Source organism: Lepidochelys olivacea, assembly GCF_965140295.1.
Source record: "Lepidochelys olivacea isolate rLepOli2 genome assembly, chromosome: 9".
NCBI classification, from domain to species: Eukaryota; Metazoa; Chordata; order Testudines; family Cheloniidae; genus Lepidochelys; species Lepidochelys olivacea.
In genome coordinates, this window is record NC_140419.1 from 3626294 (window position 1) to 3748748 (window position 122455).

General features: G+C 47.1%; 1 protein-coding gene across 3 annotated transcripts; it reads right to left on the reverse strand.

Annotated features, from left to right (window-relative positions):
* Positions 1–17676: 17676 nt before the first annotated feature.
* On the reverse strand, positions 17677–82402 carry IL1RAP (interleukin 1 receptor accessory protein). Of its 3 annotated transcripts, none has more exons than XM_084639274.1 (11): positions 82272–82402; positions 64007–64074; positions 52477–52762; positions 51526–51718; positions 48113–48278; positions 44966–45037; positions 42588–42717; positions 39422–39570; positions 35590–35739; positions 34771–34914; positions 17677–20737 (listed from the first exon to the last, which is right to left on the reverse strand). In XM_084639274.1, exons 2-11 carry the CDS (start codon positions 64071–64073, stop codon positions 20061–20063), a joined length of 2034 nt encoding a protein of 677 aa, XP_084495400.1. In that variant the 5' UTR covers position 64074; positions 82272–82402; the 3' UTR covers positions 17677–20060. The 3 variants fall into 3 exon arrangements, with proteins under 3 accessions (XP_084495400.1, XP_084495401.1, XP_084495402.1); XM_084639276.1 differs by lacking the exon at positions 17677–20737 and adding an exon at positions 26236–28060; XM_084639275.1 differs by lacking the exon at positions 35590–35739.
* Between the last annotated feature and the right edge of the window lie 40053 nt (positions 82403–122455).

The window sequence follows — 122455 nt, forward strand, 5'->3', positions numbered from 1 at the left end:
GGCGGAGGGTGAGAAAACCTGGATTTGTGCTGGAAATGGCCCAACTTGATGATCACTTTAGATAAGCTATTACCAGCAGGACAGTGGGGTGGGAGGAGGTATTGTTTTATGATCTCTGTGTATATAATGTCTGCTGCAGTTTCCACGGTATGCATCCGATGAAGTGAGCTGTAGCTCACGAAAGCTCATGCTCAAATAAATTGGTTAGTCTCTAAGGTGCCACAAGTCCTCCTTTTCTTTTTGCGAATACAGACTAACACGGCTGTTACTCTGAAACCAATCCTCCTTTTGACATTTCAGGCTCAGTCACCTTGTGGGTTGCCATAAAGCTGTAATTACTGTACCTGAGGCCGATCTGACAAGTGAAGGAGAGGATTTAATTACAGTAACCTGGCATGGGTGTGGGAGGTGAGGGCCGTAGGCAGCTCTGAACAGACATGGGGGTCTGCGTTCGCGTGGTGTTCCGCTGGTTGCCAGGCCAAAGGTTAAACAGAGACGAAAGCTCCCCTGTCGTGGGAAGTGATGGAATGCCTGGTGCTGAATTACAGCTCTGTGGGTAGGCTGGGTCACCAGCTCCATGGGCTGTCATGGCGAGGGGCTCAGAGGGTATATTGTCCACTGAAAAAGGTGACATTGGAAAGAAGAGAAATACAGCGTGGCTGGAACACAGCAACAATGGCCTGGTTTGGTAACTCTGCAGTTTATTGACAGCAGAGAAGAGAAAACAGGCCTTGTGCTTTTAAAAGTCTTTGTGGCGCTCTGCAACCAAATCCGGGGACAAAAACCTCCGATGACCGAGAGCTGGAACAGATTCTTGTATTTAGCACAAAGACTTCATGTGAGTGTGCTATAGCATGGCCTAGGGGCTAGTACAATGGATTATGACTCAGAAAACCTCAATTTAATTCCCGACTCTACTGCTGGGTGACCTTAGGCAGGTCATGTCACTGCTCTGTGCCTCAATTTTCCCCATCTGTAAAATGGGGCCGATGATACTGACCTCCTTTGTAAAGTATTTTGAGATTAACTCATGAAAAGAGCTAGGCATTATTATAATGTCATCTAGGGCAATTAGAGCTTGATCCTACTGTTAGTGAAATGACTTGTTTGATTGCAATGCAAATGGCATGGTTCTAGGGGGAGGTAGGGTGACTGGATATCAGGAACTGGTGGCAACAGGTGGGGAGGAGGGACAAATCTAAGGGATCTGTTGCTTCCCCTGAATGTCTGGTTTTAGGTGCAATGGCTATTTATTCCTTGAAAGCCTGCAAAGCCATGAATGTCAACAGGCTGCTGCAGCAAAGCTAGCTTTGCTCAAAAGTTGGTCATAGAATCAGGAAAACGAATCCATTTTCAAGCAACCCCCGCATCACACCCCCTGAAAAACATGGCATTTTGTTGCTGTTATAGCACAAATAGGAAAAAAATTTTGCATTTATGTTATAACAAAATAAGGAAAAACAACACCTTATAAGTATTTCCATGCTGATGTGAACAATTCCCACATCACCAACTAGAAAAGTCAAATCAGTGACCTCCAACTTAAGGGGTCTATGCCATCACCATTCTTTTGAGCAGTTAATTCACCCTTCTCACATTATTTTATTATTTGTAATGAATACTGTATGGCAATTCTTCGTATTTACATATTTAAATAGAATTCTGCCCTCAGGAGAACAACAAAAACATGATGCTCAAAGGCAAAGGACATTTTGCAGAACCTGAAATGTTTATCAGTCATCAGTGATCCACCTGGCCTACAACTGAACTGTCCAGAAACTCTGGGCTTTCTCAGACACTTCACGCCACTTGAAATTAACCAGGCATGGTTATCTCAGCCTAGTTTCTAATAGGCTACTATCCACATCTCCATAACCAACACCACAATCCACACATTTTGTGGCATTGCTAGGAGAGAGCCTAAGGACTGAATGGTCCATGAAGACTGACTTCCCAGGGGTTGCTCCAGGCCAAGGTTAATTAAGACATACTAGACCGGCTTTGGGGGCAGGGGCTGTCTTTTTGCTCTGCTTGTAGAGCACCCAGCACAATGGGGGCCATGGCTGGGGCTCCTAGGCATGACAGTAATACAAAATAAGAATATGGATAATAAAGCTTGCACTGGTGTTACTGTAACTAGTCTCTGAGAATCCCAGTATCTGAGGGTATGTCTACACTCCACACTAAGCCCAGGCTCTGACTCAGGTTTGAGACTGAATCCCCCTTCTGTCCACACATAAATCAGTCTCACTCAGATCTGCAAGCTCTCAGGAACCAGGCAACTACCCTGCTAGTGGGGTAGGTCAGAGCCCAAGTCCCACTGAGACTTGGCTCCAAGCCCTGTCATTTTGCAGGGCTTGGACCCCAGTGTGGACGCAGGTTAAGAAGCAGAGCCGAGTCAGAAGGTCTGTGTAGTGGAGTATGGATGCATTAGCACAGCTGTAAGAGCTGGGTTCTGCAATGGTAACCCTAGGCTTACAAAGCAGTGTGGACCAACCCAATGGCTGTTGAGCCAGCAACTTTCATCAGCCCTAACTCCACTTAAGAAGTTTATTTAAGAAACTGCCCCCCTATTTAATCAGGGGAAGGAACTCTGGGTCCTTTTGCTAATCTCACTCAACCTTGGAAAAGACATTTTTTTAAACCAGTAATTAAGGGGATGGTAAAATCAGTTCCTCCATGCATTTCTCCTAAGTGTACAAGACACGGTGAAGAATAGAGATCTGTGTCTTGGCCCCCTCAGCTGAAGTAGGAAATACTTAGCTCATGCCCAAAGAGAACAATCTCCCTCGGCAATAAATCATAGAAGCTGGTTTGTCCACATTTCTTTCTTTTCTTTTGACTGCTTGGCTAAATCTCCCACAGAGAAAGTTACGCCATGCAGGGGATTCAGCAAAATGAATGAAAATGTACACAGGTCACCCACAAACTCCTCACCTCTGGCCACGTTCCAGTTGTGGCTCTAATGCAAGACAATGCCTTTCACTTTCCCTCCCTGAACCTTATAATTGCAGCTGTTTAAACATTTATCATTTAATGTTTCAAAAAGAGGGAGTTCATTGTATGATGCTATCTGATCCTTCAGACCTGCTGAGTGTTTGTTCCTGGGACCAATGGAACATGTGTAGGGTCAGGTGGAGTTATTTCATGCTGTCCACCCTGGGCTTAATTTCCGGACATTAAAAAGCTCTCTAACATTCTCCTGATTCCCTACAAAGGGGTTCAGTGAACTCAGTGTTGGAGAAAGGATTCAGTATGATGGGGAAAGAATGCTGCAGCTATTGCACAGAATAGGTGGAGCATGAACAGGGATGGTACAAGCTGGCTCTCCCATGCCACGCAGCTAACCTGCTTCAACTCTGTTCTGGAAGTTCAACTGTTATGTCCTTTCGGTCCTTAGTGTATCTCGCGAGGCTGGTAGCAAAGGGGACAGTTAGTGTCCTCTTTCCAGAGTGGTAGCCGTGTTAGTCTGCATCAGCAAAAAATAAATAAATAAACTCAAACATTGCCGCCAGAGTTCCTTATCCTGCTCCCAATTAAATCCAAGGCATATGCGGTAACTTCTCCCGCTGCCATTAATGGGGGCAGGATAATTCCCGTTGAAATGCACAAGAAGAGGATCAGCCCCCAAGTTCTCCACAACTTTGCTTATTGACCACTTGTTTTCCTCAGCTCAGGCTGGCCGTGCGTTTCCAAGGCGATTTAACGAGGCGGGGGCTGTGATGGAGCAGGAGGGAGACCGAGACATTCGCGAGTTCCCAGTGCCGAGGAGCAGCCGTTTGTAAAGACCTGCCAGTCACAAACCATTCACCTGGTTCTCCTGAAGACTTGCAAAGCCACACTCCTTTCCACTCTCGGTCACCAGGCAATTTGCTGGCCTGTTTCTGCAGGTCACAGGGATGGGGAAGCTCCAGTAAAGTTTTATCATTTTTCAGTTCATTTCTCCACCCAGAGTTCCTGTGGGACAAGTCACGTAGGCCCCGATCCTTCAAGGCATTTCAGTGCCTGACGGCCATTGATTTCCTGCCAGGATCGGGGCCTTAGCCTATTTGAGGCGATGTGCCTCTGTCACCCCTCGATCTAATGCCCCGCCTCACAGGGGACCGTGGGGGTAAATACGCTAACGGGTGTGAGGGGCTCAGAAACTGTGGGGCTGGGGGCCAGATAAATACCGAAGGTGGAGAAAAACTGGCTGCAGTCTGAACTACGGGGCGCCCCCTGCCTCCCTGTAAGATAGTAACTGTGGGGGGAAGCCTTGGCTGGTGCCAGTCCGCACCGTGTAACCCAGGCCTGCTTGGTGTGGCACTCGGCCCTCCCCTAGAGGCACCTCGCCCCGCGAGAGACTGATGAGGCTGTTACAGCCACGGCTCAGAGCCAGCTGGCTTTTAGCTCACGTAGTAGAGGCTCCTACACTAAACTTCAGAGGTCCCAGGTTCAATCCCACCCACTGATGATGGGGGTCTGTGGGTGTTGTTATAGCTCCCCTGATTTCAGCCTCCTGGCCCTTCTGCTAGACCAATGAACACCTGCTGAGGCTCTGACCCTGCCTGTTGTCTGCACCACATTCGTCACAAGGTCCGGTGTGTCCGTAAGCAGGATAACAAATGTCTGCACTACAGAGCAGTTACACAACCTCAGTAACAATTACAGATCCTTGGGAGCAGGGCCCACGCACGGGCAGTATTGACTTTGGCTCCGGCTCACCTGTGCAAGGGACTGACCTGCGGAGGGTGCCATTTCTGGGCTGACGGTCCGTTTCAGGGAGAAAGCCCTTATGTCTGCAGGGTCCTTGCCGGGCAGAAAGCATACCAGCTGAAAGGCAGATGCTGCGAGCCCCCCTCTCCTCCCTGGCTCGGCTGCTTTGGCACCCCGGTGTCCCAGCCAACTCTCTGTTTGCACTTCTCCTGCCATTGGCTGACACCAGGTGATTTCCACTCCAAGTGTTTGCAAGCTGAAGGGAGGTGAGTGTGGAGTGCTGGGAACTGATGGCAAATACTAAGTGTCAACTCCTGGTACTTAATACCCAGTAGGAGAGCTGGCTGCGAGACAGACCTCCAAGTCCATTGAAGAATATTGAGTTTGGGGAAATTAAGCATAGGTGCTGGTGCTGGGTGTGTTGCCGTACCCCCTGGCTTAATAACAACCCAAATACTTAGTTTCCGCCTTCAGCATCCCCGCTACAAAAATTGTTCCAGCACCACTGAAATTAAATCCCCAAATTCAGCATTTTTCGTGGACCTGAAAATCGGTAATATTTTGTTTTGGAAACCCCCACGGCAAGAATGTTTCGATCTTTCCAAACCAAAATAAGCTTCCTGGGCTGTCAAGTTCCCCTGGGAGCCTGAACGCCCTGGGAGCCCTGGCTGTACGGCAGCCCACCTAGCAAGCTGCCCAGGAACTTGGGATCTGGGGCTCCAGGGGCTGAGGAGTCAGGAGCCAGAAAGCTCTGGGAGCCGGTGCTTGCACACCAGACCATATTATAGTGTTCACTGAAGTGAGGGGCAGCTTAATTCTGATATCCTCTAACAGGGGGAGGGATAGCTCAGTGGTTTGAGCATTGGCCTGCTAAACCCAGAGTTGTGAGTTCAATCCTTGAGGGGGCCATTTAGGGATCTAGGGCAAAAATTGGGGATTGGTCCTGGAGCAGGGGGTTGGACTAGATGACCTCCTGAGGTCCCTTCTAATCCCTATAGTCTATGATTAAAGAAGTATATTGTGGTGCAGATTCACAAGGGGGCAGACTTAAGGTTGCACGGGCGCCGTTTTCTGGCCTCTCAGTGCTTAGCTGTGGTTTCTTGTATGGCACTGATATTTTGTAGGAACAGCATATACAGAAAGGAGTTTTCTTTTCATGCCCAGGGACACCGTGCGTCTGCGATTCACTCCTCCAGGGCACGTAAAGTTTAACGCTGCCTTGGCCTCGTCAGCTTCAGAGGAGCTACTCCTGGCTTACACTGTAAGAGGAGAAACAGGACCCAAGACTGTATGGTGACACTGTGCCCCAGAAACAGGAAACATTGGACAATGGCTGCCTCTGGGTGAAATTCAAACTCCTCCAGAAAAAGTAAACCTAGGTAATCCTCTGGGTGCTATTGTGCATCTGTCAACTGCCGTGCTATTATCCAGCAACCCCCACTCGGCAGCCAGACCTGCTTCATCCTGCAGGATACTGCAGACAAACCTCCAGGTAAGAGCCTTGTGACACAAGGGCTGCAGGCCTCTTGGGTGAGCTACCTCCTGGCTATACAATCCTCATACAGTGGCCTGCTTTGCCCTCTAGCGGTCATTAAACAGAAGACAGGGAAATTCTGAGCAATCTGTTCTGGTCAATAATAAAATAAATCAGCTATTTGCTGTATCAGGCTGAAAATCCTGAAGCAGCCAGTCTGTTCTGATCTTTTTTTGGCCCATCTCTGGATAAGCATCTCCCTATGCACATAGGTCATTAGTTCGGCGCAGGAGGGATGTGGTAGTTAGTGGGGGAGAGAGACGCTATTCTGAAAAGTTTAGAACAGACCCCCTTTCTGGGGAAAGGAATCTGTGGGTGCACTGGAAAGGAAAATTCCTTTTGGGGGGCTCTATTTCTAGCCTGCACGTGTGCTGGAACTGTGAAGGGACTATTTTGAGGGCAAGGAACGGATGAAAAATGGATGCAAAAATAGCGTCACCAAATTCCTTTCCAAAAACATGTTGCCCTGGAGCCTTCTTGCATCAATTGTCAATTCATCAGAATATGAGCTCAATGGCTGGTCTGTAGGAAGCCATTAGAGGAGCCTTTGGCAGGAAAAAAGACCAGCGCTGAGCCCCAGCTGTAACAGAGCCGTGGCAGAGAAGGGGCGGGGGATTAGAGTCCATTAGAACTGGTGAAACATTTTGAAAGAAAAGGATATTTTGTTTTTATTTTTTTTAAATTGTGCACACATTTATTGCAGTTTTTGTTACACATGCATGAAAACTTTCTGGGTTTTGATAGATTTTGGTTTTAATTGGAAAAAACAGAAAATTTCAGTAGAAACACATTTTCTCAGACCCTCCTGACTTGCGGCGTTTCAGAGCCCAGGATGCAGCCTAAGTGGGAGTTTGGAGCCCCGGAGCTTGAGCCCGAGTCAATTGACCCAGGATCTGAGACTCGTGGGCACTGGGGTTTTGTGTTTTGCTTTGGGTTTTGTGGGGGTAGATGTACCTTTAGTCTCCTCTAATTTGCTTCCTACAAATCATAAAAATATTCCTTTTTTGCCAGAAGCTGGGAATGGGCAGTAAGGGATGGATCACTTGATGATTACCTGTTCTGTTCATTCCCTCTGGGACACCTGACACTGGCCACTGTCAGAAGACAGGATACTGGGCTAGATGGACCTTTGGTCTGACCCAGTCTGGCCACTCCTATGTAAAGACAGTATCTTGAATAGGAGCTGGTCAGAAAATGGGGGCTTTCTCCATGGAAAAAATCAACTAAAATGGGGAGAAAAAACTTTTTTTTGTAGAAAAGTTCAATGGAAAATTTCTGGGTCCCTGCCCCCCTCAGGAAACCAGAAACCTTAAAACTAAAAAAATTTGGACAAAAACTATCTAAAACCAGAGGGGGAAATGGTTTTTGTCTGAAAATTTTTGGTTTTCTGACAAAATATTTTTGATACTTTCAGTGCAAATTTTGGTTTAGTTGAAAACCTAATTATATGTTGAAAATAGGTATTAATGGAATTTTTTTGACCAGCCCTACTCTTGAATACGTGTGTGAATACATATGTGCCCATGTACATGCAAACCCACATTTGCATAAGTCGTCGTGTCATGCTGAAACAAATTAACACACCCCATTCATGGAACAATGAACAAATTTGTAACAATCAATGTCTGTTTGCACACAGTTTACAAGCAAAAAGAAAAGGGGTCCCATATGTTGATAAAATTAATTGTGACTAGACTTCACAGGAGATAACTATTCTATTTAAGTTTTTATTCCACTCACCACCATGGTGTTTAGGCATCTAGCCTTGACGAAATGCCATACCATGCTACAAATCAAGTGGTCTACTGCTTTGGAACAGTGGCCGGGGGAGTTATATTTGACATTGGTTGTTAAACATGGAAAGATTTTCTAGTACAAATTTTCTACTCTGAAACCTGTCATAGTGCAAGAGAGTTCATGTCCCATTTGGTGGTGGCTGTCAGAACACTTTAGAACCTCAGTATTTTAATGTCCGTCCATCTCTGCTTTTTAAGGAAGATTTTTTTGACATAAAGAACTCACTTTTACATACCACTGCAGGCCAGGTCTTTGATTCATATCAGTCCTTGCCAAACGACTGTGAACTATATTCTCCGCAGGTGTCATTCCAGTGAAGTCAATGGATTTAGGCCAGTAGAAAATTTGAAGCTGTATCTCCATGACTTAGTTTTGAAATTGCAGGGATAGACATTGTGTTAACTGTGATGCCTGATTTCCCAAGATAGTCACAGTGCACTTGTTCCAGCAGGACAGATTGAACCCTATGTGATCTTGTTACCCTGCGTCTATACTTCAGTGAAAATTAAAGTAGCTGTTTTCTCAAGTGGCCACTAGATGGCAAACTACAAACCTAGCTTGAAATTTGACAAGCCGGCACCCGTCTCCTGTGGCTCCAGCCTAGAAGCCTGGGAAGACAGGGTGAGGAAGGTCTCTAGCTTCCTGCAAGGGAAAGGACAAGTCTGGGGTAGACCTAGGCCCTGTTTCGGGCACCTGCTCACCCCCTTCGGGATCCCGAACCCCAGCTCAGGTCGAACGGTGTAGCCCAGCCCACTCCCCGCCGGCTATCCCGGCTAGCAACGGAGGTCTTCATTAGCTCCTGGTGCCGTCCATGCTGGAGGCCCTGCAAGCAGTGCAAAAAATTATATCCCTCTCTGCGGGGTTCTGGTCACGGGGTAAACCCGCCTTGGGACCACCAGTCTCCACCTCTATGGCAACACTCCCTGTCGTGGGGAAGTCCCACCAACAGTTGCCCTCTCACAGCTGACACCCTTCTGACCGTGCCAGTGTAGACAAAGCCTCATTCTCTTGTTGAAGCCATTCCTTTCATTACCTATGAATTGGGCCAGGGACAGTGAGAATCACTCTCCAGCCCAGTGGTCAGGGCACTCACCTGAGAGACTCAGGACAAAGGGTTGAGTAATAGATCTACACAGAATATTACCTCAGCACCTGGTAGCCTGTTACATTCTGACACACACAATACAGAAAAACGGATCCCAGGCCCTTCTCCCTTTAATAGAGAGCCATAAAAGTCCTCTCACGCCTTGATCTGTCTGCCTTCATCAGTGCTGAAGACTGAACCTTAATACAATCCCTCAGTGCTCAATATTCCTGGAAGCCATCTGGTTTCTTTGGGAGATAAGCCCCTTTAAGGGAAGAGACTAGTGTGGTGTAGTGATGGGTCTAACCCAAAACCCTGGATCTCAACAGCTCTGAACTTTGAGGGAGGTTGGTGCTTGAAATCCAAACCTAGATACAGAGAAGGAATTTGGAAATAGTCATAGTTTTAGTATGAGCTGAACCCCCCCTGGACTGAACTCTTGGATCTACACACCTCCTGGCACCAGGGTGTTTGTGAGCCCATCTCAGTTCTGCGGCTAGCGAGGAGAGTGGGTGTTCACACTAAGCCATGAGGTTACCACCATACTGTAGTACTGCCCTGAGTTTTCAGAGGTTATCACACATGACTTAGAAAATAAATGTGAGGGACATTAGACAAATGAATCCTGAACTGAATTTGTGCTGGGGAGACCTGCTTTACCTACATCCTGGCTCCATGATGGGACAATGTCATGCCATGGAGTTATGGGTCAATATTTTCTATGCCTGTCTGACAACACTCTGAGGGGACAGAACCCAGCCCTTAACTCTTTCACTCCTGCTTGATGGTCTGTAATGGCCAAAAGGTCCAGGCTACAGATTGCTGGTCATTTGGTTCAAAGGTCACCAGGGTCACTGAGGAAGTGTATGGTCATGCATCATTGCTTGCTTCTTCAGACAAGGCCCTCTTTGTGCAGTGTGGAGTGGTGGCTGCCCTACAGTTCATTAGGCACAAGCTATAAATAACTTCTGGGCAAATATATTTAGCAAATAGTTTCCACTCCCTTGAGATACACTGGTCGGTTTGAAGTGTGTTTGCGGGGGACAGGCAGGGGGGCTTGGAAAGCATGCCTGCCCTACGTGTGGAGGGAATATCACGAGACTGCCAGCATGAACGCTAACGTAACGTAAAGGGGCCACGGCCCAGAAAACATGTCCAAAACAAACCGATCCTTTAAGAAGTGTGGCTTTAGCAGGACAACAAGGGGTGTTGTTTTCTTTTAGAAATTGAGCATGAGTCTGGTGCTGCTGAACGGGAGGGGCAAGGAGAAATGGTTGGAGTGAGATATTGCACAGCGGAACCTGTGAAAGTCTCTGCCCTTACGACTGAGCTCTGCCAATGGCCCCAAGGTCTCTCCTGCTGGCCAGGCATGGACACCTCTCCAGGGGAAACTGCCCATGTGTTTGATGTGAAACAAGACTTACACCACTCGTGGCATTTTCACTGAGGGTGACCTCTTCTTGCCGGTTAATATGGGGACACTGTCTAATCCCAGGCCATGTCTATGCTACAGAGCCTATCCCAGCATAACCCCCTCGTTGCATGCGCAGACAGAAGGAGTTCTTCAGCTGACACGGTAACACCACTGCCCTGAACGTTCGCTATGCCAACGAAAGCCCTCTTCTATGGACATAGCTGTGTCTAGGCTGGGAGTTCTGCTGGATTTGTCGCACAGGCGGGGTGTAATTTTTTCATACCTACACCAGACACAACCGTGCTGGCTGAACTTTATAGTGTTGAACAGGCCTCATATTAGTAGATATCTGCAGCATTCAATACTGTGGATCACAGTCAATTATTGTCCCACCTGGAAGACTCAGCGATTCCAAGGCCAGAAGGGATCACTGTGATCATCTGTCTGACCCCCTGCATAACGCAGGCCCGTAGACCTTCTGCAAAATAACTCCTAGACCAGGTCTTTTCAAAAAATATCGAAGATATTTTTAAGATTTGAAAACTGTCCGTGATGGAGAATCCACCACCACCCTGGGTAAGTTGTTCCAATGGTTAATTACCTTCACAGTTAAAAATGTACACCTTGTTTCCAGTCTGAATTTGTCTAGCTTCTAAATGTAGCAAAGGTTAATGGGAAAGCAGAGGTTTGGCTGCAATCCTTCCTTTTGGCTGCACTGAGAGTAAGCAGTGACATACAACTTCTCGGCCACTAGCCTTCTCACCTGTGGAGTCCCAAGGCTCTAGTCTATCACCCATCTGGATAAAGCTAGTGTAGGACACCATGAGACATCACTAACTGGAATGCTAACAATACACAGATAACACCCCGCTTTATACCACACCCAGCACCATCACCCACGTATCTCGGAGCCTGGCCACGGTGGATGAAAGGCAGCTGCTGGAAACCAAACTTGAGCAAGACGAAGGGGGTGGCTGTTGGGAAGAGGACACCGTTCTGGAGAGCTAGCCACCGTCTTAGCATCACCCAGCACTGAGGGGGGCTGACTCCAAACAGCAAGTCTGGGAGTCCTAGAGTCTGGTCTTAAGACACCTGAGTAGCTACAGCTGCCAGAAATGCTGTCTGCCATCTGCATCTGGCAGAAAGGATGTAGCACTTACTGCCAGATCATGAGCTCACAATGATCCTGGCCTTTGTGCTTCTGGGCATGACTTCAGCAGCTCCCTGGACTAGGGGATGGGTATGCCAACTGGTCCCACAAATTCCTGCCGTCTAATCAACACCACCAAGAGCAGCCTGAGAAAGGTCCTGAGTTGTAGATGTCACAGATCTCAGGGGCAAAACTCGAACCTCGGTGTCCAGTGGGCCTGAAATTGAGACTTGTATCCTGGCTCCCTCACCCACCACTGGAGCTCAGATCTGGCTGTGAGCTCCCCAGCTCTGGCCTCTCTCTATAATGGGCTAACCTAGAAAAACCCAACCTGAGCCATTCTGTGCTTTGCAGAAGGGTTGCTGCAGAGCTGATGGTGTATGTGAACTCTGTGAATCAGCCCCATCTCCAGATAAATCTAGGAATGTACATACTAGAAACATCTGGCTCTTTGTACAGATGGGAAGAACTGTTCAAATCAGCTGAAAGGAAAGGAAAGCATGAACATCCGGGCCGGCACATAATGGGGACAGCCGATGGAATAGCAGGAAAAAGGTATTAATGGACAATATTATATGACAAATTTCACTGGTATTCATCAAACAATATAGATTCACTGAATAATTTTGTGCCAGCTCTTAATAAGACACTTGATGCCAGATCTTTGAAAACTTCCTTATGCACAGTGAAGCCATGCTCATGAGCAGGAGAGTCCTGTGCTTAGGGTGCCAGTTTGGGCGGTGGGAGATCATGAGTCAATTCTCTGCTTTGCTACAGACTTCCTGGGTAACCCTGGGCATGTCACTAAGGGCCAAATTTTTACAGTTACTTAGGCACCTAACTCCCAATGAGAATTAAGTGCCTAAATACCTTTACAAATGTGGCCCTTAGTTTCTCCAGGCCTCAGTTTGCCATCTGTAAAATGGAGAGACCAGCACTGCCTTACCTCACAGGGGTATTGGGAGGGTACATACATTTAAGATCATGAGGCCCTCAGATACTACAGTGATGTGGAACTGAGATAAATAGAGTCCACCAGCAGGGTAACTGCTGCATGTCCTTGTAAAAGTACATATTACTCTGCGTGTGCCATGATGTTATCTCCGGATCTGTTCTGTGGTTACCATTTGATCCACTTCCCAGGGGAAAACCATCTTCAATTACCTTTATTTTCTCCTTCCACTCCCCAAGGGAAGAATGCATTTTGTAGTGTAACCAGCTCATTAGGCCTGGGCTGTGGTAGATGGGAACCTAATCCCCTAAATCATTTGTGAGCCTGTTTGGCTTGCGGGTGTTTGCTTATTTTTCAGATGGGCTGCACTGGAGGGTTGCAGCTGGCTTGATTAGTGTAAATTGACTGAGGAGCTAACTAATTGGGTAGAGTATAAGGAAACTCACCTGTGGCTGTGAGGCTAGAAGTAGGAAAGGGTTTAGTACTGCTTCCTCAAGCATTTGCTTTTCACTTTTGTAGTAAGGCCCCTTCGAGGGCTTGTCTCACTTACTCATAGTTCACTGTAAAGTCAGTGGGGCTCTCAGGAGGTGGGTCTGGTTACAAGGCTGGGGCCTAAAGCGGGGTAACTGAGAAAGGACAATATAGGGAGGCGTATGATAGACCAGGGGAAAGGAGAACTGTGTGGGGGAGGCCTGATTTACTAATAGTTTGTAATGGAGCATAATCCTTTCTTCCTGACACTGTTTATCTCTAGAAAGGAAGAAAAATGTTCACTGAACTCCATTTGGAAATACTGATTCCTGCCAATGCTATTTTTAAAGCTTGCTATGAAGAGCTTCAAAATGCTGATCCACTCCTTGAAGTGCCTGATTCCCTCAACATTCGGAGGTCTCTGATCTGGGAGTTGGCTGGACCCTGTATAAGTGGGGCCATTCCCAAATCCAGATCCTGTTTTGGATTCCAACGCTCACACACTGTTTGAGTTTAGGGGCATTCCAATCTATGGGATTGGTTTGGATGTTCTTTATGGGTTTGCCTCCACAAAATTGCTTCTACTTGAAGGTGTGTCCTTGCTGTTCTCTACAGCAGTGGTTCTCAGCCTTTCCAGAGAACTGGACCCCTTTCAGGAGTCTCATTTGTCTTGCATGCCCCCAAGGTTCACCTCACTTAAAAACCACTTGCTTACAAAATCAGATATAAAAATACAAAAGGGTCCCAGCACGCTATTACTGACAAATTGCTGACTTTCTCATTCTTACCACAGAATTATAAATCAATTGGAATATCAATATTGTACTTACATTTCAGTGTACAGTATACAGAACCATACAAACAAATCATTGTCTGGAACTTCAGTTTCTACTGACTTTGCTAAAGTTTTTTTCTGTATCCTGTTTGTAAAACTAGGCAAATATCTAGATGAGTTGATGTACCCCCTGGAAGAGCTCTGTGCACCCCTGGTTGAGAAATGCGAACCACAGCTCTACAGCTCCCAGGTTTCCGTGGTACCAGTCTACAACAGGAATGATCTCAGGGTGACCAGATGTCCTGATTTTATAGGGACAGTACCGCTTTTTGGGGCTTTTTCTTATATATTCTGCCCCCCTCTCTCCCCCCGACACACACCTCCTGTCCTGATTTTTAACATTTGCTATCTGGTCACCCTAAGTGATTTGCACGTAGCTGCTGCAATATGAAATCTACCACCAAGATGGGGCAGTCAATGGGCCTGGTTTCAAGGCAGTGTCCCATGCTTGTGCTGCAGGACTTGGCAATGCATTGCCACAAGGCCTTTAAAAGTTCCATCGTCATGTCTATTGAATTGCTCTCACAGAAATAATGACCGCTCATCAGCCCTGCTGCAGCTAGTTCACACATCGGGGTTTAGTGGTGTAAGGCTGGGGCAGCCCCCACGTTGTTGTCATTTGAGTACACTCCCTGCGCAAAGCTCTCCTTGCCCAGTGTATTCAAGTCAGCATGCCAGGATTTTTCCTCTCCAAACGTCCTTAGGATATCGGTCAAATTCTGGAACGTTTGACGAGCTGAAACCCCAGATGCTGCGTTGTTACCAGTGCGTTGTCAGAGTCTATTTAAAGAGGAAGCCCAAACACCAGCCTGAGAGGAGGAGAATGAAAAGGGATCACTGACTAGTTATTACCAGCAAGGTTAGATGCAGAAGCACTTGGATCCATGGGACACCAAGGCAGGCTGCATTAGCAGCATGTTCGAATAGCTAAGGCAACTACTCTAGGAAACAGAAATTCCAGGTGTTAATCCCAGCTCTGCCCCTGACCTACTGTGTGTCTTTGGATGAGTCACGTCGACTCTTTGTGCCTCAGTTTCCCCATCCATGAAATGAGGATAATGATATTTGCCTTCCTTTGTAAAGCGTGTGGGGATCTGTAGATGACAAAGCATATAGAGGTGCCAAGGATTATTTATTGTCCATGCCAGTCATAAGCTGACAGGAAGGATGGCCTTGTGGTTCAAGCTCAGGAATGGAAATCAGTAGGCGTGGGATCTAGTCCTGGCTCTGCTGTGACCTTGGACAACTCACTGCCATCCTCTGTGCCTCACGTAAGATGGAGATATCTGTGCTTTCCTACACCACAAGGGTGTTGTGGGGCTGAAGGCATTAACCCCTATAAAGTGTTCTGAGACCCTTGCATAAAAAGTGCTACAGAAGAGGCAAATGCTGTTACTAAAACACCGTAAATGTCCAAGCACTATACAAAGGATTGGCCCCAAAGAGTTTACAGCCAATGAGACCTGGATCAATAATTCAGGAAAGGGGCAGTACAGAGAGACTGCTGGGTAACAAACACTCTCACTCCACAGACACAAAAGTGGAGAATGCCTACCACACATGTCCTGGTGGGTTTCATAGATTTTAAGGCTAGATCATCTAGTCTGACTTCCAGTATAGTATAGGCCAGAGGGACTTCCCTGAATTCATTCCTGCTTCAAGTCCAGTAGCTGTGGTTGCTCTAGAGCAGAGCTTTTTGAAAATCCTCCACAATCCTTGGTAAACTGATCCAATAGCTAATGAGCCTCACTGTTTAGAATGTGCACCTGATTTATAGAATCATAGGACTGGAAGGGACCTCGAGAGGTCTTCTAGTCCAGTCCCCCGCACTCAAGGCAGGACTATTATCTAGACCATCCCTGACAGGTGTTTTTCTAACCTGCTCTTAAATTTCTTTAACGATAGACATTCCAAAACCTTCCTGGACAATTTATTCCAGTGCTTAATCACCCTGACTGTTAGGAAGTTTTTCCTAATGTCAAACCTCAACTGTCCTTGCTGCAATTTAAGCCCCTTGCTTCTTGTCCTATCCTCAGAGGTTAAGGAGAACAATTTTTCTCCCTCCTCCTTGTAGCAACCTTTTATGTCCTTGAAAACTGTTATCATGTCCCCCTCAGTCTTCTCTTTTCCAGACTAAACAAACCCAATTTTTTCAATTTTCCCTCATAGGTCATGTTTTCTAGACCGTTTTTGTTGCTCTTTTCTGGACTTTCTCCAATTTGTCCTCCTCTTTCCTGAAATGTGGTGCCCAGAACTGGACACAATACTCCAGTTGAGGCCGTATCAGTGCGGAGCAGAGTGGAAGAATTACTTCTCGGGTCTTGCTTACAATACTTCTAGTCTGTATTTGTCTCACTTCAGCTTCCAGCCATTAGCTCTTATTATAACTTTGTCTGCTAGATTGAAGAACCCTCTATTACCAAATTTCTGTTCCCCGTGCAGCTATTTATAGCCTGTAATCCAGTGTAATCCAGCCTTAATCTCCTCTTTGATAACCTAAATGGAGTGTCCTCCTTGGGGCTTTCACTATAAGACACAATTGTGAGATTTGGGAACTCGAGGATTAAAATGGCTGAAGTGTACTTTAGGTGCTGACAACACCCAGCACGTGTTCCAGACAGGAGCAAGGGCCCCAAAATCATTGCCCTGGCCCGCCAATGGTCTCTGCATCCTGCTTCACATGAGACGTCTCTTCTCCCTCTGCAGTTGGAGGAGCAGAGTGAAACTGAAAGGAGACAGTGGAGCTTCACAGAACTTCAATGGTTCAGCAGATCTCTAGGGAGGGCGCGAATAAAAAAGCAGAGGTGGCCTAGCCTCCACCTTCTCTGACCCGCCTAGAATCATGCTCTGTTTGGAATCCTCATGCGTCAATACATCACCTGACCAGCAGCTGGGGCTGGAGCTCTCTGTATAAATATGGTGCTAAAGGCTCTGTGCATTGACTTTAAGTTTTCCTCTGGAGCATGAGCAGCTGCTAGGTTTCTAGATGAAACTAACAATCTATTCCAGTATAGCAAATACTTATTAGCATTTCAATCCAGCAATCTCAGTGCAGGGGAAAACGCCAGAGTCTGAATGTTTTACTGCACCAGGAGATTCTGTACACAGCTGCCAAGTTGAGGAGGGAGAGCTACTCCCTTTGGCTGATCGTGATAACTGGACAGCTCTCGTGGTGGGTGGGTGTGCGTGCGCACGTGAGAAATCACATACTACACTAGGCCCAAGGTGACAACAACATTGTGCCGAATTTAAAGTGTCAGTTTTAATGTTAATACCAGAAATGTGTCAAAAAAAGGATGGATCTGGAAGTGCCTTTTCTACCCCCATCACCACGCTAAAGGTCTGTGTATATCTCTGCAGCTTTAGCAAGAGGAGAGCAATGACTATATTGTTAGGTCTGCACTTGCCAAGAGCAGATGCAGTGTGACATGGTTTAACTGTTATTCTCATGGGGTAGAATCCGCCCCTGTGCAAAAGGCCCACCTAAGTCCGTATGCAATTCATAGTCCTGGTGCAGACCCTTAAAATTCATGTCATTTAAAAAAATAAAATAAATGTGGGGCTCTTTAGTTGCCTTCTGCTTTTGGAGCTGCTAGGCATTACATTTTTGCATTTTTCTACACAAATATGAGGGCTAGAGACCTAATTTTCTTTAAAATGAAAGCTGAGATTCCCACAGAAATCACAGGACTCCAGGAGCTGGGACCCTTTTGTGCTGGAGTGATTTCCGCCCAAAAGGATTAAGATGAGGGACACACAATTGGGAATGAACTGTATTCTAAGGTTCAGTCACAGGAGCTCTGCAGCTATGCTGAGTAGAGGAAACTATCCCAGTCATATTAGCACAAGCTGCCACAGAGCGTTACCAGTTTTCAGCAAATAACTGTCCACATTCTTGTGACGTATCAAAGCTCGGCTTCTCCTCCCAGTCGTTATAACAGCAAATAATCAAAGATTAGGCCAGCACTTTGGCTGGAATAAACTGGCACAGCTCTACTGAAATCAGTGGAGCTACACACCATCTGAGGTTTTGGCCCTTAGTATTTTACCTCCTCCCTACCTGGAGGGATGGGAGTTTGTTCCAGCAAGGGCTGCATTTGCCATTTTTACAGCCCTTCACAATTTTACCACCCTCTCCAACACATTTGAATGGCAGCTCTGTCCTTAACATAACTCACCACTTTACAACGTGGTCATACAAGGACAGAGCTCTCTGGTAAAACCTGATCGGTGCCTACAATTAATAACCCAACCGGCTCCTGGCAATGATTGACAAAATATTTGCATTTCTTCGCTTGTATTTTCATCCATGGTGAGGTGACACATCCAGCTGTCTGTGACGGGGACTGTCTAATTCAGGAGGCTATTCTGTTTTCTTTCCTTTTCACAAAACTCTCTGCAGTTTATTACCTCTCCTGCCACCCACAACCTCACTCCTCCTCCTCTACTTAATCACTCAAGGTTGATGTGACTTTATATGAACCTGGCTTGAGTCATGTAAACCTTGGTGCCATGTAGTACTGGAGAGAGACTGACAGAAACAGTTCTGCGGTGGGTGGAATGATGGGCGAGACCTTAAGAATATTCTAATTTTCACGCTAGACAGGGCTGCTAATTTCAGACTCAAGTTTCATTTGGAATTCCTCCAAAACCATGTTTTTATTTCTCCATTTCCTCCTACCGTTTGTCTCAGCTGCTCTCTACGTTTTTTAGTTCCTCATGAATCGTAATGGGAAAGCCCCTGGGGTTATGTTCAATCTCCTAATGACAGAGAAAAGGGTATAAAATTTGGCACAGGAGAGAGGTTGTGGAATGAATGCCACCTGTCCATCTTTCAGAGAGTGACGGGAGGGTCACTGTGCTCTGGCAGTATTAATTGGAGGCAGATGTAGGCCAGACCCTCAGCACTGACTCAATGACTTCAGTGCAGCTGCGCTCATTGACCCCAACCGAGCCTCTGGGCTGGTAGCCACACCAGCCACACGCTTCCTACAGTGGATTCCTAACGCATGCCTCCCACAGAGAAGACAAATTAACAACAGCCACACTTAACGTAGAGACAAGCAGTCAGACTGATTAAAGAGCTGGGGGAGGGATTAATTCCCAGGTAAAGGCCTCCAGAACTCAATGTGTGACACCAAAGGACAGCTGAGGGGGTGAAGGTGGGAGTATTTGCAAACCCCATGGCTGGGGGCGAATGGGTGTCGAGATGACACCGAGCATGGGAAAATGGAATTCAGGGTGCACAGGAGGAAATACTTCCTGGCGGCGAGGTCTGCCGGACCCGAGGGAGGTGATCAAGGGCCCTTTTCGTGAATCACTTAATGAGACACAGTCCATTTGAAATCTAGGGCGTTTCAACAGTGGGGTTTTTAAGTGTGTTTCAGGCCTTATCTTGCCTATTTTGGGGCTGGCCACCCCTCTCTCTAAATGTTAGTGGCTGTGTGAAAGGCCCATGCCAACCAGTGGGGGAACTGGCCCGACAGGGCCACCACTGAAATGGCCTGTGCGCAAAGGCATGCTAAAAGGCCTACAGAGAGACGGGGGTTATTTTTTAAAGCTGTGACCATGTCCCTTTAAACAAGGATATGAAAAAGCACCACAGAATCCACTGAAAGAGACCCATCCGGCCTCGGCAGGAGGTGGGGCTGGATCCTGCCCACAATGAAATCAGTAATGAAGCTTTAATTGATTCAAAGGTGAAGGGTCAAGCCTGAGTTCACATCACACTTTTGTACCCCTTCATAAGGAGATTGTTTAGTCAACACCTCCCCTCCGATTCACCTCACAGGAACTCTTCCCTCTCCCATCTCCCATCTCCCTGGGCCAACATAAGGGAAATACTGAATGTCTTTTTATATCTATTTAGCAGCCCAGCTGTGCATGCCCTGTGTGGCCCCAGAGGTCCCTAGATCAGTTTGGGACTACATGGTCTCTCCCATCTCAAGTGCCAATGAGTGGAACATTTGGTAACATCACTCCAGCACTCCTGCATGGCTGTTGTTTGACTGGAAAAGAATGAGGACATGTCGAAGGAAGCGAAGCCAGTCCGGGAAATCCCCAAACCCCTCATCATTGCTCCATTCGCTTGGCATCCCCAGCGGCTCTGCTGTGGTCTGGGAACTCAGCTAGAGAACACAGAAGTCGTTGTTGTTGGACAAATCGGGGTACTGGCAGAGGGCAAGAGCCGAGAGCTGTGCAGCTGGGGGCTCTAGTCTGTTTCCGCCCGAGACTGGCTTGCACAGGTGAGTCTCCCATTTGGACTTGAGTACGGCTCGGCTCTTCTGCCTGAGTTTATTGCCATTGTCACAGTACGTCATACAGCACTGACATGGCATGAACGGCTTGGCTCGGTGCTTGGCCACCCCACTCTGAGGTGCAGCGCCCATTCTGGAGCTCTGCGGTTCCAGCTGGCCTTTCAACCTGCTCCTCCTCCTCTGGACGTGATCCAGGCTGATGTCTGACTGCGAGGAGCAGCTCTCGTTCCAACCCGAGCTGGAGCTCAGGCTCCTCAGGGGCAGGGCGAGGTGTAAGGCTTTCCAGAACTTGGAGCCGGACGGCTTGGATTTATCCCCGTCCCAGGTCACAAAGGAGACAGACTCCTTCAGCTGGAGAATGCCAGGATGGGTGACCTGCAGTGGCCTGTACTCCACCACAATGAGCTTGGTGGAGATGGCGTTCTGGCACACGATGCCCAGCTTGAACTCCAACAAGCTGATGCTCTTCTCAGTCAGGTAATCGGGGCTCAGCACCACGATCATCCTCCGGCTTCGCTGAATGAAGTCGAAAACTGCCTCCGTGGTATCTAGAGAGGCAAGGGTGAGAGAGGAGAACAAAGCCAAATGAGGCTATTTCACTGGACACATGCATGGCCCTTCCCAGCTGGAGAAGAGAGAAATTGGTTCATGCAGTCCAGCCAAATGTTACTTGCCCATGGTCCCGGCCCACAACAAATATCAACAGCTGATATTTTTCAGTCAGCATCCCCATCACGGTGCAGGTTGGCAGGCAGACTCTGTGCCTGGTAAGTTTTCTTTACAAGGCTGCTAGTGAATTTAGGAGCAAACCATACCAGGTCAGACCAGTGTTCGATCTGGTCCATTATTCTATCCCCAACTGTGCCAGGAGCACCTACTTCACAGGAAGGAGCAAGAGTCTCCCCAAGGGATAGGTAGGGAATTACTTGCCTATAGGGCTTACAGCTGTTTTGCATCACTAGAGCAATGCAAATGTTTTTTAGAAGATATACTCTCTGAATTATTGTAGGGCAGGTCTCTGGCCTGTGCTCTGCAGGAGGTCAGACTAGATGATCACAATGGTTCCTTCTGGCCTTGGAATCTAGGAAAGCAAACAGTTCATCTGGCCCTGAGAGCTTTTTTTTCAGAAGGCTACACCTGTAACGGACATCACTGGGGGCTTCTTGCCAACTCCAGAAAGCCACCTCTTCTTGTCTCCCATTGGACATCCAAAAATTGAAGCACCCCAAATTAGAGCCCTTGGAAAATGCTGGCCCTTGACTCCTCCATGTCTCAATTCATCCTTCTCTAAAGTGGGGACAATAAAAGTACTGCCTTGCAGAGGGCTTCATTAAAGTTTGTACAGTAAGGGGAGCTCCTTAGCTGGAAAGGTGCAAGACAAGCCCCATGTATGTACTATTAACAGTATTGAAATGGGACTGAAGCAAGGCACAGCCTTAGCCTTCCTGGCTATAGCTCCGATGACACGGGTTACACAAAGTGTATTAGCCGCTGACAAAAGCAAGAGTTGTGGCTAATGGCTTCCCAGTGAACAGGCTAGAGATTACTAGGGCTGTGCCACTTAGCAAATTCACTCTCCCTAATTGACATTATTACCATGAAAACCCAACGAACACAGAAGGGCTGGCCTCGCACTGTGAGTGATGGCATCTGGCACAGGGTAGCTGGGGCTGGTAGTGTTTAACCAGGGCAGAGCGTGCTGGAGGGAAAACTTTAATAAACACAAGAAGAAAAATCGCCTATAAAGAGCTGCCTTTGCACAGGAGCGCACCCAGCAACTTCCGTTGCCCTTGTTCAGATCCCTGACGTCTAGGAGCTGCCACACGGGAAGGTTACGTTGCTGCATCATTGAGCAGTTTTAACAAGCCTGTCTGGTCTCAGCTGTGCAATACAGTACCAGACTGCGGGGAGGACGGAGACTGGTTTTTCCTGCAGGTTTTTCCTGCAATCCTACTTGCTAGTGATTTTGTTGTGAAGGTCTCTGGTCTGGTGCCTGCACATTTAGGTAGCATCTGTGCGCACTGCAGAGCACCCCAAAGTTATGTGCAAAAGGAATCTAAAAGCGACAGATTTCTATTAGCTCTTTAAAGGCTGTAAAGTTAGAGTACATCTGGTGCCCTGAGCATGCATTTGGCTAGCAGTCTGGAAAGGCTAGTTTGTGCATCAACAACCTGCTAGTATGTAGTCAGGAAAGAGGCAAGCCTGAGCAGAATGAGAAGCCTTCCCGGACAAATGGGTGATGGGAGAATAAGCCTAAGGGAGAGGTTGACTTTGATTAAGGATGAATTCCTAGCTCTAACACAGACTTCCTGCATGCCCTTGGGCAAGTCACTTACTCCATGCCTCAGTTTCCCCATCTGTAAAATGGGGGTAATAGCCATGCCATCCCCCTTTTGTCTTTTTAGACTGAAAGCTCTTCAGGGCAGAGACTTTCTGTGTGTATGTGTGTGTGTAGCCCCTACAACAAGGGGGCCCAGTCCTGATTGGGGCCTTTGGGTGCTATTTATAACATGAATAGGTACCGCTATTTGGATGGTATACATGTGACTAAGGTGGTACCTAGGCCTCATGATGCTGGGTCTCTGCACAGGGGTGAATTCCACCCGCTAGGGTTCTATTTACAATAGATGCTGCCGCTGGGACAGAACATTTTGCCTTGGCTACACGTATTTGCTGATGAAGAAATGGAGTAAAATTAAACTCAGGAGAACTGTGCAAGGACTTAAATGCAAAAGTGAAAATAAACATTTTATTTAAAAGTAAAAATATGTATATAAAACCCAACAACACTGACACATCACAAAAGTGAGAAAACGTAGAATGGAAAAAGGCCTTAAAACAGCAAATGAAATGGAAAGCAAAGTCCATTCCAATGTGTGCAAAGCCGGTCCTCCTCCACAGCGAGATAAAATGAAGGACTTTACATTTAGCTATCTGTTGACTAATGTAAAGTTACAGCACAGAATCAGATGAACGCACCAAATTAAAGGTACAAGCTGTGCTAAAATCCTGCACTGGGAACCAAATGCCATTCATAAATAAGTGGATAGGCTTATTTGGGATGGGCCCCAGCATCTGCCCTATGCAAGGGACATTCAAAAAGCCAAACGCTGGCCTAACAGCTCCCATTGCAGTCAGTGGTAACTTGCATGCTTTGATCCTTCATTGAATTGATGGAGATGGCCTGCTTCTTGGTAATCCTGTCGGGGAATGGGCACAAGCATCTTGAATCATTGATGCTGCTGGAGTTATGCTGACTTATACTAGAGGACGGTCTGGTCCATTATTTTTTTAAAAACATATTAAATCAAACAAGTAAAATTAAACACAGGGATTTTCTGTCCTAAAATAAATCTCTATTAACCTAGTAACTAAGGGTCTCTCGGTACCTGAGCCAGCAGTGAGATGCAAGATGCTAATGGCTGGGAGATGTGGGGACATTCAGATTCCATGCACGCAGGCTGTTTTTTTAAGTCAACTTAGAATGCAACAAAAAGTGGTTGGAGTGTGATGTGGGGCCTTCCATCCTGCATTCAGATGTCACAGCTGCTTGATGGTAACTCTGGCTGCGTTTATCGCAAGGAGATGCTTAACGTGAAGAGATTCCAAAGCCCCAGCAGGAAGAAATGGGACAAAACGATGCACTTTACAGGTTAATCCTGGCTTTACACAGTTTTATAAACTGTGAGGTGCTGATTATATCACAAGTGACAACATGAAGACTGAGTTTACGGCGCCAGGAAACCACACTGCAGAGCCAGCGGTGGATTACGGCTCCAACACAGCAAAATACATGGTTTATCCTAAGCAAATGAGCAGTTCTGTTGACTTCCAGGAAGCCACTTGGGACTTGGAGTCATCAGGACTATTCATTTACTTAAAACTAAGTATGTGTGTAAAGACTTTGCCGGATTGGGACCTAAGCCAGGACGTTTTACAGCTGGGCTCCTTGGCTGTCTCTCCAGGACAGCACAACTATTCCTGTCCAGTTGGATGGACAGTGCACAGATTCCAGCTGTTTGTTTTTAACAATGGCTCCACAATGCGTGTCCCAGTCTCACCAATGGGCATCACAGGGACTGTGACGCTGGCAGACCAGGTGCCAGCTCATGCCAAGGCCCCTAGGTCCCCACTGAAACCTAACGAATGCAGAGCCGGAAACCCGTCTGGCTCAGCTGTGGGGTAGAAGTATTAAAATAGGTATTCAATTTATAAAAATGTGTTTAGACTTTATGAAATACTTGTAGAATGCTGCATGTATTAATCTCGCTTAACATCTGTAGCCCAGGTTATAAGGTACCATTAAGTGTTTGCATTGTAGACCTCTGTAGCTGTGTAACTCATCAAACAGGAAAGGAGCACTAACTCATGTAAAATGCTGGCTTCCTGCAGGAGGGGTTAGGCCCTGCCCTGCTCTGCAAGAAGGCCCATTGAAACCAAATGAGCCACTGTGAAACATCAAAGAATAAATTGGTTATTAATTGCATTCGCCCCCTTCCCCACCCTATCAGAAGAGGAGACCTGCATGTAAATTCATCCCATCAGTTTGAACTCAGGGAGGAAGGGAATAAAAATGTCCAGCAAGAAGAACCTCAAGCTCTGTGCTGCTTGAACTCTTAGAGGCAAAGATTTCTAAGCCTAACAGAGTTCCCCAGGTCTTGGCCTGGGTTAGTCCTAAAGGACTTAGAGCTTGCATATTACGGCACCTTCTATTACCCCTTTGTAACCTAAGACTGTAACCCATTTGTGTGTGTATCTTACCTGGTTTAACCTTGAAAATAGCTTTCATTTTCTTTCTTACTTAATAAATCTTGTTTGTTTATTATAGGATTGGCTACAAGTGTTGGCTTTGGTGAGATACTAGGGTGAAACTGACCTGGGGTCAGTGACTGCACGTTTGGGACTGGGAGTAACCTGAATATTGTTGTGATTTTGCAGGGGTAAAGGACCATCTATCACAAGGACAAGCTTACCTAGGTGGCAAGATAGATCGGATTGCTCAAGGGGACCGTCTGTGACTCCATGTTAAGGCTGTCAGAATGCTTGAGTTCACACTAGATACTTGGTTAGTGAAATCTAGGTATAGGACTCACAACCAGTTTGGTGTTTGTGCCGTTTCTTCACAATTTGCCCTGAGGTTGGTACTCAAGCTTGTGAGCAGCTCTGGATAGCCTGACACTGCTTGAGTGACAGGGCGAGTTACAGGTCAACCAAGAGTTACAATCTTAGCCACAAACAATATACATGCATTTGCCAGGAGTAACACTCAATTCCAGAATAAAGCAAAAATGCCCCCATGTACCAAGACATCTAGGTGCCCCAAGAGAGAAAGAGAATTTTAGGACAATAGTAAATGATTAACAATTCTACAGACATATGGAAAAACCAATCCTCCTCCCCTAGGAAAGCAGGGAAGAGCTGACCTGCCCTGAGGACTAATTTTCCTCTAATATTAATCATTAGTAAACATTTCTATCACAGAAGAATCTCAAAGCTCCAGCCAGAGCCAGGCCCCATTATGCTGGGCTCTGTAATAAGACAGACGCCTGCCCCAGCGAGCTTACACTCCAGCGCGGCGGTTTAGCACACCAAGTCCTTGCCTATTCCGGCCAGTGCCGGTGCTTCCTGTCTAATCCAGGATAAAGCAGCCCAGAGTGGAATTTTCAAAAGCACCCGGCCTAACCCTGCTGCCACTGATGACAGAAGGGGCTTTACCACTGACGTCAACAGGAGGGAGCAGAGTGAGAGCATTGAAAGAACAGCTGGAAAGCAGGCAGGACTGCTGCACTAGGGCCCAGCACCGACGGGCACTCTTAAGACCAGGAAAGACGCTTGTCAGGACTCGTCAGACATGGGCTAGTGGCCCAGAACCGCTCCACTCGTGCATCGCACTGCTTCTTGCACATCCAGCCCAGCTAGTGTCCTTGGTGCTTCTCACTTCAGAGAGTGGGAATTCAGAAACAAAGTATAGGTTGGCAAATACACTTCCATAACTGTTGTTTTAAAAAGTGCAGATCTACAAAACCAAAAATCAGGACAAGTAAGAGAATAAATAAAAACTCTTTATTGCTGGATACTCCTTAATAATCTGTGCAGGGGTGTTCAGCCTTCCCTGAAACTCTGGGAAGTATGTGCAGACTCAGTCCCATGTGTCACCACAGGACCTGCCGAGGTCTGCCTGTTCTACACGGTGACAAACAAGCAAAGTTGCCCACTTAACCTTTTGTTGTTGCTGCACTTCTGAGCTAGGAGAGCATTAAGTGCGGATAGGGTGACCAGAGGGCAAGTGTGAAAATTCAGGACAGGGGGTGGGGGGGTAAGAGGTGCCTATATAAGAAAAATCCCGCAAAATCAGGACTGTCCCTATAAAATCGGGACACCTGGTCACCCTAAGTGCGGACGTTACCTCTCTGAAGCGCCACCCCAAGCATGGCTGGCAGCATCAGATGTGCTGGTTGACTCACATACCAAGCGCATGAAGATGTGGGCAGAACTTGGAGAGAGGTGGTTTGGGTTTTGGTTTTGAAACAAAATGCCTCCTTTAACTCCTTCCACAGTGTTTTCCAATAGCCAGCAGCATAGGTTGAACAGGGACACTGCTCTTCAGCAGGAAAGCAGAGCCGTTTGCAACCCTTGTGAAGTCCCTGAGCTTGTTCTACAAATAAGGGTCATACACGCATGTGAAGGAAGGATCTGCGGCACTGTATTAATAATGAAACTCCCCTCGATTCCGAGGATTGGGCACCACAAGGGTTTGGAAACTCAGAAGACTGCCAAGAGTTTCTGAGCTGGGCCAGCTTTTGCCAGAAGGGCTGTAAAACAAATACCACCAAGGAGTACCTTCAAAACAAAACATAAGTACATTTCTGTGACAATCGCTTCACATTTGTAAAGTCCCTGAAGGGAGTCGTTCCCATGGGAACACATCCAAGAATGGTAGGAGCCAGCTGAGTGCGAGGTGTGAGCATGTGTTGTAGTATACATCCCATCCTGAAGCAGAAATCAGGAGTGTCTGAATGAGCAATGTGGCCACGCCCGTCTCCAAGGATCCTTACTGAAAGCGTAACAGCTCGTCTGGGGACTTTGTTCAAACTGGCCCGGTGCTTCCATGCTGGGGTCGTTACCGCCACGAGCCACTAACCAGAAGGGATGAAAGGTCTTAAGGAGAGACAAAGGGGGATCGAGGTCCCAGAATACCGGGGCAGGGCTCAGGTCAGATCCCAAGAGTGAGAACGCTGACCCGTGCAAACGCCTCCCTTCCCCCAAAGGATGCTTGCACCCTTCCTGGATGGCAAATATTTAGACCCTGAGAGTGGATGTAATGCTGACTGGGTCTTGTCCAGCTAAATAAAAGGGGGCACATTTGAAACATTGGCCAGTGAGCTCTTCTCTGACCAGGGCAGTTTAAAAGGCCATAGGAAGGTGCCGTTCTGAAACGCTCAAGATGGAATCCTTCAGCGGGTATGTTCTTGCCCCCTCCCCAGCCTCGCTATCCCTCCTCTATCACACATCTCACAGGGAGGAATTGGAAAGCTCCTGCTCATTGATGCTAGCGCGCCTGGTCTTCTTCTTCACTGGCATCTCCACCTGCAGCTGCTTCCAGAACCTGCCACGTGGGTACTTGGACTTCTCGCCTTTCCACTTAATGACAGTGAGCGCAGTCTTGGCCCGCTTCAGCTCCTTCACCTTGCTCTTCTTGATGGCTTTGTACTGGACCAGGATGACTCTGATGCTGCCCTGGGAGGCCATGTTCTCCAGACCAGCTTTGAGCTCCAGAAGGGCTTGTGTGCCCTGGAGGACGTAGTTGGGGCTCAGCACAACGAGCAGACGGCGGCTTTTCTGGATGAAGCTCAGAGTTTCGTCTGTGACAACTGGGAGAGAAAGACACCGAGCTGGTTAGCGACAGCAGAGAACGCACCGCTGAGGGACTGCGGTGAAGCAGACCCTCCTGGGAGACCGAGCCCCTGTGTGTGTCTGCATGGGGATTTCCCAACCACTTCAGGCAGCTCTACCCAATGAAGGCCTCTGCTCCAGCAGCCAGCACCCCCTTCCTTCCCAGCAGCTGGGCCTTTACTGATCCACAGAGGAACTGCTCCCCATTCCCAACCCCGGTCCATGCTGCCCTTCTCTCCAGCACAAATGGCCAGGCTCCCTAAGAGCAGAGAGTGGCTGGGGTCGCTCAGAGCCAGTGCTATGTAAACGCCATCATGCCACGTTACCACGAGAGACTCGATCACTGCGGGAAGGCTGCTTTGGGCAGGCCTGGATTTATCCCAGTTATAAGTGGGACAGAAAAGGAGACCCCGCAATCTACTGGAGCCAAGCACGACTGTCACGGGGTGTCATCCCCCTGGGCAATGTTGTCACCTCAGCTAGGGGGAGATGTGATCTAAGAGAAGCCAGGAACATCTGCGTTTTAATCCTGCTGTCACAAAGACAGGCCTTTGGATAAATCATTTCACTCCTCTGCCTCAGTTTCCCCCGCTGTGAGATGGGGATAGTAATTATCCACCCACTGGGATGTTCTGAGGGTTAATTTAATTTTGAATTGCTGGAGTTCTAACTACTCTCCTGGATCCATTATTAAGCTCTTGCTCCTGGATCCCTCATCACCGCACCCCCACACTGTTCCCAGAGGCAGTGACCTCCGCTGCCCCAGGTTTTTAATGTGGGGTCTCTAAAGCGACACCATGAGAGTCAGTGACATGGTAGTGGATGCCTTTGCTTTCCAGCAGCAGCGAGCAGATTTGCCTGAGCCACCTTCACAAAATTAATGCAAAGTCCTTCTGAAAGCGCATCTCCCAGCGGCTGCTTCCATCGTTCACAGGCAGAAAATATCATGGAAAAGAAAGTAACGCTGGAACTTAACAGCATTCAGCCACCAAGGGTGCCTGACTCACTCCTGCCAGCAGCACTGGAGGGATAATCCATCTCCCCCCTGCTTCTTCATCAAGGACAGCATAATCCTCTACCTATCACACAGGCGCACGCTCTGGGGGCAGGGTACTTCCCTAAGAAGCAGAGGAGTTGAAGCCCGGTGGTGTGTGATGGGGGAGCAGCAATGACCTCCCCACTGTCCAGGTGGGCAGGGACTGGCGCTTGGGGGACCTAACCAGAAGGTGGCAACTGCTGACCATTGCTGTGAGCCTGCGTCACACAGATGGGTATGGAAGCACCCCTGGTTGGGCTTGTGGCGAAGGGTCCCTAGGTCAGGGTGGAAGGGAGAAGCAGCAAAGCGACATGGGCGGGCAGGCAGGAGAGAAGCAGAGACATGAGAGTGCAGAGCAAGAGAAAGAGAGGTAAACTTGAAGGCACAGCTTGGCAGGTGGATTTCCGTGACCTACTTTCTTTAGGAATTCGCTGGGGCCTGTCAGGAGTTAGCGGATTCTCATTCTAGGAAGCCGTGTTTAGCAAATCTGGCTCCCCTGGTCACCCCAAGAGACGGGCTGTGCTGAGACCAGCCACTCCACTGTCCACGCCAGAGGCGGATGTGTGGTGGGGACTAGTGCTCACACATGGAGCGTCACTAACTTCTGGGGCACATTCTCTTGTTTTGGCATAGGAGGTGGCCGATGCATTTTAAAAACACTTTTGCAAGGGAGCATGAGGATGAGGGAAGCCCTTTTCTGCACTCCTTGTTCCACACGTCCCCGTGGCACGCTCAGGGTCTTTGCTTCCGGAGCACGGCACAGGTGGTTGGAGCCACATCGCAGAGGCTGGTGCTGGAAGCAGCCACAGGCAGCTTGGGGCCACGCTTGTTTGACCCATGCCCTGGATTCACTTCTTCAGACAAGGCAGAGGAGTGGCCAGTCGCCTGGTGATGGGTGTCGCCAGATGCGCAGTGGCAGACGTCACCATGCCACACGGGGGATTTAAACAAGGAGCTTTTCTTTTTGTGCAAGGACACACAGTGAAGAGCCCAGCAGATCAGACACAAAGAGACGACTACTCTGCAATTACCCACATTACGGCTCAGCTCGACTGACAGCTCTGCCCCACCAGGAGTTCCTAGCACAGTGCACGGCTGAGCTATCGTGCTGGACTTAGCTGATTTATTTCTTTTAGCTCTTGATTTTTTTAAACAGGTCCCTGCTGCTTCTCTCTCTCTCTCTCTACAGAATTTAGGAAGAGGATCAGGCTTGCCCTGAGGGCAGGATACGCTGTCTGCCTGCAGACCTGCCACCTTCAGATATGATCCTGCCAGACCTTACAAGGCGAGGAGAGAAAGGCTGTATCAACTCTTCGCTGGAAGAGTGCCATGGATTGGCTAGGGGCTGCAGGGAGTGGTGCTGGCCAGTCAGCAGATGCTGGTTAGAGCTGGCTGAATAACAGTAAAAAACATTCACCAAGTAATTTGAATCATGTACTGAAATTTGTGAATAACTTTTGGCCAGCTCTAGAGATGACTGTCCCACTGAGTCACGCTGTACTGGCATGAGGGCACCATGCTGCTGGAAATGCCACCTTCACACACTCGCCACCAGCAGTCATTGAAATTCCCATGGCACTTTTCATTGCAGGCGATTCATATGGATAAGATATTCCTCATGTCCTGCGCTGAACTGCCGCACAGTGGTGCTGCTAAACAACCCCTGGGTTCTGCACCCGAGGCGGATGAAGCAATCCCTGGGCCTGCTGTTTGGAAAGCACTTTGGGACCCTTTGAGATGAAAGATGCTCTGTTCTTTTGAACTGGACCAGTCCCCGAGGAGGCAGAGTGGGTGATATCGCACATGGAGAGAAAGGGGGTGAGAACACCAGAGTGAAAGGCAGAGGACAATTTATAGTTAGTTCCCAAGGAGAATGTGCATTTGCTGGGTTATGAGAGAATACAGCAGCCCGCACCGTTTGAGAGCAAGGCACGAACAGAACAGTGGAGCTGTAGGTCAGATGCAGAGCTGTCCTTCCTGCTGATATAAAATAGCTGTGGAACATAATGAGCTGAGACGTGAACCATAACGAGGCAGGGAAGAGAGTAGTCTGTTAATGGGCATCTGGGACTGACACCAGAAGGAAAGGAAACAGTTAAGCATTTCCTAAAGCAACCGGCCAATCTGCTCTGGAAACATTCTGCCCCATGTGTGCTTGGCTTCATTACAGTAATGTAGGCCTGGAAAGGACCTCAATAGGTCATCTAGTCCAGTGGTTCTCAAAGCCGGTCCGCTGCTTGTTCAGGGAAAGCCCCTGGCGGGCTGGGCCGGTTTGTTTACCTGCCACGTCCGCAGGTTCGGCCCATCGCGGCTCCCACTGGCTGCGGTTCCCCGCTCCAGGCCAATGGGGGCTGTGGGAAGTGGCAGGGGCCGAGGGACGTGCTGGCCGCCCTTCCCGCATCCTCCATTGGCCTGGAGCAGTGAACCGCGGGCAGTGGGAAGCGCGATCGGCCGCACCTGCAAACGCGGCAGGTAAACAAACCGGCCTGGTGCGCCAGGGGCTTTTCCTGAACAAGCAGCGGACCAGCTTTGAGAACCACTGATCTAGTCCCGCTCTCTGCACTGAGGCAGGACTAAGTATTATCTAGACCATCATGACAGGTGTTTGTCTAATCTTAAGGACCCCCCAATGATAGAGATTCCACAACCTCCCCAGGTAATTTGTTCCAGTGCTTAACTATCCTGACAGTTAGGATATTTTTTCCTAATTTCTAACCTAAACCTTCCTTGCTGCAATTTAAGCCCATTGCTTCTTGTCCCATCCTTGGAGGGTAAGGAGAACAATTTATCACCCTCCTCTTTTTAACAATCTTTTATGTATTTGAAGTCTGTTATCATGTCCCCCCTCAGTTGTCTCTTCTCCAGGCTAAACAATCCCAATTTTTCAGTCTTCCCTCACAGGTCATGTTTTCTAGAGCTTTAGTCATCTTTGTTGCTGTCCTCTGGACTTTCTCCAATTTGTCCACATCTTTCCTGAAGTATGGTGCCCAGAACTGGATGCAGTACTCCAGCTGAGGTCTTATCAGCACCGAATAGAGCAGAAGAATTACTTCTCGTGTTTTGTTTGCAACACTCCTGCTAATACATCCCAGAATGATGTTCACCTTTTTGGCAACAGTGTTACATTGTTAACTCATATTTAGTCAGTGATCCTCTATAACTCCCTGATCCTTTTCTGCAATACTCCTTCCTAGGCAGTTGTTTCCCATTTTGTATTTATGCAGTTGATTATTCCTTCCTAAGTGGAGTACTTTCATTTTCTGTTACTGTCTTTCCCTCCTCATCGAGTGAGGAGTCTCCCATTCATGTTCCTACAATGTGGGCCTACCCTGTTCCTGCCATCATTGTTCCTACACTGGGGCCACGGGACCTTGGTTCTGGCTTTGTGCCACATAGCCACATCTCACCCTTAATGAACTGCTCTACCTGGAGCTTACTGCAAAAATGACCTTGTGGGTTCCATGTTTATCGCCTCTCAAGGACTTCAACTTACCTGTCCGCAAATAATTTTTTTGTGTAACTGCCAGCCCTGCAAACCCTACCTGGGATCTGAGAGCCAAGCTGGATTCTTTCCTTCTTGTACATCACCACCAGCAATAAAGACACAGGAGGCTGAATTATGCCTTCCAGTGACACCTGTGCCAACACGCGACTGGAACTTAATGAATCAATCTTGCTGATGCACAAGAAGGGACAGAACCTCTTTCTCCCAGAGCAACATCAGCTCTGCAAGGTGAACTGGAGCAGAAAACAATAAAAATATCAATTTGCTGAGCCGACTGCTAAGAGACACCAGGAGCAGATCTGCTGCGGAAGGAGATGCCAAGTTTACAGAGTTTCTTCTCAGCACAGAACTGCACTTTTTAGCCCACGGCCGCCTCAACATTGTGTTAAGAAGTAGAATAAACCCTGAAGATTTAGCCTAGAAAAAACCAAAAAACTTAAATTGTCAGTGTTCACCAAACCCTCCCTCAGCTGTCTGGCACTTTGCAGGGGCTGAACTAACCTGCTATTTTCACTTTGAGTCAGTGCCCAAAGCCCCCAGTCAGGATTGGAGCCCGCTATAAAACTGTAAGTTTTTGTAAAGGGCCAGATGATCTGTCAAGCGACACCCGTGCAAACACATGGTGAGAACTGCTCTGTGGCCCCTACTAAACTTGGCTCCATGGTTTGGTGACATAAAACTGGTTTTCCTGAGCCTCCTCCCACCGGGGATTGTCAGTGGGTGGAAGAAAGGAGGAGCCACGGTCCTTCCCCTTTCTCTCAGCATTCACGCCCTATGGGATGCAAGGTCTCAGTCTGCTGACCACTGGCCTTAGCTAGGTGGACAGGACCAATGTAGAGTGAACAGCTGCTGAACAGAACTATCCAGGGCTGGCTGCAGGAGCCTGCTCCTTCCCAGCATCTGCCTGAGCCTGACCATTGGCAAAAACAAACAAGCCGGCGTACGGCTCGCCTCTTCATGCAGGCTTTGCATTGACCAACCACCCAGTGGCTTTACCTCGTCACCCACTTGGGGATTCATCTTTGCTTTCTTATATGTCAAAGGAGTGGCACCCAAACACCTTGTCAATGGATTCTGCATGAGACTAGGAGAGCAAAAGGACCCAGGGTCTGATTCTGATCTCCCTTACAGCTGGCTCAGACTGGGGAATCACTCCTGGTTTGGGTTACCTGAGTGCGCAAGCCTCTACTTTGGAACAACCTAGCTAGTGATTTTTACCAGCACACGTTCTGACATAACCGGGTCCTCACCCAAAGCCCTCTGAAGTCAAGAGCTGTCTTTCCGTTGACTTCAATGGCTGTGGCCCTTATCTAGCCTCCGACTGAGGTTCTGGCACCCTCTGTGCCCTGTCACCAAGTGGGATTCCCCAAGAGATGGGGAATTTGGAGCACAGGCTGTTCTTGCATCTTTGCTTCGGCAACCCCAGGTTTGTACAACTGATCCGAGGAGTGTCCTGGCCACTCCCGGGTGTGGAGCCCTTTGGCCCTGTCCATCATTAAAGGGTGGGCCCCCAATAAATACAAATGTAGTATTTGCTATTCAGGGTTATTAATATGCTGATATTTACTAAGGATAGACGTGCTTCAGGGTATGAGCTGATCTCTAACTAATGGGGATTAGTAGGAAACTTTCCCTGGGGACTGATAATCCCATCACTGCTACAACAGGATTTATTGCACCTTCCTCTGACACAGAGGGTGCTAGCCACTGTCAGTGACATGGTAATGCACTGGATGGATTACTGATCAGGGCTAGTGTAATAATTCCCCTATTCCTCAGTCCACACCCACAACTTTATCCTCCCTTCCTTAGGCCAGTTCATAAGTTTTAATTAAGGATGGGGGCTGGTTGCCTTGTGGTGCTTTTAGAGCACTGTACAGCACACCTCCTGGAAAGAGCATTGAAAAATACCCATTGTCATTTGACCCTGGCAGCACCCCCCCCCCGACACTAGCTTGAAGTGTTTGCAGCTGAGTGCAACATCACGTGAAGCAAGACACCAGAATCTGCTCTGAGGGATGTTTAATGGAGTGGGGGACGTTGCTTTGAAAGGCCAGTTCGTTATCACCCTCCTCTCCATCACCACGGCCTCCAACATAATTAAGGGGAAGGGCATAAATGGTGGGCATCCCCCGTGACATACTTACTTCCCCCGGGGAGGCTGTCTCTGTCGAAGATACACAGCTTGTATCCAAACTCGTTCTCCAGGACTCCACGCAGGGTCAGCAGCACAAACTCCTCCTCCTCGGCATTCCGGGCATAGGACACATAAATGTCATACTCCTTACCATCTGAGAGTCGGGAGCAGAGACACACTTCTGTTACTGGCTACGGTCCATGCCTTCCCCCATTGTTCAGTCCCCACCTCCCCCGCTGGCTCTCGAGTCTTACAGGTGCCACGGACCTGTACCTATGAGCCATCTCGCCAGACAAGGCTTTGTGCTTCTCTAGCCTCAGCGGGACTCAAAGCGCCTGGCACACCTTCATGGGATCAGCAGCAAACCTGCCATTCCAGCCAGGGACCTACTATCATCCCAGTTTTCCATAGGAAGAAACAGTGATGTGGCGTGCCTGGGGGATGAGCTCAGAGTGACATAAGAAGCCTGATTCTGTGCTCGAGACAGAAGACTGTTCTTTCCACACCCTTAGCAGAGAGGCCAAAGACAGGACAACATAGCCCTGTCCCTCGAGATGGTCCCATGGGGGATCTTAATGGAGCAATGTGCGGAGAGCTTACATTATCATGGCCACACCGCACCTACTCCAAGGATACCCTCCTAGACCCTGCCTCTGGCTCCTCTCGCAAGCATTCAGTTCACCCAGAAAAGTGAAAACAGTTAAGGACATTTAGGGTCAGTGTTACCCTGCTTCTGGAGGGCGTAGAAATGGCCTGCCACAAAAGTTATCTCCAGAACCAAAGTGACTAGCAGCAAGAAGCAGGTGTTGTAACCCCATGGAACCCTTACCAAGAATGGCTTCATCCGTTCCAAAGTGAGCCCGGTAGAAGAGAACCATTTCGAGCCAATAAACGTGGTAGACGACGATCAGGATCACCACCAGCAAGATGGTGGCTCCCAGTCCACAGGCCAATTCCACAGTGTATCTTGGAGCTAGAACTGGGGTTAAAAACAGATCGATCTTTTTTCACGGAATACACTGGGCTTCCATTTTAATGGGCACATGGCTGGATCACAGGCAGCCGAAGGGCATAACACAATGTGAGCCCATCTGTAAATGGAGGTTCCTGTAGGACATCAAAGGCTAATGCCTAAATAAGTACACACACGCGCGCGCGAGCCGTGGGCAGTTTTAGGGGGTTGGGCGGTTGCAACATGAAGGAGGCAATTGAAGGGGAACTGAAATGACTGAAGGGCTAATTCTGCTGCCCATAAAGACACTGAAGATGGGTGAAGTAAATCACTCCCCACATCTTCCCGGAGCAAGACAGAAGGCCAGGGAGGAATCTCCGAGTCCCAATTCCTTTCTGCCGCAGGACGGCCGTCACTCTGGGCTGGGCCCAAAGGCTCACGCTGGCCTCAGAGGGTACGATTGTGAAAGCTGCCTGACCCCCGACTGTTTCTAGTCACAAGACAGAAGGAAGGCTCTGAGAAAACACTGGAAAGACTGAACTGTTTGCAAAGAGGTAAGATGACCTGTCCTAAACAAGACAGACTCTCTCAAGAAGCCAGTGTTTGCTAACAGTAGTATTTGAGATGCCCCTGTTTTTCCTCATCCTTAGAATACGAATTAACGCGGTCACTGTGTGGAATCCTTAGGCAAATACTGACCTTTTAATGGGCACAGCTGGACTAAGTGACATGCACAGTGGCAGTTTGAATAGAGAGCCATCAGCAGTAAGTGGAAGCATCACAAAACTCGTGGATGTAACTGAGCTTTATTAGCCAACAAACCAAACCACCAGAAAGAGAAAACAGAAACTGAAAGAATCCAGCAAGTCTCCATGGGTAGCGAACAGTACAAGAGATACAGGAAACAGTGAAAGAGACAATCCCAAGAAGAATAAAACCAGGAGCCAGAAATTAATATAAACCAGTGGCAGGGAGAGGAGGGAATTTTTTCATAGCCAACATAAAAGAAATACAAGCCCACTTGCTAACATTTATAAGGCAAATGGTACTGAGAGGTTAGGTCCTGGTCATCTTGAGCCGCGAGTGGCATGATGTGATGGTCTGCAGCTAGTTGACTTTAGCCTGCAGTGATCCAGGCTGGCTCTTGCATTCTGCTGTGGAATGGAGCAGAAAGAAAAAAGAAGACATAAGTAACTTGTCTACAGAAAGAGAAGCTTCCAGTCAACTATCCTGGGATCTGGCAAAGTGGACAAGAGGGAAAGAGAGATAGTTGCAGACAGTCAAGCATCAGTCAGCCAAGAAACAGCATTCTGTGAGGTCCTGGAGGGCTGTTTTCTAAACAAAGGGCCAGCATGCCATGCATCTCAATTTCCCTATCCATATACAAGAAGTAAGCGCATAGACACTACAGTGATGACTGCTAGAGAAAAGCTTAAGGTAGGCAGATAAATGGCTCTAACCAAACTCTGCCCTTGATTAATTGCATGCTCTGTCTGGGGCTCCTTTCTGAAGGGACACACAAAGATTGTAGAATTGTCCACCCAAGACAAAGAAAAAGGGGTGAAAACAGATGTAAAGTGGTCATTAGTGAGGAAAGCCTTCCTTTGGGTCCATCATGTCTACTCTCCCAGCAACCCTGGCGGCAGCAGAGTATAACATTTGAGGAGCCAAGTGTCTTCCTAATGAAGATCTCTGAAATCCAGAGGACGACTCCTCATGTTGACAGAGAGTAGGGCAGAGCAGGAGCCATAGAGTTGTTCGACTTAAGTCAGGAAAAGGCTATTTTTTGGCATCTTGCATTTGAAATATGTTAAACCAGGGCAGACTCCTCTCTGGTGGAGCGTCTTAGAAACAGCAATCTTTCCTGATGTGCAGCCGGGCAGTCTCTCAGGTCTTCTGTGTACAGTGCTGTCACCCACTGGAAGTTAGTGAGGTAACAGAAATGTCTGCCCAGCTAAGGAAACCTGGTGCGGACATACCTGAAGAAAGGGTTTTGGCTGCTGTGAGATGGGTGTGTGAAACAGGAAAAATACCACTCAGGTTAAGCGAGAAATAGCTCTAAAAAAAGTCAGCTTTTTCTCTGAATTATACTTTTTATCCAGAATTTGCCCACAGTCCTGGCAATGGCTCTCTAGATCACCCTCCAACAGTAGCCAAGGCAGGGACCAAAACCAGAGTGCTGTGAGGAGTGTTTCATGCTCTGAGGTCTGTCTAGTTTCCATCTGGGAATCTCAAAGGAAAGTGACCTTGAAGGGCTTCAAGCACAGCAACTTCCAAAAGGCATTTCCTGTCTGTCCGGTCACACTGGCGGGGAAGCAGTAAGGTGGTGATCTGTCTCAGGGACACTCTGCCAGGAAACCCATAATGAGAGACTGCCAACGTCTTTTGTCTTCAAAGAGGCCCCAGGGTTAGAGAGGATGTTCAGATTAGGGTTTCCTAGTGAGGGGCAGTTATATGACACTGGCTAAAGTTGTTTCTTTAAGTGAAGTCCAGACTCAGGGGCCTGTTCTACTGATGCATAGGGCATGGGTCACCCCACACTAAAAATACTGTGTTTAACAGGGATGAATAGCTTTGGTTAGAAGAACTTGTGTGCTCATCCCATGACGAGTTTCCATTGACCCTCTTGCAAAGCTGTGGCACGTTTAAAGCAGGGGAAAAGACCCTGAGCAGGGCCTGGGACAGTGACCATTGCTAGAGTCCAACGGGAAGGTCAGTGCATAATTCAACCGGGAAGTCTAATCAGCCCATGGTTTTTTTGATTTTCTGGTGCACAGTCCAGAACTGCCATGCCTCAGCAAATGCTCCCCCATCCTGTGCTGACAGCACCCACTGCATGTACCACTTGGCACGGAGTTGGAAGAAAATATCCTTCCATCATTTAGGGCAGAATGATTTATGTAGTTTAGTGTCTGGGATATTGAGCTTTAAAAGAAGGGTCAGAGTACAAAGAAGGCTGCAGCTTCCCACACAGCCCAGCTTGGTCAGCAGAAATGAACATAGAAAAGCCATCAAATTTGGCTGCTGCAGGATGTATCTTCTCCTCCCGTGGTACAGAGATAAATGGGAACTGTGTCCATGCACCAAGGAGATAACAGACGTCTAAAGAACAACTGGATGGCGCCTCCGAAAGGGTCTGACAGCTGACATAGTGTAACAACCTGGTTCCGGCTCCTGAACTCGAAAACACCTGGGGCAGAACACGATGAGCCCCTGGTCCCTGAGGGCTAGGTTGAGCCTTTAGGCTCAGCCCTGTAGAAGGGTGACAAGTCGCGGCGCCAGCCAGAAGTAGCAGGAGCAGGGAACCGTGACAGACGGAATTCTCCCTTGCTTTGAGGGAGAGTTCGTCCTTTCCTTCCTTTCAGGGTGCAACTTACTAGTCTCTTTGGCCCTGCTCCACTTGCTGCCTGGAGGGAATAGAACCATGGTTCCACACCCCATCTTTCTTCATACCCACTTGAGCGCAGTAGGGAATATCAGGCATGCAGCCTCTACTCTCTTCCCTAGAGCCGGAAGTGCAATGTGGGTAGCAATAAGAAGGCTACACAGGAGCAGAGGGAGCAGGAAATATTTACTCCCCCTATTCCCTTGTATGACCGCATTCAGCCAAGGCCCATCTTGCCCCAAGAAATTTCTTCCACATTCGACCATGCGTCTATGATTTTTGCTTTGCTGCATCCGTTAAGCCGCTGCTGTGCAATTCCATTACCTTTCATTCCCACCATGGCCGTCTGGTGAACCTCTCCTCTGGTGTTTCTGGCATGACAGGTGTAGTTGCGCTTCAAGTCCTCGGGTGTGACCTTGAAAATGGTCAGAGTCCTTGTGATGTCCTTGTGTCCAAGTTCGGTAGTAGAGACACTGGAACAGAAAAGTTAAAAGGATTACACATGCTAACACTGGCTGCACTGTTTGTGATTTTTTTTAATACACACACACACACACACACACACACACACACACACAGAATTCAGCCTTTCCTTTTTTGCAAATCACACCCATATTTAGGAATTGCTTCATTTTTCACAAAAACTTTTACAGCAGAACAGTTTGACCTTTTGGTTCCTCTGTGAACTGGTTTTGTTTAAATTTCTTGGCATTACTTTTGCTTATTGCCAGTGTGAGGAATATGATTGATCAACTGGTGTCCTGGGGCATTTTAGAGGGGAAGGGTGGGCTTGCCATAAGGCACTGGACAAAGACTCATGAGATCTGGGTTTAGTATCCACCTTCATCACAAACTTTCTGTGGGACCCTGGGCAAGTCATTTAGTCTCTCTGTGCCTCAATTACCCATCTCTAAAATGGGGATAAAAAGATTTCCTTTCTTCTCCACTTTGTTTTGTCTGTCTAGTTTGTGAACTCTTTAAGACAAGTCTGTCCTTTAATATGTACAACAACCAGCACACTGGACCCCCAATCTTGGTTGAAACCTCTATGTGCTACTGTAACACCTAGTCAGAGAGTCACAAATTCCAAAGCTAGGAGGGAGAGTTGTGGTCACTGAGTCTAACCTCCTGTATAGTGCAGGCCAGAGAACTTGCCCCAAATCATTTATAGAGCAGATTTTCTCGACTAACACCCTATCTTGATTTAAAAATGGTCACTGATGGAGAATCCACCATAATCCTGTTCCAATGGTTAATTACTCTTGCTGTTAAAACATTACGCCTTATTTCCAGTCTGAATTTGTCTAGCTTCAACTTCTAGCCATTGGATCGTGTTCTACCTTTTTCTGCTAGATTGAAGAGCCCATTGTTAAATATTTGTCTGCCATATAGGTACTTATAGACTGTGATCAAATCATCCCTTAACCTTCTCTTTGTTAAACTCAATAGATGGAGCTCTTTGAGTCTATCACTGTAAGGCTGGTTTTCTAATCCTTTAATCATTCTCGTGGCTCTTCTCTGAACCCGCTGCAATTTATCACCATCCTTCTTGAATTGTGGACACCAGAACTGGACAGACTATTCCAGCAGCGGTTGCACACTAGTGCCACAAATAGATGTAAAATAACCTCTCTACTACTTTATATCCCCCTCCCCTGCATCCCAGGATCACATTAGCTCTTTTGGCCACAGCATCGCACGGGGAACTCATGTTCAGCTGATTACCCCCACCCCCAAATCTTTTTCAGAGTCTCTGCTTCCCAGGATAGTCTCCCATCCTGTAAGTATGGCCTGCCTTTTTATGTACATGGCATTCTAATGATAATAATGCTCATCTTCAAACGAATTCTGCTTCATCCCCAAGCTAATTATGGACTGATTCTGCTACCCATCATATTTATTAATATTCTTATGAACAAAATGATGACTGTCCAAATGTTAGAACCGAAAGCCAAGGTGGATTTGAAAGCATGGCAAATTAATAGTTGGTTTTTAATTCCTCTAACAGTTTGGAAAAAAACAAACACAAAAATCCCACGACCAGTCACCCAGTTCTTTATAAACCGCTGGTAGATGCTAACCTGACCCCACACAAGCAATGCTAAACCTAAACATCATGACGAGACATCTCCAAGGAAATCCCAGCTGCTACAGGGTGTTGTTGGGTGATTCTGAAGATGGTATTCTGGCCTCTGAGTCAGCACGGAATGAAGGGCCTAGCCTGGTGCTAGGGCAGTGATTCTCAACTCTGGTCCACCGCTTGAAGGGCGGCCAGCATGTCCCTCGGCCCACGCCGCTTTCTGCAGCCCCCATTGGCCTGGAGCGGTGAACCGCAGCCAGTGGGAGACACGGTCGGCCAAACCTGCGGACGCGGCAGGTAAACAAACCGGCCCGGCCTGCCAGGGGCTTTCCCTGCACAAGCGGTGGACCAGAGTTGAGAACCACTGTGCTAAGGGGTGCTGTGCTGCAGAACAGAGTTTTCCAAACAGTTTGTAGCACTTTTTATGAGCCCTTGCAAGTTCTGTTTGGGTTGTTACTTTCAACCTATCCGCAGCGCCCCGGCAGTTTCCAGTGGGTGTTGCTCCTCTCTTCCGGTCCTAAAATGTTGTGCATACTTGCTATATTCTACACCTCGGCGGCTTCTTTCCAGTGGCGGGAGAAGCTGTAATAACAGAATGTGACCATGTCTCCCTCTAGTGGCTGGTCCCAGGATGCTGCCATCTCACAGCTATGGGAGTTCTTTATTTCAAGGAGTAATGACTTGTGTACTTGGTGCTAATGTCTTGGCGGGGCGGGTGTGGTTCAGTCTGCACTTGCAGTTCATGTGCATATGCACGAGTCACGGTTCCTTACAACATGATCTCTGTAAATATGTCATAAAGCACTTTGGCACCCTCCAGGATGAAAAACATAACAGGGAATGGAAGATACTGTAACAAATCTATTGCTCTCAACAGGTCATTGTGAGGATGGTGGGGAAGGGCCTCACATCCTCCTGTTCCAAAACCAACTGTCTCACGTAAAGAGAGAGCCTCCCTTTGTTGTTAACAGTACAGAGTCTATGACACACAGCAATGCAGTTCCCTTATGCTCCATTAGAGGGCAGTGGCTCACACTAGCCAGTTTGCGATGCTATTACCAATGATGAGCCCTCTTTAGCTTATGGAGCCTCTTAATGATGTCTCTTTTAAAAGAAAACTTGGTGACAAACAATGAGCAGATCATGGTTAAGTATCATAACTACGCACAGGTGCTGCATTGCACCCGGGAGTGATTTGATCTGACTAACACTAAGAAACGAGTGACCCTTGGCTCCTAACGTTTGGGACTTGCCAATAACCTGAACAGTCTTTTCCTATTGGGAGCTCTAGGTGTTGCCAACAGGGGCAGTGCTGCTGAATACCCCAGGCCTCTCTGTGGGATCCCATGTGCAGCTAGCGGAGAGGGCTGCAAGAGATATACAATGAACGTCCTTCTTATGAAACATTACCTTTCGGAGACTTTTATTTTCATGTCTGTGATATCGTCTGTATTTTTTCCATCAACAGTCCACCAGACCTCCATTTGGGAGTCCTTCAGAAAGGTGAAGTAGACTTCGCAGGGCAGAACAAGGTCGGCACCTAGGAGAAGAGGATTAGGGTGGACGCAGCAGCTTCTGCTTTCCAGAGCCTCTTATAGCCCGAGTTTAAATGGAAATGAAAAGGAACAGTCACAAGAGTGAAATGTCTGCAAGCTGCATGGAAGCTTTTTCAAAACACCATAATAGAGGCTCAAACTAAATGTACACTGCAAATAAAAAATACAGTAAGAGGACCAAAAAGATGCCACCATGGCTAAACAACAGAGTGAAAGAGGCAGTTAGAGATCAAAAGACATCCTTTAAAAACTGGAAGGCAAATCCTACTGAGGGAAATAGAAAGGAGCATGAACTCTGGCAAGTCAAGTGTAAAAGTCTAATCAGGCAGGCCAAAAAAAGATTCTGAAGAGAAACTAGCAAAAGACACAAAAGCTAACAGGAATGTGGCCAAAATATATTTTCAAATGTCTGATAACTGTAACAGTGGGAATATTTCACTTTTGTTTTACAAATAAACAGTAAATAAACAAACAAATCTCTCCCTAACCAGGTACTTAAGTGGTTCTTACCACCACGTTGTGCGTGCCTGTGATGGGGTCTTCACCCCACACTGGCCCTGAAGGGGTTAATGTAGGCTAAGAAAGGGGCCAATCAACCAGCCAAGCCACAGCTGAGGGCAATCAGGAGGCTGAAGTAACCCCCTGACTGGATGAGGAAGCCCTGAGGAGGAATGGGCTGGGTTCATAAAGGCAGGAAGCTGATAACAGAGGGGGCTGCAGGGAAGCAGCCTGCAGTCACTGCCAGGGGGAAGGGAGGTGCGTTTGAGGGCTACAGAGGCAAGCAGCCTGCGGTTACCCCCTGGGAACAGGGAGCTGTGGGGCTGGCAAACCCAGAGAAGTGGGGAGAGCCAGAAGGTAAGGAAGGGCTCAGGGAAAAGGCAGCAAGGTCCAGGGTGGAGCAGATTGGGGCTGCCGACTGCAGGGTCACTGAGCCGGGAGCCGGAGTAGAGGGTGGGCCTGGGTTCCCCTACCTGCCACTGGGGAAGTGGCACCAGTTGGCAGTGAAGGGGAAGATGGCCTGAGCCCATTCTTTTGAAGAGACTGACATCCCACAAAGGGGAAGCGCACATAGTGACCTGGCCTGAGGGCCAAGTCACGAAGAAGGAGCACCCGGTCGCAGAGACTGAGAGCGCAGAAGTAGGATGTGCAGCAAGCAGAAGAAGGGGGCCCTGGACAGTGCTGGTCTCCAGAGCGGCCAGGAGGAGGCACCCCAGCTGTGAGTGAACTCCATCACAATGGACACACACACACACAATAATTGGTTTGTTCTCAGCAGCCCTGGGAGGCCAGATGGGGCTATTGTCTCCATTTTACAGATGGGGAACTGAGGCACAGAGAGAGAGTAAATGACTTGCCCAAGGTCCCACAGGATGTCTGTGGCAGAGCAGGGATTGAACTCAGATCTCCAAATCCAGTCCTTCAGGACAACATCTTCCTCATTATTATGAATCATGTTTATTATTTGCAATACTGCAGCTTCCAGAAGCTGTTGGTGCCTAAGGACCAATGAAGAATGGGCTAGATGCTGTGCAAACCCAGAGTACCAGACAGTCCCTGCCCTGCAGAGCTAGCAATCTATAGAGACCAGACACGCACAGCGCCGGGGAAGCGGGAAAACACACCAGCAGAGTGACCTATGTGAGGGTGGGCACGATTTTAGGAGGAGACTGACTAAATGGAAAGAAAGGGGTGGGGGAGAGGGCAGGTGTGGAGTGAAGATGAGCTAAGGAGACTATGTGAGGGGAGGATTAGCACAACCAGACAATCAGCACAGGGCAGAGAAAGTCCAGTCAAACCTGCAGAAAGTTCTCTGAATGTCTGCAGATCCCTGCCTTGGCCGCTTCTGAGGAAGGCACGACCCCAGCTGTGCCCCATTTTACCCCCTTCTCTCCGGTGCTTTCTCTGCTTCTGAAGCTGCTCCTACCAGCTGGAGCCTGATTTCCATGTTTATTATTTCAGTAAGTCTGTATGCTCAAAGAGCCTTCTTAAGCTGTGTTCTCATGTCCCATAATTGGGCTTCGGCAATTTGGAAGCTACAGAAAAGAGAGAGAATCCCATGCTGCTTGCAAAGCAATCACGGCGCCCCATATGCTTCAAGTAAAGACACGAAGGAAAGCCGTGGGAAAGCAGGCAACCGAGATGAACCTCTGTGCTTGTTAATTACATGGCTTAAGATAATCTTCCCCATCAATGCATGTAGGCTTCCCGTGGGCAGCTACCACTGTGATTTACCTGCTTCGAGTTCGTAGATTATTTTCTCATTTGGAGAGCTAAACTGCGGTGGCATTGCCTTGGCTGGAGACCCTGCAGAACAGAAAACAGAATCCCCCCCGCCGGGGTCCCAGTTGAAAACACAGTCAGTCTTCATTAGGATTTGGAATTATTTCAGACTATCTTACAGTAACTAGCCACTTGCATATACTCTACCATCTGTGACTGCACACCAGGGTCATTCACCCCTGCGCCCCCAGATGTGCGTACCCATCTCCCGCTGCAGTTGCTGAGAGTTGCATGCATGTCCCAAAGGGCAGAAGTTGATCTAAGTAGAAAGTGGTCCCAGTCACACAACTTGATGCCCAATCCAGATTTTGAAAACCCCCACCTATAGGGCTATCTGGATAGATGATCTGGGCCCAGCTGCAGTCCCAAGGAATCACACCTCCAGCTAGGCCCTTTGGACTTTACTTACAGTTCAGCCTATCACACAGATTTTTCTATTGCTGCTCTTTAAAAAAAAACCAAACAACAAAAACTGGTTTTTCCTGCCAACAGTATTCTCTCCTCCTACCATGCCCTCAGTGAGCAGCTGTTACCACGTGACACAAGCATGTTCTCATGTTTACCAGGTTTTTACACTCTGCATAGTGTTTGCTGCCACATAGACTGAGGCACACTGTAGGCAGCTCTGAAGAGACAGCCTGTGCCCTGAAGATCCTATAGTCTGAACAGATGAGCCTGCTAGTTTTAAAATAGACAGCCTGAGAGAAGGCAGGAAACACACAGCAGCCACTGGAAAAACGAGACACTATTTCTAATAAGAAAAGGAGTACTTGTGGCACCTTAGAGACTAACCAATTTATTAGAGCATAAGCTTTCGTGAGCTACAGCTCACTTCCTCAGATGCATATCGTGGAAACTGCAGCAGGCTTTATATATACACAGAGAATATGAAACAATACCTCCTCCCACCCCACTGTCCTGCTGGTAATAGCTTATCTAAAGTGATCATCAGGTGGGCCATTTCCAGCACAAATCCAGGTTTTCTCACCCTCCACCCCCCCCCCCCCACAAATTCACTCTCCTGCTGGTGATAGCCCATCCAAAGTGACAACTCTTTACACAATGTGCATGACAATCAAGTTGGGCTATTTCCTGCACAAATCCAGGTTTACTCACATCTCCCCCACCCCCATACACACACAAACTCACTCTCCTGCTGGTAATAGCTCATCCAAACTGACCACTCTTCAAGTTTAAATCCAAGTTAAACCAGAACATCCGGGGGGGGAGGGAAAAACAAGAGGAAACAGGCTACCTTGCATAATGACTTAGCCACTCCCAGTCTCTATTTAAGCCTAAATTAATAGTATCCAATTTGCAAATGAATTCCAATTCAGCAGTTTCTCGCTGGAGTCTGGATTTGAAGTTTTTTTGTTTTAAGATAGCGACCTTCATGTCTGTGATTGCGTGACCAGAGAGATTGAAGTGTTCTCCGACTGGTTTATGAATGTTATAATTCTTGACATCTGATTTGTGTCCATTTATTCTTTTACGTAGAGACTGTCCAGTTTGACCAATGTACATGGCAGAGGGGCATTGCTGGCACATGATGGCATCTATCACATTGGTGGATGTGCAGGTGAACGAGCCTCTGATAGTGTGGCTGATGTTATTAGGCCCTGTGATGGTGTCCCCTGAATAGATATGTGGGCACAACTGGCAACGGGCTTTGTTGCAAGGATAAGTTCCTGGGTTAGTGGTTCTGTTGTGTGGTATGTGGTTGTTGGTGAGTATTTGCTCACCTGAGCAAATACTCACCAACAACCACATACCACACAACAGAACCACTAACCCAGGAACTTATCCTTGCAACAAAGCCCGTTGCCAATTGTGCCCACATATCTATTCAGGGGACACCATCACAGGGCCTAATAACATCAGCCACACTATCAGAGGCTCGTTCACCTGCACATCCACCAATGTGATAGATGCCATCATGTGCCAGCAATGCCCCTCTGCCATGTACATTGGTCAAACTGGACAGTCTCTACGTAAAAGAATAAATGGACACAAATCAGATGTCAAGAATTATAACATTCATAAACCAGTCGGAGAACACTTCAATCTCTCTGGTCACGCAATCACAGACATGAAGGTCGCTATCTTAAAACAAAAAAACTTCAAATCCAGACTCCAGCGAGAAACTGCTGAATTGGAATTCATTTGCAAATTGGATACTATTAATTTAGGCTTAAATAGAGACTGGGAGTGGCTAAGTCATTATGCAAGGTAGCCTGTTTCCTCTTGTTTTTCCCTCCCCCCCCGGATGTTCTGGTTTAACTTGGATTTAAACTTGAAGAGTGGTCAGTTTGGATGAGCTATTACCAGCAGGAGAGTGAGTTTGTGTGTGTATGGGGGTGGGGGAGATGTGAGTAAACCTGGATTTGTGCAGGAAATAGCCCAACTTGATTGTCATGCACATTGTGTAAAGAGTTGTCACTTTGGATGGGCTATCACCAGCAGGAGAGTGAATTTGTGGGGGGGGGGGGGTGGAGGGTGAGAAAACCTGGATTTGTGCTGGAAATGGCCCACCTGATGATCACTTTAGATAAGCTATTACCAGCAGGACAGTGGGGTGGGAGGAGGTATTGTTTCATATTCTCTGTGTATATATAAAGCCTGCTGCAGTTTCCACGATATGCATCTGAGGAAGTGAGCTGTAGCTCACGAAAGCTTATGCTCTAATAAATTGGTTAGTCTCTAAGGTGCCACAAGTACTCCTTTTCTTTTTGCGAATACAGACTAACATGGCTGCTACTCTGAAAACTATTTCTAATAGTGAGTCGAGATCACCACAGACAGACTTTAACCTGTAATACACAACCGTGACAAGGGCAATGCCAGCAGAGGCCAGCCCAGATCATCTCATCCTCACTCACACGACTCACCCTGCCGGAGATGTGTCCTGGGCGTTCACATGCCAGGGGAGGCTGACCCCAGCAAACTGAAATACCTGGCGGTGGCAGATTAATTAATTCATTTATGCCAAGGAGTCAGAGGTGGGACCAATAGTCAGTCACTGATCGAGCCTGCAAGAGCCTTCTCCAGAACTTTTCATCTCTGCTGCTACAATTCTGTATGGTTTTTTATCCTCCTTACCTACTACCTTCATCCTTATGGTTCTGGTGAGGTTGTAGGTCCTTCCATTCTCCTTGTAGCTCACAATGCAGGTGTAGTTCCCTTTGTACACACTGCGGACAATGCCAATGATGAGCATTGGGCCCTCGGGATATCGGTCGTGGAAGCCTTTCACCAACACGCAGTTCTAGAAGCAGACAGCAAAACACTTACGCTTTTGGAACTAAAATTCAGAAACTTGTTTTCAATCCCTCTATAAAAATCTAAAGCTCTGCTCTGGTTGGAATAAGCGTAGGAGGCAGTATTTGGATTTCGATTCAGTTCAGGCTAAGGTCTAGGTTCTACAGCATCAAAATCTCATGAGTCCAATAAGGTGAGGGGCACATTTGTCCACCCCGTGCCTCGGTTTCCCCAGATGGAGCGAGTTACTGTTCAGGAAAGATTAAGGCTGGGATAGTGAAAGGAACTGGAAGGAATCAGGCACCCAGCTCCCATTGAACTGTATGTCTAATTCCTCTTCGCCGCTCTTCCAAGCGGTATGAGTTGTTGGGGCTCTTCAGGTCAGTTTCCCACTGATGGAGAGATCACTGATGGTACCGCCTTTCTTTAACTTCTTTTTTCACACTATAGGCACCTGTGCTGAAACAGAGAATGTCACATGCAGCCCGCAGGCAAATCCCCTCTTTCAGAAATATCAGCCAATGCCCAGTTCCCAGAGAGCAACTCTGCCTCAAGAATTAGAGAGATTAAGACAGACAGCAAACTCCCTTACTGTTTATAACCACTCCCCCAAAGACTCCACATCACAAAACCAACCATACAGCGTGTCTTCGGACTGTATGCTGCTCACACTGTAAGAAAGCTAACAGGTGAGACTGTAACAGCACCTGCTGGTGTCTCCTGCCATAACATCCCTTAAACTCCTTGGGCCATTAGGCTCTTTTAGGCTGTGATTTTCAGATTTTCAAAGGTGCTGAGCACCCACTAAAGCCAGCTGGATCTGCAGGTGCTCAGCACCTCTGGAAATCAGCCCATAAATGCACACAGCTTAGCTAAGCAGTGAACAAAGGGGAGACTTAACTATCTACAGGTTATTTAGAGGGTGTAAACACCAAGGAAGGAGAAGAATTATTTAGCTCAGTACCAAGGGTATAATGGGATGAAATTAAAAAGGAAAACCTCTGGCTGGAGATCAGGGGGAAAGTCCCATAACGAGAGCCATGGGGCTGTGGAAACATTTACAAGGAAACGCTGGCAAGTAAAACCTTAACCATCTTTGCACTTCCAATGCTTTTAATCACTGGAGTATCTGGGCATTAACAAAACTGCAACAAAATTTTGTCTCCACCGCTCCCTCTCGTGTGTTGGGTTTTTCCTCTTCTTTCTCTCTATGAAAGTGAGTGCAGGTACTGCAAGGAATAATCTTGAAAAGGTAAGGCGATAAGAGTAGATGACCCCAGTAGGTTTATTCCATCTCTAACTTATCAGGTTCTATAAAGAGAAAGAGCTCTTAGCAATGGGTGAGGGTCCCAGAAGAAAGAAAGACATGGAAGTAAAAAAAAAAGGACAAGAAGTAAACTTAACTCTATTTACAAACTGACACCAAATTGCAAACTGACATCTTCAGCTGGCATAGCACTTTTGCTCTCAATGGGACTATGCTACTTGATGTCAGCTGAGGATTTGACCCAAAATGAGCAACTGACCAAAAGAAATCCACAGTACAGGAACCTTAATAAGCCTTCCTCTGTCAGAAAAAGCAGGAAACCTGTCCCAAGTGCCAAGTTACAGGCTCCTTTTCAGAAAGGTTTATATCCTCTAAATAGGCTGATGATAACTTGACTGTCATAAAAGCCAAAGATTTGTACATTTTCCAAGTGATTATTTCTGAATGGTGCATTTCCAACTCAGATTTATCTTAATGTGACAGCTGAAGACAGAGGTAATATACCATTGTTAATGGCTTTTACTAGGCAAAGTGGCTTTTATGGCTTGCTGCCAGGAAAATGATTTAAATGGCGCTCTTTGTTTCATTCTGCTAATTGATTGTCGATATTTGAACATCGATGGATGATACCAATTAGTCATTTAAACCACCAATATGAAGCTACTCCTCTTGGCCCGAACGAAGGGTTTTAGTTAGACCAGATACAGCTGCACACCTGCGACACCTTCCATCTACGAATCTCAAACTGCTGTACAAAACATCAGCGGTTTTAGCCTCCCAGCCCTGTGTGGCTGCATCTCCACTGAGCCTACCTAGGGGATTTTCTCACCACTGGCTTAGCATGCAGGAAAGTGTAGCCCAGCCCCTAACATTCTTACCACTGTGTCACCTAGCCCTGCCAGGAACAGAGCTGGACACTACTATGTCTGTCGCTAGCCAGGGCAAGCAGAATCTCGAAAACCTCAAAGGAGACATCAAGATTTTCAAAAGTGAGGAGCACTCAACTGCAGACACCAGAAAGGAGCCTAATTTTCAGGTGGTACCTCCGGTCGGGCCCCCCAAAAATCACTCGTCACTTTCCAACCTCTTCACCTAATAGTAATAATTCAGCCATCGATGTCAAGGCGCTTTACAAAGGAGGTCAGTATGGCTAGCCCTATTTTATAGATGGGGAAACTGAGGCCCAGAGCAGGCATGTGACCTGCCCAAGGTCATTCAACAGCCCAGGAACTGAACCAAGATTTCCTGAGTCTCAGTCTATTGCCCTCTCCAGAAGGTCACCTTGAGACTAAACTCTTCCTTATTAGAACATAAGAACGGCCATACTGGGTCAGACCAAAGGTCCATCTAGCCCAGTGTCCTGTCTTCCAACAGTGGCCAATGCCAGGTGCCCCAGAGGGAATGAACAGAACAGGTAATCAGCAAGTGATCCAACCACTGTTGCCCATTCCCAGCTTCTGGCAAACAGAGGCTAGGGACACCATCCCTACTCACCCTGGCTAATAGCCATTGATGGACCTATCCTCTATGAATTTATCTAGTTCTTTCTTGAACCGTGTTATAGTCTTGGCCTTCACAACATCCTCTGGCAAGGAGTTCCACAGGTTGACTGTGCTTTGTGTGAAGAAATACTTCCTTTTGTTTGTTTTAAACCTGCCGCCTATTAATTTCATTTGGTGACCCCTAGTTCCTGTGTTATGTGAAGGAGTAAATAACACTTCCTTATTTACTTTCTCCACACCAGTCATGATTTTTATAGACCTCAATCATATCCCCCCTTAGTCGTCTCTTTTCCAAGCTGAAAAGTCCCAGTCTGATTAATCTAGGCCCCACTCCTGCGTCAGTGCCAGCAAGGGACGTTTCACTGCTGACTTCAAAGGGAGCAAGATCGAGGCAGCAGCTCCAGTAACTTCAGTGGAGTTGCATCAGGGAGTTTGGGGGTAGAATTTGGCTTCCTGGTTCTTAGCCCCACTACTCCCTTTCTTACCCTGTACCAGTTGACAGTTGGCGTTACGCTGGGAGGATAAAAGCCATCAATATCTGGACAAATGATCTTCTCGTTAGTATGCTCCAAATAGAACAGCTCTTCAGTAGGTTTTATTGATTGGCTGACGCAAGAAGTTTGGTCTTTCTGAACAACCTCCAGGGGAAACGCGACCTTGCTGCAATAGGTTGTGTTTCTAAGCACAGAGGAGGGAAACACGATTAGCTTGGTCTAGTTTATTCATGTGGCATTATGAATGAAATGAAATTAAAAGTCACAGTTTGGGTCACAGAAATGACGGCTCTGATGAGATAGATCCAGCCTCTATTGTCGTATTTGCATGTAGGAAAACTCCAGACAGACACACTGAGACAGACACAGCAGCCGCACAGTGCATTAGAAAAACCTAAAGACACTTTTCCCCATGCAAAGACAACTCACGTACTGCACCATCCTTTACCAACGTAATGAAAACAACGGGGGCTAAGACGTGAAAAAGGAAGACAGACTGAGATCTCCTCTTTGTTGCTTTGGGGATGCTACATTCATTTTCTCCTGCACCTGGAGCTGTTTTTAATTCCCTGGAACTCTTTTGGGGTGTCAGGAAACTTTGGCAAATTAGCATCCAGTTGACATATTACCCTGCCTCTGAAGCCATCTCCACTTCTATATAGAGATTGCTCCTTACTGGAGGGGGCGTGTGGATTTTGCCAGTATTCTCCCCGTGGACACTCACAGTTAGCATGGAGAGGTATGTGCATTAACGTCTGCAAGGTGCTAAGCATTATTATAATATAAATGGGCTTGGCACTGAGAATTCTTGTAACTGTCACATTGTCACCGTTAATTCTTATGTGATATAAGATATTAAGCGAGCAACACAATTTTCTTGTTATGTAAAAGGCATTTGTGTGCCCTACAGTCTGACGCCCTCCGCCCTACTGCGCTGCTTACCTGAGCATGCAGGTATAATTCCCAGTGTCGTTGAGAAGGGCAGGCCGGAACCAAAGGGTGTCTTTTTCCTTACTGATCCGATAGTCTGGGAGACGGAAGTTGATTGGCTCCTCCAGGTCCCGGTCCTGCCCAATCCAGTACCAGATCAGGGTTAAGCCAGCCGAATGGGCTGTACTGTAGTTGTATTTTAAGAAGGCCTCGAAGAGCGGGCATTTGATCCTAGCTGGTTCCCCGTCGTAGACCTGGATTTGTTTCATGGTGTCCACTCCCCAGTCATCACAGCGCTCTAGGGCCAGAAGGAAGAGACACCTTAGCTTTCACGTGGGCAGAAAAGAAGAGCTGCCCACGCTCCTGCTCCCACTGAAATCAACGTGTCTAGCGGCGTCATTGGAGACAGAGCTGGGGATGCTGCCTTCAGAGTACTAGGCACCTGGAAACCTGGCTTCTTCTTGCTGTTCTTCCTACAATTCCCCAAGATATGCGTCCCTGCCAGGGCAACATCACAGGACGCGAGTGGGTAGAGCCAGGCTTCCCGGACAGCATGGAGAGAAATCCTACCTGAAAATGACTCCCTGATGAACTCTATGCCACAGCTGTGTGTGCATTTGTGTGGGGCGGCAGGGGCCGGGAACGTAGGGTATTTCACGGCGGTAGAATCGGTTAACATTGCCACAGGACTTAAGGGCTGTTGCTGCAGAATTCAGTGGCACTGGGCTGCCATCTACACAGCGACCTGTTTCTATTATAGTGTAGGCAAGGAAACAGGGGGGCAAGGCTGCCGGTGGAACACCGGGACGACCTGGCATGGGAGAAGGCACATCATACTTCTCTGGGGAGGGTGCTCCAGACCTAGGAAGCAGCATGGGAAAAGAAACAGAGCCCCGAGCTGCATTCCCATGGCCACACACGTCATAAAGCAGGATCAAGGGGGGCTCACTACAGGGTCTGCCAGAGGCAGAAGCTGGGCTGGGAGGAGGAAAGCTGCAGAGCAAACCCACATTCATCTTCCTCAGTAACAAAGAAATAAAGGCAAAGCACAGGCGAAAGGTTAATTGTTCTTTAACAGCATCTTTTCCCGCGTTTGCCTGGAAGCTACTTAATAAAAGGGACACGGAATGCAAGTGAACCCCAAAGCCGTCGTGCTGGCTAACCACCGTCTTTCCTAATTCTCCTCTGCGAGCCGAGAGAGGCTAGCGGTGTGACAACACATCCTGCCTCAGCGGGCAGGCCCTGCACACATACGGAAAACAGGGCTGTGTCTGGTGGGAGGTGTCAGGTCGTGCAAAGCCTCCTAGTCATGCTAACCCAGAAAACCACAGTGAGTCACACAGAAAACCAAGTCACATGCAGCAGTGCAGTCAGATACCATGACAATACACATGGGAGGGGATTTACCACAGAGCCTCTCACATGTGCAGAGATCAGAGGAGCATTGCTAGACAGAAAACCAGAGTCGTCAGACCTATTTTCTTTGGGCCAATCCTGCTGTCTCCCATTGCCTTCGAGGGATCAGGCTCTTCTGGCACATCCTACTCCTCAAAGGGGCAGTGGAAAGTATTTTGGCCCAAAACTGACATTTAAAAACAAGGAGAAAAGCAGGGCTAACACAACCTAATGGGACAGACTTCGCAACCCTTGCACTGAGCAACAGTAGCTTGCATAACTAAGTGCTACTTAAATGTAAGAATTGAAGAATCTGACCCAATCTGAATAGAAATGTTTTTCCTGGGATTCTAAAAATGTCAATGAAAACTGAATGTGTATTCCCTTGGAATGTGAGAAACCCAAACCAGCAGGAGAAACCTAGCAAAATGGACTGTCAACAGGAAGCCAATCTGAGCGGTGTCATGTCATTCTTCAGAGTGCAGATAGCAAACGGCATAAAGAGTGAAAAGTGAAACTAGATTTTTTAAAATTATTTCCCTTTAAACTCTCTGGCTGGTGTTTTCAGAAGCACACAGCATTGGCCTAACGCTGCTTCTCGTGAAATCTGTGGTAAAACTTCTATGGGACTTCCCTGGAAACAGTCAGGCCAATGCTGAGTGCTACTGAAAACCTCATTCTGTAAGTCCAAAACATTGGCTAACCAGCATCATGGTCAAAGCTGAATGGGACAAATACATCATGGACAAGGCTAACTGTGACCAATACATTGATAAGCTACTTAGAACCATGAGGTCCAGGCTACTTGATTTATACAAGGTCAGGACTTCAGAGTTGTTAACAAAGCAGACTGCTCGGTCAGTGACTGACTGCTATATGCATGATGAAGCTTTATGCTATTTGCTTTAGGGGCATTTATTTTCACAAAGAAAGCCTAAAGCCTCATCCCAGTCTCTGCTTCCCATTAAGGGAAGGGATTGTGACCAGGGAGTGATGTTTTGGGATTAGATCAGGGGACCGTACATGAGGGCTCCCTGGGGTTCATTCTCATCTGCGCTCCATCTGCCACTGACTTCACTGTGTCCCCTTGGGCTGGGTAAGTGTCAGTTGTCTTTATTTCTTCACATGGCAGGGCCAGAGGGGAAAAGAAACCTACGTAAAAATGGCAATACTGAAGTTCTGGGCTCAAGGCCAATGAACTCCGCAATCCTGAACAATCCTTTGTACTTTGGAAGAGCTCCCAAGTCAGCACTGCCCACGGTGTGGTGGGGGGTTGATCTTGGTGGATGGCCACGTAAAAGAGAATTGTGGTTTTCCGTGACTGTCAGTCACTATGGTAACCGGGGGGCACGGAGATGTGTTAGTGGGGCTGAGTAAATTTTCCTGACAGGTTAGGAAGGCTGTCACACATTCAGGAGTCAAGACATGCTGAGGAATCCCAATTTGGAGAAGGTCGGCTCCAAACCTCAGTGAACTAACTCGAAATGCAGCAGACAGCCATGCTGATAAAGGACGGCTACACCCTACACCACAAAGCAGGGGTCTGGCTTTACCTTACTTGTGAACATAGAGAGGCTGACTGCTCCCCAGCCCTCGTGGCTCCATAAATCTCGATAAATGCCCCAAGAGCGCAGGAAGGAAAGCCAAGGACCATCAATCTCAACTTGGATGACAGAAACAAGCATTGTATCGGACATATAAACCTTTCAGGGCATGAGACGGGCTCCCCTCAACCCCCTCCTACCTGGCTCAGGCTGCTGTGAAAGGATGTAGCCAGGCGGCCATCACCCACAGGCTGATCTGCATTTAGATTTACCACAGTGGGTGCCTTGTGCCTGAGAGGTTGGGTTTTGTCTCGGAGGACATGTGAATGATCTCTCACGCACACGAAAGCCATTTCTTCTTCTTCAGCTGTTCAGTGTCTCTTTTCGGTCCTGCTTTGAGCAGGGGGTGGGACTAGATGACCTGCTGAGGTCCCTTCCAACCCTGATATTCTAGGATTCTATGATTCCCAATGCTGATAATGCCCTTTGCTGCAGTGACTAGCCCGGTGCTGTCGCAGAATGATTCAGAACCAGCTGGGTTTGTCAGGCTTGGAGAGAGCTGGTTGTATCATTTGCCCAGGATGTGGGGAGATTTAATCTGTGCTGGAAACTGATCTTGATGTGTTTGCCTTCAGCAGTGTTTTGTGTGCAACTCCCTGCTGCACCTCTCCCACTCCCAATCCACTAGGCTGCATTAGAAGTTCAGAAATGTATTTGCTGCCGCTGCCAGCAAGCGCATAACACTTCAGTTGGCGAAGTCGGTCTCAACCAGTGACAAGGGCATTTTGTTCTTCCCTGGACGTTTCAAGTCCCGTGAATATCCTTCCACAACACAAAGGATTTCATTCTCAATACTGATGGGATAGAATCCTAGAATATCAGGGTTGGAAGGGACCTCAGGAGGTCATCTAGTCCCACCCCCTGCTCAAAGCAGGACCAACCCCAACTAAATCATCCATACTACACAGTGCCACATATCCTGAGCAGAACAATGACACCAAGGAGGGCTTCGGGGATCAGTGCACGAGAACCTGCCAGAACTCAGGGTGCAAACCTCAGCTGGCAGAGCTCCACTGAAATCAGTGGAGCCACATGGGCTTACGCTCCCTTGGGCTCGGGCTTTCACCGTCCTGGCACAGGCAGTTGCCTGTCTCTGAAATGTTCCCTGCACAAATTAGACCCGTCGGGGGTAAGCTAGGTGGAATCCGCATTCGCGCTGTGGTCTGAAGGACCTGTGTAGACTTCTGGGCTTGGGCTTGAGGCCAGGCTGTAGGATCCTGCAGGGTGGGAGGCTCCCAGAGCTCAGGCTCCAGGCCAAGCCTGGGAGTCTACACAGCAATGAAACAGCCCAGCAACCCGAGCCCCATGAGCCAAGTGGGCTGGCACGGGCCAGCCATGGGTTTTAATTTGCTGCGTAGACAGATCCTCAGATATCATAGCAATGGGCTCATTGTCAAGAACAAATCGTGTCAAACCTACCTGACAGTTTTCCTTGACAGGGTAACAAGCCTTGTGGATAGGGGGGAAGCGGTAGATATCGTGGTATATCTCGACTTTAGTAAGGCTTTTGATACTGCCTCGCATGACCTTCTCATAAACAAATTAAGGAAATACAACCTAGATGGAGCTACTATAAGGTGGGTGCATAACTGGTTGGAAAATCGTTCCCAGAAAGTAGGTATCAGTGGTTCACAGTCATGCTGGAAGGGCATAACAAGTGGGGGTCCACGGGAATCAGTTCTGGGTAAGGTTCTGTTCAATATCTTCATCAGTGATTTAGATAATGGCATAGGGAGTACACGTATGAAGTTTGCAGATGATACCAAGCTGGGAGAGGTTGCAAGTGCTTTGGAAGACAGGATTAAAATTCAAAATGATCTGGACAAACTGGAGAAATGGTCTGAAGTAAATAGGATGAACTTCAATAAGGACAAATAAAAAGTACTCCACTTCGGAAGGAACAATCAGTTGCACACGTACAGAATGGGAAATGATGGCCTATGAAGGAGTACTGTGGAAAGGGATCTGGGGGTGATAGTGGATCACAAGCTAAATATGAGTCAACACTGTAACACTGTTACAAAAAAAGCAAACATCATTCTGGGATGTATTAGCAGGAGTGTTGTAAGCAAGACACGAGAAGTAATTCTTCTGCGCTACTTCATGCTGATTAGGCCTCAGCTGGAGTATTGTGTCCAGTTCTGGGGCCACATTTCAGGAAGTATGTGGACAAATTGGAGAAAGTCCAGAGAAGAGCAACAACAATGATTAAAGGTCTAGAAAACATGACCTCTGAGGGAAGATTGAAAGAATTGGCTTTGTTTAGTCTGGAGAAGATACGGCTGAGAGGGGACATGGTAACAGTTTTCAAGTACATAAAAGGTTGTTACAAGGAGGAGGGAGAAAAATTGTTGTTCTTAACCTCTGAGGATAGGACAAGAAGCAATGGGCTTAAATTGCAGCAAGGGCGGTTTAGGTTGGACATTAGGAAAAACTTCCTGTCAGGGTGGTTAAGCACTGGAATAAATTGCGTAGGGAGGTTGCGGAATCTCCATCACTGGGGATTTTTAAGAGCAGGTTAGACAAACACCTGTCAGGGATGGTCTAGATAATACTTAGTCCTGCCCGAGTGCAGTGGTCTGGACTAGATGACCTCTCTAGGTCCCTTCCAGTTCTGTGATTATATGATTAAAGATGCCTAACAGAGAGAGCTGATGAAACTCTATTTCAGTCCATGGATACTCACCCTGGAGATGCCAATACAATTTAATTTTAAAATAATGCATGCAAGTATCACTATTATTAGCATTAATTTGTACTGCTGCAGACTCAAGACTGAAGCCCCGCTGAGCCTGGTGCTCTACAAACACACAGGGAGACAGTCCAGGTCCTGAAGAGCTAATATCTGAATTGACAAAGGATGGATGAGATACTTGTTGTTATACCCATAATAGAGCTGGCGGACCCCAGGTCCCGAGAGACTGCGTGACTTGCCAAAGGTCACGCAGCACATTCATGAGAGAGACTGGAATTAGACCCAGATCTTCTGAGCCCTAGTCCAATGCCCTAAACCACCAACCTATCTCAATGTGTCAGCAAGAGGAACAATGCATGCAGAAGGGGAAAGGAGAAATGGGATGGGAGACAAAGAGAAGGAGACAGGGCATGGAAAGCCAGCATCAGTAAACACCAGTGTGTGGAACTAGCTGTTCAGAGGCTGCAGGTCCCAGGGGAGAGGCTGGTTTACATTCCTGCATGGGAAAGGGATGCGGAGCAAGCGAGGTGCAGGGAGGTGGGCAAACTTCTTCCACCTGGTGTGTCAGAAGCAAAGGCTCCACCTCTGACACAGGAGGCTGGAGAGCAGAGACAAAGGTCACTTGAAGGCCACTGCACAGAATTCAATGTTCCTTGAGATAAGGATGAGACGGGAGGACTCTCTCCTTCCGCAGTACTTCTCTGATGCACGAGGAAAAGCAGCTCGTATCGGGGAGAGGAGTTAACTTTGAATGGCCCGGGTTGTGGGTGTTACAGCACCGACCTCACACGCAGGGAGATTTCTTTATTATCATCTTTGATCTCTTGCTTTAAAAACCTGCCCTCTTGCTCAGCCTGGCTGTATAACGGGTGAGGAGGCTTAGCAAGGAGCCAGGACCCTGCTCAGAAGCTGAGCAAAGCTGGGGGTTTCCGCTGTGCACACAGGAAAGTGCTGGGGAAGGAGGGAAAATAACGGTGTCGCTCAACCCCCGGAAAATAGAAAATAAACATTCTGGAAATCTTTGGCAGCTTTGTTCACAACACTCCCCACACCCTCATTGGGAACGCCCCCTACGGACACAGAGCCCATCTCCTCCCCACACACGTGCACAACACACCGACAGAAGTGCCCATGCACGCACATGCGCCCAAATCTCATCAGATAGCTACACGCACGGTAAGTGTCTAGGGCACTGCACTGAGACTCTGGGGACCTGGGTTCTATTCACCGCTCCGCCACTGGCTGGCTGGGTGACCCTGAGCAAATCGCTTCCCCACTCAGTGCCTCAGTTTCCCCATTTGTAAAACAGGTAAACATGAATACAGTGTTTATTGTAAGGCATGCAAGTGGCCCTAAGAAAACCTTCAGTGTTTTCTGGCAGGCTCCACATTTTTAAACTGAGCCCGACATAATAAAAATGGGGTGTGAGAGGCTTTTAAGCCTGAGGAAAACAAGTAAGTCCCCACTTTCCCACCCACTTCAGTGAGGAAATTGACACATGGACGAGAGCAGAGCAGTACTTGTTGGTTAGCTCCTGGTGTGGCGGAGAGCGCAACAAAACAACCCGTAAAAGAAGGTGGCTTGAAAGACCAGTGCAAAGCGCTCAGCCTCGGTGTACATGGAGATAATCTGATACTGACACATCACTTCAGCGCGCTAAGAAACCGGACTGAGACCTAGGGGATCCGAGGTCAGTTCCCAGCTCTGCCGCAGACTCATTGTGTAACCTTGGGCAAGTTACTTCACCTCTGTGCCCCACTTTCTCCTTCATGAAACATGGAGAGCAGTTCTTCCCTGCCTCAGAAATAACTCGTTTATCATCCTGAGGGACCCCCAAGGGCTTCACGTTCCTTCCTCCAAGGCTGAGATGCAGCCACCTCTGGAGTGGAACGCAGCAGCTATGTACTCCCAGCCACACCAGTTGAAGACAGGAAGTGAAGAATACCGTAGCCAACTGCACTTGCACTAGGTAGTCAAGGTATAATGACTTGGCCAGGAAAGCAGGGGTAACGCACCTCCCTCTTGTAAACATGCCTGGTATTTGGTGATCTCGGGATCCTCATTTTTCCACAGCTTCTCTGTAAGCTCCTGTCTCACACAGCCTAATGCCCGTGACACCAGGCAGGAGCATTGGCCGCTCCTGGCAGCACGCTGGGGTTTCCCTGGACACCTCATGCAAGTGCAGCCCTGCTTAGCTTATACATTTTGACAAGGCTACTGCAACTACACCCCGGGCCGTCAAAATCCAGTTACATCTCAATGGGACCTCAGACTGTGACTAACAGGTTTTCAGTCAACAGCTGAGCAGAACAGAAAAAAAAAACACCCAAAAGAGATGTGAGACATGGAGGTTGCTGGCTGGTCTCAAAGCGTCACCCCGGCCACTCTGTCTCTTATAATTTTGGTTTATTATACAAAACTAAACCAGGGATGGGGGAAGATTAGGTGACTTGGATAATATGCTATGGAGCTTGAATCAAACGGGCCGCCAGTTCAAATCTGATTCATGTGAGGAGAGACCGAAAGCAACCATCTAACCTCGGATCAGTGACCTAAGTGAAACGGGCTCCTCCCTTCTCCTGGCCGACAGACATTCACACCATGCACACAAAAATATAAAACTATCCTCCCCCCCCCCCCCGGCAGTTGGCTCCCCCTGATTGGACATAGAGACTGAACTCCTCTCTTGTCTGCAGAAGGAATCCTGACAGCTCGGGGTTGATGCAAATTGGTAAGTACCACATGGTGGTAGCTTACTGATGTACCTGCTTTGCAGCTAAACCTTCCGGTTCCCCCCAGGGGCATGAATCAGGCATCTTTCCCCAGCATAACTTCACTTTAAAAGTTGGGTGGGGAACAACCTAACCTCAAAGTATCATAAATAAACCTTGGAGATGAAAGCAGCTCCAGAACTGTGCTTAAAAATGGCGTAGCAGGTCATAAAAACATACCTGAGCTGGCCAGCAATTGCAACAGACAGGGGAATGGAGGAGGAGGGGCAAGGCAGGAAATATTAGAAGACGGGAGTGGGGGGCAGAGGGCATTGGGGGGCAGTTGTTCATTTAAAAAAAAAACCACAAGACATTTCCATCTATTTTTCTTGTTACTTTACACCCTAAAATACGCACGCTCTGGGCTTCTGGGGCTGTCACCACCCATAGGAGAAATAAGATCACCGGAACCCCATCATTCGAGTAACAGTTGTGTAGCAGTGTTTCCTGAGAATGGATACAAAGCTTTGCCTCTTCAAAGTGTTTCACAGACAGTAATTTATTAACCCTCAGATTATCCCTGGCCACAAGTAACGACGCACCCATTCTACGGAGTGGGAGACAGACAGGCTAAATCAGTGGTGGGCACCTGCGGCCTGCACCACTTCCCGCAGCTCCCACTGGCTGGGAACGGCGAACCGCGGCCACTGGGAGTTGCAGGCAGCCGTGCAAATGTAAACCAACTGCGTGGCGGCCTGCCAGCGGATTACCCTGACGGGCCAAAGGTTGCCCACCATTAGGCTAAATTGATCCTAACCCTGGTAGGAGGTTACACTGGGGATGAATTGACCCATGGGGCCTACTTCTGGTCTCTGTTCCACTGAAAGCAGATGAGTTACAGTGGATTTACACCGGTACACTGAAGGTCTCAATTCTGCACCATTCAAGTCAACTGGAGTTTTGAAACTGATTTCAGAGGGAGCTGGATCAGGTCCTGAGAGCAGAATCTGGCACAGAGAGAGGCCAAACAATTTACACTGATTCCATACTAACTTATGACTCCCTTTAGGGTGTAAATCTGCACAGAACTTGGCCCCAAGCATCCCTGGCTTGCACGGCTGTGCTCATTCCACTCGAGCGCCCGGCCTGTTTGACAGGTAAGGAAAGGGAAGTGATTTCCTACATATGCATGATGCCGAATGGCAGTGAAGGTTACTTTTTGGACAGCATTTATTCCTCAACTCTAGACAGATACTTTAAACGATCAGAGCTCAGGACAAGGCTTTCCCGTCTCTGCTGGCAGCATTACAGGCTCTTAACGAGTCCTTTCTAGTTCCCCACAACAGTAAAACTGACAATGATTTTCTCCCAATCCTCTACCCTTCACTAAGGTTGAAAGACTGTGAAGAATATGAAGGCAGCCTGGGAAGGTAAGAGATACAAATGGAACTTGCAGTAAAATCAGAGTCAAATCTGTAAAACAATGATCAGGAGCGAATAAGGGAAAGTGGTACTCAAACACAAAACAGCCAGTATTTTACAGTGCAGAATGGGTTATGATGGCCATTATCTGGTCAGATTCTGATCTCACCTAAACTAGTGACAATCTGAGTAACTCCACTGGCCTCAGACAAGTTACTCTGGATTGACACCAATGAACTGACAGCAGAATCTGGCCCACGGTATATCGTGCTTCCATCCATAGACACCAAAGTGTGTCCCTTCCTGACATCGGTTAACTCCCTTTTAAGGCAGAGCCCAGGGGAGCTATGGATTCTCAACCCCTTTTCACAGTAGGCCCGGGATCCCAAGGAGGGCACCCAACAGCTGAAACACTAAAATTAGTGGACACTTCTTTGAAAATTTGGACTTAAGTGTCCTCCCTAAGGGTACAGAACAAGTCAGGGGTAGAGCTGGGCACAGAACCCTGCAGCCCTGGCTCCCAGTCCCATATTCTAAGCAGTAGATCATACTGCCCCACCTCGTAGCACCCGCTTCTGAGGTCCTCATTTTAGCAAAAGCCCGAACAAACCCAGCAACACCTGCAGAGGCAACAGGCCAGGAGCTACAAACCACGGCACCGTGGGGAATTGGATTTTGCTCACTGGCTTGGGCTTCCCAGATTCGTCACCACAGCGAGTGGCGGCGTGAAATGCTGCAGCAATGCTTTCTGGAGCACTGCCAGGGAGCAGCACCCTACCTGAAATGGAAGGGGAGATTGTCCACATGGTAGACAGGGCAGTTTTGATTCCACAGGAGAAAGGCACGGAAGGGTGAATCCGACCCGGTTTCCCACCTACCGGGGGCATGGAGCTCTCAGGACCCACCAGAGCCAGTACAGCTCCACTGGGCAAGGGAGGGGGCCTGATTTAGGGATTCGGGGGGGGTTTATCCAAGCGCAGGCTCAGTAAATGGTGCAACGAGGCCGATGCCGACGAGGGACGTACTGAGCCTCCACTGGCCACCTGGAATGTTCATTCTTCAATGCATTTTCCCTAATAAATCTTGCTCCCCAGTCCCTTTCCATTTTCCTTCTGTAAATCATGACATCTCTCCTTTGCCCCAGATAGGAAGCCTGAGGCCGATACAGATACAATCCCCCTCTTCATGAGCAGCCCAGCTGAATGCGAGCCAGACGCCCATGAGGATTACAACATATTTTCTGCTAGGAACATGACTCAATGAAGCTGGCATGCAAACTTGGCCCATTCAAGAAGTTCCATTCTCAGCAGCCATGACTGAGACATGAGTCATAATTCAAGGGCCAGAATCTCATGTTCCGGATCCAAACAGGAGGGAAAGATTCTCGGGTTCAATTCCCGGCCCTGCCTGGCTCCTTACATGATCTCGGGCAAGTCATTTCCCACCCCCACTGAGTCTCTGTTTTACCAGCTGTAAAATGATAATGTTAATGACCAGAGTGTTATGAAGCTTGTGTTTGCAAAGCTCTCTCAGATGCCCAGATGGCCACTGCATCCAGGAATATTAAAAAACAACAACTATTTTTAAGCAATAAATCCATCCCTGCTGAGTTCAAAGGCCCAGAGATGAGTTTGTGCTTCCTGTCCTGAGTTGGAAGAGTGGAACCTAATACACTGCCTGGCATTTCCTAAAACAAAAGTTGACAGCTCTCTTACCTGAGCTGCTGCTGAGGGTGGCCAAGCACAACCATAAAGTAACCAGCAGGGGACAGCACACCTTCATCCTGCAATACAAACACACACAAAGAAGTTCCAGTTATTTCTGAACTCTTCCATTGAAGGGAAGTTTTGTCCGTGGCAGTTTTGTTCTGGCACCTTCCAGCACCTCTGAATTTGATTTTAAGGCTTTTGTAAAAGTTTACATAGAGACACCATGGGAGCATGAGGCACCTAAGCCCAAAAGTATAGTTAGACAGTGGAAGTCAGATCTCAAGTTCAACCATTTCAGCTCAAAAAGAAAAGGAGGACTTGTGGCACCTTAGAGACTAACCAATTTATTTGAGCATAAGCTTTCGTGAGCTACAGCTCACTTCATCGGATGCAGACACGGCTGTTACTCTGAAACATTTCAGCTCAGTGTAACATTCAGAGGTAGCGTCTACACACAGATACCATGGACATCTGCCAGCTGCATGCATACAGCATGGGAAGTAAGAGAAGTCTTGAGCCTTGGCTCCAAAACCACAGTGCTGGACCTCTGTGGACTGCCAGTAGGTGACCAATCCCTTGGTATGAACGGCTGGTGCAGGTTCAGGGCACAAGAATGTGAGCCAACCTATGCATCTGACATTTGGCATTCTGCTCTCACAAATCCTCTTGGTCATTGCAAAACAAAGTTCCCTGCAGCTCCAGGCCTTCCCAGCATGCTGAACAGAAGCTGCAGGTTATGAAAGCTGACATTTAGTAGATGCTCTAATTAGTGGGACTGAAGGCTTCGTTTGACATTCCCAGGTGCCAGGAGATCATGATGGCAGGCAGACAACTGAAGTGGCTAAGGCAAGGCTGATCAAAGAATCTGGATTTAGCTGTGCGTGTCAGTAGGGGCAATCTCTAGGAGCACGGAGCTCTAGGTAGCAAAAGTTCAGCCACCAGTGGGAGCTGTGTGCGCTTAACAACGCTGCAAACCGGACCATGGGTTTAAGGTTCCAACTTGAGGCACCTGCTCTTAATATGATTTGTCATGATGCTTCCCCTTGCCGGGCCAGCCTCTCCTAGCAGCAGAGGGAAATATGCAAGAATCCCGCGCTTCTCTGCAGTCCCAAGCAAAGGGCAGCAGGCAGCTGCCGGGCTGCAAATGCAAAGCCACCTAGCCATGATGGTACTGAACGGCTGGTCTGGCAAAAAGCCCTGCTCCATTGGCTAATAACGGAGATTAAAGCAATGCAACAGCACAGCCCTTCGCTGCCTGCTATACAGCGCTTAATGAACAACTGCAGGAGCCTACAGGGACTCTCATCTAAACAATGAGCCCTTATGCAGCCACTTTCGTGTGTGTTAAGGTCAGGGCTCTTGGAGGGATGACTCCCTGCCCACCCCTTCTCCCACCAAGCACCCTCATCTGCCCCAGGAACGCTCCCTCCTTTTTCCCCAGCAAGCTTCCCCAAAGCACCCTGCCTTCCCAGCCTGCTGCTTCTCCCCAAACCTCGCCTGATTTTGGATTAAGTGGAGGGAGGTTGGTGGGTGCCAGTCACACCAGGAAGCAGGCTAGCAAGGAACAGGCCGGATGATGGGGCAAGGAGTGTAAGGTTGTTTCCCCCCTGGGAGAGGGACCATCTTCTGGGTCTCAGGAAGTGGAGTTGGGAAGGTCGGATCGGGCTCACTTTGCTTACAGAAGGGATGAGGAGGGAGATGAGGAAGAACGGTTATCCATCTCCGGCCCCTCAGAAAAAACAGCAAAGATCCATAGATTGTAAGGCCAGAAAGGACCATTGTGATCATCTAGCTGACCTCCTGTATAACACAAGCCAAAGAATTTCACCCAGTAATTTCTGCATCTAGCCCATATCTTGTGGTTGAGCTAGGGCATGTTTGACATTCAATCGGCAGTTAAAGACTCCAAGTGATGGAGACTTCACCACATCCCTAGGTACATTGTCACAAGAGTTAATTACCCTCACTGTTAAAAAACATGCACCTCATCTCGAGCCTGAAATTATCTAACTCCAACTTCCAGCCATTGGATTCTGTTCTGCCTTTGTCCGCTAGAGAGCCTTCTACTCTCAGAAGACTCCCCATGTAGCACTAAGATCAATCACCTCTTCAACTTCTCTTATTAAACAGACTGAGCTTCTTAAACCTTTCACTGTAAGGCAGGTTTGCGTTGAATGTGCTTGGCTCTAGAGCTACAGAGCACTAGGGTCCTACTGATGGTCCCTAGCCAGTCCTGGGGGGCATTGCAAGGACTCATGACAAATGAGGTCCTACTCTCATTTCTCGTTGGCTGTCTCTAAACATGCAGGGAGGCAATTCCTGCTGGCAGGTACCAGGATAGTCTCCAGAGTCTGAGCACTAGAGATCAGTAAAAACCTGACAATCCAGGCATTTGTGTTTGTTTTTCATGAGTTGTTTTCTTCCTCTGGGAGCCAATTACCAGGCCTCAATAAAAATGAAGCGACCTGGTCTTCTCGTGACATTTCTGTCATCCAAAATGAAATGCCATCTGATAGCCTAATCCTGCATTGCTGCCCCGTAAATACTTGCCTGAGTCATTCAGAACAGCTCCAGGGCTAAAAAATAAACACCAGCTCTGCTACCTGCCAGCCTCCCTCACGGACAATAAAACACCTCTTTATTTGTCTTCTTTTAGGCCGGTCAGACGGAGGAAAGAGAGAGGTTGCGACTGCTCAGTTGGGAACAGAGAGCTGACAGCACAGAGGACTGGAGCTGGGAATGGCAATACACTTAATCAGAACTGGGGGCAAAGTTCTCATACCGTACGGCTGTTGTCAGATCTGACAATGACGTCACAGCACCTTGTGTGTTGTCTTGTGTCTGCAGAGTCCACTCTGTGAGCAGCAAAGTCTTCCCTGTTTTCTCTTCAAAATAAATCCACAAATGAGCCCTCTTCCCTACTTTTCATTGAAGCCACTCACTCCCCAGTTACGCAAACCAGGACAAAGTCAGCCTGGGTGTATGCAGGCGCAATCAGTGGCTTTAGGGGAGCTTCTCCTGCTTACCCCAGGGCTGAGTTTGGCCATCAGTTGGGCGGCTATACTCTCGCCCATGGTGACATGAATTCAGCCATAATCTCAATGGACTCTTTTTTGCATCCTTTAGCTGTGCAGATGAGGACTTGCTCCCCCCAAATATCCCATTAAAGCCAATGGGACTTTACTCCCAAGAGCAAGGTGGTCTCCTAAGGGCTGAACAAACTGGCCCTGATAATTTTTGTTTGTTTGTTTTTTTAGTATGAAATCCAGTGTTTCTGCAACTTCCTCCCAGTTGCATTATCCAGAGCAGTGCAGTTTGGTTCATTCCAGGCTCTCCACAGATCTTATCCTTGGAGTCTGACAGACACAGAGCGTGTCGGATTACAGCAACTTCTCCATTTCTGAACTGGGACTCATCCGATCACAGCCTGGGCTGCTCTGCCATTTAACAAAGTGCAATGGGACGCACAGGGCGACAGAGAGGAGTTGTTCTTTGCAGGGCACACTCACAATGAAGAGCCGGACCCCTAGGAACAATGGCACAGGCCCGTAATGCCCAGTCTAAGCCGGCACTTACTCCCGGAGCTTGCCCCACTAAAGGTAACGGGAGTTCTGCAAATTCCGGAGGATGCTACTCCGCTCTCTGTACACGCCTTGTTACCTGGAGTTCTCATTCCCCACCCAGAATCGCTCTCTGCTTTCCAACGTATCCAACACCAGGGCAAAAAATACCATCCTATGTAACTGCAGCATTTTCTTTCCAAAGATCCTGCGCCCATTCTAAAGGAGAACAAGCCTGTATTTTCCACTACGCTGCCTCTGCCCTTTCTGTCCTTGAGCCCCTATAAAGACCTGACAGGTTTTTACTTTCCGCGGAGAAGCCACGTGACTGCACGCGGAACGAAAGCTCCCCTCAGACATCCCACTAAGTGCTCCGGCTGAGAGGGCCATTAAAGTTAATGGAACACTTCAGGGGGGAAAACAGACCCCAAATGGCAGAAGCAGGTTCGGCACGTTGCTTTCTCCCTGTAGTTCCCTCCAGGATCAATCCTGCAAGGCGCTGAGTAGCTCTGAGCACTCCCAGCTCCCACTGCCTTTGATGGGACGTTAATACTCTCCACCCCAGAGGAGGGCTGCAGATGTGGGAAAGCTAGCAAGACGGATTGAGCCGGTGTGCCTAGTGTGGCGAGTAACTGCTTCCATCCCTTTATTGGCTTTCATTTCTCCCCTTTACATTTGGTCCTTGGGGAAAGCAGCCCTGGAGGAAGACGATGGGCAGCACGGCACAGGCTACTGGGATGCACATATCTCGCTATGGTACTTATTGGGCTCCCGTCACCGTGGGATCCCATATGTTCATCCTCATGGCACCCCTGGGAGGTGGAACAAATGAGGCACAGAAAGACAAGTCAAACCAGGAGGCGAGGGCAGAGCAGGGAACTAAGCCTGGGTCTCCCACGCCCAAGGTTACCCTGAGCTATCCTTCCCCACCAGTGCATCTCAAGCCAGGCCAGAAAGGAGCTGACCTCTTGGGGTGAGAGGCAAGTTCAGTCTCCGGCCTCCCTGCTGAGACTGACAAGAAGGACAGCTTGTGCTGTCCTGTACTGCCTGGATGTACCTAGAGGGCTCCAGGCGGGCACTGGGCTAGAGGATTCCGCTGAACAGGTGATAGATGCAGGCTAGGCGCTCTCCCGGCTCCACCCCTGCACTCCAGTTAGCAAGGCTCTGCTCCATTTGTTTGCCCGGAGGACAAAACTACCCTTTCTCCCTTGGGTTCTCAGGTGCCCCATAGCAACTGGCTCTCTGCAGAGGGACCAGACATCTGGAGGGGCACACAAAGGGGTGTATGCCATGTACTCGCCGGGGATCCCTGCAATTGGGCAGGCTGGAGGGGCAGCCTGGCCAGAGACCCATCACTTCATAGATGCCTTCCCCAATGGATGACTTCTAGTGGCCGGCACAGCTTCTGCACAGCACTGTCCGGGAGGAGGAAAGGGTCCCATTTTTCACTTTGTCAGAGGAGGTCTCTCTCACCCTTTACAGATAACACACCCACTCAGGGCTCTGCTCCTCTGGAGAACCAGGCCCACACCTTGCACAGGAAAACGGTTGAAGATTGACAAGAAGCAGTGGGTTTAGATTACAGCAAGGGAGGTTCAGGTTGGACATTAGGAAAAACTTCCTAACTGTCAGGGTGGTTAAGCACTGGAATAATTTGCCTACGGAGGCTGTGGAAACTCCACCATTGGGGATTTTTAAGAGCAGGTTAGACAAACACCTGCCAGGAATGGTCAGATAATACTTAGTCCTGCCTGAGTGCAAGGGACTGGACTAGATGACCTCTCGAGGTCCCTTCCAGTCCTATGATTCTATGGCTGGTTGCTAAGTTAGGATTTTTTTATCCTGTCATTCAAAGGATACAGGAAAAAATATAATTAAAGCACAGAAACTAAGAGAACCAAAGAGGGGGGAAAGGGACAGTCAACAAAAGCAGCTACAAAGAAAAAGATAAATGCATTAATGGAAGCTGGGAAAAGGCCCTTCAGCCCTTAAGGACATATTCTTGCTTTTCAATATCTGCAGGAGTAAATCGAACAATGGAGGGAATAACTGTAGCATAAACCATCTGGGCTCCATTTCGCTGGGATTTACTGTAGTTTCTTTCTGACCAGATCACTCTTCTGGAGGCGATTTTGGCATTGAATGACACTGCCATTTGTTAGAGTTTCTCAGTGTTTCCGCACACATCTCCCAGGAAGCAAATCATCAGTGTGGAGAGTTTGCATGTTCCATGGAGAGCTCTTCAGAGCAGCCTAACGTCACACCGGACTGTGCTGAGAGCATGAGCAATAGCAGGTGCTGTGGGTTTTCAGACCCCAACATTCCCTCTCTGGGAAGCTGGATGTTCATTAAAGTCTCCCTTTGCAGGAAGCTTTTAAGAATGCAATAGGGGGAATAGCCACAACAATTTAATACTGAATACACCAGTCACTCCAGTACACACAGAGTACCCTAATCTCAGAGCCAGTCATGCCAGCCAACGAGGTAGGCTGAATTTTGCCCTTAGAAAAACACATGCATCTCGTCTGAAAATCAAATCCACCCCTGCTGTGACTATACTACGGCCAGTGGAGTTACACCCAGCATGAATGAAGCCCAGAATCTGGCCCTGTGCCATCAGTGACATGGAAGAAGCAGCGAGACAGTGATCTAGAGACACGTTAAGACTAAAAGGCCCTGATGAAGGTCCAAATCAATTGCCTATCGCCACTGAAAGGATGGTACAGTACTCAGGAAACTAGTGTAGGATTTGGAAGACTTGGGTTCATTTCCCTGCTTCCTGCATGACCCCAGGTGAGTCACTTAACCTATGTGCCTCAGTTTCCCTCTGTACAATGGGGATAAATACACAGGACCAATGGGAGGATAAATACTAGAGGTGGCCAGGAATTTTTGTCTTGAAAATTCTTTCATTTTACGTTCTATTTTATTTTAAATGTCAAAATCAGAGTGAAACATTTTGGTTGTATTGAACATGGGGGAATTTCATTTCATGGGCAAGTTTGAAATTTTTGCTTTTGTTTCGGAATGCAAAAATATTTTGCTCATCCTATTTCCCATCAAATGGAAAATCCAGCTCCTGCCCAGATGTAAGAAATACATTACAGATTGTGAGGCACTCAAATTCTATGGAAATAGGGCCTTATAAGTACTTAAGATAGGCAGAGAAGTTGACTCCCTTTTCCCCACCCAAGAAATTAAAGTTCTGATCCCACATACGCCAGCGAGAGTGAGGAGTAACTCCACCGATTCAATGGAGCTACACCGGTAGGAAACCGGCACAAGCCAGAGTAGATATAAACCCTCCTCTTAAGCCAATCTCTAACTATTGGGAGTTAGAAGAAAATCTGCCTTGGGGGCAGGTAATGCCATCACGGCCACCTTCTGCTTCTGATGAAAAACAGGGAAAAATAAAAGATCAAAATCCATGGACATGGAGGATAGGTACATCAATAGCTATTAGCCAAGGTGGTCAGGGATGAACCCCACGCTCTCAGTGTCCCTAAGCCTCTGACTGCCAGACACTGGAACTGGACGACAAGGGATGGATCACTCGATAATTGCCCTGTTCGGTTCGCTCCTTCGGAAGCATCTGGCACCAGACACTATTGGACAACAAGACTTGGGGACCAGGGATAGCTCAGTGGTTTGAGCATTGGCCTGCTAAACCCAGGGTTGTGAGCTCAATCCTTGAGGGAGCCATTTAGGGATCTGGGGCAAAAATTGGGGATTGGTCCTACTTTGAGCAGGGGGTTGGACTAGATGACCTTCTGAGGTCCCTTCCAACCCTGATATTCTATGGACCATTGATCCGACCCAGTATGGCTGTTCTTGTAAATTGAAATGAAACATTTTGAAATTATCAGAACAAAGCATTTTGATTGACCTGAACTGAAATTTTTTTCAGTTTGTCAGTTCATGAAAATGTAGCATAAAAATCAATAATTCATTTTTTCTTCCTAATTTGGGCTAGGAATTCTTTTTTAAAATCTCAGACATTCTGGTGGGACAGAAACCTGTCTCCTGCCTACCCCCTACGTTGACACTTCACAAATCTCTCTAATTCTCTGCCCGCCCATTGACCCAGCAAGTCACTCATCCAGACATCAGCGAAGAAAAGTTCCCAAGTGTCACAATGTCCCATTTCAAGAACCATGAAACGTCACTTTCCCCCCACCCTCTGCTGTGCAATCATCACCAAACCCCACGCACGTTGCTACATTTCCAGCTCCGCACCCAGGCCTACACAGACAGTTTTCAACAGCTAAGGCGTCTTCTCCACTGGAATTGGAGCCAATCGTTGGAGCTACACCAGTGTCAACCCCTAGTAAAAAGAACAGGAGGACTTGGGGCACCCTAGAGACTAACACATTTATTGGAGCATAAGCTTTCATGAGCTAGAGCTCACTTCATCGGATGCATCAGCTCACTTCATCGGATGCTGTAGCTCACGAAAGCTCACGCTCAAATAAATGTGTTAGTCTCTAGGGTGCCACAAGTCCTCCTTTTCTTTTTGCGGATACAGACTGACACGGCTGCTCCTCTGGAACCCCTAGCAAAGACACAGTTTACACTCATGTAGCTTGATTTCCACTAGTCCAGGGCACTCTGAGGAAAGCTGCACTGGTATAAACCACCTAGGGATTTGCAGAAGCAGAACTGCCTGACTGGCTAAAATCCCCTTGTAGACAAAACCCAAGTGTTTGAGACCGGAGCTGAGAAGCAAAGCTGACTTTTTTTTTTTTAAACCGTGCATCCATTTCTCCTTGGAGCGTGTCTATAATTTCCATACTTTATAGCAGACACAAGACAGCAATGGCTATTGTTAAAGCTGCGTCTGTTATAATCCTCTCTTTCACTCATTCCTCCTTTTAGGACTGAGCTTTTCCATACTTGGGGTCTGTTCCAACTCCCGCTGAAGATCCCCATTGGCTCAGATGGGTTTTGGATTGGGCCCAATGTCTCTGCGAGAAGGCAGATTTGATGTCATTTAGATATTGATTTTTCTTAAAATTCCTTTAGCCATTTGCAATTCAGTGAGAGTGAAAATAAATAAATAAATAAATACATAATAAAAGACCCATTCACCTCTAGGCAGCCAATTCAAATCCAGCCTAGGTCAGGGGCTGAGGAGCACTGGTGAGGCAATTGGGACAGTGACATGCTCCTAATATTTTAGCAACGCGTCCTTGCAAAGCAGCGTCCCACTTAGCCTCTATTGAAGCCCATGCCAGGGGGCAGGGCCAAGTGAATTGCTGAGGGGACCAAGTATGGGACAGTGTAATCTTTTCATTCCGTCCCCTCCCCCCAACCCCATTTAAACAAAACCACTTGCTCATAATCGTAACAAGGGAAAGAGGAGATGCCAGCGGGGAAACAAACTCATCGGAGGGTGGGATTTTTGCTGACCAGGTTTATACTTTATTCCTGAAAAAACACACTGAGTGCACTGAGCAGTGTTAATGGGAAGCGGTGAGTGAAGGAGAGACCTGATACATGGTGCAATCTAATGCACTAAGGAGGGCCAAATGGTTAGGACGCTGAACTGGGTTTGATTTTCTCCAGCACAGACTTCCTGTGGGACCTTGAGTAAGTCACTTAGCCTTGCGGTGCGCCAGTTCCCCACCTGCAGAATGGGGATAATAGCACTGTGCTACCTTATACAGGTGTTGGGAGGTCCAACACCATACAGACTGTGAGGGTCTCAGATACCATGGTGATGGTGGCCAGGTAAGTCTGCTGGATGGATGGCTTATGATGGCAAAACAAATCTGCTCTTGAGAAGTATTTTTAAGAGCCCTAAAGACAGATGATCGCTGGCGGGAGGGAGTCAGGGGTGAGCTCCCTAAATTGGCAGGGAGGATTTTAACAAGGCGGTTTCCAGATGACCCGAAGATATTCCCAGCACACCACTGAGCGTGGGGAACTTGTCCTGGCTGTGCCTGCGCTTACCTGACCAGAGGACATAACTCGGCACCCTTCACTTGCAGTATTAAACATACCTTGAAACAAAGGGACCCTAAAGTACCATGGAAAGCGTCTAGCTAGCAAGCAGCCTTCTACGAGAACCTGTGTCTTGTGATATGTTGCACTTACAAGAAGGGAGGGCTGGAACGGAACTCAAAGCAGCAGTGGAATGCTGTGATGATCATTCAATATTTATTATTCAGGGAGGACATAATTGATTTCAGAAGGTCAATGAATTTATCCCCCAAGCTGAAGGACAAACAAAAAGTAATGTATGCACTGCTGACATTTCCAGAGGCTGCGAGGCACAGGGACAAGGCAGACAATCCACTTCAGGCTAAAAACCCCCCACTCTGTGAGTTCCAAGTGTCTCAATCCTGGGGTTTTCGAGTCGCAGATGCCAGGAAGGGGGTGCTTTATTACTGTAAAATCTGCACTGCCCACAACCGAACCCCGCAGCCTCCTTCCTGCTCAGTCGCTGCATTCCTTTAGAAAGATCTATGCACACAAAATAAATAAACTCGAAATTTCCCCTTTCGCCCCTTGACACTGCTTATCAGCAAATACCTGTTTAGTGCACCCAGTGGATATGCAAAGGGCTCCTTTGAATTTCACTGCCGTATGTTGTTACGGCCCTGAGCTAAGGGGCGGGGATGAAAAACCATGGCCAGTTGCACAGCGTGAATCACTGGTGCTGAGCTATACCCATCCAAACACGAAGCGAGAGAGGAAGACGATGGCCCTGGAGCGACACGCTCACCCCCTCTGCCAACTTAGGACCCTCTGTAATGTGGAGAGTCCAGGAGGGATGGACGCACTATGTTTGCCAAGTGGCAGGAACGCTGCATTCAGGGAGCTAGGTATTCCCAGCCCCTCGGTGTGGATTCAATCTCCCATCCCGTACTCTTACTGATTACTATTTGCTCTGCAGTGATGCCTCGGCACCCCAGGCAGGGATCAAGGCACCTCTGTCCTGGGTGCTGCACACTCCCTACAAAAAGCCAGTCCCTGCCCCAAACAGCTGACAGTCCCATAGCCTGGCCCACTCAGCACTCCCAGCCCAGGTCTGCCTGGCCCTGTCGGCAGCATGTGGTTACTGAATTGCACAGGGCCTCAGGCTCCAGCTGACCCGGGAGGAGAGCTCCAGGCTGCTCCTCTGACATATTGCTCCAGGAAGGGGGAGAGGTTCTCACTGGGGACAGGGAAAGATAGATAGGGCTCAGCTGAGCTCCCACCCTCCCCAGAACAGGCCTGGGGGTCCCCACTTACCCTGAGCCATGATCTCGAGGGGCTGCCCATTGGCGCAGTTCTCCCCACAGCCACACCTTGGCTACCAGTTGCAGCCACCTGGACTAGCTGCCCCCACCCTGGCCCCTTTCACTAAGGGCCGTGCTCGCCCCCGTCCGGCATGCTCTGCAGCTTCTCAGACACAGCGAAGAGGACTCCAGCAGCGAAGCTGCAGGGTCCCACTGCAGCTGGAGGGGTGGGTGAGGAGGCAGGCTGCACACCTCTCTGAAGACACCCGCCTGGAACAGCATGGGGAGCATAAGTCTGCTTTGCCAGCGCACCCCCAACGATGCAGGTCGGTGGGCAGGAAAGGGCTAGGTGGGCATTTTCTGGGAACCAGCCGGGGAGAACAGGGCCAGCAATGTGCAAGGGACCAGCTCAGACCACCACTGTCCCCTTCAGACACTGGGTAAAGTTCCCGGGCTCAGCACAGCCCATTATTCTGGAGGGAGGATGTTATTTGTCTGAAGGCATCGGCGTGTCAGACAGACCGCCAAGGTATTCCCCAGACCTCTGTTCCGCCCCACCTCCCGTCGCCTGCCTCTAGCTGAACTTTATCAAGCCAGGGTGGCTAAAGTCAAGCGTTTCGACAGCCAGGAGACACTCCTTGGGCAAGAGCGTGTGTTTATTCAGCTCGCATGAGCGTGCGCACACCAACCTCCGCATCTTTGCCAGGCTGACCGAGTTATGCAACAGTGTAGAGATTTTCCTGCCTTATCTCAATCATTGGTAAATAAGGGCGGGACCATTTGGAGGAAAATAAATTGTTTATCTGTATTTAAAATTTGGTTGCAAAGCCCTAGACTTAGGGGTAAAGGATTTCTACGCAGCTCAGGGCTTTTTATCCGCAATCAGTGACACATCAAAGTGGGCTGAGGTGGGATTCTTTTGGTTTGGCTTTGCACTGTGCCTACCTTTTGCACTGTGGTACTAATACAGCAAGGGACTAGGAGTTAGGATTCTGCTCCCGGCTCTGCACATGATTTGCTTCGCCCTTGACTATGTCCCTTTGGAAAACTTTTCCTAAGTGACCCCTAATTTAGGGTACCTCCTGTTTAAACGTGAGACTTTCAGAGGTACAGAGCACTCACGGTAGTCAGCCCTTCTGAAAATCAGGACCTAGGGACTCAAACTGGGCAACAGGAGTCAGGTGCCTACGCACCTTTGAAGATCTGGGTCCCGAAAACTGAGATGCCCTAAATTAGTGGATTCTTACGAGAATTTGGGCCATCAGCTTTCCATGCTACAGTTTCCCCACCTACCTAAGGAGTACAATAATACCTTCCTACCTCACAGGGAAAGTGTGAATCTTAATCAATGTTTTTAAAGTGCTTAGAGATGTGAGGCTATTAAATACCATGCAGGTGCAAAATATTTGATTAATTCCCTTAGTTCTGCAGGCCGTGGTGGTGTCATGGATGAATGCACCGGTTACCCGCCACTGAAAACATGGGTTTAAATCCTGATTAAATAACAAAAATTATGTAGCGACTCTCCTTAGAACAAACTGTCTTCTGGCAGGTTAGCTGGGCACATGGGAAGCCCCAGCAGATGGGAGCAATAGAAATGCAATTTATTGCTGTGAAAAAATAGACGTCTTTCAGTAAAACCTTTGCCGGAATAAGGGCTTGTTCCTGTTCTCATAGAAGTCAGTAGCTAAACAACGACTGACTTCGGCATGAGCAAGACTGAGCGGCTAGGGTTTTATTAAAAAGCATGTTAAGCATATGCCCAAATGCATTTTGTAAATCTAACTACATTCCTCTTGGTTTCTTAAATGATTAAAAAAGCCAGATTAAATATCACCATGAGAATCTTAAATCAAGCAACAGAACATCTGGCCTCGTCCCAAGTCACAATGTAACACCTTAAACCACTAGTGTTAACCTAACAGATGGGAATGATTTCTACCCGTTCAAAAATCTGACTCCCCTACAGTGGAATTAACAGCAGTTAGGTCATTATTTATCTCTAGGACCACAGGTAAAACAATCAAGAAGAAAGAAAGAACTACAAGTGTAAACAAAAAGAAAAAGGCAAAACAAATGTAAAATCCCTCTGAGGAAAAATGTAGTGTGCTTCTTAATAACCCTGGTATAAATATATAGCTAGATAAGGTTCTGTGTATCATGCTGACCAATATTGTCTCACTGTTTCCTGGTACTCTCCCATCAGTCTATATCCATCTGTTGTTTCTTGTCTTAGACAGTAAACTGTTTGGGGCAAGAGTGTCTTTTTGTCCTGTGTTTGTACAGCACCTAACACAATGGGCCCCTAGGCACTACGGTAAAACAAATAAATAATAATAATAATAATTAGGGCTGTTGATTAGTTGCAGTTAATTCACGTGATTAACTCAAAAAATTAATCACGATTAATTGCACTGTTAATAGAATACCAATTGAAATTTATTAAATATGTTTGGATGTTTTTTCTATATTTGTAAATATGTTGATTTCTATTACAACACAGAATACAAAGTGCACAGTGCTCACTTCATATTATTATTTTTTATTACAAATATTTGCACAGTAAAAATGATAAACAAAAGAAATGGTATTTTTCAGTTCACCTCTTACAAATACTGTAGTGCAATCTCTTTGTGGTGAAAGTGCAATTTACAAATGTAGATTTTTTTTTTGTTACATAACTGCACTCAAAAACAAAACAAGGTAAAACTTTAGCGCCTACAAGTTCACTCAGTCCCACTTCTTGTTTAGCCGATCGCTAAGACAAACAAAGTTTGGTTACAATTTGCAGGAGATAATGCTGCCCGTTTCTTGTTTACAATGTCACCTGAAAGTGAGAATAGGCATTTGCATGGCACTTTTGTAGCTGGCGTTGCAAGGTATTTACGTGCCAGATATACTAAACATTCGTATGCCCCTTCATGCTTCGGCCACCATTCCAGAGGACATGCTTCCATGCTAATGATGTTCGTTAAAAAAATAGTGTGTTAATTAAATTTGTGACTGCACTCCTTGGGGGAGAATTGTATGCCCCCTGCTCTGTTTTACCCGCATTCTGCCAGTCTCGGATGATGACCCAGCACAGTTCATTTTAAGAACACTTTCACAGCAGATTTGACAAAACGTAAAGAAGGTACCAATGTGAGATTTCTAAGGATAGATAGAGCACTCGACCCCAGGTTTAAGAATCTGAAGTGCCTTCCAAAATCTGAGAGGGATGAGGTGTGGAGCTTGCTTTCAGAAGTCTTTAAAAAGCAACACTCCAATGCGGAAATTACAGAACCCAAACCACCACCAAAAAAAAAATTTAAAAAAAATCAACCTTCTGCTGGTGGCATCTGACTCAGATAATGAAAATGAAGATGCGTTGGTCCGCTCTGCTTTGGATTGTTATTAAGCAGAAGCCGTCGTCAGCATGGACGCATGTCCTCTGGAATGGTGGCCGAAGCACGAAGGGGCATATGAATGTTTAGTATATCTGGCACGTAAATATCTTGCAACGCTGGCTACAACAGTGCCATGCAAATGCCTGTTCTCACTTTCAGGTGACATTGTAAAAAAGAAGCGGGCAGCATTAGCTCCTGCAAATTGTAACCAAACTTTGTTTGTCTGAGTGATTGGCTGAAGGAGGACTGTGTGGACTTGTAGGCTCTAAAGTTTTACATTGTTATATTTTTAATGCAGTTTTTTTTGTACATAATTCTACATTTGTACTTTCAACTTTCATGATAAAGAGATTGCACTACAGTACCTGTATTGGATAAATTGACAAATACTATTTCTTTCTTTTTTACTGTGAAAATATTTGTAATCAAAAATAAATAGAAAGTGAGCACTGTACACTTTGTATTCTGTGTTGTAATTGAAATCAATACATTTGAAAATGTAGAAAACATCCAAAAAATGTTTAATAAAATGGTATTCTATTATTGTTTGAGAGTGTGATTAACTGCCTGATTAATCGCGATTAATTTTTTTAATCACTTGACAGCCCTAATAATAATAATTAATAATAATGTGACATCCAGCTCTAAGCATGAAGGCCAGTGTCTTGCCATCACTCATGGACATGAGTAAATTATTAACAAGAATGGACCTGTTGAACTATTCACATGCAATAAAGTTATTCACGTACATAAGTGCAGGCAGAATCAAGGCCTATGACAAAAATTGTCTGCCTTGCTTTTTGATTTGTCTAATACAAGGAATCTAGAAAGCTGAAAAAACCACTGTGCATCTAAATTAAAGAGACGGTAACAGATAAAACATTTCCTTTTTAACAAACTGTCCTTGCAGTCCTGACAACACCTTCGATTACTAAAACAGAAGACTCTTTGAAAAGCCAATTTGCTTTTTCATTATTTTTGCTGTACTTCTGCCTTTCTCGGTCACACAACAAAAACTGACTATTCAATTTCGTCTCTCTCCAATTTCAAGTTTTGTCCCTCCTGTGAATGCTGCAATGTTATAGGCTTTTTTCAGAGAAATATTAAATTAGCCTTATGTTTTGGGGAAAAAATCCTAAATTCAGGCCCAAATTAAAAGGTTATTTGGTGTCAATCTAGCAGAAGCCTAATTGCAGGATGATATATTCATCTGATAGCAGCTTGTAGCCAAGTGGGGTGGGGTTACGGGCCACGCAGCTCCACACTTCAAAAAGAATTCACATGAGCTCTGCCTCCAAGTGATTTCCAGATTCCAAGGTGGCCTGGAGAACAGAGAAGTCAGTTTACGCATGGTAAACATGACAACTCTCGATGCTTTCCTTCTGCCACTGCATCTGATCTACCTTGCTGAGACAGCACTGCTGGAAGGAACAGCGGCTGTGAGCCACAGGGTGCTACCAAATCAGCTAAATAAGCAGGACTGTCCAAGGATGCAGTTCTCCGCTCTGCTTTCGGTGTCGGTGAAAACCACCAGCTGTGCTGGGAGAAAGACACCCCAAGGAGGTCTTGAACTCAGATCTTCAATGCTGCAAGTGTCTCAGCTCACTGTTAACATGGAGCCATTTGTCTTTTTAGGTGTATACATTTTTATTTTCTAAAACACTTCAATTCACCTTGACTGTAAGAGTCAATGAAAAAACAGCACAGCATGGCTGGAGCAGTTGGCTGGCATATTTTATACACATTCACACATAGGTTACTTTTCTAACTACCAGCCCTGAAAACTCAGCTCAGGCTCTACAAGACAATCTGGGTTCTTTCCTTCTCACACGTCATCAGCTGTAGTAAGCATTCTGCAATGTAGTAAGCATTCTGCCTGTGCCACCCCAGAATCCTGTTAAAAGGAGAGAGTGTTTGACAGCTGGCAGCGTCCTCTGCTTGTCAAGGACTGAAATAAAATTCATGGGGATGGTAAGAGATGAGTGGGAACAGAAGACTGTGCTGGGGCCTAACTATGGACTTCAGCAGGCATTGACGGCATGGCTCCTAGTAGGAAGCCCTTAGCACCTCGCAAGGTCAACCCTGAGGAGTGCAGCTCAGCAAATCTAAGTTCAGTGAGGTCTGCTCAGGGACCAGCTGGGCACCACAAAGAAGGCAGCAGAGTTAAAAACAGACCGTCAGGAAAACTAACTGCTTTAATTACATCTGGTCAGGTGCATGCTGGGATCTCAGAAATAAAAGAAGCAGTTGGTGCAATGACAAAATAAATGAAAATAAAGCCAATTAGTTAAAATAGTAAAGGACGTTTCAAACATTTTGCCAGTGCATCATCACTGGCTGAACCACGAAAGAGTGGCCAGCAGGAAGACCACAAAAGTGTGTGTGTGTGTTTTGTATTACAATAGCACCTACAGGCCTCAAAATCAGGGACCCATTCTTCTACACACTGTACAAATACATTGTGAGAGACAGTCCCTGGTGGTGTTTATTAATCAACCCATGTGGAAAACAGATAAAAATGAAACCCACATAGGTCACAGAACTGCAGGGCTTACAAGATGTGGCCCCCATGCTCTGCCTTTCTCCCTGCTCCAACAAAACAAGCCAGACTTCATCATTTTCTTGCTAAATACTGCGACAGAATGTTTTGCATTTGCAGGCAGCTGACCTCCACAAGCACACATGGTGAAAAGGGTCCGGCTGCTGCCAGCGACTAATCAGTTTCAGATTGTTCTCTGTATTGCCAAACAGGAGGGACCGCTGCACGCTAGGATATGTCCTTTTCATTCTATTTTCGTGTTGTGTCTTCAATATGACCCATCCTCACCCGCTTGTACAGCAGAAGAGTGCAGTTGTTGAAGGCTCTTCTGCTTGAAGTGGAGATGAAAGTTAGAGTTACACCCCGTGCCACTGGACGCGTGGCCAGGAATCAACATGTCCAATTTCCCTGCGCACACCCTCATCCAAAGGAGAGAATTAAAGCAAATCAGTTTGCATTTCAGATAATGCAGAGAATACTGGTGGAGCTGCTGAAGCAGCTGCGGTGTGCATTTTGTGGCCCTTTTAGCTACCATCATTTTAATACTGGGTGCGTCCTCTATCAAATATATCTTGCTCGGTTTAGTGCATCTTTCCTTTCCACCTAATTTCTACTATTCTAAGTGATCTTGGGGATCTGGAAAACTGATGTATTTACATTTATTGAAACAAAAATAGTAAAGTACATTACTTTACAAAGCTCATTATTTAGGTTCTCCATTTCATAACAACAGTGATTACTTACAATGCCTTTCCTCGAAGGATCTCAAAACACATTACAAACGTAAATGAATTAAGCCTTTTAACCTTTCTGCTCCCTCCTGCTCACTTACTAGAGTTGGTTGAAAATGTTCAGATAAAGGGACTTTTGGTGTGTGCGAATTTGCTCGTGTTTGTGATTTACTGTGCCCCTTTTTTCACCAGGTCGAATTAATTTCCCCGCTCTGTGGACGGGGAAACTGAGGCACGAGGTGTGGGGGGGGGGGGTTTAAGTGATTTGCCTAGGGCTATCTCTGTGGCAGAGCTAGAACACAAAGTAAAGGAGACTGTGCAGGATTATTATTTTTCTAAATAAAACACAGTTAAGATTTAATAACAACAAACACCCCCCCACACACACATTTCGTGTTTGCTGCAGAGGGCTGAAAGTTGGCGAAATCGCGCGTGCCACAGGCCTGCCGTCTCGCAGCGCAGCGCAGCGACCGCAAGCGTCCGGGCAGCCCCACTGCGCAGGGCAGCCGCGCTCAGGGACCGTTTACACGCCGGGAACCGGCAGACCCAGCACCGGGCGAGAAGGAACCCAGCCGGGGTGCCACGGGCGGGAGGGACCCTCCGCGGCAGCGGGGCCGGGGCTTCCCGACACCAGCCCCGGAGAGGATCCGGAGGGGAGACAAGCCCCCCACCCGCCGCGACGCCCCGCTGGGCAAAGGGGAGTCGATCCGGAGTCCCGGACCTGCTGCTGCTGCGCTTGCACATCTGGCGCGGCAGGACCCCCCACCTCTGGCCCGGCAGGACCCCCCACCTCTGGCCCTGCAGGGCCCCCCCCCCGACCCGATTCACTCACCTTCCCCGGGGCGCCAGGGACCGCGCAGCCGGCGGGTCCCGCACCCAGCGAACCCGGAGCGCCGCCGCCCCTTCTTCACTTGTCCTTACGGCGCCTTCCCAGCGCCCCGCGCCCCGCCCACCGCGGGGCTGATTGGCCCGGCCTCCCCCAGTGACGTCTTATTATGCAAATGAAGGAGGATTTCCTTCCCGGCGGCAGGAGGGGCGGAAGCTTGGGGAGGGGAGGGGAGGGGGGAGGAGCTTTCCTGGCAGCTGGGAGTCTGGATTGCCCCACGAGCGCTCCAGATGAGCCAGATGTGCCGGGAAAGGGGGGCAGGGGTGCGGGGAAATGGCTCCCTCCCAGACGGACCAGCCCGAGCAGGGAAATGCTGCCCTGCCAGATGTGCAAAGGGCAGAGTGGTAAGGGGGGGGGGGGGGGAATCATTCCCTTCCAGACGTGCAGCGCCAGAGGGGCAAGTTCTGCCCTTCCAGGTGTGGCAGATGGGCAGCAGAAGAAGGGAGATTCTGTCCTTACGAATGGGCCAGCCTGGGGCGGGAGGGGGGGGGTTCTTTCTTTCCCGGTGTTCAAAAGAAAAAAAAAAAAAAGAGCGAGACTTTTTCTCTTCCAGACGCTCCAGCTGTTCCGCAGCAGGGAGGGGATTCTGCCCTTCCCGGTGGCCTTGCATTCACACAGCTGGAGGGTGGGAAGACTACTGTTGAGGCATCAGGGATGGCGGGGAGGTGGGGAAGCGGCTTCTGTGTTCTCCGCCCCTTCATCCCTAGCCCGCTGCCTGTCTCATACACACCCCTTCAACCATCTGGAGCGACAGAGCCGGAGAAGTCAGGCTGGAACTATGTGTAAGAGGGAGATTTTAAGTATCTTCTTGAAAACACCCTGCAAAAAAATCCATCCCCACAATTCTTTTAAGCTGCCTTAAAATGAATGCAAATAGGGAAGGCTTCACAGATCTGCCAGGCATCTCAAGCTGGTGCCCTTGGGCCGGGTGGGTTGAGGGGCAGACGTGCCTGCTGGACGCACAAGAGCACCTCAAAGGGACAAAGGACAGGCACGCTGCTAGGAGGCTTTAGAGCCATACTAGGGGGACGGAGTCTCTCGCGGCAGCAACAGAGGGGGAAGGGAACCCAGGATCATGGTGACTCTTCTCCCAGAGCTAATGCTTGGAGAACAGGTCAGGATTATAATAAAGACCCTGGCAAGTTAATTACTTGCTTTTGCCATTTCATGGATTCCAAGGCCAGGAGGGACCATTGTGATCCTCTAGTCTGACCTCCTGTAGAACACCAGCCAGAGAACTTCCCTGACATAATTCCTCTAGAGTGCATTTTATCTTCTGCAGCAACAGCCCCAGCAGATGAACATGTGGGCATGAACATGTGGGCAGTGGAGGTCACTGCTTCATCCACCAGTGTGCCACCCATCCCATAAAAACAGAGCTGTCCCGAACCACTCCATCTCATCTTCAGCTTCACTCACAGCAGCCCATGGATTAATAAATGGCAAGTATGCAAATACCTGAGCAGTGTGAGCACACCTGGCCTTCACGGGCACGCTCAGAAGTCATGCACCCTTTTATTATAATTACTAGATTTTTGCAGACTCCCATTGCAAACTGTTGGGCCCATGTAACTAAACAAAAGGGGAACACTAGTAACCACAAGTTAGGGAAATCTTACAGTATCGCCCAAATGGGGGTCGAAGGGTGTCATGCTTTCAGGTGGTGTGTTCACATTCCTTACAGTAAGGTGGATGCATCCCCCTAGGAGAAAAGGAGAAGTGGGAGTCAGCTTCTGGGATGAATTCACCCACCATGCTCTGCGAGAGGCTTCTATGAGCAAATGGGACCCGCTTGCAGCAAAGTATGACATGCACGCTGCAGAGTAGTCCCAATGACCCTGCTGGGGTAGATGGCCTCTTTGTTGAGACTCTGTGATTCAGAGATCTCCATTGCAGGTCTCTCAGCCGTGGGAGGAAGCAGTTCTTCAAAAGGAACATGCCACAGACAGAAGTAAAGGAAAGGCCGCCTTCTTACTCCTGAATTGAAAGGACCCTCTGGTTTGTAGGGCCCTGTGGAGAAGATGATGGGTTGCACATGACATCAGGATCAGGGTGCCCTCTACTGTCTGAATTTACTTCCCTAACTTTAACTGTTGCAGTGAGTCAAGTATTAGAGGGGAGCCGTGTTAGTCTGGATCAACAAAACCAATGAGGAGGCCTGTGGCACCTTAAAGACTAACAGATTTATTTGGGTATAAGCTTTCGTGGGTAAAGTGGGTTTTTTACCCACAAAAGCTTATGCCCAAATAAATCTTTTAGTCTTTAAGGTGCCACCGGGTTCCTCCTTGTTTTTGTTGCAGTGAAGTGACACTACAGTAGAAAGTGTGTCTCAAATCCGAGCCAGGAAAAACTCCAAGGTTCCACTTGACAGGCATTCATGAGAACTGTTTCTTTGGGATCTGATCCATGCACATATAAAGAATGTATATAAATAACGTACATATTTTGCAGTTATCCCTCTCTCTTCTCCACCATCTCTATGTCATCTGTCCTGAGGTCCTGGGGGGAAAATGGAACTAAAAAGCCAAGGTCCAATTATCACCCTGAACACTTTGCTTTTATGTTGTATCCCACTCATCTTCCCATTGTCTGCTTAGATTGCAAGGTTCTCTAGGCAGGGACTGTCTTTTACTTTGGTTTGTACAGAGCCTAGTAATTAATCTTAGGGAAGAGCTTTGGTACTGCAGTAATACTAATGTTTGATATCTCTCTCTCTCTCTCACTCACACACACACAAACACACAGTTTCACTCAGCACCTGAGGTTCAAACAACTCCAAAATCTTAAAGCTATAACTTCATCAAAATTACTTAGGCCTTGGCAGCAAAATGAAGAATTTCCCCCTGATCTTGATGCAATTCAGCATCAGGCTCACTTGAAAGGTTCATGAACATGAGCAAACCTTTCAGGGAGTATGAGCCAATAATAAAGCCAGTACTGAAATCCCAAACCAGGCCAGTCCGTTGTGGTTTCACAGCAAACATTCCATACAGCTGCTGTCTGTAGATTAAAAATGCTTGCAACTAATGATATGGGAATAATATTGCTCACCTAGACTCATGGATGTTGTGAGGATTAATTAATATTGCCAGTCTTCTTCGCTGCCTGCCCTATGCTGTTGGATAGTGTTGCACTGTTAAACACCTGTGGGGGTTACACCCCAAAGGTGACTGCACTTCAGTATGAAGAGCAGTTAATTGAATACATAGTTTGAAATGATTGGGAAGAAAGGAACTGTATAAAAGATGTTAATTACTATTAATTATTATTATTGTTGTTGTATTATTCACTCAGGCTGAAGTGCAGCAGCTGTTTAGCAGCAACCAGCAAGAACACTGTGCAACAGTGAGGAATGATGGTGTGAAGAGTATTGTATCCAAATGAAACCACAGAGGGAATTAGAATAGACAGAAAAAAAGGCACTGGGATTAATCCAAAACACTGGGGTTAGTACTACAACTGCTGGGAGAAGTTCCATGAATCTTTAAGGAGCCAGACCTTGGTTTTGTGGCTCCTGTCCTGTTCCTGTGGCTCTCCTTTAAGATTCCTGCACATGGTTTCCCCATTTTGTTTCCAATGATTCCGACACGGTGAGTCCAAGGCTGTTTTATAATCCTCAGAAGACATGTTCTTGCTTGTTACTGTCCTCGTACTCACCTAAACCACTATTCCTCCCTCCTGATCCAGGAAGCAAATGCTAGAGTACATGAAATTGTAGTCTATGGAATTATAAATTAAGGTGTTGGATACATTTCACAGCAACTCTGTCCCTGGGAAGAGCAGTAACCTGACTTCCAGCTAAAGTACAAGACATTAGAATAGACTTGGCAAGGGTGAGATATCTTTCTACACACATGAGTACTAGGTCCTTCCACCAGCTTAATATGGAGAAGTTAAATAGGCAGACACGGGTTTGCACAGCGGCTGAGCATTTTAGATTTATGCCATATTACAGAGAGGAGCCCTTGTAAGGTTCTTGTAGATACATGTTCTTTCCAGGCAGACCATTTTATTGCACAAGGTGTTGTAACTAGGGGCAGGCGGATGAGGGCATGTTCTGGTTAGGGTCAGTCTGATGCTGGGGCTCAGATTATAGGAAGACTCTGGGCTCAGATTCATGTTACAATGTGCCATAGCATTGTTAGATTTTCCCTTGCCCCAAAGTCAGCTGATTTTGGACAATTTCTGCCATCATGGGCCACATCCAAACCAGATCTGAAATCAGGCCACTTCTGGGTTTAACTCAGGCACCAACCCAAGACATCACATGAGACCCTAGAAAACTGAGAGTGAGAAGGATCAGATTTGTGGTTCCATTTGGGTCCATCTCTAACCCATCTCTTGGGTTAGGGTTAGGGTTAGGGTTAGGGTTAGGTCCTCAAGGAGCAAGAGGAGAGTTGCTGTAAATCTCCATGATCTAAGTAGTCACAGGTTCTCCACTCCCTGTCCAGTTGTGAATGGTAGGTTTGATTATGTGGATACCTTCCAAGAAGGAATTGGACTCCACCCTCCAGACTGCTCTATTATGTCACCTAACTGCCCACATATTATACAAATCCATTCATACAAATCTGGATCACATTTAAATTTGAGATCTAAAGGATCAAATCTTCGCAGCCCACCAATAATTTTGACCACCCATATTCACATTTTGAATGAAATCCATCAATATAAGCCATTTTAATTCCACTTTTCTGCCAAAATAACGCATAGAAAACTGATCCCCACTCTGTTGCCAGTCAGACCAGAAATTAAAATGTACCAGATGTTGTAAATGTTGTCTAATCTGGAGTTTTCAATTAAACCCATCCTAAGAACATAAGAACGACCATATTGGGTCAGACCCAAGGTCCATCTAGCCCAGTGTCCTGTCTTTCGAAAGAGGCCAATGCCAGGTGCTCCAGAGGGAATGAACAGAACAGGTCATCATCAAGTGAACCTTTCTCTGTCGCCTGTTAGGGGGCTTATTCCTTCACCCACTTACTTCCCTGGTCCTTCTCGCATGAACAGAGAGCAACAATACCTGAAGTCCAAAGGTGCAAACAATTCGATGTTTATTGGGGTGAACTTCCAACAAGCATGATTCCAGTTTCCTTCCTTAGTGTCCCCCTTCCCAGCTCTGACACCACAGAGCCTTACACCTGTGTCCCTGTTCCCATTCCTGCCCTTAGCCAAACATGATTCCAATTTCCCCACCCCCATTCCCTGTTCCCATTTCCCCCTTTAGCAAAATATGATTCCCATTTCCCACCCACCCACTTCCTGATTGACTGCAGACTATATAGTAAAACTTTAGTTCTGCTTAGCTATACCTTAATCAATCATTTTCCTGAAATTTAACTAACCAATCCTAACATATTGTAACATGATTATGTAACCAATTATATCCCATCACCTTAATTAGTTTACACCCAGCAAAATTAATTATACAGCAGACAGAAACAGTCACAGAACCAGACAGAGATTATAAAGAGAAACAATGGCAAAGTGGGAACTATAATGGCAAAACAATATAGAAGTCAGGATTTCACATCCCAGCTATTGATAAGTGAGTTCTTGCCAGACAGGATGCTATTAAACTACGTTTCCTTTTACATCTTCTAGGCACTTGCCTTTCTCTGGAGGCGACAGGCATTATCAGGACAGGAGTGTATCCTAACAGCCCAATAGCACCTTATTTCAGTGTGACTAGTTTGGAATGTGAGGAGGTGACCGGTCGCTTCCCAGCTTATGACTGCCTCTGCTGCTTAGCCAGAGGCTTTAGCCTAAGCAAAGGGCCTCAGACTGTCACAGTAAGAGAAGGCCCTTTCAGCAGCAGACAGTGATTTTGATTCTTTCTTTTATACCTCTAGAACTAGCTAAGTGATAAGAATACACCTAAATTCTTAGAGTATAGGCCTTTACAGACAGGCTTGAATATCTATATCCAACATCGCCCATTCCCAGCTTCTGGCAAACAAAGGCTAGGGACACTTCACAACATGGTTTTCCATCCCTGCCCATCCTGGCTAATAGCCATTGATGGACCTATCCTCCAGGAACTTACCCAGTTCTTTCCCAAACCCTGCTACAGTCTTGGCCCTCACAACATCCTCTGGCAAAGAGCTCCACAGGTTGACTGTCCGTTGAGGGAAGAAATACTTCCTTTTGTTCAGTTTTAGTTGGGGGCTGAAGGTGACGGCTAGTGGCGTTCTGTTATTTTCTTTGTTAGGCCTATCCTGTAGTAGGTGATTTCTGGGAACTTTTCTGGTTCTATCAATCTGTTTCTTCACTTCCGCAGGTGCGTATTGTAGTTGTAAGAAAGCTTGATAGAGATCTTGTAGGTGTTTGTCTCTGTCTGAGGGGTTGGAGCAAATGCGGTTGTATCGCAGAGCTTGGCTGTAGACGATGGATCGTGTGGTGACTTCAGGGTGAAAGCTGGAGGCATGTAGGTAGGAATAGCGGTCAGTAGGTCGCCATTAGCCATCATCTTCAGCCCCCAACTAAAACCCCTCCAACGCATTATTAAGGATCTACAACCTATCCTGAAGGGTGACCCAACACTCTCACAAATCTTGGGAGACAGGCCAGTCCTTGCCTACAGACAACCCCGCAACCTGAAGCAAATACTCACCAACAACCACATACCACACAACAGAACCACTAGCCCAGGAACCTATCCTTGCAACAAAGCCCATTGCCAACTGTGCCCACATATCTATTCAGGGGACACCATCACAGGGCCTAATCACATCAGCCACACTATCAGAGGCTCGTTCACCTGCACATCCACCAATGTGATAGATGCCATCATGTGCCAGCAATGCCCCTCTGCCATTTACATTGGTCAAACTGGACAGTCTCTACGTAAAAGAATAAATGGACACAAATCAGATGTCAAGAATTATAACATTCATAAACCAGTTGGAGAACACTTCAATCTCTCTGGTCACGCAATCACCGACATGAAGGCCGCTATCTTAAAACAAAAAAACTTCAAATCCAGACTCCAGCGAGAAACTGCTGAATTGGAATTCATTTGCAAATTGGGTACTATTAATTTAGGCTTAAATAGAGATTGGGAGTGGCTAAGTCATTATGCAAGGTAGCCTATTTCCCCTTGCTTTTTCCTGCCCCCCCCCCCCGCCGAGACGTTCTGGTTAAACTTGGATTTAAACTTGGAGAGTGGTCAGTTTGGATGAGCTATTACCAGCAGGAGAGTGAGTTTGTGTGTGTATGGGGGTGGGGGGGTGAGAAAACCTGGATTTATGCTGGAAATGGCCCACCTTGATTATCATGCACATTGTAGGGAGAGTGGTCACTTTGGATAAGCTATTACCAGCAGGAGATTGAGTTTGTGTGTGTGGTTTTTGGAGGGGGGTGAGGGGGTGAGAGAACCTGGATTTGTGCAGGAAATGGCCCACCTTGATTATCATACACATTGTAAAGAGAGTGGTCACTTTGGATGGGCTATTACCAGCAGGAGAGTGAGTCTGTGGGGGGGGGGGCAGAGAATGAGAAAACCTGGGTTTGTGCTGGAAATGGCCCAACTTGATGATCACTTTAGATAAGCTATTACCAGCAGGACAGTGGGGTGGGAGGGGGTATTGTTTTATGGTCTCTGTGTGTATATAATGTCTACTGCAGTTTCCACGGTATGCATCCGATGAAGTGAGCTGTAGCTCACGAAAGCTCATGCTCAAATAAATTGGTTAGTCTCTAAGGTGCCACAAGTCCTCCTTTTCTTTTTGTCCTCATACAGAAGCTGTTCCATACCCCTAATCATTTTTATGCCATTTTCTGAACCTTTTCCAATTCCAATATATCTTTTTTGAGATGGGGCGACCAGATCTGTACGCAGTATTTAAGATATGGGTGTACCATGGATTTATATAGAGGCAACATGATATTTTCCATCTTATCCATCCTTTTCCTAATGATTCCCAACATTCTCTTAGCTTTTTTTGACTGCCACTGCACACTGAGTGGATGTTTTCAGAGAATATCCACAGTGACTCCAAGATCTCTTTGCTGAATGGTAACAGCTAATTTAGACCCCATCAAATTGGGATTATGTTTTCCAATGTGCATTACTTTGCATTTATCCGCATTTAATTTCATCGGCCATTTTGTTGCCCAGTCACCCAGTTTTGTGAGATCCCTTTGTAACTCTTTGCAGTCTGCTTTGGACTTAACTATCTGGAGTAGTTTTGTATCATCTGCAAATTTTGCCACCTCACTGTTTACCCCTTTTTCCAGATTATTTATAAATATGTTGAACAGCACTGGTCCCAGTACAGATCCCTGGGGGACACCACTATTTACTGCTCTCCATTCTGAAAACTGACCATTTATTTCTACCATTTGTTTCCTCACTTTTAACCAGTTACTGATCCATGAGAGGACCAGTCTTCCTCAGTTTTATCATATGACAGCTTACTTTGCTTAAGAGCCTTTGGTGAGGGACCTTGTCAAAGACTATCTGAAAATCTAAGTACACTATATCCACTGGGTCCACCTTGTCCACATGTTAGTTGACCCCTCTCAAAGAATTCTAGTAGATTGGTGAGGCATGATTTCCCTTTACAAAAACCATTTGAACTCTTCCCCAACAAATCATGTTCATCTATGTGTCTGATAATTCTGTTCTTTACTATAGTTTCAACCAATTTGCCTAGGACTGAAATTAGGCTTGTCAGCCTGTAATTGCCGAGATTGCCTCTGGAGCCTTTTATAAAAATTGGCATCACTCCGGTCAGCTGCGCCGATGTAGCCCCAGAGTGTAGACCTGCCCAAAGTTAGAACATCTAAAAGCCTCCTCAGTGACGTTGGTAGGTCTCCTACTGTGAGATTCTATTCCACAGGGTGGCAACCTGGGATTGTTGCTTGAAGGCCTCCACAAATCATCTTGCTCCGGTGTACTGTGACTAGATGACAGTTTTTAGCTGCCCATTATAGGGAGGAAAAGCACTTAGCAATGCTGACATTCTGCACCGCCTAAATAGGATGACACACTTAAAGGACACCGAAATGGCTAGTAGACACAAGACATAACATACCACTTTTTTTCTCTTATTTGATTATAAAACTCGTGTATTTCTTTGTGTATTTTTTTAATTAGAATAAGTGTTTCCATACTCTTTTTTTCTAAAAAACAAAACTTCTGGGGGCCCAGATCTTAGAAGCAACCGTCCTGCACAATAACAATACAGTAACAATAACAAACAATAAATGAGTGTGGTCATGCAACAGAGGAAATAGCTGCACATTTAATAGAGGAACAAATTTCTCCTTGCAGCTCCCAGGGGGTTATTGTAATCAACAGCAGTTCATTGTTTTCCCTAAAAAAATGAAAGAAAAATCCTTTTGACAATGGACTTTTAAGTCTTTGATTTCCTTTCAGCAGTAATAAGGAATTGTTAACCTTTAGACTCACAGTTTGTGTGTAAGTGAGTTAAGGATTGCTTTCGGAAAACCCTTAAAAGGTTACATGGCTAAAGAAACAAACTCACAGGCTGCAGAAAACCTTACCCACTATTTGTGTAAGGCAACCTTGGTAAGCAGGGCTCTGATATTAATATCCCAGTTTTATTACAACTGAAAATCTAGAACCCCGCGGTTATATGTCAGCACATTTTCAATAAGCAACTAGATCCATCACTGGTGTAAATCAGTAGCTCCCCTGAAGTCAATGGGCCAGATCTTCTGCTAGTGTAAACCGGCGTAACGCCATTGGAGCTACACCAGTAGTTCACACTAGAATGAAATGGTTGGCTGGGCAGAACTCCTCTCTCCACAAAGGCTGACCACGGGCACAGTTGTCCTACATTTCAGAGAGCAGTGTATTTCCAGACAGAGTATTGTTCTTTATTTGGTGTACAGGCCCACAGTAAGAGACAGTCCCAGCCCTGCACAGCTTACAGCCTAGACACAGGAGACACGCAGAAGATGAGGGGAAGTATTGGCATTCTACAGAAGGAGAACTGAAGCAAAAAGAGATTTATTTTATTTTCTCAAGGTCACACAGGGAGCCTGTGGCAGAGTCAGAAACTGAAGCCAGCTCTCTTGAGGCCTAGTCTAGGGCTTTAACCACAAGACCAGCTTTTCTCTCAGGAATGGCCGTCCATCACCACAAAAAAGGGCCCATCAGACAAAGGCGACTGGCCAGTTTCATTCTGCCATAACACCACTGACATCAGCGGATTTACATTAGGGAAGACTTTGGGCTAACAAGTCACCCTTGCAAAGTTAGCTAACCTAAACAGCCAGGCTTCCCAGTGACTTTAATGGTGGTTGGATCAAGCCCCAAATTTGTTGACCCATCATTACCATCCTGATAATGAAGAGGCAAAAAAACCCAAAGACTATTTGCTTTGCCTGTTAAGGAAAAAGGAGGAAACAAACATTTGCAAAGCTGCACGGACATCAGCAGCCTCTCAGGGACAAAAGCCTTTGAAACTTTGGGAGAAAATTGCAAAAACTTGGACTAATTGAACTGGGATGCAACAAACAGCAGTACAAGTCACTGGAAGAGGTACTGAATTTATATGAAGAACAATCAAAGAACTCTCCACACATGGTTAGATTAAACAACCACTTTCTCCAAGTACTGCAAGGGAGGGCCTTTGAGGAACGTTTGCTCGGGATGGTGGCCCAAGGGGGCATAACTTGATGTACTAGGCCAATATTAAGTGAAGGAAAATTGGGTGGAATTGCTGGCAGCCCCACTGCACAGAAAACTCTATAGGAAACTCTCCTGTACTTGGAAATGGATCTCCAGATGCAGGGGACCTGGAACAATTTTTATAGTGGGGGTGCTGAGAGCCATTAAACCAAACTGTAAACCCTGTATCGGATGGACACCATTTCAAGCCTGAGTGTGGGGCAGCACCCCCAGCATCCCTAGTTCCAGTACCTATGTCCGGATGCATCTTTTTCTATGTAATTAAGTACGTGTTAAAGACCTCTGAAGAGGGGGAAATCCAAGAAAAATGTGATGGATAGAAAAGCGCAAAAGAAAGGGATTTGCAGAGAGAAAACGACTGGGGCAGAAAAATAGCACCTTGAAACTTACAAGGGCAAGACTCGCTCTAGCCTGTGCCCTTGCTTGGCTCCTGGCAACGAGCCATCAACTAGAATAAAGAGGCGACAGCATCTGACAATGGGGTTTCCAAGTTGTTACCCAGCGATTTAAAGATGTGCCTGACAGGTTGGAAGTTAGCTGACCTCAGGGTTTCACAATGTAGCAGAGAAGCTTCTGATAAGAGTAATTGGCCAAAATGAGACAAACAATAAACTCACACTTTAGTCTGTTTCAGAAAACAAAGGTCATGGGGACTTTTATAGTTTTTTCAGTTAACTTAATTTTATTTCTCTGCATCTGGTGCTGTTGAAAGATCCTGAATTAACAGCCCTGAAAGTCAAAGTCCTCTGCTTATCCACAGACCAGATGCAACACAGAGGGCATCAGGGTAAGATTCCCCAACACCACCCTGCTAACGTGGCTTTAACCATGACCTTGAGGAACCATCCCCAGAGGCATAAGTAGGTGTTCATTCTCCATGGTCTCTCTCCACGTTGAGGGTGCATGCAAGGCTGCCAGCTAGTGCCAGGGGCGATGGTGGGTTTTGTGATGTGGACACTTGGGCTGACACTGTTTTCATTTCAGCTTTCAGAGTGGGATGCATGGCCCATAAGAACTGTTGGTGGTACAAGCTGAAGACCAATCAGCTCCCTTGAGCTCTATGTAGCTGTAGGCCATATGTCATTTCTTTAGCACTGGCTTTGATGGATACCTTCCCTTACCTTCCTGCGCTAACCTCTAGTTCTGTATTGCTGTGTGCTGTTGAACGGGTTACAGCGTTTCACTCAGAGGTGGTTGCATTTCAGTGGTGAGCAAATTAATGTGCTTATGTGCAGTGAACTTTTTACAGAAGCCCACGCTGCCTAGGCAACCTCCTGTCTTAAGAGACCACCCCAAAAAAACATTGCCTATTCCCCTTTTCTTGGAAGACCGCTTCCCGCAAGTGACCAACTTTTGCTGGTCCAGCAGATGGCCACATAAGATAGATTTCACCACACGTAGTTTGTACCAGCAATTAATACATTATTTTGCGATGGAGAACACCATATACTGTACATTGCAAGATTGTGCTCAAGTAGCCGTATGAACCTGGCATGTTCGCTCTGTGCTGAGCCCAAGTACAGCAAAGTCTCCATTCTCATCGAACAACTCTTGTCCACAGAGCAGCAGATACCTGAATACAGCAGATCAGCTCCCGACCCTGCGGATGAGTGGGTTGTGCTAGTCCCTGTTGTTTTGTGTACCGTGTTCTGGGCAATAGCATGAAAGGACTCCATGTTTCTAAAACTAAACTGACTCTTTATTCTGACATCTGTTTACAGAGATGCTGCAACCGCAGCTAGCATTCTAGCCACGTACATCCAGATTGCCTTTCTGGGCTCTCTTCCAAACTCTTCTGTCCTGCAACCTGTTTTTCTCCCTCCAGGTTCCATGCAGGTTGCTACATCTATGATGGAACTGCAGAAATATTTTGCTTGCATTTAAGTGAGTTTAAAAATATTAAACTTAGCAACAGAAATGTCTATATACAAGTTCTGCTCTGCATTGAGCAAGTGACAGTAAATCAGGGTGAGATAAAATTAATGTCATCTAGTAACCTTTAAGTCTTAGCAAATGGGATGTTAGGAATCATTTCAAAAGGGATAGAGAATAAGACAGAGAATATCTTATTGCCCTTATATAAATCCATGGTACACCCGCATCTTGAATACTGTGTACAGATGTGGTCCCCTCATCTCAAAAAAGATATACTGGCATTAGAAAAGGTTCAGAAAGGGGCAACTAAAATGATTAGGGGCTTGGAACGGGTCCCATATGAGGAGAGATTAAAGAGGCTAGGACTTTTCAGCTTGGAAAAGAGGAGACTAAGGTGGGATATGATAGAGATCTATAAAATCATGAATGGTGTGGAGAAAGCGAATAAGGAAAAGTTATTTACTTGTTCCCATAATGTAAGAATTAGGGGCCACCAAATGAAATTAATGGGTAGCAGGTTTAAAACAAATAAAAGGAAGCTCTCTTCACTCAGCGCACAGTCAACCTGTGGAAATCCTTGCCTGAGGAGGTTGTGAAGGCTAGGACCATAACAGGGTTTAAAAGAGAACTGGATAAATTCATGGAGGTTAAGTCCATTAATGGCTATTAGCCAGGATGGGCAAGGAATGGTGTCCTTAGCCTCTGTTCATCAGAAAGTGAAGACGGATGGCAGGAGAGAGATCACTTGATCATTACCTGTTAGGTTCAATCCCTCTGGGGCACCTGGCATTGGCCACTGTCGGTAGACAGGATGCTGGGCTGGATGGACCTTTGGTCTGACCCAGTCTGGCCATTCTTATGTTCTTATGTTCTTAAACAGTTAGACGTCTGTGTGTGGGAGTGGGGGAAGTCTGTAAATATCCACCTCGTAAACGACAAGAACACTCTGTGCTACTGAAGAAGAGAGTCTCTTTCTGGAGCTTTTTACTCTGTTAAACTACCTAGTCCATTATTTTCAGCCGTGGGATTTTTCCACTAACACATCTTCATTAATGGCACAATGGGGTTATTTCTCATACAAACCAAAATTGTCTCTGATTAAAAATGTTCCCCAACCTGACTCCTAGCCTAGTAAATGGCATAGTGGATTCACATTCACTAGCACGAGAAACAAACTCCAAAATAGAACTAGACAATTACCAAACAAATGTTCTGTAATTATCTTTTCTTTCCTGGCCAGCTGAATGATGAAGACAGCAGACAACGTGTGCAGCTTATGATTAGAGCTGGTCGAATAGGTAAAAAGCCTAATTCAAGAATATTTTCATGAATCAAAAGTACCATGCTGGGTGGGCTGCAATTTGTAGGGCTGAGACTGTGAGGGGCACTTAATTCTGAAAAGCACATAAGTCCAATAGGACTTAAAGTTAAGCACATGCTTAAGTGCTTTCCTTAATAGGGATGGTCTTATACATATTTAAGTACTTACCTGAATTAAAAATGTTCAGTAAAGCCCCACGTATTTATGAAAATATTTTTGCATCTGGAGTGTAGCCCAAATTACAACTCTGGGCAGATCTTGATGTTTTCTGTAACCTATGTGCTGTGCTTATGGTCTACAGTGCTTGTCACTTTAGAAATGTTGATAGAGAGATATATAGCTGTGTGGTGCTTATTATTCATTATTATTTATTATTCATTCAGAGGTTTCGGTTGTCCAATTTAGGAGCAGAAATAATAGCATGTGTTTTGATATGAAACACAGCACACCAGTTGAAGTGAACAACCTGTAGTCTGCAAATGATTCATCCAAAATATTCAGTGGCTACTTCTAAATGGTGAGGATTTTCAAGAAAATGGGGATCGGAGGGCTAAGTATTTCCTATTAGAAAAGGGGCTAAATTCATCAGCGAAATTATTTGCAACAGATATTCTGGCCAGTTCCTCTCGTAATGAGATGAACACAGATGTCACTGACAGCACGATTTTTTAAAGTTGCTCGTGAAGGTGACAGGTCGAAATTCAACCTTTTAAAAATACTTGTAGATAAATTAATTCATCCTGATCGTGAAGAAAATCTGAAAATCCCTGTTGGTGCGTCTTACATGAGGGCAGACACATAGCTCCGATCCCCCTTGTCAGAGCTGGGTGACCTGGAAGACTCCTCTGAGCCAGACTTATCGGATTCCACTCAGCCAAGGAACTGAGGACACGGGTGCCGGGCAAACCAGCCCAAGGCCTTTTATTTAAACGTTGGAAATCTGAACAGGGCCCCCTGTGCAAACAGGAGGGAGAGCTTCCATTATCCCGTCGCCCTGGGCCCACCACCATCGGCTTAGCCTCATTTCCCCTTCTTTTCAAATGCAGCAGCTTAACCAGAGCACCACTCACGGTCAGGCCCAATCCCACCGACTAAGGAGGAAGGGTGTGCAATGGAGAGATTGATTTATGAAGGAGGATTAGGGGCTGGGTGGCGGCTTTAAGAGGGCGCCTGTGCTGGGGAGGAGGTTGTCTGCTCTAGTGACAATGCCCAGAGGTTCAGCATCCCACTGCTCTCCTAGAGTCAGAGATTCCTAGGCCAGAAGGGACCACAGACTGATCTCCTGCGTAACGCAGGGCAGAAAACTGCCCCAAGACTGTGCATCTGCTCAAGGCTTGGCACAATCTGGTTCTAAATTTACTCTGCAGAACTTGGACAAAGGGAGCTCCCCATGTGTGTCTGCGTCTGGGGGTGTGTCTAGGTTGCAATCAGGGGCTTTAATCTCTCCAGCTCAGGTTCAGGAGCAGTGAAGCCATGATAACAAGCGCTTCTGTGTGGGCTAACCAGCCAAGCAATTACCCAGGGTTCCCAGTGGGCTTGTAGGGTCTCGAGGGAAGCGTGCACTGCCCTGGCTTCCCTGCTCTGGCACCCGAGCTAGCTGTGTTATGTCTAGCTGAGCTGCAGTCACCCGCGGTGAGTGCAGTATAGACACACCCTGTGTGTGTGTTTAGGTGGGGGCGGGACAAGAAAGGTGTAAACAGGGGAGGAATGACTGAGTTTGGCACAGCTGGGGTGAAACTAACAGTGAATGGGATGAAGTTAGTAAATGGGAAACGTAGGCTGAATGATCAGGAGACGCTTGCAGAGTGTGCTGTCCTTACACACGGTTTCTAACCATCAGAGGAGTGAAGTTCTGGAACAGCCTTCCAAGGGGAGCAGTGGGGGCAAAAGACATATCTGGCTTCAAGACTAAGCTTGATAAGTTTATGGAGGGGATGATATGATGGGATAGCCTAATTTTGGCAATTAATTGATCTTTGATTATTAGCAGTAAATAGGCCCAATGGCCTGTGATGAGATGTTAGAGGGGTAGGATCTGAGTTACTACAGAGAATTCTTTCCTGGGTGTCTGGCAGATGAGTCTTGCTCACATGCACAGGGTTTAGCTGATTCCCATATTTGGAGTCGGGAAGGAATTTTTCTCCAGGGCAGATTGGCAGAAGCCCTGGAGGTTTTTCATCTTCCTCTGCAGTGTGGGGCACGGGTCACTTGCTGGAGGATTCTCTGCACCTTGAAGTCTTTAAACCATGATTTGAGGCCTTCAATAGCTCAGACTTAGGTCAGGGGTTTGTTACAGGAGTGGGTGGGTGAGATTCTGTGGCTTGCATTGTGCAGGAGGTCAGACTAGATGATCATAATGGTCCCTTCTGACCTTAAAGTCTATGAGTCTATGATTCTACACCAGGCTGTGTAGGAAAGGGGTAGAAATCCCACATCTGGGGAAATGTTCAAGCAGAATGAGGACAGCACTGAAAATGTAACAACCCAGCACTGCTGAGGGACGGCACAGACTAAATGACGGGTCCTTCCCACCTCGAAGGTTTATTCCTCATTGTAAATCCACCACTGCCAAACAACAATAGACCGGGGTTTGCAAATCTTCCCCACACAGGACTCCCTCTGACGTCTGTGGGAATCCAGTGACTTTTGGGATGTGGTCTGCAGGATGCTGGGCTTCAGAAAGCATATGTGGCACCGTCTTGCCTCTCTGCTGATTAGATGGAAGTAGTGAAATTACACCCTAGATCAAATTCGCCAGAGCTCCTGAATGTTTTCAGAGCAAGGACAGGCTATTTTGCATGAGTCCACGTGTGAGAGGGATAATGGGTATAACTGCACCAGTATTTGAAATATCACCAAGGGCTAATTCTAGTTACAATACTTAGCAACAAGAATGTCTGTTGAACTACACCACTGGCTCTTAACCTTTTCCATACCATGACCCCAAACCCTGCGTCTTGTCAGGACCCCTCTGGCCACCAGGTTGAGAAACTCTCACACCCCAGAGCCTTGAGTGTGCTTGTTTTTTTTTGGAGAATGAAAAATAATGCACGGTAGGTTGTTGGAAAGAAAACTCCTGGTCATGCCTTATCAACAAATCGGACTCCACAGGCATGTGTACTATGAAGTGGATGCACCAGCCATCTCTTTCCGAAACAGAAAGAATATAAGATCATCCAGGCTGGGTCAGACCAAAGGTCCATCTACCTCAGTATCCTGTCTTCCGACAGTGGCCAATGCCGGGTGCCCCAGAGAGAATGAACAGAACAGGGAATCATCAAATGATCCGTCCCCTGTCGCCCATTCCCAGCTTCTGGCAAACAGAGTCTGGGGACACCATCCCTGCCCATCCTGGCTAATAGCCATTGATGGACCGAACCTCCATGAACGTATCTAGTTCTTTCTTGAATCCTGTTATAGTCTTGGCCTTCACCACATCCTCTGGCAAAGAGTTCCACAGGTTGACTGTGAGTTGTGTGAAAAAATACTTCCCTTTTGTTTGTTTTAAACCTGCTGCCTATTAACTTCATTTGGTGACCCCTAGTTCTTGTGTTATCAGAAGGAGTAAATAACACTTCCGTATTTACTTTCTCCATACCAGTCATGATTTTATAGACCTCTATCATATTCCCTCTTAGTCGTCTCTTTTCCAAGCTGAAAAATCTCAGTTTTATTAATCTCTCCTCACATGGCAGCCGTTCCATACCTCTAATAATTTTTGTTGCCCTTTTTCTGACCCTTTTCCAATTCCAATATACCTTTTTTGAGATGGGGCGACCATATCTGCACACAGTATTCAAGGTGTGGGCGTACCATGGATTTATCTAGAGGCAACATGATATTTTCTGTCTTATCATCTATCCCTTTCTTAATGATTCCCAACATTCTGTTTGCTTTTTGACTGTCGTTGCATCCGATGAAGTGAGCTGTAGCTCATGAAAACTTATGTTCAAATTAATTTGTTAGTCTCTAAGGTGCCACAAGTCCTCCTTTTCTTTTTGTGGATACAGACTAACACGGCTGCTACTCTGAAAGCTGCACATTAAGTGGATGTTTTCAGAGAACTATCCGCAATGACTCCAAGATCTCTTTCTTGTGTGGTAACAACCAATTTAGACCCCATCATTTTATATGAATGGTTGGGATTATGTTTTCCAGTGTGCATTACTTTGCATTTATCCACATTGAATTTCATCTGCCATTTTGTTGCCCAGTCACCCAGTTTTGAGAGATTCTTTTGTAGCTCTTCACAGTCTGCCTGGGACTTAACTACCTTGAGCAATTTTGTTTCATCTGCAAATTTTGCTGCCTCACGGTTTACCCCTTTTTCCAGATCATTTATGCATATATTGAATAGGACTGGCCCCAGTACAGATTCCTGGGAGACACCACTATTTACCTCTCTCTATTCTGAAACTGACCATTTATTCCTACCCTTTGTTTCCTATCTTTTAACCAGTTACTAATCCATGAGAGGACCTTCTTCCCTCTTATCCCATGACTGCTTGCTTTGCTTAAGAGCCTTTGATGAGGGACCTTGTCAAAGGCTTTCTGAAAATCTAAGTACACTATATCCACTGGATCCCCCTTGTCCACATTCTTGTTGAGCCCCTAAAAGAATTCTAGTAGATTGGTGAGGCATGATTTTCCTTTACAAAACCCATGTTGATGCTTCCCCAACAAATTATGTTCATCTATGTGTCTGACAAGTTTGTTCTTTGCTTTAGTTTCAACCAATTTGCCTAGTACTGAAGTTAGGCTTACTGGCCTGTAACTTCCAGGATCACTCCTGGAGCCCTTTTTAAAAACTGGTGTTACATTAGCTATCCTCCAGTCATTTGGTACAGAAGCTGATTTAAATTATAGGTTACAGACTACAGTTAGTAGTTCTTCAATTTCACATTTGAGTTCCTTCAGAACTCTTGGGTGAATCTCATCTGGTCCTGGTGACTTATTACTGTTTAGTTTGTCAGTTTGTTCCAAAACCTCCTCTAACGACACCTCAATCTGGGACAGTTCCTCAGATTTATCACCTAAAAAGAATGGCTCAGGTTTGGGAATCTCCCTCACACCCTATTCTTCAAATTCTTTTTTGGCCTTCCGAATTATATTTTTACACTTCATTTTCCAGAGTTTATGCTCCTTTCTATTTTCCTGACTAGGATTTAACTTCCACTTTTTTAAGGATGCCTTTTTGCCTCTCACTGCTTCTTTTACTTTGTTGTTTAGCCACGGTGGCACTTTTTTGGTTCCCTTACTATGTTTTTTAATTTGGGGTATACATTTAAGTTGAGCTTCTATTATGGTGTCTTTAAAAAGTTTCCATGCACCTTGCAGGGATCTCACTTTTGCGCTGTACCTTTTAATTTCTGTTTAATTAACCTCCTCATTTTAGTGTAGTTCCCTTTCTGAAATTAAATGCTACCATGGTGGACTGCTGTGGGGTTTTCCTCGCCACAGGGATGTTACATTTAGTTATATTATGGTCACCATTACTAAGCGGTCCAGCTATATTCACCTCTTGGACCAGATCCTGTGCTCCACTTAGGACTAAATCAAGAACTGCCTCTCCTCTTGTGGGTTACAGGACTAGATGCTCCAAGAAGCAGTCAGTTAAGGTGTCAAGAAACTTTCTCTGCATCATGTCCTGGGGTGACATGTACCCAGTCAATATGGGGATAGTTGAAATGACCCATTATTATTGAGTTTTTTATTTTAATAGCCTCTCTGCATGTGGGGCAGGGAAAATTTTCTGCGCAGATAAACTATTGTACATTTACCAATTTCTGCTATGAAACAAGCTGTGCCTTAGCCTTGCATCCAGACTGGTTGAGAAGGTGTAACATGCAAAGCAAGAGTTCACAAAAGACTTGCTATCCTCCTTCCATTAACCTCTCAGATTAATCAAGTGAAATGTAGAGAGATTGTGCTTTTTTCAAATCACACTATTTTTATACATTATGCAGGGCTTTATCTGGCAGGCTGCTACTGGGCAGTAAGGGTGTAATCTTTTATTGCTTTTTAATAAGCAGTGAATGCAGAGTACAACCACAGCTGCTAAATCACAGTTGCCTAATAATACTGAGCTAAGGCAAGTGCTTTGAATTGTCTCATGTTCCCAGAACCAGGGGGAGCGATGATGGATTACATTTGCAGCATTCGAGCCCAGAACTAAAGTTAGGTGAATGCCTGCAAAAAAAGCCAAGAAAACTGCCCGTAGAGGCCAATTGAAGAAGTCACTTTAAGAATTAGAGACTGAGGGTATGTCTACACTACAAAATTAGGTCGAATTTATAGAAGTCGTTTTTTTAGAAATCGTTTTTAGATAGTCGATTTGTGTGTGTCCCCACACAAAATGCTCCAAGTGCATTAAGTGCATTAACTCGGCGGAGCGCTTCCACAGTACCGAGGCTAGCGTCGACTTCTGGAGTGTTGCACTGTGGGTAGCTATCCCACAGTTCCCGCAGTCTCCGCTGCCCACTGGAATTCTGGGTTGAGATCCCAGTGCCTGATGGGGCAAAAAACATTGTCGTGGGTGGTTCTGGGTACATGTCATCAGGCCCTCCTTCCGTCCCCTCCCTCTGTGAAAGCAACGGCAGACAATCGTTTTGCGCCTTTTTTCATGAGTTACCTGTGCAGACGCCATACCATGGCAAGCATGGAGCCCGCTCAGCTCACGGTCACCGTATGTCTCCTGTGTGCTGGCAGACGCAGTACGGCATTGCTACACAGCAGCAGCAACCCATTGCCTTGTGGCAGCAGACGGTACAATAGGACTGGTAGCCATCATTGTCATGTCCGAGGCGCTCCTGGCCACGTCGGTCAGGAGCGCCCGGGCAGACATGGGTGCAGGGATTACATTAGAAGTGACTCGACCAGGTCACCCTCTTTAGTCCTGCAGCCAGTCCTATTCTACCATCTTTTGGTGGGCAGGCAGGCAATATGGATGGCTAGCAGTCCTATTGTACCATCTTTTGCCAGGCAGACAGGAGATGAGGATGGCTAGCAGTCCTACTGTACCATCGACTGCCGAGCAGCCAAGAGATGTGGATGTCTTGCAGTCCTTCTGCACCATCTGCTGCCAGCCAAAGATGTAAAAGATAGATGGAGTGGATCAAAACAAGAAATAGACCAGATTTGCTTTGTACTCATTTGCTCCTCCGTCCCTCCGTGAAGTCCTGCCTGAAATACTCCTTGATGTAAAGCCACCCCCTTTGTTGATTTTAATTCTCTGTAAGCCAACCCTATAAGCCGTGTCGTCAGTCGCCCCTCCCTCCATCAGAGCAATGGCAGACAATCATTCTGAGCCTTTTTTTTGTGCGGACGCCATACCACGACAAGCATGGAGCCCGCTAGCTCACTTTGGCAATTAGGAGCACATTAAACACCACACGCACTATCCAGCAGTATATGCAGCACCAGAACCTGGCAGAGCAATACCAGGCGAGTAGGCGACGTCAGCGCGGTGACGTGAGTGATGAGGACATGGACACAGACTTCTCTGAAAGCATGGGCCCTGCCAATGTGGGCATCATGGTGCTAATGGGGCAGGTTCATGCGGTGGAACGCCGATTCTGGGCCTGGGAAACAAGCACAGACTGGTGGGACCACATAGTGTTGCAGGTCTGGGACGATTCCCAGTGGCTGCAAAACTTTCGCATGCGTAAGGGCACTTTCATGGAACTTTGTGACTTGCTTTCCCCTGCCCTGAAACGCATGAATACCAAGATGAGAGCAGCCCTCACAGTTGAGAAGCGAGTGGCGATAGCCCTGTGGAAGCTTGCAACGCCAGACAGCTACCGGTCAGTTGGGAATCAATTTGGAGTGGGCAAATCTACTGTGGGGACTGCTGTGATGCAAGTAGCCAAAGCAATCAAAGATCTGCTGATATCAAGGGTATCACTGGGAAATGTGCAGGTCATAGTGGATGGCTTTGCTGCAATGGGATTCCCTAACTGTGGTGGGGCCATAAACGAACCCATATCCCTATCTTGGCACCGGAGCACCAAGCCGGCAAGTACATAAACCTCAAGGCGTACTTTTCAATAGTGCAGCAAGCTCTGGTGGATCACAAGGGACGTTTCACCAACATCAACGTGGGATGACCAGGAAAGGTACATGACGCTCGCATCTTCAGGAACTCTGGTCTGTTTCAAAAGCTGCAGGAAGGGACTTTCTTCCCAGACCAGAAAATAACCATTGGGGAAGTTGAAATGCCTATAGTTATCCTTGGGACCCAGCCTACCCCTTAATGCCATGGCTCATGAAGCCGTACACAGGCAGCCTGGACAGTAGTCAGGAGCTGTTCAACTACAGGCTGAGCAAGTGCAGAATGGTGGTAGAATGTGCATTTGGATGTTTAAAAGCACGCTGGCGCAATTTACTGACTTGGTTAGACCTCAGCGAAACCAATATCCCCACTGTTATTACTGTTTGCTATGCGCTCCACAATATCTGTGAGAGTAAGGGGGAGATGTTTATGTCGGGGTGGGAGGTTGAGGCAAATCGCCTGGCTGCTGGTTTCACACAGCCAGACACCAGGGCGGTTAGAAGAGCACAGGAGGGCGCGGTGTGCATCAGAGAAGCTTTGAAAACCAGTTTCATGACTGGACAGGCTACGGTGTGAAAGTTCTCTTTGTTTCTCCTTGATGAACCCCCCCGCACCTTGGTTCACTCTACTTCCCTGTAAGCTAACCACCCTCCCCTCCTCCCTTCGATCACCGCTTGCAGAGGCAATAAAGTCATTGTTGCTTCACATTCATGCATTCTTTCTTCATTCATCACATAAATAGGGGGATGACTACCAAGGTAGCCCAGGAGGGGTGGTGGAGGAGAGAAACACCGGGGATGGTGGTGGAGGAGGGAAGGACAAGGCCACACAGCACTTTAAAAGTTTACAACTTCAAAACTTATTGAATGCCAGCCTTCTGTTTTTTGGGCAACCCTCTGTGGTGGAGTGTCTGGGTGGCCGGAGGCCCCCCCACTGTGTTCTTGGGCGTCTGGGTGAGGAGGCTATGGAATTTGGGGAGGAGGGTTGTTGGTTACACAGGGGCTGTAGCGGCAGTCTGTGCTCCGGCTGCCTTTGCTGCAGCTCAACCATACACTGGAGCATATTGGTTTGATACTCCAGCAGCCTCAGCATTGAATCCTGCCTCCTCTCATCATGCTGCCACCACATTTGAGCTTCAGTCCTGTCTTCAGCCCACCACTTACTCTCTTCAGCCTGCCACTTACTCTCTTCAGCCCGCCACCTCTCCTCCCGGTCGTTTTGTGCTTCCTGCACTCTGACATTGTCTGCCTCCACGCATTCGTCTGTGCTCTGTCAGTGTGGGCGGACAGCATGAGCTCAGAGAACATTTCATCACGAGTGTGTTTTTTTCTCTTTCTAATCTTCACTAGCCTCTGGGAAGGAGAAGATCCTGTGATCATTGAAACACATGCAGCTGGTGGAGAAAAAAAAAGGGACAGTGGTATTTAAAAAGACACATTTTATAGAACAATGGGTACACTCTTTCATGGTAAACCTTGCTGTTAACATTACATACATAGCACATGTGCTTTCGTTACAAGGTCGCATTTTGCCTCCACCCACCGCGTGACTACCCCCTCAACCCTCCCCCGTCCCCATGGCTAACAGTGGGGAACATTTCTGTTCAGCCACAGACAAACAGCCCAGCAGGAATGGGCTCCTGAAGAAAAGCACCCTAATTCAACCAGGTGACCAAGAATGATATCACTCTCCTGAGGATAACACAGAGAGATAAAGAACGGATGTTGTTTGAACTCCAGCAAACATACACTGCAATGCTTTGTTCTACAATGATTCCCGAGTACGTGCTACTGGCCTGGAGTGGTAAAGTGTCCTACCATGGAGGACGCAATAAGGCTGCCTTCCCCAGAAACCTTTTGCAAAGGCTTTGGGAGTACATCCAGGAGAGCCGCGAATGCCAGGGCAAATTAATCATTACACATGCTTGCTTTTAAACCATGTATAGTATTTTAAAAGGTACACTCACCCGAGGTCCCTTCTCCGCCTGCCGGGTCCAGGAGGCAGCATTGGGTGGGTTAGGGGGGTACTGGCTCCAGGTAAAGGGTGAGAAACAGTTCCTGGCTGTTGGGAAAACCAGTTTCTCTGCTTGGTTGCTGTGAGCTATCTACAACCTCATCATCATCTTCTTCCTCGTCCCCAAAACCTGCTTCTGTGTTGCCTCCATCTCCATTGAACAACATGCCTGGGGTAGTGGTGGCTGAACCCCCTAAAATGGCATGCAGCTCATCATAGAAGTGGCATGTTTGGGGCTCTGACCTGGAGTGGCCGTTGGCTCTCTGGTTTTCTGGTAGGCTTGTCTCAGCTCCTTAAGTTTCACGCAGCACTGCTTCAGGTCCCTGTTATGGCCTCTGTCCTTCATGCCCTGGGAGATTTTGACAAAGGTTTTGGCATTTCGAAAACTGGAACGGTGTTCTGATAGCACGGATTCCTCTCCCCATACAGCGATCAGATCCCGTACCTCCCGTTCAGTCCATGCTGGAGCTCTTTTGCAATTCTGGGACTCCATCATGGTCACCTCTGCTGATGAGCTCTGCATGGTCACCTGCAGCTTGCCATGCTGGCCAAACAGGAAATTGAAATTCAAAAGTTTGCGGGCCTTTTCCTGTCTACCTGGCCAGTGCATCTGAGTTGAGAGTGCTGTCCAGAGCGGTCACAATGGAGCACTCTGGGATAGCTCCCGGAGGCCAATACCGTCTAATTGTGTCCACAATACCCCAAATTCGACCCAGCAAGGCCGATTTAAGCACTAATCCACTTGTCAGGGGTGGAGGAAGGAAATCGATTTTAAGAGCCCTTTAAGTCGAAAAAAGGGTTTCATCATGTGGACGAGTGCAGGTTCACATCTATTTAACGCTGCTAAATTCTACCTAAACTCCTAGCATAGACCAGGGCTGTGTCTCATTGACCCAGATCTAGAGGCCCAGCTTTTCATCAGTTGCTAACACCACTTTAGTCCCTTGCTAGGTCTGGAGATTAATTGTTTTCCAGCTTTTGGCATGTTTGGTGGACTAAGCCCTGTTGCATCTGGGTGTGCTGACAATCTATTGCTAGGTACTGGAGCTGCCTCGGGGTTCTGTGCCTTTATGGCTCAGGATGCAGTGAGGAATTTTGGGACAGAAGTGGAATAGAGGGCGGACGCCTTTTTGCATTGCAAGATCTTAGCTGCAGAGAAGGGCTGTGACATGCAAATTGGCAGAACTACTGGCTGGGTGCAAAGTTTGCCTTGGGGGAACGACATGCCAGGGACTGTCTCCAGCTATGATCTTTCAAGACTTGGGAGGATGAATGAGGGCAGAGAGAGGAAGTTTCATAATAGTTTGCATCATTGGCTATTTAGATACTTGGTGCATCTTCAAAACACTCTTTTACATTTTGTCAAAATGCTCCCCACCAACATTAATACCCATTCCATCTTGTTCCTTTCAAGGCCAATAGGTTTCCAATATGATGGCAGAGCATGTATAGTGGTTACAGCATGGGAAAAGAGATCAGGACTTATCTCCTGGGTTCTAGTCCCTGCTACCTCACTGATTTATTATGCGATATTTGGCAAGTCACATCATTTCTCTGTGTCTCAACTTACACATCTGTACAATGGGGCTAACAATAGGACACTGTGAAACCTTCACAATGAAATTCAAAACCTTTGACATTTGGATGCTTGATTCACCACTTCCTCAATGCAGTGTTATGCCCTTGAGGTGTAAAGCTGGAATAACACCATGGTGAATCAGAACCTTAGATTTTAGCATCCTGCTGCAAATTTGTTGAAGTGTCCAAGGTAGAGAGAAAACTGAGAAATGTCAGGATCTTTTGCTTGAAAATAGGTCAGGATTTAATTCAGAGGAAAATATATTTTCAGATAAAAACATGCACAAATTTGTCGGGGGGGGGGGATTATTCTGCAAAGACTCCACCCATTTTACCAAAGATGAGCACAAAGCAAAATTTCTGGATCAGCAAGTGAAATAAGTAATATTTAGTCTGCAAATTTTCATGACATTTTGTGAATCGTTTGGCACACCATTAGTTAAACACCTTCCTTCCTTCCTTCCTTCCTTCCTTCCCTAGCATGGCAGAGCCTTAATAAATTACTCTTTGAAAAACACTCAGATCCTCATATGAAAGGCGAGGTGCAAGTGCAGACGATTATATTATCCTTGAGACAGCTACACCAATAGCACAGAGCTGTTCAATTTCATACCTAATGAGATTCATTTGTCAGTCAGTTTCAGCAAACCTTTTGTTATTTTGTGTTTCTCTTCACCAATTACAAGTCTCCGCTGAAAAGCATTGTTATTATGTGTTGCCGGAAACATTTCTGCATCTCTGATTGCAACATATCTGGGGGAAAAGAGACCTCAGCTTGGTATTTCAAATGTTTCCCAATTAGATGCTTAGGTATTAATGTTCAGACATATTTGATGCAGGTTTCCTGTCATGGCTGTTTAGCAGTTAAATTAATGTTGAATTAAATTGATAAATGATGCTCTAAAAAATTAAGAACTCCAGCAGGGAGATTAATTTGTGATGCCCTTTTAAGAAGAACTTACAGTATATGCTCTGCATTGTTAGCTGCTTGGCACACGTCTTTCAGCATTTGAAAAAAACAGAGTCACAAAGTTGTTTTCTGATGAATTATAATGTTAGATCCACTCAGATGTTGATGATACGTTTACACATTTGCTAGAGCTCTGTTGCAGGAGCAGTCTGGCCTGACACGCTTGTGACGCTTGGCAAGCTAAAAGCATCACCACCAGCCTAGTAATTGGCTCAGAGATTATTGCTTGGTGCATAGGACCAAGGTACAATGTCTCTGAACTCACCAGCAATAGAGGCTAGGAACCATAGCTCTCCGGTGGTCCAGCCCTGGTGGTTTGTGAGATATCAGGCTTTTTTAAAAAATCACATTATTCTGATTCCACTCTTGCCTTTCCTCCTACTGCTTAATTCAATCCAATTTTGTGGCCACCAAACTGATAACAATTTGGAACCAAGCCACCGCTGTTTGCAATCATCTGAGTAAGCCTTCCCCCAACAACACAGCAGCTAGACAGCCTGTCCCCAGCCTCCTGGAAGCCATCCCCCAAACCATCCCATGCAGTACAGCACCTAAGACTAGGGAAGGGTGGACACTCTAGGACCTATATTAGGAAAGAATGTGCTATGCAGAAGGAAGTTACCTTGTGGCCAGTATAGCAGACACGAGGGATCAGGCAGATAATGCAAAGAGTTCGCTCCTCTTCATGGACCCATGGGAAGGGCAATCATAAATCTCCACCCTACTACTTTCACCTTGGACCAAGTGCTTAGCTGCTCTGTGTGTCATTCTCCCCAGGCCCCAGATAGCTGTTAAATGAGGATAATTACTTCATACGATACTCACGTTTGTAAAGCACTTGGAAATCCTCAAACAAGAGGGTATGCTGTAGGATAGTGCAGGACATTATTATTACGGAGTGAAGTGTCTGAAATGTCGGGTGCTATAAGCAATCCTGGAAATGTTGGAGTCCCGCCAGTCACGGTAACTCAGAAGTGCACACGGTGGCTGATGCGGGGTGTTTAGCAGGGCTGCACACGGCATTGCTCTGCACTGGAATACTCAGCCCTTTTGGCACATCCTTTCCCCTGTCACAGCTCTGCCGTGACTCCTAGCTACTGTACAGTGAGCTTGACAGTAAAAAACCACTCCTTGTGCAGCCTTCAGCTCACCCACTGCTTGCCACTCTGCCTGCTTCATGCTGCAGGCGGAGTCCTTTGGACACATGCACTGATTCAATTTGTTGTGACAGGCAACTGTGTCAATGAGGAGACTACTTAATAAACAGCAATAACCAAGAATGGGAGTGTAATCCAGTAACCCGTCTCCAAGAGTGGCCAACAGCAGTTGTTTCAGAGGAAGGGGCAAAAAAACCTGCAGAAGGTTCCTAACCCCATTAGTGAGAGTCTAGTTAATGCTCCGAAGCAGACAGGTTTATACCCTTTCCAAAATTCTTGTTTGTTTTAAATATAGTACAGGATGTTCTCACTCTCCATACAGATGTCCAATCCTTTTTTTGAATCCTGCTCCTCTCTTGGCCTCAATGATATCATGTGGCAATGAGTTCCACAGGTCATTTGTGTATTGCATGTAAAAGCATTTCTTTCAATGAGCTTTAAATGGCTGGGTTACTGGATTTGACTCCCATGAACCCTGTCAGAGGGCTGGAAGTGGCTTTAGGCTTCATTTCCTACCTTTCTACTATTGTTATCAAACAGGTGCTTGCACAGGGGAATTTTGCACTTCATTTTGACACAAGTAATGGATTCCAAAGACACACGCTCTATGGTTTCCATCCCAGCTAAAGAGAGGGATATGAAACAACAGCCATAGGGCCTGATCCAAAGCCTGATGGAAAAGCTCCCATTGACTTCAACAGGCTTTGATCAGGACCTTAAATCTTATCTCCAGAAGCTAAAGAAGTTAGAGCTGGAAGAGACCTATTAGCTAAGCTAGTCCATCCACTTGCCCAGCTAGTGTGGGATTGAGACCTACAGCATGTTTTCTAGTGTGTGGTCTATTCCATTTCTCAATGAGGCCAGCAGCAGGCTGGGAGATTATTCCGCAGGTTAATAAACCTCATGGTTTGGAAACTGCTCCTGATATTTATCCTAAATTTCTCTTTCATTCCTTTGTTCCTAGTTGCAATCTCTTGGGGTCCTACTTGCTCTTATCACTGGAGAAGAACATTTCCCAATCGGTTGTGGGGGGAGAGAACAGCTGCATGTCACCCCATTGGGAATTATGCAGCTCAAACCCTAGTTGTGCTTTTAAAAGACTACCTCTCAGGAGGTTTAGTCCACCGGTCTGAAAAAAGGGCCACACTTTTAGCATCAAATTAATATACTGAGCCAAATGCTTCCATTGATTTTAATGGGATGAATCACTTTTTAGCCCATAATTTCTATTATCAGATGGTTCTATATATTTTAAGATAATTATGCAGAAATATTCCTGAGTCTCCCTTGTATCCTTGAATATAACAGATTTTTCATCCTGGATTAAGTAGGGTTTCTCTCCCTGTTAATTTCAGCACCAATGAATTATGTTGGTAGTGTACCATATATATCCTAGGGTCCCCTTTCTTCTTGCTCTTCTCATGCCTGTAGATCACTATCAGGGCTTGATATGATGCTGTATCGTACTCTCTTCCTCTTTCCCAAAGAAATCCATTTCCAAGCAAACACAGGCCTTGGGTATTTCCAGATTTGTGGAACCAAGGCTTTTATCCCCACGAGGCACACATGCTGCATTTTATACAGAAAGCAATTTTCCCCAGCAGATGAACTCTTATGGCAATGTCTGCTCTATTATCTAGCTTTCTGGGCTTTTTCTCTATTTGGGGGTTAATAGAGATGGTGTAATTTAGACTCTGTAACAAGCTACCTATCGTATACAGATGGATTTACTGAGTTATCAGTCTAGCCACACACCTGCAGCTTTGCTTTAATTAAATGCCGTGCCGGTGACAGGGGAAAGTTGGGAGACTGAAGCGTTGTCTTTCTCTGTCTACCCAAAGAACGGGCACAGCTTAGGCTGCACCTACGCAAGCTCGGCTACAAAGTCCAATGCAAGGGTGCCCCAGGCAAGACCTCAAAGGACCAGCCTCTGGGTAGGTCAGTCTCCATGATCATTTGGGCCCAGATCCTCAAGAAGAGAAGTTAAGAGCCTCAATACCTTTGAGGCTCTGGGGCTCACCCTTGCCTGCTATCCTAATGGTCCCAGGGTGGTCTTGTAGCACGGACAGCCATCTTCTAGGAAATGACATGTGTCCACTAACTCACTTCACACGGGGCCCCAGAGAGGTGTCAGATGGCACCAACCTTGGGTCACTGCAACCCAGGGTGGCCAGGAAGTGACGACCTAGGGTCTGAAAGGTTCATCATCCCATAGGTCAGACATCTGAACCTCGCATAAAGGTAGCAGAAGTGCCTGTGACTTAACTGCATTATTCAAAGCTTAGGTTTGCTCTCCAGATTTCCCCACGCGTTAGCTGAAGATTTGTGACTATTGCCATGTGCCATTTCAACCTTCATTTGAATAAGTGTAGCATGTAATAGACTTTTATGACTTAATTTCTGGGAATTCTAAATTAGCACAACTAATTAAAATGCTCCCAAGTTTTATGTAAATAACTAATTACCATTTGAGACAGAATAGTAAATTTGAAGATGCTCACAATCTGTTCCAGTAGGGGATTGGGGCCCAAGCCTGCACCTGGTGTTGCCAGTGACAGAAGTCCCTTTGACTTCAGTGGCTGCCAGATCAGGATCTGACCTCCTGCCCTGGTGTGTGTCCAGGCCAGAACAAAATAATTGGGCCCTGACTCTGAAAAATACCAAATGCCCTCTGTTCTCTTTGTCTTCGATGGGAACTCAACATTGCAGGGTCGGGCCCCTGGTAGCTATGTTTGACACCAGGGCTTACTTGAATAAGGAACGAATTAGAACTCAGATGGGAGCCTTTAGAAATACCAAGTGGTGTGTGGGTGGGTGGGTGTATGAGCTAAGCTTTCCAGCAGTTACAGTTTTGAATGACTCTGTCATTTCCAGGCACCAGGGATTCTCGTCTATGAAGTTTTCCTTCACAAGGCAGCCTGTGCTAGTGGTTAGGGTAGAGACTGGGCGTCACTAATACCATCTCTGCCACCACACACAGCAGCGAGTTTCAGAACCGGGGTCAACTGGTTTGGACTCATAAGAACGGCCAGACTCGGTCGGACCAAAGGTGCACCTAGCCCAGTGTCCTGTCCTCTGACAGTGGCCAGTGCCAGGTGCCCCAGAGGGAATGAACAGAACAGGGAATCATCAAGTGATCCGTCCCCTGTCGCTCACTCCCAGCTTCTGGCAAACACTACGGGGCTACAAATAGCAGTGTGGACATTCAGGTTTGGGCTGGAGCCCGGGCTCTGGGCTCCAGCCCAAGCTCAGATGTCTACACTGCTGAATTTAGCCCTGTATCAGAAGCCAGAGTCAGTTGACCCGGGCTCTGAGACTCGCTACTGCGGGTTTTTCACTTCAGTGTAGACATACGCAGAGTCACCTCAGACACGTCACTTAACCTCTGTGTTTCAGTTTCCCACTTCGTACAATGACCATACTAATACTTACCCAACTCAGAGGCCCAGGGGTGGCGGGGGCGGGGGGGAGGAGTGGTGCCTGTAACACCCTTTGGGCGCCTCAGGGGAAGGTGTTACAAGATAGCAAAAGAGTCTCACAGGAATGAGGTGAGTTAGGACTTGGGAGGTGAATGAATTACTCGTGTGTGGGATAGAAAGCGTTACATTCTGGTCTCAGGAACAAGGGGGTGCCTGTGTGCCTCACAGTTGAGTACATGGCGGGGTGATGATGAGCCATCGCTCATTGAAGGGCTAAAATCCATATGCTGTTTATGTTACAACCTGATATATAGACCGTGTCAGCTCTTTTTATAGGCCCAAAATCCAGAGTTTGGTCAAGAAGACAGAGGCCTAGCAAATAGTGAACAATATTAGCTAAGAAGCAGAACAAACAAAGGACAACCTTGCTTTTTGCTAAGATAAGCTTGGTCAGCAAGAAGCCAAGTGGAAATTATAATTGGGGGCTTCATCTCAAAGTTGAGAACAGACCATGGGAATGAAAGGGGCCCTGTTTCTTCTGTAGAAGAGGTGCCTTCCTACACACCAGCCTTAAGTTTATGGAAGAGGTTCAGACATATCAGTATGAGATATGATATCCTCCCTCTTACAGATGTGCACCTCTCCTCCTAGCCATTGCCAGTACCTGCCTTAGAAACACAAATGAATAATTAAAAGACAACCTTTATTGCTATATACTTTTCATTTGTCCTTTTGCTTTAACTCCTAGGTGTGTACCTGTTGGACAATCTAGGGAGCTACTTCATTATCTATGGATCCCAAATCAGAATTCAACATATATATTTTATACTAACACACTTTATATATTGTTTAATGGAAAACACCTGTGTATGTGTTAACCTGAAACCATGGGTGGAGATATTATGTAACCTTTTGACCATTGTCTACTGTGCTTATCTTGTCTTGCTGCTAGACCTGTCCAGGGGTTTGGGACTGCCAACCCCATCGTTTCCCTCCGCCCATGGAAAATTCATATAATCCATGGTAATCAATTGTTTGGCAGTGTCTCTGAGCCTAATAAGCGAGGTGACACTCCGTCCATGCTGTACGTAATAAACCCACATGCTTGATTTTACACGGTGTCCATATTTGTTCCTTTACTCATCAATTCCAATGGGCTAAAAAAATGAATTGTTCTTCTCTGGAAGCAGCTTTTCCTACCGCGTCTGCGAGCCAGATGTGGGCAGTAACAGACTTGAACTCCTTGTGGGTCTGGCCCAGAGCAGTTGTTGAACACATCCTGGCTAGTGAGTTACGTGTGCTCCCTCACATTGATTCTGTTTACCCTTCATGCCCCTCCAGTAGACTTCAAAATATGTTTTTTTCATTCTCTTCCCCTAGCTCTCTATCTATGCCAGGCCTCTCCCCAGGGTTGTAGTGTATAGGAAAAGGTACTCTCTCTTTAAATAAAAAGAAAAGGAGGACTTGTGGCACCTTAGAGACTAACCAATTTATTAGAGCATAAGCTTTCGTGAGCTACAGCTCACTTCCTCAGATGCATATCGTGGAAACTGCAGCAGGCTTTATATATACACAGAGAATATGAAACAATACCTATTCCCACCCCACTGTCCTGCTGGTAATAGCTTATCTAAAGTGATTTCCAGCACAAATCCAGGTTTTCTCACCCTCCACCCCCCCACACAAATTCACTCTCCTGCTGGTGATAGCCCATCCAAAGTGACAACTCTTTACACAATGTGCATGACAATCAAGCTGGGCTATTTCCTGCATAAATCCAGGTTCTCACATCCCCCCCACCCCCATACACACACAAACTCACTCTCCTGCTGGTAATAGCTCATCCAAACTGACCACTCTTCAAGTTAAAATCCAAGTTAAACCAGAACATCTGGGGGGGGGGGGGTAGGAAAAAACAAGAGGAAACAGGCTACCTTGCATAATGACTTAGCCACTCCAAGTCTCTATTTAAGCCTAAATTAATAGTATCCAATTTGCAAATGAATTCCAATTCAGCAGTTTCTCGCTGGAGTCTGGATTTGAAGTTTTTTTGTTTTAAGATAGCGACCTTCATGTCTGTGATCGCGTGACCAGAGAGATTGAAGTGTTCTCCGACTGGTTTATGAATGTTACAATTCTTGACATCTGATTTGTGTCCATTTATTCTTTTACGTAGAGACTGTCCAGTTTGACCAATGTACATGGCAGAGGGGCATTGCTGGCACATGATGGCATATATCACATTGGTGGATGTGCAGGTGAACGAGCCTCTGATAGTGTGGCTGATGTTATTAGGCCCTGTGATGGTGTCCCCTGAATAGATATGTGGGCACAGTTGGCAACGGGCTTTGTTGCAAGGATAAGTTCCTGGGTTAGTGGTTCTGTTGTGTGGTATGTGGTTGTTGGTGAGTATTTGCTTCAGGTTGCGGGGCTGTCTGTAGGCAAGGACTGGCCTGTCTCCCAAGATTTGTGAGAGTGTTGGGTCATCCTTTAGGATAGGTTGTAGATCCTTAATAATGCGTTGGAGGGGTTTTAGTTGGGGGCTGAAGGTGACGGCTAGTGGCGTTCTGTTATTTTCTTTGTTAGGTCTGTCCTGTAGTAGGTAACTTCTGGGAACTCTTCTGGCTCTATCAATCTGTTTCTTTACTTCTGCAGGTGGGTATTGTAGTTGTAAGAAAGCTTGACAGAGATCTTGTAGGTGTTTGTCTCTGTCTGAGGGGTTGGAGCAAATGCGGTTGTATCGCAGAACTTGGCTGTAGACGATGGATCGTGTGGTGTGGTCAGGGTGAAAGCTGGAGGCATGCAGGTAGGAATAGCGGTCAGTAGGTTTCCGGTATAGGGTGGTGTTTATGTGACCATTGTTTATTAGCACTGTAGTGTCCAGGAAGTGGATCTCTTGTGTGGACTGGACCAGGCTGAGGTTGGTGGTGGGATGGAAATTGTTGAAATCATGGTGGAATTCCTCAAGGGCTTCTTTTCCATGGGTCCAGATGATGAAGATGTCATCAATATAGCGCAAGTAGAGTAGGGGCTTTAGGGGACGAGAGCTGAGGAAGCGTTGTTCTAAATAAGCCATAAAAATGTTGGCATACTGTGGGGCCATGCGGGTACCCATAGCAGTGCCGCTGATCTGAAGGTATACATTGTCCCCAAATGTGAAGTAGTTATGGGTAAGGACAAAGTCACAAAGTTCAGCCACCAGGTTAGCCGTGACATTATCGGGGATAGTGTTCTTGACGGCTTGTAGTCCATCTTTGTGTGGAATGTTGGTGTAGAGGGCTTCTACATCCATAGTGGCCAGGATGGTGTTATCAGGAAGATCACCGATGGATTGTAGTTTCCTCAGGAAGTCAGTGGTGTCTCGAAGGTAGCTGGGAGTGCTGGTAGCGTAGGGCCTGAGGAGGGAGTCTACATAGCCAGACAATCCTGCTGTCAGGGTGCCAATGCCTGAGATGATGGGGCGCCCAGGATTTCCAGGTTTATGGATCTTGGGTAGTAGATAGAATATCCCAGGTCGGGGTTCCAGGGGTGTGTCTGTGCGGATTTGATCTTGTGCTTTTTCAGGAAGTTTCTTGAGCAAATGCTGTAGTTGCTTTTGGTAACTCTCAGTGGGATCAGAGGGTAATGGCTTGTAGAAACTCGTGTTGGAGAGCTGCTGAGCAGCCTCTTGTTCATATTCCGACCTATTCATGACGACAACAGCACCTCCTTTGTCAGCCTTTTTGATTATGATGTCAGAGTTGTTTCTGAGGCTGTGGATGGCATTGCGTTCCGCATGGCTGAGGTTATGGGGCAAGTGATGCTGCTTTTCCACAATTTCAGCCCGTGCACGTCGGCGGAAGCACTCTATGTAGAAGTCCAGTCTGCTGTTTCGACCTTCAGGAGGAGTCCACCTAGAATCCCTCTTTCTGTAGTGTTGGTAGGGAGACCTCTGTGGATTAGTATGCTGTTCAGAGGTATTTTGGAAATATTCCTTGAGTCGGAGACGTCGAAAATAGGATTCTAGGTCACCACAGAACTGTATCATGTTCGTGGGGGTGGAGGGGCAGAAGGAGAGGCCCCGAGATAGAACAGCTGCTTCTGCTGGGCTGAGAGTATAGTTGGATAGGTTAACAATATTGCTAGGTGGGTTGAGGGAACCATTGCTGTGGCCCCTTGTAGCATGTAGTAGTTTAGAAAGTTTAGTGTCCTTTTTCTTTTGTAGAGAAGCAAAGTGTGCGTTGTAAATGGCTTGTCTAGTTTTAGTAAAATCCAGCCACGAGGAAGTTTGTGTGGAAGGTTGGTTTTTTATGAGAGTATCCATTTTTGAGAGCTCATTCTTAATCTTTCCCTGTTTGCTGTAGAGGATGTTGATCAGGTGATTCCGCAGTTTCTTTGAGAGCGTGTGGCACAAGCTGTCAGCATAGTCTGTGTGGTATGTAGATTGTAATGGATTTTTTACCTTCAGTCCTTTTGGTACGATGTCCACCTGTTTGCATTTGGAAAGGAAGATGATGTCTGTCTGTATCTGTACAAGTTCGCTATCTTAAAACAAAAAAACTTCAAATCCAGACTCCAGCGAGAAACTGCTGAATTGGAATTCATTTGCAAATTGGATACTATTAATTTAGGCTTAAATAGAGACTTGGAGTGGCTAAGTCATTATGCAAGGTAGCCTGTTTCCTCTTGTTTTTTCCTACCCCCCCCCCCCCAGATGTTCTGGTTTAACTTGGATTTTAACTTGAAGAGTGGTCAGTTTGGATGAGCTATTACCAGCAGGAGAGTGAGTTTGTGTGTGTATGGGGGTGGGGGGGATGTGAGAACCTGGATTTATGCAGGAAATAGCCCAGCTTGATTGTCATGCACATTGTGTAAAGAGTTGTCACTTTGGATGGGCTATCACCAGCAGGAGAGTGAATTTGTGGGGGGGGTGGAGGGTGAGAAAACCTGGATTTGTGCTGGAAATCACTTTAGATAAGCTATTACCAGCAGGACAGTGGGGTGGGAATAGGTATTGTTTCATATTCTCTGTGTATATATAAAGCCTGCTGCAGTTTCCACGATATGCATCTGAGGAAGTGAGCTGTAGCTCACGAAAGCTTATGCTCTAATAAATTGGTTAGTCTCTAAGGTGCCACAAGTCCTCCTTTTCTTTTTGCGAATACAGACTAACACGGCTGTTACTCTGAAACCTCTCTTTAAATAGTTTGTGGGCCTTCTACTGGTGCTCACTGTGTTCTGTATTTTAGAAGCCACCAGTACCCAACCAGAGCAGCAATGCATCTGTAACACCAACAGACCCCGGTCGTCGGTGGGCAGAATTGAACCTGGGACCTCTGGAGCTAAATGCATGAGCTAAAAGCCATAGGGCTGTAGAGCAGACTCATTAAGCTCACTCTAAGTGGTCTTGGTGCCACTTGATGGGACAGAGCACCACACCCAGGAGGTGTGTGGGTTAGACATATACGCTGTGTATGTCCCATCGACACAGTTACCTGGACCGCCCGGTGCCCATCTGATTTCTTCATATTGCCGGTGTTGCACAGCAGTGGTCCATCTCGAAGTCTCTGCGATTGCAGAGGCTGCTCTGAGGCCACTGGCTGATTGATCTGCTGCACTAGAGGGGGCAAGGAACAGAAGAGTCCACCTGAGACTTCCAAGGAGGAGGAATGTCCCAGTGCGGCAGCAGGGAACTCCTTCCCCTGCGCTTCCCAGGAATGGAAACCTGTCTTCGCAGCAATGACTCCACCCTCGCTTTATGTCATTGGAGAGCTGGGGTCGGGGCCAGTGATGAGCAGCCAGAAGCTGAAGAACCGGTTCCTTCAGTTGCTCCGGGTCTTCGGTGACACTGAAGTGTGCAGCCAAAGACCCAGAGTGACTGAAGGACCCGCCGCCGAAGGACAGCAGGGCCACCGGGTGAGTAGAAATTTTCAGGGGAACCTCCCCAGCCGACAGCTCAGGCGGGACGGACGGGACGGTCCCTCGGGCCTCGTGTGGGCCGCAGGCCAGAGTTTGCCGAACCCGTTTAACAACTGGTTCTAAACCGGCTTCAAAATTTAACAACCGGTTCATGCGAACCGGCTTCAGCTCACCACTGGTCGGAGCCCTTGGAACCCCCAAGCAGAAGTCAGGAACCCCTCCCAGCTAGTTCTCAGGGGCCTGGAAGGCCCCTGCTGCAGGAGATGCTGGAGGAGTTGCAGGTTTAAAGAACTCCACAGCTTGTGTTGATGGTAACCAGGGGTAAAGCAGGAAAAGTTAATTTCCTTTTTCTCTTGGGGGGTCCCAACAAGGCAGCTGGGGGAGGAAAACACTGGGACTTACAGAGCCCATTGCGGGGGATATTGTCCTGTCCCGAACAGTCAAACCCTTTCCCTTCCTGGGGGAAATTTCAGCAGAGTCCCCGGATGCTAACAGGTCCTGCAGCAGCAAGGACTGCGGGCTCAGGTGGAAGCAGGACTGCCTGGCTTACCTGGGGAGAGGATCTGTGTCTGGTTCTCTCACGGTCAGCTGGAGGGAGCAATCCTCCATTCATAGGCTCCACCCTCTGATGCTCATTTAGAAGCTGGGCCAGGTGAAAAGCCAGCAGGTGTGCTGTGACCCCCACATAGCACCCTGACCAGAACTGGCCCATTGTTTCTTTGTGCTTCCTCCATTCCTCTCTTGCATCCATTTGTTCTCTGCAATCTTACACTAAGACAGGGGTGGGGACTGTCTCTGTTATAAGTTTGTATAGGGCCTAGCTTTTAGGTGCTACTGCAAATAATAAATAAGAATAAAAGAAAGTGTTATAAAGGCAGCTAACTGGAGCATGCTCACTAGGAAAGGAGGTGCACGAGGATTGTGGAGGTATATTTGAATGGGCTAAGTCTGAAGGAGGGAGAGGCATTGCTTAGTGTTCTCCATGGGGGTATAGCTCAGGCCAAGGGGATAAAACTAAGAAAAGAAGGATGAGACTGAGCATGATGAAGGATTTCTTGACAGCAGTTGTAAGAATTAGCAACGCTATTAGTGCCCTGAGACGACCCTATTCCCTAGAACATGCAGGAAGTAAAACAGAGAGGCTTAAGGAGGATTTTTTGGATATATCAACAACAAAAAGCCCCAACCTCCCACCCACAGAGTCTCACCTGTATTCTTTGTGTCTCCCCCCTCACTTGAATCCCACACTGTCTTTCTATTCACACATGAACACATACGTGCTGCCAAAACCCCAGAGAACAGACAGAGGAAAACACCTTCTGGGAGCTCTTCTTCCCTTCTTCGCGGCTAGTATTTCCCACTCCCGTACCAAGGAGCCAGGCTCTGTCAATCAGATAGTGGTTCCTGCAGACTTGTTCTGCAGTGACTGGGGTTGGCTTGCCCCACAGGCTTTGAGGGGGCGTTGGGGGTGGAATCCAGCAGAGCCTGGTCTGCCATTCCTCCCCACCCCATTTCTAACCATCCCCGCCCACCCAGCTCCCACCGCCGGGATCCTTTCTGTGGGTTAGGGAGCCAGGGGAGAGCATGAAGCAGTGACAGCCCTCCCCGCAGCCTAAATCTGTAGGCAACACCCCTCCTTCCCTGCCTGCAAAGCAGCAGGAGAGGAGCCAGGGCCCCTCTGTGCCAGATTTGTCACCTGTAACCCAAGGAAATCTTTCATGTAAAAAAAAATGTTTATTTGTGTTTTCAGAAGCCATAAACTTGGAGGCTCGAATCCCAGCTTGTGCTGGGCTGCCCTGCCAGTTACACCATATTCAGCACTGAGCAAGCTGTAAGTTGTGTCACCGATGGGCAGTTTTTTGAGCAGAAGCCAGGCCTCTAGAAGCAAAGCTCCCTTTCTTTTAAGGTGTTCGTCTCAACTGCTTCTAAAAAGCTGCCTGATGCAGCTGCCTCTGCATCCTGGCTGGGAAATTAACCTCTGAAAAGCCTAGGCCTAACTTAGCAGGGCTTCCTCCTAATTTCAGGTCGCGGGGGAGGTGCAGCAGGATTTAGGTTTTGGTTCCTCCGGGGGGCGCCAAAAGACTGGTAGCTCCATTGAAGTGCGGTTGTGGGACTTTGGATACCTGGTGCCTGTGTCAGCTGACAATGGACCCTCAGACATGGGCTATTGCAGCCTTCACTGCCAAACGAGTCCGCCCAAGAAATTGACTTGAAAATGCATTTCAGGCTGTTTGCCAGGGAGCCTCCATCCAAAACTCCCATGTGGTGTCCAATACGTTATCAGTAACTCAAAACCAGAGGAGGGGGATGCAAGTGATTTAGTCTCCTCTTGTCTTTTTTCCGTCCAGCAGCTATGGGAATTACAGAGGATTAAAATACAAAAGTGATTACATTTTTTAACTGGAAATCTCAGCTCTTTGCAACACAGTAGAAGAACGGCAATCAGGGAACAGATAAAAATCCCAGTGCAACATAAAACGATTAAAAATAAAAGACCCTGTTTGAGCATAAATAGGTGGTTTTAGGCTTCAGACCTTTAGCACCTGTTAGCTGCTATTTCATTTTAAAAACCGCAAAGGGACACATTTTCTCAGTTGATTAATGGATTGTATTTCTGGCCCACTCCTCAGTGTTCACCTTCATTCAATCTGCCTTTATTCCCATGAGCTTTAGGTCTAATTCTTTGCATTACGGTAATGCCAAGAGGTCCAGTATTTGTCTAAATCCTGTGGAGATGCGTACTGAGAGACAGTCCCTGCCTTGAGAATGTATGATTTAAAGGAAAGGAAGGGTTCTTAGTCCCACTTTACCACTGGGGAGGTGCAACACAGAGAGACCAACTGATTTGTCCAACATCAGATAGGAAGTCAGTGGCATAGCTGAGAACTGAACTCAGATCTCCTGAATCTCCATCCAATACCCCAGCCAGAAATAAGCTGCAGGCTTTCTGTTCCATGTCTCAGTGACTAGCCATTGATGGAGCTGTCCTCCTGATGCTTGACCAAAAAAAAACAAAACTGTTGTTTCCCCTCCTTTAGCCTTAACCTGTCACAACCCAGCTCACGTGCAAAACTGTAAAGCCAAAGAGTCTCTCTCTCCTGCAAAAGTGGAGTGCAGAGTCTATACCAAACTCACAAACACGTGCAATAGACTGTTGCTGGAAAGATGCTTTCCTAAAAGCTGTAT

What these genes read in the sequence shown, in the direction of transcription:
- IL1RAP (XM_084639274.1), bottom strand. Translation starts at nt 64,073, where the DNA reads ATGAAGGTGTGCTGTCCCCTGCTGGTTACTTTATGGTTGTGCTTGGCC. An exon ending in CACCCTCAGCAGCAGCTCAG is followed by an intron (nt 52,763 to 64,006) that starts GTAAGAGAGCTG and finishes TTCTGGCCCTAG; the next exon opens with AGCGCTGTGATGACTGGGGA. An exon ending in AAAATAAAAGTCTCCGAAAG is followed by an intron (nt 39,571 to 42,587) that starts GTAATGTTTCAT and finishes TTTCTGTTCCAG; the next exon opens with TGTCTCTACTACCGAACTTG.